The sequence below is a fragment of the Amblyomma maculatum genome, chromosome 1 (assembly GCF_055883805.1).
Source record: "Amblyomma maculatum isolate TAMU_Amacu chromosome 1, ASM5588380v1, whole genome shotgun sequence".
NCBI classification, from domain to species: domain Eukaryota; kingdom Metazoa; phylum Arthropoda; class Arachnida; order Ixodida; family Ixodidae; genus Amblyomma; species Amblyomma maculatum.
The window spans coordinates 405,543,704-405,644,925 of record NC_139344.1 but is presented as its reverse complement, the minus strand read 5'-3'; the positions used below and the strand labels follow the sequence as shown (position 1 = coordinate 405,644,925).

Here is a 101,222-nt window from a genome sequence, read left to right as displayed (position 1 = left end):
CAGGTTTGCAGGACTGCAAGGGATGAAAGTTGGGGGTGCGTTTATTACGAGAGAGAAAAAAGAATGCTAATTCTGATGACTAAAGTTGGGGATGCGTGCACTACGAGTAAATATGGTAAGTATAGTATTTGTATTTACTGTTCACTTGTGTGTATTCCACTCTGTACACTAGCGCCTACATATTAACTAAATGGGTAACCAGCCGATGAGGTGATACAAGGTTTACTCGATTTGGCTGAACTAGCTGCACTAGTTCATTGAGTGCAGCACGTGACCCCTGCACCTTGCTATTTCTTTTGCAAAGGTGCAGGCCTAGTTCAGCGCACGTTCACCAAATCTTTGAACTGGCCAGTTGCCAAGTGCAGCAAGCGTGCAAAGCCAGTGGCACTAGTGTTGCACTGCACCTGAACTAGCGCTGCACGCTTTCGGCACCCTCTTGGACCCTGCCAGAACTGGTGCAGGAAGTGCAGCCATATCGAGTAGACCCACAGTGAATGGCCAACTCCTTAGTAAAGATGAACAGACATTTTGTTTATTTCAGCAGCATCAGAGGTGGCAAGGAATGTAAAACGAAACAAGCCTAAATAAGAACGATTCTAAAATTTAAAAGTGTGCCCTGAAATAAGACCTTGTCAAAACATGTACTGTCATTGTTGTACACGAACCAGTTAGCCAAACAGCAGGCAAGAGAAGCCACAGGCATCGTCATTTTCTGAATATGGTTCAGTAATGCAGGGCAGATTAAATGAAAATGGTGTAACCAGTTTGCATCTGCAACAGTAAAGGATAAAAGCTTAAAATGCTAAAATAAATACATGCACCACAGCTGTTTTGCTTTCAACACGATGGTGCCATCCCATAAAACTCGGCTAGGCTTTCCTCTTGGGATAATACTCCCTCTAAAAAGCAGTCAGAAGGGCCCTCTTCATACTGCTAGAAAGGTACAGAAAGCACACAAAGTCCTGTGCATATATACAACATGTCCAGCTAGCAGTTTGGCTTCACCAAAGAGGCTGGCACTCTCCCCAAGTTGGAAATAAACCACAGCACACCCCACAGTGGCACGCCAGTTCGGCCGAAGAAGTGATGCATCTGGCGGTGATGGTGGGGGAGGCCGGCTCCATCACTCGGGCGCTTGGGACAGGTCAATTGTCAGCACACGACTGATGGTGCACTCCCCGGGCTGTAATGAGGAGGCAAGCAAGCAGGGCTTTCAGAGAGAACCGCGCACAAGATGCTGGCCACGATTAAAAATGCAAATCATGGTGCCGCACTTGCCACGCCCACTCAAGTCGTCCAACTTAAAAGCAAGTCCTTATATTGAGCTATCTGGTTCGCTTACGGATGAGCAACTCTCTTGATCATTAGGCATATGATGAAGTACATTTAATGGGACACGAATGCCGTAAAACACAGCAACTTCCCTTAAACAAACAAGTTTCATTACTATCACTAAAACATTACAAAAAGTGGAGCCAGAAATAATCAGTACATTAAAAACTTCGGTTAAAGCACTCATGGTCAAGAGGGGTGCAAATCCAACCCATTTTCAAGCATATGATGGCTTGTACAAGCAGGTAAGTCTATATGCTTTTTCTCGACAAGGCCACTTCACATTTCTACAAGGCATAAAAAAAACAAAATTGCCATTAAAACAGAGTTTCTTCACTAGACTTCCTTCGACCTTGCTTTTCACAACTTCTTATCCCTTTGCAGCACGGCATCTATGATTGTGCGCATGACTCATCACATCTTTTTTCCTCGAGCACCTAGCACAATTTTTCATCTCATCGATGCTACATTTACAATTTTCATTGATAGAAATGTGGGTAGTACCACACCTTGTTCAGTATATGAATTTTCAGTATAATTCAGTATATGAATGACACATAGTTCGAATTATCTGTAGGAAAACTGATTCGCACCCAAATTAACGGGCTTTTTTTTATACACTTGGAGCTTGGCTGGATCGAGTAGTGTAGTTCGAATTATCCAAAAATTTGAATTATTGAGGTTCGAATTAATGAGCTTTCACTATACCAGCAATCAAAAAAAAAAAATTAAAAAAAAAATAGAAGTGTTGAACTCTGCTAAATCAAATATGGAGCAAAAGCATTAGCTGCGAGCGACCGAGCTTTCTTCTTATTCTGTTAAGCGCAGAGCCGGCTCGGGGACCACGGACATGGACACTGCACACAGCAACGAGTGGTTAGACCTGGCGTAGTATTGCTTTCGCAATAAAACGAATATTCGCGCACTCCAACTAAAAAACATTTTTGACGAGTGTCACACCACTAGGGCCGCTAAATCAGGCTTCACATAAGCAAGGAGGGGAGGGAGGGTAAGGGAGGAGGGGTGAGAGACAAGAAGCCACATGTAGGTTCAATTCACTTTTCTGCCCCATTGCTTTGCGACGACTTTTCGAAGAGGAAGGAGGTTTGGTGCTCTCTCACCCTTTGGGGGTGGTTGGTGTTTTCTGTTACGTCTGCACACACCAACCCAGAAGAGGGGTGGAATTCTGCTAGCAATGGCTAGCCATTACTGGCCATCCACAAACATTAAAACTAACAACTGCACAACCTGGCGTCAAAGACTACTCACATCGGGCACAATGCCCACCAGGGCATCGGCGTGGCTGTAGAACTCCTCTTTGAGGGAGATGACGATGCACTGGAACGAGGTCTCCGTCTGCTTGCGGATGAAGTTGGCCACCTTGCCAATGTTGGTGTTGTCCAGGGCAGCATCAATCTCGTCGAGCACAAAGAAAGGTGCAGGCTGGTAGCTGCGCCCAAAGAACACAGCTGCTTTAGGCAGAGGCTCCGAGCCCACCGCGGTAACGAAGAAAATGCTGCTGACGTGCCACATTAACTAATGCAGGTAGCATTCAGGAACATCAACATAACTTAAGAATCTGAACCGTAGTGCTAAATTCTGAATACGTTCGAACACATGGCGAGTAATGTGGAGTCCAGATTAAATAGGCAAATAATGTTAGCCCAACTACAAGCATGAAGTTTGATCTCAAAAGGGGGGGGGGGGGGGGGGGGGGGTGGCTTTGTGTGATTTCTTTTGAGTTTTTTTTTTCTGCACTGCAGTAGGTGGTAATTTCAGTGTGAAAACTCCAGCTTAGGTTCTTTTTTCTTTTGCAATTACTGTATTAAAATAACTACTTGCTTGCACTTTATTTGTTTTGTCTAGCAAGTTTTGGTTGCATCAAATTTCATGCTACATTTTAAGCACGACTCATTAGGCCTAATTTTGTCCTCTATCATGTCTATAGCTTCACAGTCATCTGCGAAAAGGCTGCTACTAAATAGTAGGTCGACGCAGAAAGATAAATGGTTGCTATAATACAGAACAAAACAGGAGTCTGGATTGCCACGTGGCACTTCTGAGAGGACGTCTCGATGACCTGAAATGCATTCATTCATGGCTCCCAGTTACTGAGGTGTGCCGTATGAAGAAGTCAATAAATTTTGCTTTTGACACCTGCTGCAGACAGTTTACTAATTCCTGATGGGAAATCCTAAAAGAGCTCATCTATTTGGCCTGTACTGTTAAGTGCTCAACTGAAGTCTTGAGTTATTTCTACTGAGTAATTATGGTCAGCCTCAAGCAATATCCATGTCAATTATTGATTTCCAAATTTCTAATGATCCCATTTAAAATAATGTGCTCTAGCATCTCGCAGCATGCACCTGACTGCGACAGAAACCTATAATCACACCTGTAACCTGGACCCAGCTGTAAGAACCTCTGCTCATCTGTCTCTGCTGCTGTCATGCCCATGCCAGAGTAATGCTCCATATCGGAGGCCTTCGAGGTACAAAATGGAGAGTTGAGCTATTTGGTGCATAATAATCGGACTAACAGTGTTGAGACAAGGGACAAAGGAAGAAGACAGGACTGGCACTGGGGGGGTTCCTGTCTTCTTAGTCCTTACTTTGTCCCTTGTTTCAACGCTGTTATTCCCATCAGCCTTTAGACCCGTTCACACTTTCGACTCGCCGAGGTTGCGCGACCGTTTTGGTCGAAAGGCAACTGTTGCAAATGGTCACATTGGTCGAAAACCGACAGTCGCAGGCCGTTCGACCACTGCTCGATTTTCCAGCTTTGTAACTGCTGATCGCAAACCGTTAAACCAATCAGCAACTCAGCTGACATGAACATAAGTTACCCTTACTTGATGTGATGAACAGTCAAGGTAGACAAGATGTGGAAAGCGACCCGTGGGTTGCAAATTCAAGTGATGAACATCGGTCGCGCTGGACGGCTCTCTGGTCGCATGCCCTTCATGACTAGCAAGTGTGAGTAAACGTTTTGAGGTTAAATAAGCAAATACTAGGCACTACAATATAGTGGCATGACACATCATGTAATGTTGATAACAATAGGATATTACTAAGGTAGTTCAACTTTCAAGCCCAATCATGACGTGCCTGCCATTTACAGATGATCTTTTCTCGGAAAAAAAAAAGAACATGTCAGAATTGAGAAAAAATAGCACACAATTCTAGACTACTTCAAACTGTAAGAGCTACCCAGGTAGCACAATCCATTGGGCCAACACAGGGTCAGTGCATTTACAACATAGTACCGATACTGGACCAATAGTGCTGTCTTGGTACAATTGTTATGGCGATGGCATATCTATAGGAGTGCTGCTGCAGTGCACCAAAGAAGCAGCAGCCTGGTCTTTTCACAGTTAACGAGAATATATGCTCAATTCATGAGGTTGAAGAGCTAATTGCATTTGCAATCTCCAAGAATAATTTCGTATCATCACCATTATAGCCCTGTATACATGGACTCCACAGAGTCGGGTCGAGTAAGCCTGTCGAGTAAAAAACCAGTTGTTGGGTTCATGTATACGCAGTTGGGTCGAGTAAAATAGCCGCGGAGCGGGTCGCGTTAACTCGCTTGCAGGGGGTAGATTAACTAGCTTGACCCGCTCGTCTAAAAGTATGTAGACGCTGTCGAGTCAGGAAGTCGAGTTATGCGAACTCTGGGATTAAAAAGCAACTGGAGCGGCGAGGAGCGTCAGCGAAGTTGAATGCTTTTTAGTCCTCATCAACGATAAAAAATAATAATCAAAGCTTTCGATAGTAAAAGGCAACGGAATCAAATATGAGTAAGAAACTTGCACAATAACTTCGTCTCGACGATACGCACCGCTGCGATACTTACTCGCTAGAAAGCGCGTTCATGTAGACACCAATCGGGTCGAGTAATTGTGACCTCGCTTACTCGACGCTTACCCGACCGGGTGTTGTAGAGTCCATGTATACAGGGCTTATGAAGACCTCACCAGCTGCTGCTCCAGTCCCAGTGTGGACTGTGGGTGCACCTCTATTCTCCTCTGTTACCCTGAGGGACAATTCACTGCACAGGGGCTGAATTATGCAATAACAAATCACAGACACATAAAAAACATTGCTAATATGACCCCTGCCATGTCCTTAATGCCCATGTTCCTTTGGTTGCATTTAAAGGATGCAGACAAAGTAGGACGGTCAGTTGTGGAATTTGGTCGTAATTCATACTCTGGGCAGAGAACAGTGCAAAGGGACGAGAACAGAGGAACATGAACACTGACAAGCGCTGCCAGTTTGCACTGTTTTCCACCCAAAATATGGGCGCAGCTTTTGCATTTTTTTCTTTGCTTGAAAGCTGATGCCAGCCAAGAGCTCTCCAACCCATGTTCAATGCATTCATCAAAAAAAAAAAAAAAAAAAAAAAAAACACCAGCATCCATCCATCCACCAGCTTCGAGTGTTTACAACCTCAGTGATGAGCCATCCAATTTCTGATGACCCAAACTTTTCCGCAAAGCCCTCAGCTCAGCCAAAGAACTACATCCCAGCTTATTGCCACTGGAGCAACCACAAATAAAGCCCTTGAAACCTAAGGCAAAAGTCGTAAAACAGGCGCAGACTTGTCAAGCACAATGGTTGCTGCCATACCTGTGCACAGCGAAAAGCAGTGCGAGTGCAGCCACCGTCTTCTCTCCGCCAGACAGGTTGCTCATGGGCTGGAAGCGCTTGCCGGGCGCCACGCAGTTGTAGTTGAGCCCTTCCAGGTAGGGCTCCTCGGGGTTCTCTGGCCCCAGGAATGCCTGGGCACTGGCGTTGTTCGTCAGCGCCTTGTAGATCTCGTCAATGCGGTTGGACACTTGGTCGAAGCAGGCCGTGAACTTGCGATGGCGCTCCCGCTTGACCTTCTCAAACGCCAGCTTGGCCTTCTTGGCACGTTTGCGGGCATTCTCAAACTCTGTGTCCGTCTCCTTCAGCCGTTCCTTCACACCATCCAGCCTGCGGGTGACCAAACACTTAAGCGTTCAGTTCCACCCAGGCAGAACCATAACGGCTAATATGGTGCAACTTGTATTATTTAGTACTGCGTGAGGCACACACCCTGGGGCACTCTTTCTTGTGACTACTGAACGCTTATTGCCAAATTGAACGCACTTGCTACACAAGATCAAGCAAATTAAAATGCAAATTTTCAATGTTGCTTTAGTTTTACAAGCTCTGACAGCTGCCGCAGTGTCTAGGCGAGCAGGCGATGACAACAGTGTGCACGGCATCACTGAGTAGTTGAGAGCACAAAGACTGTTTTTAAAAAAATAACAGTAGCGGTTTTTACCATCACAAATTTGCGATGATAATTTTCAATCCTCTACACCAACAATTTTTACAGCTAGTTCCATGGTAAACCATCATTTGGCCATTGTGCAGCCTGAATGTAGACTTAGTGCTGTCTCATTGGCATTTGTGGTATTACATTTTAGCTTTTACATATTTGGGAAAATGGGTAGGCAATATGCCTGAATGGCACCGAGGAAAAAAGAAAACAAAACAAAAAAGCATGTAGGTGGGCTTGGTAACTTAAATGTTCAGGAAAGACAGAAATATGTCTTGCACTGTGATATGTGTTATGCTGTAAGTGTGTGACAAAATATGAATTCCTTAAATTTGTTGCATAAAAGCGCCATATTAGCTAAAGGTTACAAGGAACCAGGTGAATCCGTGAATTCTTTGTGAAGTGGAGAACACAGTTCTCATGTTGGAGTCTTATTTGTGTTTTAGCTTCTTTCGCTGCCTGCACGGTTGCAGTTTTTTTTTTTCCCCTGTATGATTGCTCCCTTCAATTTTTTTTTCTCTTCCTTTTTCAGTATCTTTTAATTTTTTTTTCTCCTTTTTTCACCTTGCTCATTTCACTTGCTTTTTCCTATTGCAATATTTTTCGATCCTCATTTCTGTTGAACTCTGCTCTTCACCCCTAAATTGTTACCCTCGGCAGTTATGCATAGTTTCGAAACTCGAATGTCGCCCTCTTTCCTTCTTACCTAGCAGCAAGCATTCTTCCCTGTTACCTGCATATCATGGCAACCCGTTTTCACTGCCACCTACGCGGTTGACTTGTTACCATTTTGCGCCTAATAGTAGGTACGCTGCCACCCGCATGTGTCGTGTGTGTTTTTTTAAGTCTTTTAGCGTGCATTGAGTTCCTTCAGGTATACCTCAGGAGCAAACAAAGTGCTGTAGTCAATGCTGTTTGTGCGAGAAAGAGCAAGGTTTCTTTTCGCCTCTGAAGGGAGCTATGAAAGTTTGCTTGATTGACAAGGGCTCCAGTCCCACTTAACGTTAGTTGAAGAAAGCTACGCACAGCAAGCACGGTTTTAAGCGCTTCCATTGAAACAAGCTGAAGAACAGGCACACATGAAACCGACAACCGCTACCATCCACGCAGCATTCCTACATCAGAGCAGTGCAATGGCTATGAGGTAGCTAACAGCGTGCTCCGATAATGCAGCAGCACTCCCGCCTCATTAGAAGTGCAGACACCCCTTGCATATGAAGCAGTACAGAGATGCAGATTAGGAAGCATTTCGGGAAACCACAGCCATCTTGTAATTAGTAGGCTAGCAATGATGGAATGGCCACGTGACAAAATACATTAGTGCCCATGCTTCTATGCAACATACTTTTCCATGGCCCGCATGTTTGGTGCCTGGATGCGCTGCAGGTGGCTCTGCATGTCGGAAATCTCCCGGTTGAGCCGGTTGCCCTCCCGCTTCACCTCCTCTGGTGTGTCCAGCTGCAAGGTAGGAGGAGGAGGCAGTGCTCACCCACTGTCATCATTACGTGAAGTCTCAGTGCTGGCATCTGGAGAGGCTCCCCAATTGGCGCTGCCTCTGAACTGCATATTTTAACTCTTTCGAAACTGAGGGTTCCAAAGACACTTTTAACTAGTGAAATATTCAAACAGCCCTAGCGTAACATATAACAAAATGTATCTATTTAAATCCCCTTTCATACAAACGAATGACATCTCACTTGAGCACGAAAGAAATCTTTCAGTGAAAAGTTCTGGAAAAAAAAAAGTTGAAAAAGGCATCTATGTAAAGATAAGACACCCCAATAAAATTTTCAGAATATACGAAATGTGGCAAAGTGCCTTTTTTCTTACTTCTGAAGTTATAGCTCCTGCATAAATTTTCTTTTTGCCATCAACTCTTTCGAGTCTGAAAAAAAAAAAAAAAAGAAAGTACTTCTAGGGGAATTTGGAAAAAAAAAAAGTTCATTAAATGAAACATTTACACAATACTGCTATAACAAGTCTAATATGCAGTTATTTAGACATTCACCTAAGCACAAAAAAGTTTTTTTAACATACATAGATGAAGAAATAACCTGTGAACTATAGGAAAAGAAAACAGAGTAGAAAGAGGCATGAGTATGAATAAAAACAGCCATAAACAATATTCAGTACATACTGCTGAATTGCCTCTTTTCTAAGGTTTAAAGATTTGGCACGCCTGTCAGTAAGTTTTTTTTTTTTTCTTCCATACTGTATGTACGCGTATAGTGAAAATGAGCTCTTCAAGTACGAGAGAAATAACATGATGTTGTCAAAGGCAGCCATAGACTTCAGAACAAATAGCTGGTTATGCTTGGGACCATGCAAACATCTCAAATTCAGCAGGTTATGAAGCGTACATGTGAGCTTTGAGAAACCTTCAAAACCACATGTGCACTTAGCATTTTTCATTTGTCACTGCACCTGACACATTTCACTCACAGTGCTGCGCTTTCGGACTCTCGTGGTTGTCAACTGCTACGCAGTAAATATGCTCACACAATTGTGACAGACTCAGCTGTTGGCTTTCCATTCTCTACATAAGTGAATTTTTTTCTCCGAGTTTTGAGCGGAATAAGAAATTGCTTTGCCCAACTGTAGTCTGCAGCCCGCCACAATGCATGCATAGCCTCGACAAGCATACATCAGCCGGTTGAATGCTTTTCTCGTGAAAGCACCTGCATTGGTAATATAAATTTAGCAACATACCCTATCTGTATGCTACTACCTTCGGTATGAACAAACGCTCGAATGAAGGGTGCTACAGTACGACCTTGCGTGCCTGCACGATGGTCTACACTGGGAGGTTTTTCTTTATGATGAGTCGGGTGAGAGGTCATAGTGCATGCATGCAACACTTCTCAAATATTTCTGAGCATTACTGAAGGCGTGTCCACCTTTCCACTGGGCAGAAAACATGACGAGACCACATGCTCGCATCGCACTTCACATGATGATGATGTGCATGCATTACTTCACCTGGCTGAGCGCATACTGTGAGCTGGAACCTGCGGCCACGCTTCAGAAAGTCCTCAAACGCCACCATAAAATAAGCCGGGACGAGAGGCTTGGCCGACGAAGATATTTTGTCTTAATCATGAGATACTATCTTGTTCGCAAGAGCCAGCTGTGAATGCGATCAGCCTGTGCCCAAAAGCGAACACAAAAAGACAACAGTGACAACCAAAAAACGAAGGGGGAAATGCCGAAAGTAGGTAAGGAAGTGAGTAGTTAGCAAAAAAGAACTGGCCAATGCGCCTTCAGCCCGCGATTTACACTTTCTAGGGGTAGGCAAAGACTCGGGATACTTCGTGCACAAAGCAGACTTCAGAGCATTTCACTGCTTCAGCAGCCATAAATGTTACATTCAGTAGGCTTGCGCTCCGTTGTGGAGCTATAGAATTCAAAATCTAGGACCGCTGCACATTCTCCAACCGGCGAGTGCCCAAAACAAATTTTACATGTGGCACAGACAGTGGCACAGACAACCAGTGGCACAGACAACAAAAATCCGAACAAAATAGTCTTTGTTGCATTGAGTTTCCACTACAGGATTGGACTGGCTACCGGCAAACCTGCAGGCAGGCAACGCGGCTCTTATTTTTCACCAAATCTAGTGCGACTGCAAACTTTTGTGGCCAGTCAGGGCATTTTGACGCTGTGTGATGCAGCTTTTAACAAATTTCACGCTTTACCTTTAGCAATATGCTTGCTTGCTCACTCACCCACAAGCGAAATCCATGTCCTATAGAGTAATGAGCGAAAACTCCATTGTGTCACGATTTATTTTTGCAATCCTTTTACGGTTGCTGACTTCGCCTGCTAAAAGTGGTCCAGCTTGATCACAGACACTTAGCGGGATGTTGTGTTCAACTAAAAACGCCGTGAAATGGCATTCTGCACGAATCGCACCAAGGTAGTTATCACTGCGTACAAAACTGGTCAGGCTTGGCTGGCTGTCCACGGCTCACACGTAGACTCGGTGCTTTTTCGAAGCGATGTGGAGCTTGATGTCGAATTTGCCACCATGTGAAATGTTCACATTAAAGGCACACGTGGTGCAAAATCCGAACTTCTTTCCTTTCTTAGACGGCACGAAGCATGGAAATTCTAACATGTACGACCTCAAAAATACTTGGAAGCACTGTCGCGGTTTTGAGCCCGCCATTGCACCGTAAAACCGCTACTGCAAAAAACACCAGAGTCGCACTGCGTTGGATGCGGCCGTAGATCAAACAAAAACAGAGGCCAACACCCAAGTCGTCAAAACACGTGAACAAAGGTTTGTGCAGGCCGCATGCAGGCCTGACCAGCCTGACTACAGACACTATAGCCACTAGCCTGGCGGATGCGGTATTGAGTTTTGGATATGGATTCGTGCCCCCTGAGTAGACGACAGAAACCACTACAACGTTTGCAGTTGCTGATGATGATATCACGAATATGTGTTGCCCTCTCGTGGTCGCGAAAGGTATCATAATAGTAGTGTTAATAGATGTCCGCACTTTTTTTTTTTTTTTCAAAAATAAAATATTTTCTGTAAAGTTTCACGCAAGATTCGTAAAATCGTAAGACTGGTCAAACTTCGTATATTTTATGAAAAAATCGGAAGAGTTGGCAGGTATGGGCCATTATCACCTGAGCTCACCTCAGTAAGTTCATCGGGTAGGACGGAGTAGTCCACCTGGATGTTGCCCTCGCGCTCATACACACGGGTGATGCTGCTGGCTTGGGCCGCGGATGCATCATCACCCGACTCGTCTGTTGGAGCAGTGGCATCCAGGTCATCGAGGCTTCCACGCACCAGCCGCAAGGGGATCTGCTCCAGCTTGCAGGTCTGGAAGACACTGTGGCGGTCCTGTCGCCGCTGCTCCTGGCGGGCCTCAAGTGCTGTCAGGGACTTCTGCACTGCTGCAATGTCCTTCTGCACGGCTGTCAACCGCTTGCGGATCTCCCCCATGCTCTCCTCGGTAGCGTCCAACTCCTGCTTCTTGCTGATCTTGTTGCTCTTCAGCTTCTCCAATGCCTGCAGCATTCAACCAACAAACACATTACTCATCTCTGCCGCCACCCTTGACTGCTGTAAATGCATGCCTCCATATCTCACCTGCATCTGCTCATCGATGGAGTGCATCTGGGCCTGCTCGGCCTGTCGCAGGGACTCCAGCTCCTGTTCATCGTCCTCGACAGTCTTCTGCCACTTGCGGACATTCTCGCCCGTGTCCTTGGAGCGCTCGTACTCGAGCCGATTCATGATACGGCTCTTCTGATTCTCAAACTCAAGCTTCTTCTTGTCACGCTCCTGGGTGGCCCGCAGCTCCCGCTCCTCGTATTGCCGGATGTTGTCCACGCCGATGCTGGCACAGAAGTCGGCAAACACCCGGTCCTCGATGCCATTCTGGGCCTCACGCAATTCGTCCACCTGAGCTTCACGGGTACGCATCTCCTCCTCGAGCTTCTTGAGCAGGGGCTCCTGGCGGGCCAGCTCCTGCTCCAGTCGCGCAATCTCCTTCTCCAGGTTGGCCATGCTCTTGTTGCGGATGTTGTCCCGGTCGGTCACCGAGTAGCGTACCCGAGTCTCCAGACCCCGGATCTGCGACTGCAGGGTTGTGAGGTCAGACTCTTTGCGAGTGCGCTTCATCATCTCCTTGAGCTCTTCCGTAAGCTTCTCCTTGCGCGCCTTGAGTGTGTGGAAGGCCTTGTCATCCCAGCGGCGCGCACGCTTGGCCAGATCCGTGCTGCCCCCCGAAATGAAGCCATTCTTCTGGTAGTATGTGCCATCCAGGGCGACCGCATCGTACCTGCTGCCACGATGGGTTTCAGGGAAGCACACAATCCCACACCGTTCCCTTGGTTTCACGCTTTGAACCTCTCATCTCATGCAAACTGTTCACACAGTTCGGTTGATTCTTTAACCACCAAATTCACTCCACAAAAATGTCCCAATATTGGAAAAGTTTTTATGCAGTCACAATTTCTGCCATGTCATTCTGATTCTGAAATTATGGTACTCCATTATTTCTGGTTAGAATTAATACAAAAATTTAGAAAAGAAAAAGCTGCCTTTGAAGGCAGTTTTTCCTCAGTGCATGCCGCTGCTTTTAGCTATTAATGTTTCCTCAATGCATGTATGTCAGAAATGAAGTCTAAGTCATTGTCGGAAACAAATTGTAGATCAGCAACTGCTGTCAGGACAACTTCAAGATGCAGCTTTTCATTGTTGCCACTGGTGTTCTCCATGTTTGACGTCATTATGAAATGACTCTTGCAACACTAAAAACACATGCTAAAGACGCGGAACATGTTCTTTAAAGTCTGCTGCAGTGCCTTTAGCACCATTGAAATAGGCCTTCACAGTGTCCAATATTTTGTCAAAGCTGCCCATTAAGTTCTCCATATATATGCAAGGTACAAAATTTTCCTTGATCAGCACGTTTATTTATTTATTTATTAGCAATACTGTAGAGTCTTTACATGTCTCCAAGCAGGAGTGAGCGCAAAAAAAATATTATACAATAAAACTTACACCACACAATAAGCATCAACTGCATCACATCAGGCCATGAACTGAAGCAAATGAAATGCGAGCAAAGAGAGACTGCTTGCCTTTTGTTGTCCCCCAGGTCGTATGCCACGCGGCTAGCATCGTCGGCAGTCTCACAGACCAGGGCATTGTTGGTGGCATACAGCACAGCTCGCTTGATGGCAGGGGGATCATACTGCAGCACATCATACAGCAGCTTGACATTTTTGGGCTGCGTGATGGACCTGCACAGACAGCGATCTGGTTGGAAAAAAGCAGCGAAGAATGACTCCCACTTAACAACAAAAGAAGGCTAACTGGGACCAGTCGGCATTCCATACTGCATTAGATAGCACTTCGACAAAATGACACCCTCTTCCCACTGCAACCATTCTCATGGCAGCCATCCTCTGATTCTGCATTCTTTCATTCTAGCCACACCCTCCTTCCATGGTAACTGCCAAGCAATAAGCCATTCCTCCACTCCTTTCATAGCGATGGGCTCCTAACAACTGTCACTATAAAATACTGAGACTGAAGTCAGGCCGCGCAATAACGTTTACAGCACAGCCTGTGACCTGTTCATGACAGAATTTCGTCCCATCACACCGTTTTCAGTCTGGCAAAGGTGATATGCGACTGTGAACACTTCTCTTAGGTAGGCATTCCACAATTGACGTCTCAAGGGAGCATGGAAGAGATGGCACTGCCCACGTTGCAGCTCAGGTAACTGCTGTCCTGGACAATTTGCGAGCCACCCTAATGCATGCTGCCAATGGTAAGGTGGTAAGGAAAGGTGGTATCTAGGCATTTAATGCTTCATGATGGCATTCAATAAACTTCTTTATCATATGAGAGAACTTGAACTGTGTAATTAGATTCTTGCAATGTTGTCACGCAATGCAATTATTGCGCGACAGATCGTAAACAAGCATTAGACTACTGAATAATTTCTCTCGCTAATGTCATGACTACTTAATGCCCGGTAGGCCTTACAAGCATTCAAGTGTAGTAAATTATGCTCAGTGACTAACTGATGCAGGAAAAACATGCTCCCAACATCTGTTTTTTTCAGAGCGGTATTTCACAAAAAAAACTTTTGTGCCTACTTCGAATTGCTAGTGCTTCGTTCAAATTATTCAAAAATATTTGAACTGATCAACAACCAACTCTTAAGATTTGTATCGGCTTCACAATCAAAAATTTTACATTGGCACCCTTCTAATTTAGAACTCCCTTGCTGCGAAAATAAATGGCTGCAAAAAAACGCTCCTTGTTTGTCAAAGTTAGTGTTACCTAACACAACCCGAAATTTCCAATCATAGTCAATGGGCGGCACCAAGTGCCTGTCACACACACAAATTGGCTGCTCTATGCAAGCACCGAAGGCCCCAAAGACTGTTTCTCTGCACTGTGTAATGCGGTGATGTAAAGCAAGTAGTGCAATTAGAATACGAAATGCGCACCAGCAGCTGCTAAGGTTACTAACACACACCAGTGAAGGAGTGTGTTGTACCGTCGGGGTGACAGGCCATACAAGAACTGCAGCATGCGCAAACATCTCAACACCAGCGTTTGATACACCGTGTACCAATGCCTACTGAAGTGAGACATTTTGTGAAATATTCCTGCATTTAAAAAGCTCTGTTCAGATGCAAAAATGCTGCAGTCAAGTCCGCTTACACGCTTACATAAAGGAGGCGAAAAAGGCTGAGCTTGCAGAGTTAAAAGCTCATTGAAGAGCAACACACGAATGGTACCGTATGCATGCAATCCACAAGCTTACCTCAGCCGCTCCTTGAGTGGCTTGGCATCGATGTAGTCGAGCGGCAGGAATGTCTCGGCCTCGAGCATCTGTTCCTTGAGGTACTTGATGCAGGCGCGGCCAGTCTTCTCCGAGTCGACTACTATGGCCTCCATGTTCTTGCCCAGCACCTTGGTGATGGCCACGTTGTACTTCTTGTGGATGGGCTGGCACATGTTGACGAGCCGGTCATACACACCCGGGTACAGCTGCTTGAAGTGGTCCACAATCTCGGCTTTCTTGCGGCGCCGAGAGTCCTCGTGTTTGTCCACCTTGGCATCGCCCAGCTCGTTCATCAGGGCCTCCAGTTCCCGGTTGATCTCGGACACCCGCTCCTTGGCTGCGGTCACATCCTGCGACACCTCCTGCTCCTGGCGCCGCAGCTCCTCCAGGCTGGCCTCGCTTGAGCGGATCTGCTCGGCCAGCTTGTCCACCCGACGGAGGTTCTCTTCCAGCTCAGCCTTCTTCTGCTTGAGCTTGGCCTGCGTCTCGTTGCGCTTGCGCACCTCGTTGTCGTGGCGGTCCTGGTCCGACTTGTGCTCGCGCCGCACTGAGTCCAGGTTCTGCAGGTGCAGCGATGCCTGCCGGCCGGCCTCCTCCTTGAGGCGGTGGTACTCGCGCACCTGCGAGTCCTCCAGTGACACGTCCCTGCCCTGGCTCTCCTGGCTCAGCTGCTGCTCAAACTCCTGGGCGCGCTGCACCACCTCCTCGAGCTCCTTCTCCAGCTCGGCAATCTCACCCTGGTGTGTCTCGTCCACCTTCTTGGCCGCCTTAAGTGACTTGCGCGCCGCCTCCAGCTTCTTCTGCATGTGCGCTGTCCGCTCCTTGGCCTTGATGAAGGCTGGCTTCCGCTTGTTCAGCTCCACGTCCTGAAACGTAGGCCTACATAAGCTCCGCTCTGCGTATGCCTTGCACTCACCTCAATGAAGCATCGACCCACAGTAAGCGCTGTTCACCTGTTCGTGAGGAGCATGTAGGGGGAGCTGTATCACAAGAGGACGCCTTCGACGAAAAACTTGGCGATTTCCATTGCAGTAACATTAAGCAGGGCATTTGGTTTGACCTAGCAGGTCAGGTATCCAGTTGCTATTTTAGTATAGGGAACCTGCCCTGCCCAGGAGACGTGGCTAAAATTCGACACATAGTGCTGCCTGGTTTTAAAATGAGCATGCGTATAGTAGGATGCAACAGATGAGTTGGTTGGGCATGACTGTGTCGGTCAGTGGATTCTAAGTTTTCTCTTTCCAGCAGATTGTACGGAGGCAGCTATAGACAGAGACCTTCCCAAGCTCTAATTACATATCAAAGTTTATAAATAAGGACATGATTCCCTTCCGTTGCTTTTGTGGCGAGAAAGACAACTTCGACCATAAACCATGAGTCGTGCAAACTCCATAAGTCTCCCCCAGAGCTCTTGCCTGATCTCTCGAAAGAAGCTTGGGATACGCTAAGGTCCAGCCATGACCCAAACATTCAGTCAAAGGCCATCAAATGGGCTGGTGTCGTCAAGGATCTCCAAGGCCTGCGGCACACTAGATAACTTGCGTCAAACCTGCACCTTTTTCTCAATAAAGTTTTACCAACCTCAGCCTCTTTCGTGCAGTGTTCTTTGCAAGCTTAACGTCTGGCTGCATGTGGTTCACACAACGTACAACCTCTCCTGTTGTGACCGCCTCTCTTTTTATTTTTGTGCAAGTCTTTCTACAGTGAAACAATAGTTGATGTCCAGTGGTTGTCCTGTTTCTCTTCTTTGTCCTTACCTTCTACACTATAACCAAGTTCAAGATCAAATCAGCAACTGGGCCAGCTTTTCTACATTTGGTAATACTTGAAATGAATGCTCCTATCTTTCAAAGTGGCACTGAGCAGTGATGCGGCATTTATGATCCCGAATACACCACACAAAAAATGACAGGGACATCTGGGCGAGGATAAAACTCCGCTGGGGAAGAAGCATGCTATCCTTACCGCCTCTCGGATCTGCTGCTCAATCTTGGCCATGTCACGCTGCAACTTGCTGTGCTCCTTGCGTTTGTCGCGCACCTCCTCCTCAATCTTCTCTTTCTTGCGGACGGCACGCTGCAGCTCGCTGCTCTTGGCGGCCATGTCAGTGGCCAAGGTGTCTAGGTCCCGCTGCAGGTGGAACAGTTGGAAGGCCTGGCTCACCACCTGGCGTTCGGCCAGGCTTTCCTTGAGCCGCTGGTACTTGTCAGCCTCTTCCTTCTCTAGGCGCGCCTCCTTTTTCTCGGCTGCGATGCCCTTCTTTTTCTGGTATGAGAACTGGGTGTCCTCCTCAGCCTTGATCATCTCGCTGCGCAGCTGCTCGTACTCCGCCTTGTGCTCGAGCGAGTGCGAGATCTCCTCAAACAGCACTGTGCGCTCCTTGGGGTTTTTCATGGCGATTGTCTCCACATCGCCCTGGAACACCAGGAAGTTCTTGGCCTTGACGTTGATGCGCAGACCCTCCAAGCGCCCCAGGTAGTCGTCCTGGCTTACCACCTGCAAGAGGGAGCAGGGCTCACAACCAGACCCGACCACAGGTCACCACCCACCTCATTGTCAATGCGGAATTCTGAAGAAGAGTGTGCCACGGATCGTGTGAACTTGGTCTCTGTGCCGTCCTCATGGCAGTAGACTGCTGTCACATGGGCCCTTGAAGACACAGGGGCTCCGATGGGGGCTCCGTGTACTAGGTCCTGAGGCAGTAGTAGCCACAAAGAGCCACTCTTTCATTCAATCATTCATAGGCTGCCCCTTTCAGCCCCCTTCTGTTAACTCTGTGTAAGCTATTTCCATAAAGCTTCCATTATTTCTTTTTCATGAAGTAGGTCAAAAGCCATATAGAGGCATTAGAAAAGGTTATTTACTTATTTCATTTATTTACTTGCACATACTATCTAAGCTGAGCACATCTGCTGATCGAAACATTCCCTGCAAAAACCTGCTACAGCATTAAGATGCTCAGCACTCCGGTGAATTAGAGAAATTTGGACACGTAAAATAAACGTGTCGCACACGTTTAGAGCACTTACACTCAGCTTCTTGACACGGAGGCAGTTCTTCTTCTCTCCCAGCACAAAGCTGATGGCATCCATGAAGTTGGATTTGCCTGCACGTGCGAAAATATATGATGTCAGTGAGCAACCTCCTCCCCTCTTGGAGAGCCACAACAGAAAATGATTAGACTTTGGTGAGAGAACAGACTCTCAGCAGCGCATGCTCAGCCCCGACTCCCTAGAAAATCCCACCACTGTACATCGCCTGCACTTAGTGTATTCCTGCCTTTAACCAGGAAATATCAATAAGAGAGGCAAATATCAATTTCCTAATTTGTCAGCACAAACGTTGCTATCAATACACAGAGCAGTGCATGCTGAGGTGGTCCCAATTAATGTTATAGCACTGCTCCTAATCTACCATTTGCACATTTGTTTTTCTGACCAATGTATTAGTTGTGTTGGGTTTTATGGTGTATAAGCGACTAAGGCTATCATGTACCACATGCAAGGGTACCGATGTATTAGTTTCCACAAGGCCACAGTACATAACAATAAACAGGCTCAACACAAATTCCTTTTTGGTGCCAATTTATGTTTTTGTCTTGGTTTATGCAAGATTGGCCTTCTGCATTCAGTCAAATATTTGAAGGTAACTGGAAACAAAACTTGAAACACCTGCTTGTTTCTCAACATTTTTTTTCTTTTTCAGTTCATGTTTTTCAAATTCATAGGAATGAAATACAACAATGCAACTGTTTACCCTTACATAAATTCTATGCTGGCTAAAGTCTAAATCTTTTTGAATGCGGTCAGCGACATCTAAATGGAAAGTCTCAACAAGCAATACACAGAATTAGATACATGTGGCACATGCTTCAGCACCACATGCAATTTTTTAAACTCTAGAGTCTAGGCATAACACATCACACTACTTGCTAATCAGGACTAAGGAAAAGTGCCTCGAAGAACAGTACGAAAATATGCAGCACTGCATGTGTGAAGTAATGAATCAATTTCGCTACTGATAAAAAAATGGCACTGAACATGTGATGACTGTTGCCTCAAATAATTTTGGATACAATAAAGAAAGATGGGAATAACAAGCCTCTTCTAGCATGCACCAACCATCACAGCTAACATAATACCCTTGCTGCACAACATTTCTTAAATCAATGGAACAACAATGCAACATAATCATAAAAGACCATCAATGAGCTTATAAAATTATTTCACCATGCTTTCTCTATTTTAAACGACTATTGATAGCTTCTGTCATCCCTTGTTTACCAGGGGCCACTCGTTACTGCAACATTTTCTTTTTTTAGCATAAAATTAAGTAACCATTGAACGAGTGAAACCTTATGGTTTTCTTCTACAATGGATGGAACTGTGATCACAGATTCTGCCCCTATGGGCTCCAAGGTGCACATGCGTGCCTTTCAATATGAAGACCTGGATTCTGAAATGCTTTTATGTTGCCTGAGTAGCAAAGGGTGAAAATAAATGGACAAAAATCTTGACTGTCAAAAATTGCAGTTTCTTTTACACGTTGGAGTCATTCATTTCATCCTTTGCAGCTCCCACTTGAAGCTCTTTCCAGACATTGACAAATGCTAGTCAGGAAGGCCGGATTAATGCACTAAGCTAAACCATCATGTCATCCCGTTTGCTCACATCATTCCCAGGGCGGTGCAAAGGTTTCAAGACCGCAGCATCATGGCAAGTATGCCATGATGCTTCACCAGTTCACCAATAAAGTGTCTAGTCCTGCTGTTCCAAGGTCGAAATTGGACGTTGTCGATAAACTGTGCTAGCAAAGCTGTAGTGTAGTCGTGAGGGTCAGAAACGAGACATCAACCTACAATGCACCTACTTTTAGAAGCATTTTCCCAATAGACTTATAAAACTTGGCCGTACCATGAACTCTATCAAAGCTCTGCAAGGTGTTAAAGTGGCCACAGGCTTGTAAAAACACACTAACACCTGTTTCAATAAAAGGCACCTCTGACTGCTTTGGTAAAGTTTACAAAAGCAGATATCATTCTGGAATGTGGGATAATGTCAGCATCAATGTAATGTACCGTTTTCAGCTCGTTGACGAAATATTGCTCACAAAGGTCCGGAAGGGACAGGTACGCAGGGCATGGTATTGTTCGTGACCTTTCTTACATATGCAACGACTGAATGTGTTCACATTCTAGCCCACTTCACAGCACTTGCTGATTACTTTGATCAAACGAAACCATACCAATAGAGGCACGGTGCTGTTGGGAATATTCCTGCCAGCTCAGAATTTCGAGATCCTTTAAATGGTGCACTTCAGTTTATTATATTGCTCGTATGCACACAAGCCCAAGCAGGGTTTTTGGCAAGCGAAACAACCAACAACGCAATCTCACGACGCAGTCGGATAGAATACCGGCGTGAAAGCACTGGCTTGAAACTGAACAAAGAACATCGTGCTAAGCAGAACATTGCGTGAAGCATCTCGTGCGTTGTTACGTGTCACACGCTATCCAAAGTATGCCCTGCATGTCGTGCGGAGCAGTCATAACTCGTACTGAGCGCCAATACGCGCAGAATGCTAGGCCTTGCTCACCAGATCCATTGGGGCCGATGACGGCTGTGAACGGTTTCAGGGGACCGATGAGCTGCCGTCCCCGGTAGGATTTGAAGTTCTCCACTTCGATATATTTGAGGAACCCCATCGCAGCTTGTAGTCGGTTGGCCGTTACAATTTCAATGCAGTGGGTCCCGACCGCGCATCCCAACAAAGCTGCAGCAGCAGCCGCCGATTCCGTTGGCCGAAGCGACCAATCAGTCTCCGCCGCTGCCTGATGGTGTGCCTCGGAGTAGTTACAGTCGCCAGACTTTTTTTGTATATTTTATTAAGCAAACCTTCAAATTGAACTACATTATTTATATGTCAATTACATTTTTAATTACAGACTGTTTTTTTCTGAGCCTTACCATCATCATCATGGAACAGCACGCAGTTGGTTTGCTGGTTGGCACATCGAAAAAGCGCGGGTTCCTATGTCGGCTGCATTACGCTTCTTTCCCGAGTGATGGTTATAAATGAAGTTTAGCGTCTCCTCTGTGTCGTCGTCCGCTGGGAACTTAAGATGGCTGTGCAGCTACGTAGCAAGATATTAAACAGGTTCCAAATAGCAGGATTCACATTGCGCAGGTAGGTATTATCAGTAGCACGAAAAATTAAAGTACATCTGTTCAGATGCCTTTAGTGTACTTGGTGAAATAACAACGCAAAAGAGAGCGCAGTTAAAACCACGCACAGTAATGCTGTTGTGTGTCTCTTTAGTCAACAAGTGCGGTGTTTTGTATCTCTTTCTTGTGTCGTCGGTAGCATTAAGTTGCATATAAGATCAATGTGAATTTTCAAATTGTTAAACATGCTGTGTACCACCTCTTGTAGTTATTTCCACCTATCAACCGTCCTCGCCATGTTATTTCTTGTACTGCCTGTAGGCCAGGGACTTTACGAACACAACAAATCAAGATAGTTTCGTGTTTTTGATGTCTGAAAGACGGTAAGGTTCTTTGGAGTAAATGAAAAAAAAAAAAAAAAAAAAAGACGACGCCCAAATCATGTAACCAAAAACAACCTAGATGGCACTCATCGTAGGCAGGAATTTGCAGAGGACTGGTAAGTAACCTAGGTTGCATAAGGGACATATTAGCTACGCTCTCTCTTGTCACTGTGCTTAGAAGCAACTAACCTAGGTCCACAGCGCAGCAATAAAGTCTTCCACCGCAGCTTAGACCGTAAGGCTTTGAACTATGATAGTTGTATTGAAATGATAGTTCCAGGTGGTATTGCAACTCGTGAACACTAGTTAGAAACCAGCTAGGTTATAAGCTGTAGTCGTCACACACGTAACATTCAAAGGAATTAAAGTATGAAGTGTTTACCTTGAACTACACAAGTAACTCCAAATGTATTACAAGATTGTTTAAAGCAACTGCCAGTGTCATGCTTGGTAGTATAGGTTCTTTTTAAGGAAGGGAGAAAACTGATATTGTTGAACAACAGATTATAGGCAATTTGATTCTATGTGACAGTGTTTACATACTGGTAAGCCTACATGCTCCTCTCCGAGCATGGGGAAAATGAGTTGTGCGTAGATTTATCTTTTACTTCACCATTTGTTTTTAATGGTTTAAAATAAGATTCCTTGGACAACCTTTATGAGAGTGATCATTTACATGTACTGATATGCTTACCATCTGTGCCGTCATTTATTCCAAGCAAACCACACCACTGGAAGTTGACCGGACCGACTGGCCAGTATTTCTAGAAAAGGCTCATTTGAAAAATATTTTTTGGACAGTCTTAGATCGAAGATGCATGAGGCTGGCCATGCTTGTCAAGCTTTGTTAGGTCTTACGAGGTGCCGCTCTGGCTAGCATTTTTAAATTCCTTTCTTTCAAAATTTTCTACTTCTTGAGTGCTGCTCCTTACCTGCACTCTTTATTGGAGGTGCTTGTGGAGTTTGTGCTGTTCCCATGGTCAGAATGCAGGTTTTTTGTCTCATGTCATTCTTGTGGTGGCTACAGTGATGCGAGCAAGTTCTTGCTGGAGTCCCTGTCCCCTCTGGATGACGAGCGCCAGGAGGTGTGGCTTCGCCGAGTGCTGGGCTGGCTGCAGGCACAGCGCCTGGACGGGGGACCCTTCTTGCGGAAGGAGGACCTGCTGAGGTGCATTAGCGACTGCCAGAAAGCCGACGGAGACGGCACTGATGCTCGCCTCCTGGTGGCCGATGCCTTTGCCCTGCAACCGCTCACCTACTGGTGAGCCATTTTCATCAGTCCCACAAAGAAACAGAGTGTGTATTGAGCCATTTCCACTTTTCCCTTCTCCTGACTGTAGTGTAGCCACGCAGGGTAAACCTGGGCTATGGCCGGACACGCATTTTCTACCTACCTTTTTCGCTCCCACAGGAGGCTTGGCTTGGGGAATCAATATGCAAAGGACTGTTTGAATGTAGCCGCCACAGCCAGTACATCTGGTGTTTGAGTCCTTCTTCATCAGTATGCTTATGGCCAAAGAGCACCTTTTACTCTGGCATGTGTGCCCAATGGGGCACTGCATTGTAATCACACGGAGGAGACCGCCCTGAGTGGAGTCAGGAAAGACAAAAGCACAGGTGTTGCCGTCTAATTTTGGTGCGAAAGCACAAACACGGTCCTCAAAGTGGAGCAACTATCTTGTTTGTGCCTGGCTCCTGATTCACAGTCCACACATTCTGATGCAGGTATTCAAATAATGCTTTCACATGGTATTGTCAGTTTGATTAGGTTAAACCCTGGATAATTTTAGTGCTTCGAACTACTTCACATGGTCATACCCAAGCAAGAATGTTGCGGCTTGCATGCGCTGAGCTCGGACAAAAAAACAACAAAAGCTTCGGAGCTGATTCGAACCTAGGGATTCCTCGTGGGAAGCAAATACAGGATGTCATAGCTATCACAAACCGATTATCCTATATGCGAACTGCTTTGCATTGCCAGTCATCGTCTCCATCAACTGTCATCCGTGTTGAAAAGCTTTCGCTCATCATACCCAGTTGAAGTACATTAAAACCCTAGCATTTTTTCGGTGCTGATCTCAGGGACGACACTGTTTGGGAAAGTTATTTAAATCCTGTTTTCTTGCCGTTGTTTACTGCCAATTAGAACAATGCAATCAGATGGAGCAGTTTCCCTTTAAGGTTGTATACTTCATCACATCTGTTCTTGCTCTTCATTGTACCAGGATTAATTCCCTGGTCTTGTAAGTGTTTTTCATTGGAAATATTATTCTTCTCAAGTTTAACACTTCGGGAAAGCTTTTTATACATTTAAGCCAAGATGTAACCAGGTGTGGTGATTTTTACGTTTTTGTGTCCATAGGACACCGTGTACTGCTAGCTTCAGTGCCGCAAAATTATTTTTACTGCACTTTGAACGTAACGAAATTTCTTTTCCAGCTCGAAACAAACCCACAGAAAAATTGCACTGCACTCGCTAATGGTTGAGCGCAGCACAAAATGAAGCTAGGCACGCACCGCGGCCCTTACATTCATAAAAGAGGACGCCACACTGCCGGCACAAGTAGAGTGCATGGAAGATGAGGTGGTTGCGAAACTGCTGCGCCATCTGGACTAGTGTGGCCAAAATTTTAGAATGTGATGCATGTTACACAAATGCACTAGATGGCACAGGCACTTGTGTTACGGAGTCAGTTACAGTCCTCGCACTGTTGCCCAGAATCGCTGCCATATCTGGTGCTGTCTGTGCTGTAAGGGAGTGTGCTGCAGTTTTCATTTTATCTGATGCTGATTAGAAGGACTCCTCTGGCTGCCCTCCATTTCTCTGGCTCCCTCCCAGGCAGTCGCAGTTGCTGATAACGGCATAGGGTTGGGAATTGAATCAGGGTGTTGTTGAAGTGATAGCAGCATAACAATACTGCACAAATGCCTAATCTCATTTTATTTCTTTAAAGTTCCAAAGCAGGGTTTCAAAAATAAGAGAATATAACCACAAAAATGATTATATACATTTCCAATAAACTGTCATGACTGCAGTGTCATATGAGAGACTGTTCCTGTCTGTGGCTATGCGAGGAAAAAAAAAAGGGGGATTTGAAAACATGATAGTGCATGAACATGGCGAGCAACTTGTAGGTAATGGCTGGAGCAGTGTGATATGCATGCAGATGGAAGATTTAAAGGTTAAAGTTTTTGTGAAATGGGGAAAGGCTGGTACAGTGCTATGGTAGAGTGATAAGGATGGTAATCCAGATATTATTTTTAGGGAGGAAATACTTTTGTCGTGAGATATGATGAATGGATGGTGGGAACGAAGCGGTTTTGAACAGATATGAAAGCATTACGGTGCATGTTCTACTTTGACGTGACGAATTATTTGTAGGCTAGTAACTTAACATGCATGGGCCCTCTATGGCCAAAGCTGTTGTGCCATAAAAATACATCATTGTCATAATTTTAGGCCAAAGGCTGTCATAGTTAAGCGCGTCTGAAACAAAGAAGAGATGTGGCAGCAGTAGGGAGGGAATGGCTGAGCTGGTCATACGAGTGGGTGTGGTTCCAGATGCTTATCAGCAAGATTAAATGACATTTACCGGTCATAGAAGACATTCTTGTAAGCCTTCATAACAGCCATTGAATTTGTATGCTTACAGCACTGGCAAGCTGCACTTCTCTGTTCTAATGAGATACAGCGATGACCCTTTGCGAGTGATGCACTAAAATGAAAATATTTGTATAAGCAGGCTGCGTGTCACATCTGTGGTTGATGCAGTCAGGAGCGGCGGAAGTTTGTTCCGCGCCATGCGGCAGGCCATGGCAGAGCTCCGCGGCTGTTTGGGGATGCAGAGGCCAAAGCATTCTTCTTCCGCGAGCGCTACCGGCTGGTTATGGAGAAGACAGCGCGGCACCAGTGCTTCTCATCAAGGCAACCAGGAGGTGGCTTCGATCTGCGACCCATCGAACACCTGCTCGGCACCAGGGGTAGCCGAGTTGTCGTGCTCGGCATGCTGTGCCAGCTTGAGGAGGTAACTTTGACCCTAGTCCTTGATCGCAGCACTGTTTCGGGGAGGGGAAGCAGTATGTAGGAAGGTCATATATGTAAACATGCACGTGACAAGAATAGCCCCTCTCAAACATTGTGGCTGTGACACAGTCTTGTGGTTGTTTGGCAGGGCAAGTATTTCCTCGAAGACATCACTGGCTCCGTACAGCTCAACACCTCCGGCACTGTATCCTTTGGCAGAACTGTGAGCAGCAGCTGGTGTAGTGATGTAGGTTGCTGCAGCTGAGGCAGGCTAACTTAGGTGCAGTTAAGCATCAGAAGCGAAATGTACCTTGACAGAAATGTTGTGCAGAAATTTACGGCTGATCTGTTTGTGGAGAACAGCTTTGTGCTTGCTGAAGGACACTATGGTGAAGAGGTCTTCCACGTCGATGCCATGGGCCTGCCTCCTGTTGAACCAGCCACGGAGTCGCTGTGAGTGCTGTGCCTTTTCTTGTTTGTTGTGGCATTGGGTGGCCCAGTACCTGAGGGGCGAGATGGAGCAGTCAATGTGATGAGGTGTTCAAAAAGAGCAGGGTTTTGCTGCCTCTTGTGGAGAAGCTGTGTCAAATGATAAAGCTTGCTACATTCTGCTGCAAAGTAGACTTTTTGCTCACTTTTGTGCCATACTCGCACCAAAAGCAAGTTGACTGATAAGGCAGGAGTGAAACTAAACACAGCGCTTTTAAATGTTGGCTATGCGCTTCTTTTGTGTCGCAAAAACAGAAGTATGCCAATGTTCTGAATTTTCAGTAGTTTGTGAACAGAATCTGTTGTTCGATTTGATAGGTACTGTCCGTGTCCATTTCAAGTTCCTAACCAAACAAATGTCCGAAATCACGGATTTATTTGCTCTCTGGAGCTTGCTGTCTAAACTTGTATCATTTCTCAGTGGTGCGCACCAGCTTGGCATGCCTGGTTTCTAGCACACGTCAAACGCTTGCAATGCAACAGTGAAGAGTTAGTCGGGCTATTTGGTTTTCCATCTATTTCAGTAGTGCGTAGCCGCATGAGGACAGAGCACGAAGGAACACTCAGGATAAACAAGCACTGAGCTTGTTTCCCCTCTGTGTTCCTTTATGCTTTGTCCTCATCATGCTACACTCTGCAGAAATCGATTGGCGCAACAATGGTAGGCCTTGCACAAAAGAAATTCGTTGACGGCCCTTGCGATCTTGTTCGTGGATCACAAAGCAGAAGTGCAGTACCTCACGGTACGTCATGGCATCGTTGCATTGGCACAGCCGACCGTTGGTCGTGAATGCAGTGAATGTACTAATTAAGTAGGCGAGCAAGCACCATTCCTGCCCTTTTCAGTTCCCATGATTCGCTGCGTATGCAGAGAGTCTGTAGCTGAGTGGGCATCGTTACTGCATCTTAGAGCAGGGATATCGTAGCAACAGCCCTCCACAGTTTTTTCTCTAAAATGGCTTCTGAGATGACCTTTAAAAAGGCTATTCAGCAGACCTCACTCCATACAGCTCAACACATCCGGCACTCTATCCTCTTTTTCCGCTTTTTTGAAGCCATTCCAGATGGAAAAATTAAGTATTATATGTGAAACAAAGGCCTCAGAACCAAGTTCCACAGGTGTAGCCATAGAGCAGAGGTCATGTGAGGTATAGTTTCGTTTTCGCGTGCTTGGTTCTGAGCACTCGTGTCGTTGCATTGATGGGATCGCAAAGGCGCTAGCAGTAAAATTCACGCTACACGTAAGCTTGCAGAGCATCTTTTGGATGTTTCCTGAGGGTTTTTGAACTTTAAAGGGGGTTTATTGAAGGTGAGAAAAGCTTATGATACTGATAAATATTGAGCCTCCCATCATTCTGCTGCAAAAATTTTCAATCTACCACATCTAGCAGCAGGGATAGGGGTTATTGAAAATGTCCTCTAGGTTTTTTCTTTCAACTAATACATTAGCTCGAGCAAAAGAAAAAAAATATGCAGGTTGGTACCGCACTCCGTCAACTCGGCTTGGTCGTTCAATTTTTCTTTTGACATTGCTGCCAATGCTGTTAAACCCTTGCTAGGATGCACAGCAGACTTATGAGTTGTGCGAGTCAGAACCATGAAAAAAAAAAATGAACAAATGAATGCAGTACGCAGGAACTGCACTAAGTTATTGCCTGGCAGACTGAGAACTATGTTGCTGGCTTCTTGGTAAAATGAAGTAAGCAACAAACTGCTTGTTGGATGAATGAAAGTTATTGTCAACGTTGGGAACGTTTTATCAAAGTAATTTTATGTCGTCTACCAATAGGACATGCATGACTTACTTACACACAACTTCTTACTGACAAAACATCTATGTGAAATGCATACAAATGTGCTCAGAATAAACTGCTTATTCATTTCTTGCACGGAAGTCAAAGAACTAAGAAAAACAAAACTTTACAATGCAGGCATCCTATTTCATTCAGTGTTGCTTTTAGGTGAATGAGCACTTGCCGATTTTCAACATCTTATATGCTTCTCAAGACAGCCAGTTTTAAGGTATAAAAATCTTTTGTTAATAGAACTTTTAGCTTTGTGTTTGACACATGATAGCCATTTCTTGTGTGCCATAACACTTCATATAACTAACTATCTTTCTTAATGACTGAGGATGATAACTGAACTTCGATTCTTTATATAGAGCTATAAGTACCTACAGAATCAGATGCACTGGAAGGTTTCACTACGTGTCCATATGAAGATACTGTCACAGGCATGGAAGGCGTAATCTGAGGGGGATGAAATATAATGAGCTTTGTTGTCGTGGACCTGATGTGCTGCCTTCTGTGTTTGAACCAGATTACAGTAGAACCTTGGTGATACGAATCTCACAGGGTTGCGAAAAAATTCGTATCATCCGAACATTCGTATCATCAAAACAAACGAAAATAAGTATGCAGAAGCATAGGGAAGGCAGTTGCGCTTATCTGTTTATGTCCGAAAAGGTTTATTACAGTCCCGCGATCACAGCTCGCCACTCGCGGCTCACAGTGCGAGAGGCAATCGCGACATTGGCGACGCGCAGGCTGCGTACCTACGCGGACTTTTCGCGACGCCTACAGCACGACAGGAGATGGCGACGGGCCAGCCACGCGGAGCCGCAGACTGCTCGCGATGCGTACAGCGCAACTAGTGGTCACGAAGTCTTCGTAGTGTGGCCTGTGCGCACCCGCGGCACGGCCACGCGCCTTTGCGTACTTCTCGCGGCGTGTACAGCATGACTGGTGATGGCGACATGCGGGCCGTGCGGCGCCGCAAACTGCTCGCGATCGCGGAGCCAGCGATGTCCTGTTCGTGCGTGCCCGTCGTGTACGCCGTCGCCAACTATGGCAGTGGCGACGTCTGCGATTTGTAGGCCATGCGCCGCTGAAAGCTTTTCGAGGTGTGGGCCCGACAAAAAATTGAGAAATCGCCGAGGTGCGGACTATGCGTTACCGCAAACTGCACGTGATGCGTATATACAGCGCGGCTGGCGATCGCGGAGTCAAAGATGTGCGGGCAGTGAGTAGTGCTCAAGGTTGAGGTCGCAGTTCGCGCGTTTGCAGCATCCGCATTGGTGCGGGGGACCATCCGAAATTTTGCACATTGTACACAATGCACTCTGGCCAGGGAATTTCGCGAATTTGTATCATCCAGAAATTCTTATCAACCGAATTCGTATCACCGTGATTTTACTGTATAAGGTTATTTAAATATCAGTTAAGATTCTGTAAACATGCATGGAGAGAAGTTGGCACGTATAAATTGTTATGTTGCCCAAAGTACACTAACAAGTGAATTGGGTGAATTATTAACGTATTACAGGAAAAAGCAGAGGGCCCTGGGGAACTTCTATAGTTGCAGGCTTAGCAGATGAACGTTATATTATTGGCGCGAAGTAGGAGATGCTTCAAGATTTGGAATATCAAACATCTGAGTCTAATTGAATGTTGAATGCTCTACTATTTAACCGAATCTGAAATGGTTGAATGTTTGCTCAACTTAGAGACTATGCTTTGCCTTTATGAACACTTTCCTTCATCACCAGGTGGGCAAGAAAGAAGGCTACAGAAATAGAGGCTTCTTTTATATTTTTTGGGCCGGGATCTATTGGAATTTTATCCAAATGAGAGAGGTGTCATAACACGATCTCTTCTATCGGTCCCCGTGCAATAGCTTTGCTGTGAACTGAACAGGCATTTGTGACGGAGGCATGTTGTGAATGCAAATTATTTTGCTCAAAGTTCTCCCTCTATGTGTTACCTTCTACAATCATTATGGTTCTGGCTGTTGTAATGAAGACATTTATCACCTTTTATATGCAATCACCTGCAAATGGGATTAGGAAGGTTAACATGCTTGTGGAGACTGTGGGCGGCTGTAAGCCTGGTGACATTTTGCTCACAGCCAGTGTGTGTTTGCAGGAAGTACATGGGTGGTTCAAGCATCTTTGATCGGTTCCCCGAGAAGGGGAGAACCGAGCTGGAACTGAGCCAGGTGCCGGACAATGCTCTGCTGGTGCTCCTCTCAGATGTCTGGCTAGACCAGCCCAAGGTGGGTGCATTTCTCTGCACAGGCATTTATGGAGCAGATTTAGGCACTGACGTAGTGGAGCTCAGCTTCTGTTTTGCCTCACTAGGTGCAGGGGTGGAAGCACTGCTCCATTTGGCTCCATTCCACTCCAAACTGTTTTCTCTGCTCCATCCTGCTCCAAAATGTAATATTGCTCCAAAAATACTTCAAACCTCAATGTTTTGCCATCAAATTCAGCGGAACCTGGTTTTACCGCTTAGAGGACCTAGGAAACTTTTTGGTCTGCAATGAACTACATGAGTTGTTCTAATGATTCTACTATGAAAACAAGCATATACTTCGCCATCAAGCCTCTTCGTTAATAACGAATGTGTGAAACCTATATGAGGCAAAAGCACACTTGAAGCATCATAGGGCGATACCATGAAGGTGCAAATCACTATAAATTTTCTCAAGAGTGTTGGAAAGTCATACATGGCACATCTTTAACGTGTTGAACTTAAGACAACCTCAGCGTCGCTAAAGCAAACGCATGAGAAGGCACTGACAGAAGCTTACGAAGTAAATAATTTGAAGAGCAGAAAATGCTACCCATGAGTGCTGTTAATCCTCCTTGCAGGCAGCACTGACCAGTGCTAAGGAATTTATCTACACAACACAGAATCAAAAAAGATGTGCACAAAATAGCATAAACATACTGCTCATTGATGTGAATTCCAAACTAGTGGTAATGCTTGAGTGCATCAATGTGCTTTGGTAAACTCCGTGTTTGAATTTATCGAGTGGCGAAAAGCTTTTAATCAGACTTGATTTTCAGGCGTGAAGCGTAGAAAAAAGCATTCCGTTTGCTAGTGTTGTTCCAAATTGTTGCTCAGGTGATCTGTGATATTTTAAGCATGTGTACATGTTTTGGTTGTTTGTCTTGCCTTGTAAGAGATGCATGCACAGTCAAGCTGAGCATTGAACTTTGAAGAAAAAAAAAAGGAATCAGAATCAATTTTTTCATGTCAGGAATAGAAAATTGCAATTATTAAAAGCGTTCTATCCTAATAACATGCTCCAAAACATAATTAGCATGCTCTAAAAGTCTTGTTTTACTGCTCCAAAGCTGCTCCAAAACGGCATTATTACTGCTGCTGAGCCGCTCCAAAATGTTCAAGCCCGCTTCCACCCCTACAGGTGGTGCCACTGGTCATTTGGTGCAGTGTTGCTCAATTATTTACAATATCTTGTTTTTAGCCAAGAAAATTTTGCAGTGCAAGACTAATTTTTATTCAGAGCTTATACCTAGAAAGTGCAATTACTTAGCTTTCTTTTCGTGCACAGTAAAACCTGATTATAACGAAATTGCAAGATGTCTGCGAGTTTTCATTATATCCAGGTTTTCGTTATAAGCAGTTTTCGTGTGAAACTAAAGATGACAATGCAGAATGGAAACCATATTCAGAACGGAATGGAAGGGAAACCATTTTGAAAGTGCCTATATTCGAAGTCAGATGAGGGCATGGTGGGACTTTGGCAGCACTGTGGCTCACACGACATGTCAGTGAAGAAAGTGGGGGGAAGGGGGGAGGGGGGGGGTGCGCAGTCAACGGCGTCACTTGGCGAGAAGGCGCCTTTGTGTTTACATATTTTCCTGCTCACGTGTCTTCGTTGCCCCCCCAAAAAACAGACTCTTTGCCTCGTATCGCTGGCGCTCTCACTATTCCCTCTATTAACGCTCGAGAGGTGTTGGCACCGGAATCTCGTGAGGAGGGCGTCGATGGTTGCACACAGCATTTTTTTTTTGCCTGTTTTATCTTGCTGCTTTTGAGCATGACCTATTCTAGTGCCATGTTCGAAAAATGTTGGAAACTGCTAGGTTGCCACGTAGATGCGCCGTCGGTGCTGAAACACGGCGCGTTGTATTGACTGCAGTCACTCATAGCAATCGTAGACATTCCTCTAACTTCACTTTGGGCTCTGTCATCGTGAAACTTGCAGGGTTCAGAAAATTTTTCAGCACTTCACTGCCAGCCAGAAAATAGCTGGCACCACGAGTTCGTTATATCAAAGTCAACATTGCAACATGCTCATTACATGGAGTTTTCAAATTACACACACTTCAATCAGGGCAGTGTTGGGAAGTTGCAAAACTTTGTAATATTGAAGAATTCACTAAGTGAAGGCTTGTTACATAGTGGTTGTACTGCATTGCATAATATTCTGCATCTACTAGTTCTTGTGGGAAATGTGAAACTACTGAAATCTACAAGAAAACTAATTTTCCTTACAATATGCAAAGAGTTAAGGTAGAATACTACAAATAAAATGCCCGATTGGAATATAGACTTTTTTTTTTAGTTCATTTACTTTTTGTCTTCATTTGTCTTGTAATGAAAAATTGCAGTGAAACTTGAAGTAGAAATTTTTAAATTGTCTTTTTTATTTGTGGTCATCGAAAATTGTGTGTGCATTGTGGATTCCATGGCTTTTTAATGACAGGGCACTGCCGTCATTAAGGTTCATCTTCTCAGCTTTCAGTTTCTATACAGTTGCTATCACCAATCCTTTCACAAGAAATGGCGGTAGAGTGAAGCTTTAACTTGTGAATCAACCCTGAGAAACAGGATTTCTTCTTTGTTATACATGAAATATTTCTTGAAATTTATTCTCATGCAATTTATATGCACAAATTTAACTTTTATTTTCATCAGTACCGGGGGTCTAAAAACAATGCTTTTATTGCACAGGGTCAGGAGTCATGAGAGTGCATGCAATGCCAAGTGGCATATAAATGTCATGTCTTGCCTAGTCATGTCATGCGAGTCATTATAGTTTAGCCATTGGTCATAGTCACTCGTCATGAATCAGCCAGATCAGAGATTCAGTATGCATGACTAAGGAATCCATGACATGTCGTGATGATCACTATTGCCTGCTCATGATTCTCAAAAGTGTTGAGTCATGACACTCAAAAATACTGATGAGGCACCAAAAATGACTAGGAGCTACTAAAGAGAAGCCAACGCACATGCTTTCACATTTCTCCAGTGCAGATCTCTGCATTGTTTTCAAAGCTATTTTTTTTTTTGTGATATAACTACACAAAGCTTTTTGGGCATATTACAATAGAAGTACTGTTGTGACTAATGTGGCAAAATTTTAGTGTGGTGTTTCAAGAACTTTTTTTTTTTTTGTTTCTCTTCTGATTGTTGTGAAAAGCCTGGAAGAGTTTACAAAATGTGACAGAAGGCTGGTTAAACATTCACTGCATTTCAGAAGGTTTGTTACAGTTTAAGACATTCTTAGAGTTTTTTTGTTTTGTTTTTTTTTTCCACTCTACACAGATTTTCAGTTTGAATTTTTGCAATGTACTTCTTAGATTGTCGATATTTTGGAGATAATCTTGTGCTAGGAATTTTAATTCACTGAATTGAAAACAAGATAAGTCAAAACAGATGGAAGAGTTGGGAAGAAATCTGCTCCACAAGTAGAGTAAAATTGGAAAGGAGGAAAAACGCCAATTGTCCGAGCGTTCTTCCAGTATGGGTAGCCAACTACTGTTCTCCGAAACAATTTCTTTCGAGCCCTTTCCCACCCCTTTTTCCTGGAGCATGGATTCTTTTGACCACAGCGCTGCTCCGTCTCCACAGGTGGTGTCTCGGCTACGAGTGCTGTTTGCTGGCTTTGCCCAGGGCCCACCTGCCTGCTTCGTGTTGGCGGGCAACTTCCTGTCGCACTCTACAGGACTGCAGAGAGACCGGCTGCTGCTCCGAGGTCAGTTACAACATGGCTGCAGCCGGCCATTGCACCTGACCACCACAGTGGCTATGACTGGCATTCCCAGGGACGCCCACCTTTCAATAGAGGTTAAGCGTAAGGCACCTGTGCACTACTGTGCTACGTCAGTGAACATAAAGAACCCTAAGTGGTTAAAATTCTCGGAGCCTTCCACTACAGCATCTCATAGTCTGAGTTGCTTTGGAATGTTAAACTCCGTAAATCCAAACCTTCTGGCCATTTCTGCTAGGTGGCATGTCAGTAAGCTATTTGGCTACGATATCTCATGGCCATCTCACCATTAGAGCTCGAGCCAGCTGGTTGTTGGGCTCTGCAGTACGCTGAAAGTGGCCTGAATAATCCACTTGTCAAAAAAATCCACTAACTTCAAAAAGCAAAACAAAAAAGTCTTGTTGCTGCAAAGAACTGCCTTTAAAAGTTATGAGGCTTACAGCCAGTGATATTAGACTCTTTACATGTATCTGAGTCAGGATCGTGCCTTTGTCATGTAAAGGTAGGCAACACGAAGTAGCCCAAGTCTTGGTACTGTGGCAGTACCTTGGCCTTCAGGGTACTGTGGCGGTACTGTGGCCTTTGGTGGTTTACGTTTGTTATTGTTGCTTGATTGCTGCAATCAATTTAATTTAGTTTGCGTGCATTTCCTCAATGTCTCTGCGAGCAAAGAACGTATTTGCTCTCTTTTCATTGACTTTGTTCACACAGATGTTGATTGCTTTTAGGTCTGATTTTTGGTACCCCTTATTATTCCTATGTATGCCTGGTGCACAGGCTCATGAGAGAGAGACCCTTTAATGAAAAACAGGGATTTTTGCTGGCGTTTAAATTTCGCTGACATGCTACTGTGTGTACGAAGGGGAATTCGGGAGGTAAAGATGGAAAAAGGATCGTGAGGATATTAAAAGAAATGAAGGGGGAGATAATATGCAGCCATTATGTGTGTTTTAAGGTGCATTGTGGAGTAATGGTATAAAATGAAATGATGAAATGCATAGTCTGATTAAATGTGCTTATAAAGTTCACAGTATGAAAAATGCCAAATGGTAACATTCAAGATTAACTTAAGTTTGTCTAAAAGTCTAATGCCTTTTAAATACGTAAATAAAAAGTTCATTGCTAGTCTCTGTTACCTAAGCAGGCAATGTCCATGTTCACGAGGATTGCTTAAGTTGTCATTTTCACAAGCAAACTAAAATTCCTTTAATTTTGGTCCTCAGGCACTTTTTCACGGAAATAGTTTGGAAAAGCAAGGAAATATTGGTTCTTAAAAATTCTGCAAAAAGCGTGATGACTCCTTTTTCGCCAAATGTGACTCCTAAAATATTATAAATAAAGAAAATTTCTCGAGTGTAACATATCACTTCTTGCGGCTGTGCAGCTTTTGAAGGCAGCGATTATGTTCAAACTATGAGTGGACGACCCTGTATGTATACATACCTATTAAATTGTCCTAAATTGCCTAACTAGCTAAGAGCTTAGATGAAAATCCACACCCTATTTTGTGTATACTGGTTGTAAAATGAAAATAAATAGTATAGAAGAAAGCCAACAATGGCTCCTTGGGCATGTGTGTTACTCGCCTCCACAGCACCATCGCGAAGAGTGTGTTAAGTGGTGTTTTTTAGTTTCGTTTCATGACCTGGGCTATGACACTGTCAATGGGAAGCAGGGAACAAAACTAAAATCAGTGAAATACCTTATGATTGTTCATTTCGCCCAATGCTTTGTGTCGCTTCTGAAAGTGGCCCTATCGATGCAATACACCATGCCCCAATGGCTGGATATATTACCAGATCTTTCAGCAAACACTTGCAAAGATTCCTAAAATTAAGTTTTAAAAGATGGCAGCACAGAAAAAACAGGGATGAGGACAAGACGACAACGGCAGCGCTGATCTCGTCTCATCTCCAACTCTATCTTTTATTGTGCTACCGTCTTTTCGAACATGTACCAACATGCCCAATTTGTCACATTAGTCACATTAGCCCTAAAAATAAGGAGTTTGAAATAGAAAAAGATATTTGTGGGAACAAGCTCTCAGCCCGGGTGGGGACACAACTTACTTCATCATACAGCTAGTTAATAGAGACTCATTAATTAACTTTCTACTTGACTCATTCCGGTTGTTGGTACTAATGGAGAAGCCGTGGACGTGGCGATGCCATATCAGTTTTTGAAACAACAAAAACTAATTTTGTAAAACCCTGCAGCAGGAGGAATTTCAGCACTTCTTTCTGCACAAAACCGAAGCTGAGTGCATAAGATGTGCAGGAAGCTTGGTGCTGAGGTGACATCCGCTGATGACGCAGTTCTCTGACTGTGCCACGCAATTCGAACTGCAGTTGTTATTATCTCACATGATCATATACAGTATTTTGCTTCACATCTTGCTGGAAGGAAAAGCATAGTCATTGCCAGCTTCAAGGTCTTGTTTTGAGAGAAGGAGAAGGAGGAGAAAAGGAGAGCGGAAGGCAGGGATGTTAACCAGAAAGAATGAATTCCAGTTGGCTACCCTGCACTGGGGAAGGGGAATGGGGGATTAAAATTTTGAGGTTTTGAGATTAAGATTTTGAGAGTGACAGAACAAAATAATTTGTGTGGCATGGCATAGTAGAGCAGCCACCTCAACTCAGGCCATAATCCCTTCAACATATAAGCATCGGACTTTCCATCACCACCGAGCTTCCCATGTGTTCAATACCCGTTTCGGTTTCGTGAACATCGAGGAAGTGCCCGATTTCCTCGCACTGTGGGGGCTTTAGAAAATCAGGTTCTCTCATTTTAAAAACTGATGTGGCATCACCTTGTTCACGGCTTCGAGTTTCCCATTGGTACAAAGTACCTAAATATGCTAACCAAAAGTTTTGTTAATTAGTTGCGTAATCGGAACAGTTTTGCAATAAATTATGTCTGCCGAGACTTATTTCTTCAAAGTATACTCAAGATTTACAGGAAAGCTGAACTTGAGCATAGCCTCCACTAAAAAAGGATAGCTGCATTGCAGCACGCAGTGTGGAAGCAGATGACACCCTCACTCTGTGCGCACCACTGGCCTTCGTCAGTAGGCTGCATGCTGCATCGGGCACCTGAAAGTGAAGCCACCAGAGATAAGCAGCCCTGTTCCAGAAGTCAGCCTTTGACAGTGCACGAAATGGGCCATCAGCGCGCTTTTTCGGTTGCAGTTTCTATTTTCACTATGTAGTTTGAGAAATTGTCCTTGTCGTCTTTTTCCGTGACAATGGCTGCCTACTGCACCATCAGTTGCATGAGAATAGCGGCTAAGTATGCGAGAAAAAGTTTTTGAGGAAAACGGGTCCTATGCAGGAAAATGGCCCTATCCCCCATCCAAATTAATGAATGTCCAACTCCATAGACTTACATGAGCATTGGCTAGGACCTCACTCCTACTTGAAATTATCTGAATTTCGGAATTGGCAAGCGTCTAATTTAAAGGATTTTACTATAGGAGCTGACAACTTATTTTCGTCTAAGGAATTAAACTTTGGAACTCTGCAAACATGGGTGTTCTGTGCACGAGTACAACTTGCGGCTCGCGTTCTGTCCCAGAGGGCTTCAAGGCACTGGGGGACATGCTGGCCGAGTTCCCAATGCTGGTGAAGCACTCACGGTTCATCTTTGTACCGGGACCCAAGGATCCAGGCCTCTCCAATGTGCTGCCCAGGTGAGAACTTTCCCATGCACCAAGCATAATATCTTGCACTTGTCACACAAGCTGACTTGTCGTTCTCTCATGCTGTCTGATAAAAGCCCACAAGCATTCACGTTTTGGATAAAGTCAGTGCGTGGACACCCACTGTGGTATGGCTGCTGGATCAAAAGATGATCTGCGGCACAACACAGTATGTCACTGCATTACGCAACGGTGAATTTGACAGCCTCACACTTCAGATCACTGCAACAGAGAGGCTGTGGCACATTTAAGGGGACAAAAGTGGAGGAAGAGGCTTGCTGCAGTCATTTTGCAGTGATTGCTTAAACTGCTGTCAGTGTTCGCAAGTTAATGTCTGGAAACTGCATTGCCGCTGAGAGGGCATGCTTTCGTTTTCATGCCTGTTGTTTGTGATCGTGTTTGGGTCTACCACGGTCCGGCATACATAAACCATTCGTGACGACTAAGCAGGTTGCTATGAACACTGCTGTGGTGGTAGGAGAGCACCACAGCCAGCATTGCTAGGGACTCTAGTTGCTGCTGTTGTGTTTGTTTTGCGAGCCATCTTGTTGCTTTTCGCCAGCAGTGCCTTGACCCTCTGATAGTCGACTGCCCAGTCATGAGGAGGTGTTTGGGCACCTGAAATCCCTCGTGACAGCTCTTCCGCCATGCATACATTAAGGGGGCTTTAGAATTAGCAGCAGAGGGCAGCAGAAAGTTAGGTGGGTGAAGGAGGTTAAGAAGTTCGCAGGGGTCAAGTGGATGCAGACAGCACAGGACCAGGTTAATTGGAGGCATATGGGAGGGGCTTTTGCCCTGCAGTGGGTATAAGTCAGGCTGATGATGATGATGATGTTGAGAATTTCAAAAAGTAGGCCAAAATATTGATTTCCTTGGCCTCGTTCTTTTTTTTTTCCTATGCTGTTCCAAAATTTCATTGTCGAAATCCATGAAAAGCTACCTTCAAAGAGAATTCAACACCCAGGTTGGCTTTGCGTATCAGAGGAATACTCGAACAGGCACCATTTTTCTCCATTTTATTTTTCCGTTTAGATCAATGGTTTTGCCACAAGGAATCTCAACAGCCATCAATAAGTGCCAAAGAACCACCCCTACACGCCTCATTCACATTCAGTTGTCACAAGCATCACAATCAGGCGATGTTGCTTGTGCATGGACCTTTCCTCTCTTTTTTTTTTTTTTTAGCTTTTCGAGAACTTGTTTTTTGCTTTGAGCACTCAGCGTTTTACTAAATGCCCACCTAGTCACATGACCAACTCTCAATCATGTGCTTGACCGACACCATCAAGACTAGTCTTGGCTCCCTTACTGGCATAGAATCATGTGATGGCTTGCCCGGTTTCATTCCCAGTTTGCCACTCCCTGCTCCGACAGCAGTGTGGCATAGGCGTATTTTTCTAATTCGGCAGATGCAGTTAAACCTCTATGTAACAAACCTCCATGTCGCGAATACATCAATATTGCCAAGTTTTTCAATTTGCCAACGTTGCCCTTAATGAAATGCGAGTATTTGAAAACTCCATGCAACGAACATATCATGGCGGTTGACCGTGATTTAACGAATTACTAGAAATTTGGCAGAAGCCTGCAAATTTCAGGATGACACGAACTGATGTGAGAGAAACGTCTACGATTGCACTGAGTGACCGCAGTTGATACGTGCCATGCTTCAGCGTCGACGACACGTCTATGTGGCAAACGCAGCAGTCTCCGCTGCTTTCGCTTTTGGAACTTGGCACTACAATAATTTATTCTTAAAAGCAGCGAAAACTAGTGGAACAAAGAAAAAAAGACACGGTGCGAGCAGTATGCGTTCATTACTGCCACGCAGTTGCTCATGGGCTCCCACGCGTCGGTAGCAGGAACAGCAGAGCACGCTGGTGACATGAGGCACGGTCGGTTTTATGGTGTAATGGTGGCGGGTGAGCGTGAAGATGCAGGCGCCTCCTCGTTCAGCGGCGGCGCGAACACATGTGCTCTCCCCCAGACTGCTTCCTCCTCCACCCCCACTTTTGCCCGCTCCCTCGTAAACACATCGTGCGAGCCACGGTGGAGTTGCAGGTTGCTGTCACAGTTGCGCTACACCCTCAGCGCATTAATGAAGTGCTTCACTGCTTCTATAGCTTCGAATAATTCTGATTTGCTGTACACACTTTCAAGGCGGTTTCCCTTGCAATCAATTCTTAATCCGGTTCTCATTCTGCTTTGCCCTTTTGAGTCTTCATGGAAAATTTGCACATAACAAAAACTGGATCTAATGAAAAGTTGCAGGCATTTTACAATTTCGTTATAACTAGGTTTAACTGTTTTCGTTTTTTGATGCAAATGGACTCACTGGTGGCAAAACTTCACGCCGACACTGCCTATACCGTCAAAACATCTGGAAAAATGCCCAGAGAGATGTGTTTTGGTTTTATTCAGCTAAGTTGGCAGTGCAGCAAAGGTCTTTAGTTGCCACGTGCGCAAGTGCCCCTAACACAACATGTGTCGCCATGTGTGCTCTGCCCCCTTTACACCTTTTCGCTGCTGGCTTTGTAGGTTTAACATAAAATAAGGGAGCAACTTGCCATGTTGACAAGTTTGCCGGGTGGGCCGGTGCTCTAAGTCTTCGATGGTCTATGGACTCCACGGTGTCTATGAGCACACTTCACAGGTCGTCCATCCTTTCTCATAGCAGGACGACACGACTACATTCACGTCCGTGTGGGCGTTCTTATTCAAGGCACCCTTAACTGTCGTCTGTACCGTATACAAAGCCCAAACAGAGCAGACATAAAAAATGTGCTCAGAAGAAATAAGAACTGAGTGCAATGTGACATTCAGTCCCAAGTACTCATTTTCCTTTCCCTAGCTTCCTCGGTGGGGGACCCCTCATCGTTGCTGTTGTGAATGCAGGCCGGGTCTCCCACGGCAGATAATAGAGCCACTACTTGGTGGGGGGTCATCACCTCTGTCTGACCGGTGCCACTGGGCGAGCAACCCGTGCCGGCTGCTCTACTGCGGCCGTCAGATGGTGCTGTGGCGTCAGGATGGGTTGGCTAAGGCCTGCCGCCACACGGTCCACCGGCCATGGGACAAGGCGGGCGCTGAACTGGCTCAAATGGTCAGTGGTATTAACCGTGCCTCACGGGCTGATGGGCTGCATGGCAACGAAAGAAGGGACCCGCTCAAAGAAAGTTTAGTTTAGAGAGATTTTTGCAAAATTGATGCCTTATTTCAGTTACGTCGGCGTTTTGTGAGCGCCCGTGTTCAGCACGCTCCAGGCTATGTAGATACAGTCAGGAAGAAATGATGTCATGGCCCCTGCCTACTGCAACAGTGTTGCAGACTAACTTACTAGCAATGCACACTTGACTATTTCTTCGTCTTGTGCCATGCTTTCGAGCATTACCATTCCACCTCTGCCACTCAGGCACATTGTATTTTTCTATATATTTGTGCGGCCTGTTACTGAAAAAACACTAGTTTCCAAGCATTCCTACCTCACTCCTAAAGTGGATTGAAGCACTTCCTATAAGGAGAAGGAAGAGCTTGGTTCATAAAGTATGTATGCGTTCTCAGGTGTTTCATAGGAATCGGTTTTAGACCCTCCTTTTTTTCTTAGGGCTCATAAACGCTATTGCTAGTAATATCTTGGGTATTATCAGAGTTTACAGCAATAACTGCTGCATTTCACCATTTCCTTGGGGCCAGATTCATTTCAGTGTAACAAGCTTCAAGCTTCAAGATTAAGAACTATGAAATTCACGAGACCCGTGAAAAATTTTATTGAAGTGAGACTTTGTTTCTGGCGAAATAGGACCAAAGCATTGCCAGATTGGACTGGATAGTTCATGAACAATGTTTATTTCCAAAAATATATCAGTCGTTTCGGAATCTCACCGTGATGCCATTTCAGACTGTTTCGGCGATTTTGGACAGTGCACAATCGCATAGTAAACACAACTGCTAGCTGGCTAATAAAACACAGTTTATTAGTAGAAACACATTCAGACTACTGACGTGTAGGAATGTGAAGACATTACTTTTTGCAAGCGCAGCTGTCGCGGTATGATGAGCTTTATTGTCCTTTTTGTGTGTGTGTACTTTGCCTTCCATCTGCTTTGGTCATGTCCCTCACCGTGGCCTCTCTCGGTGCTGTGCACTTGGCCTTGAAGGGACCAGTCATGATGCCATTTGATCCTCCTGTAGTGCTCTTAGCCTTGACATAGTGTTTATGCCTCCGTCGGCTGCATGCCTCATGTTACTTGGCTACACTGCTGCTGTGTATGCTGTGCCCAGCAATGGCATGATGTGTTGTCTTTTTGAGATTATCTCGGCCTCATGCGGGATCAAATCCCGGCCGCGGTGGCTGCTTCTCGGTGGAAGCAAAAAGCAAGGCGCCCATGTGCTATGCGATATCAGTGCACATTGAAGAACCCCAGATGATCGAAATTTCCGGAATCCTCTACTACAGTATCTCTCATAGCCTTGAGTCGCTTTGAGACATTAAACCTCTTCAACTGATTTCGTTGCGAAATGGTTGAGCTTTATCAACGATCTCAAAGTTTGCAGCTTGGACACAATGTATTTTAATTACCGCAGGCACTACCATTATCCATAAACACCCAAATTTTGATCAACTTGGACCACCGGTTTTTGATACATTGGCCCTATGGGAAATTTTTTAACTCTAATAATAAAGGGCTCTACTCGAGCTTGCACTACCTTGACGAGGCGCATGCACTCGAGTCACCGTAGATTAAATAAAGGCAACATACACATTGTAATTGAAGATTTGGATGACGGGCCAGATATGCCGGCTGCCTCGATTCTTTGAAGATGTTTTGTGATGTGTGATGCACAGTATGAACACACCAGCAATTTTTCATTCTGCTGCAGCTGTGCCAAGATCCGCAGTCACTATAGTGGTACAGGCACCACTATGCCCGCACAACCGTAGTGCCGCCGTAGAAAGGAAAAAAAAAATTGGCACAATGCTCAGCTGCAGTGCAAAAGTGAAACTAGAGTGCGCTGACGGTGATAGAGTGTGACAGTGATGGTGACAGTGACAGCCTGCAACGACCTGCCACTCGCTAGTGCACCGGTTGACTGAAAAATGCTACTAGGACTAGCATGCACCACCTGCATTGAAACGAATTGAAAGCGCTTCACAATTGTCCACCGCTTATCACGAAACGTGTGACTTGTCAGTATAACTTCACATAAATGATTTATTTTGTGTTTTTGTCAGCGACGCAATTCAAAAAGCTGCAGACAGCCGTGCATCACAAGTGTAGAGTTCAAGCCCCAGGCTGGCGACAAAACCATTGCAAGCAGTTGTATGTCGGATCGCGTTTTTGTGCGCCCGTGCCTTTCTCATGAAATCTGAATCTGCGAGGCACGTCACCAGTGCTATTGAAACTTGCAAACTGACTTTGCCATTATTTTTTGGGGAAACCGTCCGAGATATTGACGTATTTTGTTGTACAAATAAAAACATTCCGAGAGCACTGTAGAATCTACACTGCAGAAATGCGAAAGCCGGAGTGTTGCTGCTGCACACGGTGCATCATGTTTGCTCTCATTATCATTATCATTGCCAATGCGATCATTATCATTATCACTAATTGTCATCATTGTCATCGCTACTATCATCGTCACAGTAGATAAGAAGAATTATGATATGCGTTTTACGATCCCGGGCATGGTGCAATTGGTTAAAGTGCTCAGCTGAAGAGGCTCAATTCCCGGTGGAGACAGGATTTTTACTATTCTCATGATGTTATCAGGACGATTGACAAGTGACACATCAGTGCAAAGATCCCATGCACAGATCCGACACACTGATCTGATGCACAGATTCCACACATCTCGCGCATGGGATTTCTAGAAAGGCTTTCGCTTTAAAAATAGTCAGCTGTTTCTGCGCAGAAATTTTCTTGAACCCTCATTGTGAAAATTGCTGTTTGTAGGGAAAATAATGCTTTGCTTTGTATGGGTTGCTCACAGGACATTGAAAAGACAGTTAAGCCTGGATACACTGAACCTCTATGTGACAGATTCCTTGATATTACGAAATTTCTCTATTTCCCAGCATCGCTCCCATTGCAAATTAAGTATTTGACAGCATCACCTAACGAAAGTGTTGCGGCGGTTGATGTTAGTATCAAAACACGATACACCAAGTTAGCACACTCACCTACTAGGTAGGCCTTGTGTAGCTTCTTACGACATTCCTCACCACGAAGAACTGAGGTTAACCCTTCTTAATCCTTAATCATGAAAGGCGCCTCAGCTTTAAGCATTTGAAGGTTATTCTCATAACATATGGTGACAAGAAACTTGAGACAATTTCGTTTTGACAATTTCTTCGAATTGCTTCATGGGCAAAGAAATTCCAGTGGCCATTGTTGTTTTGCAGTACACCCGCAGTCTGGCCGCCAATGCACACCTGAGCCCCCTATCGCCTGCGGTCACGCCGGTCTTCTGGGAGTGGGACTTTGCCCTGTGGCTCCACCCACTACCAGATGCAGTAGTTTGCCTTGACTCTTGCGACGCCTTCACTGTCGAGCACGCTGGATGTGTCTTCTTCAATCCTGTGAGTGGGCAATAACTTTGTGGGTGAATCAGCTGCATCCCGGAGGATAGGCTAGTCGGTTGACAGTGATGATGGTGAAACGCCATTTTTTATTTGTGCTTTTCAGACTGGCTTGTTGCTGGACAGGAACATTAATAGCTTCTGCTTGCTTGGTGCTACACTTCTTTTTTTTTTGTCACACACTCCCCATAAGGCATAATCGGTTCGGAAAGCTTTAGTCATTTCTCTGTTTGGAGTCTTACCAAAGTTGGATATGATAGTGGTTTCTTGGATCTGTCCTAGCCGCACCACGAGCAGTTGGTTGCAAGGTGCCAACTGTGCCACCCATGCCTGAAGGGGGGGGGGGGGGCATTTGTAAACCACCCCTTCTTCCCTCCTCCTTCAGCTTGTACTATAACATCCGGGCTGGCGGCGCAGCTACCTACATTTGCGCAGCTTCCAGCCTCACCATTCAATTGGCTTGTTCATAATTTGCAGTGGGCATTGCGAGCTATGCCTTTCATAAAGATGGCCGTGTAATCATGCGATCGTTTCTAAGCAGAGATTAATTGTCATAAGATATGAGCACTATACTCGGAGCAGTTTTTCTTTTCAGTGTTGGGAACGCCACTAAAGGAGTGGAGGGTGGGCAGCTGGCTTGCCTATTCTGTCGCTGGGCAACTGGATGGAGATTTAATTGGGCATCCATCCAGAAATGGCACTCGTAAAACAAGAAAACACAGAGAGAACAGGACGGACAAGGGCACTCTTGTCCAACCTGTTTTCTCCGTGTTGTCGCGTTCTATGTGCGCCGTTTCTAGATGAATCGTTACCAACTAGTCCAACCTTCTACTTTACTGAAGTAATTGGACATGTCAAGCAAATTCATTTGAGCCAGAAAGCAGTTTTTCCTTGAGTTTCGACTTTGACAGATAAATAAGCCGTAAATAACGAATATTAATGATATGCCATTCCTTAAGAGTAATCTAGTAACTTCAATAAGGGCTCTGTTGCAGTTACTAGAAGAAAGAGGATATGTTTTAGCTCTGCGTCATCTGTACCGTTGGCAGAAAAAGTTGTCCTGGGGCACACACATTCTTCACATTCAACACACATAATCCTTTTGTGTTGAAAATGCCACTTTCGTCACTACAGCATGTACCAACATTCAAATTCGAAAAAAAAAAAAAAAAAAAAACTTGACATAGTGAAAGTGGGATAATCAACAAATTTTAGTTGATTAGCGAACCTCTTGTTGCTCAAGAAAAGTGGGGACAGGGACACTAGTGTAGAGCTGGGATATTGGAAAACACAAACAACAGGACAGAGATCTTTTTCCACTGTTTCCAATTTGCATATAACAATTCCACATACTATGCTGAGGACGCTGGAGAATGTGGAGGGGTGTGAAACATGACACGCAGTAGGTGCATCACATGTTGAAAGGGCAGATGAAGTGATAGTGGATGCCGTGAGGAAGGGCCCGCGAAGAGGTGCGGAGTGCTATGCTGCTAAGGTAGTCATGCAAAGGAGTCCAGCTGTGAAATAAATCTTCTTGCGACGCTTTTTATGTGTGTGCTTGGAAATGCCATGTCTTTATTGGGTGACGATTTCAGTTGTAACACAGAAAGTGGGGTGAGTTGGTGATTGATCCCTTTAAACTTGGCAACAGCATAGCAGACAAGGGCACAGGACATAAACTAGTAGTTTTTTTTAACCGAAGTTCATTGTATTAGTTCTTTACTGTGGTGGACTCTTGTGCCCTTCAGTTTACTCGGCCACCTTTTGTATAAATGTGTCTTCCTGCACCAAAGAAATAGTAGTTGATGTCCAGCTGTTTCATGGTGTGCCTCTTCTTTATGGTGTGCTTCTTTTATGTCCTCATCTTTTATGCGGGTGCCAAGTTTAACACAATTTCAATGTGTTTCCTACCACAGTGTTCACATTGTCTTCCCCACCTGTGACAGGGTTCCTTCCCAAAGACTGACTATGGCTTCCGAGTGTACTACCCGGCCTCCAAGAAGGTGGAGGACAGCCAGATTGGGAGTGATACAATCGAGTGACTTCTGCAAGCTTCGGGGAATGAGATCTAGACTCATCAGTCCATCTGTTCTTCCTGCCTGGACACAGCCACGAAAACTGAAGTGCTTACATTCCCTCGCTGCGATCTGGGGCTACAAGGAAAAGAAGAATGTAACAAAAAAAAAACAGCTGTCTTATTTTTTGCGTGGCCTAAGCAGCAGGCTGACACCTTGCTTACTGAGGTTGAGCTAGTGCCCACCAGGTGGAAGGTTGTCGAAGTGTTTTTCGAAATTTCGAATAGTATTTGCTATTGTACTCAAACGACGCTTTCACTGAATTTGCAAACAGTGAAAGTGTGGTTCGTGATTAAACCTCCTGACGCTCGGAGATTACGAATTCCAGATGATCTAAACTGTCTGCTCAAACAAAGAGTAGTTAAGTCTAAACCATTTCATTCAGGTGGAAGTTAAGCCACCTAGCCATGAACTGTAATATTGTACTTACTCATGCCTTGATTTTAGCCATCACTCAGGTAACCTCTGTTTGGATTCTAGCTGTTCATGGTCTATTTTTTCTCCACTGTTCTAATGCTTTGGCCACATCAGCCCCATTGCCTTCAATTGTAAGGCAAAGCCCTTTACAGAAAATTATCAAGTGTTCAGTCAATTTTCTCCTTTCCACACACACAGCATAACATGTTTTATCTCTTAGTACTTGACTTCGTATATTTTAGTTCTCAGTACTCCTGCCCTAGTGTTAAACAATGAGCTACATCTAAAATTATCTTTGCTTAAATTCTCTGCACGTTTCCAGAGCTCATTTGGTCTGCATCTCTACTTTTCACAGACCCCTCTTTGTTTCCTTAACCTTTTTTTAACCAATAATTCCTGGCTGATCCATTTACTACTGTTCAAATACTTGCGACCAGTTTTCTCGTTCGCTTTCTCCATTTTGTGTCAACATTCCTCATGTACAGTTAACTGAAAACAGCCCTAGCCCACCACTTTTCCCGCATTTTTCTCAATTGCAGTTCAGCTTCTATCTTGCTGCTAGCTCTCGCATATTGATATACCCCATGTCTGAATTTACTTGGCTCTGGCATTTGTCTGTTGCTTTACACATGGCTCATGCGTCTCTCTGATCTTGGCGCTTCACTGTGGTCGTCTTTGTCTACACTGCTCGTCCTCAGGGCTCTAGGCTCCCTTGAAAAAGCTGTTGCCTTGTAGCCTACCAGACCTTCCTGCCAGTGGCACCTTTGCAGTGAATGCCGCCTTGTACAAAAGGGTGGATGCTTGGTCTCGTACGCATCCCAATTAAGTTCTATTATGACTCAAGTTGCCGGTTCCTTAATGAAATTTTTGCCTCCGCCACCCTCCTTTTGTCCTGCTGGACTGTCCCTTACATGCGCCTTCCCAGAGGCCTAAGTTTACGCAATCCCACCTCTTAAATGTCTCTTGATTCAGGTTCTTCCCGTTCAGCATATAGCTGAGACAGCGTGGATTATGACCAGGTTTCCATGAATTCTCCATGCTGTCTCCTACCACTGCCTGGGCTTTGGCCAATACTTCTGCCATGCCTCTTCCCGACTAGGCCTTCACCCACCTGTCTGCCTTCACTCTCAACAACACCCTGTTCTCAACCCTCGCTATGCTCGAGCCACCTACCATCGGAACACTTCTGCACTCAAAGGATCCCAGCCTGTGGCTGCAATTTTCTGGATCATGCCAGCTGGTCCTTTTGCTGTCGCAGTGCTGCCCCTTTCAAAGTCAGTTACGCTTCATCATTCAAGTGCTGTGCAGCTGCCTCTGCCCAGGACTCCATGCCATCATCTTCTACCTGATGCAGCTCTGGCCCGAAGCCGCAGGCACTCATCGCACTGCATCTGCTCCTACACATACACAGTACTTGCCACATTTAACTTAGTTGAGGCATATTTGGACTATGTGGGACGTGTCTAATACCCCCATCACACGGCACTTCTCCAAGGTCTTTACTGTAAAGGAGGTTTATTGCTCTAAAGGGGCAAAGCCAAAAAAGAGCAGCGGCACAGCCACACAGTGACGATGACAATCGACGTAACCCCCAATTAGCGCCATCTGTCGACCGGCAAAATCACTCTAAATATATAAAACAGTTGAACTAAAGCGTGGCAATATGAAATAGACAGTACATTAACAAGCAAATAGTGCCCAACGAAAAATGAGCGCATGGCAAAAAGGGCAATGAAGTAAAAACACTGCATAAGGAGGAAAGCAAGGCATATGTATGTCGATGCGGCTGCTGAAAACAATCGAGGTGGTATCAACGGTCCAGATTTTTAAAGGCCCTTAAGGAATTAGGCTTAAATATAATATTCAAAATTATATTTGCGTCAACATTTTTGTCTTTTCAGTTCACTCGCTGGCGCTCATGTTTGAGCTACTCCTTTGCGCAGCTTAAAGGCCGCTGACAACAGCCCCGCCACAGGCCTTTTTCGCAAGGGTCTCGAGACTTTGCCGTGTGGCTGCACGCCAATTAGATTCTTTGGAGCAAAGAATCTAATTCCAAAGGCCTTACAAGTGATTATGTGATGGGGCTATAAAACAAACAATTATTAATGCAAAAGCATTAGTAGGCTACGTTAGTGTGCAAAAATATGTGTACAATTTTCTATACATATTCATACGCCACAATTACCAGTGGCTTGGTAGCTGCATGCCTCCCAGTGGCTTATGAGCAGTTTCACTAGGGTCTATGGCAGTTGAGGCCTGCACAAGAACCCCAGTCCACTGCAGCAAATGCTGGCTGAAAATTAGAGTATTTGCACATTGGAAGCTGACTGGCTCGTATGCACACTGTTCATAGCCTTGGTGCGAGATTAAAGGCTAGAAAGAAGCCCACACAAGAAAGTAGGCATGCACAGTTTTCACTGGGAACAAAATGTCCGATACAGTGTAACTGCCAGATATAATACCGAAGAAAAGGTGCCTGTCCATATCCTGTCCTGGTTGTCTGTCACTTACTGATGTTTCCCTTAGGATGAAAGCAGCAGCATTGTTACCTCTAATGTGTTAAAAAATGTGTGCAGCATGTGGCTGCACAGCTAGAATGTTTGGTCGAGGTCACAGCGGCTGCAGTTCTCAAGAGGTGAAATGCATTGACCAAGATTCCGAACCATTTCATTTATTATTCCTTTAAAGGGCTAAGCCAACTCATGATTTGCTGCCAGCAAGGATGCATCAACAAATGATTGGATGATGATAATAACAAACAAGAAAAAGGCTGTTTATATATAATATATACAATCTGAAGAATGTTACACGCACACACACTGCAGTGCTTGTAGACAGCTTCATAAAAATGCAGACTCATATGCTTTTTTTCTTGCAATTGGCACGTGGTAATATACCATACCAATGGGTCCAGTGCAAGACACTGTTTTTGGAAGAAACGGGTGTGTGTGTATATATTACCCATTTGAATATGAACATGCGTTTCTAGTAGTGTTTCTGCATAGATGAATTCTACAACAAAGTGTCAGGATTCGGCTGCAGACTCCTTGGGTGGGCGGAGCAAGTTGAAGCTGCCGTGACGACCGATGCCAGACAGGAACCGCTTGGCACCTGCACCAAGGCAATAATGAGTGGAAAAGTTAAGGGAGCCAGCATTTTTTACCAAGAACACTTATCTACACACTCCTGCAGTCATGTGCACACCGTCAACAAAAGTTAGGCAAATAGCAGAGTTCAGTGTTGGCTACTGCCACCATTAAAAAAAAATGTCTTCAGGGCCAATTTTTTCATGTGTAATGGGCTTCTAATAACTGCGGAGTGCTTAAAGATCATCAGTGCAGTTCTAAGTGAACATGTTTGCATTCTCTGTGCAGATCTTCTTTCATGGTCTCATATACGGTCATATATATGTGTACAAGGTTAAGGGTATGTGGTGCTATTTTACACAGCATTCTTTTTACCCTTTGCAGTCAAAAGGCCATAAAATCCATTCACGGTGCACTCAATGTGAAATAAACAAGGACATGGCCACCCCTTCAGGTCCCTGTTTATTCTGCGATGTAATGACCACATACCATGAAGCTGTCAATTTTCCATCACCTCAGAGTGTATGCAGCAGAATCCTGTTATGCTAAAACCCCAGTTATCGGTGGGGCGGAAAGCGACTGGCATGGTATTCCCATTCACTTGTCGTGAATCATTTTTTTTCCACAGCATTTACATTGTGATACAAGCAGCATTCTTTTACCAAAACTCTGCGAAACAAACTTTGGGCCTCTACACTCAAGCAACGTGCTGCACACCAGACAGATACCCTACTGAGCAGGCAACAAGGCTGAATTCAGAACTGTTTGATCATATTTCGTGTTAATAAGTCACTTTATTCCTAGCTTATAATTTTATACCGAAAAGTATTTGAAGTAATCATTGCACTGCAATGAACTGTCACATGTTTGCTACCATTCGTGTTTAGGCACATGTAACAAAATACAGTAGAACCTTATCGATGTGTTCCCAGTTTATAGGATTTTCCGTTTCATATGCTCAAAATTGTGGGCAGTAAAAAAATATTCCACAGAGTTACACTGTTTTTCTTCCGGTTAGTATGTTCCCAGATAACATGATTTTCTAGTTACTCCATTCAGAACTTCGACAAAATGCGGCCACATAATATTTCTGATTATCAATAGGACATGTGCTAACATATGAGAAAGCCAAACATAGGAGTGCGCAACATGAAGAGTGAACACAGGTGGGCTCACCCAATGAAGTTGCTTTCCTGATGTGCCTAGGTGCAATGGGATGAAGCATCAAAGAAAGACAGTGAGTCTACATATGAGGTGCCCGTTACCTTGAAAACATGACTTCATGAGGGGGAATCCAGTAGCGTCTTTGGTCCCTCTAATTTCCTTTTTATTTTTTCAGTTATAAACAAGTAAAATAGTTACGGCAAACATCATTTGGATATTTTGACACATTCCCGTGGAGTGATGACAATGTGTTAAGTGCAGCCTAGGACCTCCCAGAAGTACAATACGCATGTAGCAACGTTAACTGCAAGCCCGACAGTCTGAGGATATCAAAGAGCATAAAGCATAGCTTTTTGAGATGATTTAACCATCATTCTCTTGAGCTGTGAGGTGACAAAACCTACTACTCTGAGCCTTGGGACCGTTGTGGCAAAGCATGCAAAGAAGGCTGTTGGGAAAGCATACAGGAGTAAAATAGGGCAAAAAAGTACTGTGGAGCAGGTTCCTTTGCATTCAAATCCATCACACATGTAACTGCAAAAAAGTGCTGTGCAGCAGGTTTCTCTGTTCAAATGCATCACACTTCTAACTGTTGACTCTGAAATGATGCCAAAATTAGGAAAATGCGGAAAACCCAGCCTCCACATTGTATTAATACAAATATAGTACTTTACAAGAAGTGATGACATAAAATGTGAGAAATGAAAATAAATTGTCTGTACATAGTGCAATGATTAAAGTGGAAAGGAAGGTTATTTTGTGTATTTCTCCGATCAACCAGCATTATTAGCTCCAACGTTACCAGAGAACCATGCCATCATTAACATCCAATAGTGGTAAAGATTTTTGCCGCAGCCATAGTTTGCTCAACTTGCCAGGTGGCAAAGGAACCAACTTTACACAATGTAATTTACAATCCATGTGACATTCATGACGTACTGCAGGCCTCTCACTGTTGTCATGATATAGTGAATGCGCTGCTTGGCTGCCAACTGCATGCCGATGAGGTGGCTGGAGGAGATGTGAAGCTGAACATCAGAGCCGTATATCCGCTTCGGGAGAGTTTAGTGGAGGGGCGGGGCCAACAACCACCCAAATTTAGCGGCGGTGCTGTCCGCCATTTTGTGCCGAGTTACCCGAAGCTTGCCTTGGCGACCAAGCTAGCGCTAGGTCTCTGGCTAGCTTTTATCGAACAAAAATATGCAAATAACGTGCATATTTTAACGTGTCCACAGAAAGGCACGTTTAAAGAAACAGAATCTTACATGCGTCAAAGGCAGGCCTGCATTTGCGAGTGGAAATGCACTGTACACGGCGGTTCGCAATATAACTGCCGCTGTGCGCTGCACCTTGCTGTGTACCACATTTGCACACTGCCAGTTTACATTAGTCACATAAACCAAATAAAATTGCTTTTCAGACGCTGAGATACGTACCTTCAGCGTTTTGTTATGTTGGACATTTATATAACTGTTGGCTTAAAATGTTTTGACGCAACATTTTATTCGCTCACTTAACTGTGTGTTCCATTTGACAATGCCGCTAAATATGACATCATATATTTTTAGGCCTTTTTTAACGCTTTCACGGCTGGCCAGTGAGAAGGTGAAGTAACTTTGCGCACTGACCAAAATATAACGAGTTGTACTTCAGCGCATGCCAGCACCTGAGATTTTACAGGTGTGCAGTGATAGAACATTTATCACTCGATTTTCCTTTGTAAATAAACCTGATGAGTATGCATTTGAATGCGTTATTTGAACTTGCCGCAGGCTTAGTAAGGGCCTTAGCAAATGGGGTCAAAATGAAAAAAAAAAAAAAAAAGCAAAGCATAGCATGTACAGAAAACACAATTCAGTGAAACTGCTTTATCTATAATTTCAGTGCTGGTTAAGAATGATAATTGTGGCTTGTCTCAGAGAGAGCTGCATAATTCAATCATCTATGGTCTGAATAAACAATACATAATTAGCAGTTTGTAACAGGTATCTCGAGGTCTATCACCTGTCTATTTTTGTTGCATTCATGGCTTATGCGTAAACGAGATTGACATGTTTATTTGCTTATTCATTTATGTAGTAAACCTAAAGGGACCTGCTCTAGATGGCCAAATGCAGTGGGCTAATTGCAAGATATAAAAAGGGGGCTGTTTGATGGCTGCCACCAAAAGAATTGAACAAAAAGGCACATACAATTTTGAGTTAAACACTGTACATTTACAATAATTAAAAAGCTTATATGTCTGTCCCCTTTAATATGAACACTGCAGGCAATACTGCCTTCAGTTAGCAGTGTTGGTTGTCATTTGTATCCATGAAATTTTTCTCCGCTCTTGCAATAAAAGCCTTAACAATATTATCCAGCTTAGGTTTAACGCTGGATAACAATATTATCCAATGTGCTCAAATAGCAGCAAAGCTGCAAAAGGTCAGTCACAAGAATAGCACAACTGCCGACTGCAACTCTACACGCACAGCACTGCGAGGAGCTAGCCGCCATAGAGGAGTCTCGGCACAAAATGGCGTCGGCGCAGTGAAAGTGCTATTTTGCCAGACGCCACTGCAGTGGTATCCAGTGGCGAGATCAAGGAACTGCCGAACTCTCCCAAAGGAGATATACAGCTCTGCTGAACATGGGGGACATATCTCTCATTTTGTGCCTGCACTGAATTTAGCTGACAAACAGGCCCACTTGAAAAGCAAGGAAGTTCCCTCTTCCCCTCCTCTCCTATTTATGAAGGTGCCAGCAATATACATGGGGGCTCTTGCCTTGGATGGCCTCTGCCTGCACCAGCTGCATGGTCTCCTCTTCCTCTGGACCACCCCTGAAGTAGCAAGCCTGGCGAGTGGCCAGTCGGTCAGCTTGCACGCACCGCTGAGGGAACTTAACGATGCTGCCTGCCAGGCTGACGGCTTGACCTAGGGCTGAGGGAACAAGCATCATGGGATATGATTAGGATAGCTGGTGATCATGCCCATCATCATGCCAATAGCAACAGCTTCTATGGGACAATGAAGCTTAGATCAAATCACCCACGCGAAATCTGCTTGGATGACAGAACACCTGCCTGTCTGTCAGTACAGACAAACCATCTGCACAGCTGTGCCCTCCTAAAATGTTCGGCTGCTGCTTCCCATTCTCTCAACAGTACAGCCTCGTAGATACGTTTCCAGTTCACAAAATTTCCTGGTTTGTATGCTCAAAATTGCGGGCAGTAAAACATCTCCCATAGGGTTACACTATTTTTCTCCTGGTTAATATGTTCCCGGATAACACGATTTCCCAGTCAATACTTTCAAAATTTCGACAATCTGTGGTCATATAACATGTTTTGCGATCAACGGGACTTGTGCTACAGCGCTCGCGACACGAAAAATTGATCAGCGGTGCTCATCCGCCACAATTGCTTTTCTGAAGTGCCTAGGTGCAAAGGGCTGAAGCATCAAAGAAAGCCAACGAGCCAACATACCTGGCGCCCATTCTTGCAGAAACATGACTTCATGGGGAGAAACATGGTGGCCTCTTAGCGGTGCCTTGAGGGCAAGGGGGTGAACCATTTGAGAACTACAACTATTCGCTCACTTACAAGCGGGCCGGGTCTGCAGGACGCAGCATGAGCAAAAAATACACCGACTGTAAGGCATCGCGATGGCTCCACCATGTCACTGGTGTAAGGAGGCGAGGCACCCGGAAACAACCGAGGACGTGATCCAAGCTCGTCACTGCCTTCTACTAACCGGATTTGACTAAATTTCTTCCGCAGTTAGGACAATGCAAATATGGACTGAATTCTGTGAAAGCACACAAAAAGGTGATGTGCATACTTGATTTCTATAAATGCTAACCTACACTTTTATGCAATCTAAATGCCACTGTAGCTCATTCAGCAACTAAAATTCTTAAAAATAAGGCAGTTCGGATCATATGTTTTCCTGGATAATACTTTTTTTTTACCACATTTTTTAAGACAACGTATCAACAAGGTTTCACTGTATCATACCAGCCAAAGTTCAATGCTGCTGAACTGAATCGGAAGCAAAAGATTTGGCTGTGGGTGACTGAGCATTGCATCGAACACAACCAGCATTCTACAGAAAGCATAAAAGTTCACTGACGTTCTCCGCAGAATCCACTTCCATGCCCTGCACATGTGATGACGACACACTTTCCTGCTCCACTCGGTCAGCTCTCCAAGGCAACACACGCATGCACGGTGCTAAAACTACCCTTCTCATCCTCCTCTATGGTGAACACCACGTACCTGATGATTCACTCGGTGACCCACGAATAATTTGCGCATGTGCAGTGAGGCTGCGTAACGAGGCACGTGATGTCATAAGTCGGCGCAGCGGTGGAGGCCGGTGTGGCATAGCTGGTTGTCATGTTGTCATGGTTACGACGCATGCGCTGTTGTGGCCTATGACAGCACATGAAACTCGTTTCTACCAGCCTAGTCTAGCTTTCGCTACAGAAGTCTTACTGTCCATCAGTCACTGCACGTTGGAACAAGCCAGCCAGGTTACAGCATTTCAGATTTTTATGCAAGCACTGAGCCTGCTAAGTTTCCATGTGCAAATCAAATTAGTTGCCTGCTAGATGCGATGACATTGATAACCACCTTTGTTGTCCAAACCTCATTTTTACTTGTGTCCAGATGATGCAAGTGGTGGAACAGGGGCCTCAAGTGGAAAATTGCATTGTATTTGACCTCCATCAGCAGCTCAACTTCAATGTGGCATCCCTCCCTCTCCCCTTGACAAGTAAACATGGTCTTAAGTACTGCTGTTCTAGGCTCACCTTCAAATTCCACCAATTGCTTGAATGCAGTGAACACCTATTGTAATTAATGGTGAATTTTATGGCGCAATCATCTTGAAAAACAGCGTGAAAATGGGACAAGAAAGACAGACAACATGAACACTACTATCAAATGGCAATTTTACTTCGGAATGCAGGCTATGAACAGCCTGACAACAAGGCACAACTTAGCATACTATGGGGAAAAGGAAGGAAGGTGCCCAGCTCAGTTGCTGACAAATGTGAGTAAAAAAAAAAAAAAAAAAACACAAAGAAAAATAATGGTGCATAAACAATGGCAACAAAATTTGTGGCTTAGCACGTGTCAAAGAACTAGTTGTCAAGAAAGGAGATTTCTTTGGGGATAAGGTGAAAAATGGTGTCCCTTGCTGACACAGGCCTGACTTTTCTGCTGATGATGAAGGCTTCCCAAACTTTTTTTTAAGATGCATGTCTGGTTAATCTAGAAAATTGGTGAGCTTTCGCAAGCTGTCACTGACGCAATTTCCGGTAAATCTGACATATGACTTACAACATGACAGTGGTATTTCGTAAACAACGTTCTTCTGCATTGTGTAGACCTTCGCTTGTGGTCCGTGTCACACACTATAGTTTGAGTTTCACCAGAGTTACCTTGTTTACAAAGGGTCGCAGGCTTGTTAGGTGTTGAGAATGCTAGACACACACTTACCCATACTGCATTTTCCATACGCGATGCAAATCAGCTAAAATACCTGGAACCGAAGCTGGTTCTCCATACAAAGCTTCTTGGTCAGAGTGAGGCTCTCAAGGCAGGAAAAAGAAAGTGCAGTTATGTCTTTCGAGGAGTTGCCTCATGTGATCTTGTAAATACCTGAAGATTTAGCTGTAATCTGTATGCCAGCCCATTCCTGCAGTAGCCAGCTAAGTCCAGGTCGCTCAGTACAAGTTCGAGGCAAGGCTCAACACCGTACACTGAAGTAAGCTCGAAAACTTTAAAAGGACAGCGGCTCTCTACTGGCATTCTGGACGCTGTTGGAACGGTCTACACCTTGCAGTATGAAGGCAGTTTAGGGCCAAGGAAAAACAACTTGCTCCGACGGGCCTCACTACTGACTTTTTTGCGTCTTCTATCTGCAGCACAGTGAGTACTTCTCTAGGACAGGCTTGGGCAACATGTTCCAAAGTCAGCTAAGCTTCGCCTTCTTTATCCCTATTGTATGCCGAGTTGTGCCTTTTTCATTTTCGGGTCAGTCGAGGCCTATATCTTCGCGCATTCTGAAATAAAATCACCAACTGACAGTAGCATTCGTGCTGTCTGTCTTGTCTCATTTTATCGCTTCATTTTTCAAGATCAACTCACACCGACTAGCCCAACTGTCTATGCTTGTGCATTATGGTGCAATTTTCTGTTCACAGTCTGCACATGCCTATGGCAACTACACAATGAAAACGATTACTCAAGATCTGTGTTGGAGGGGAAAAAAAATAAGATGGTTATAATCCATAGCATGAAATTCCAGTGACTTTTGAACCATATGACTATCACAAAAAAAAAAAAGGAAGAAATAATGTACGAAACATAAAAAGGTTCATGAGATACAATGATAGATTATGTTTGGTTTGGTTTAGTTTATGGTGTTTAATGTTCCCAAACGATTCAGGATATAATAGACAGCGTAATGGACGGGCTACGGAAATTTCGACCACCTGGGGTTTGTGCACTGACACTGTACAGCGCACAAGCGCCTTTGACCCCACATCCTTGGGCAAAGCACCCGAGCGCCCTAACCAGTGCACCAACACAACAAGGTGCTAGATTGTGTGTTCAAGAAGCATGGCTAAGAGGCAAACTGAGAACAGGGCTGCTGCAGGACTGGCCATCACCAGGCGTTTCTACAGGCTACCCTTGCAGCATTAATTTTCACATGGCAATCAACTGAATTGCGGGAAAATTTTAAAATCCCGTCAACAGCAAGTGCTGGACACAAGCAGAATTGATTTTTATCAAGAACGAGCATCAGTGGTGTGAGGCCTCATTCTCACAGCCGGTTTTTCTCTCCTCCGTCGCCTCCGTCGCACTGGCGCTCGCCCGAGAAGGGGAGTTAATGGTGCCAGTACTCCCCGAAATCGGGTGGCCGGCGCCGTGGGGTTTTGCTCCAAGGCGCCGCCGGTCCGGCGAGCGGCGGACTCCGCCCCACGAAAGACGGACCAGTGAGCGCGCTCGCTTTTCTCACGTGACTCAACGTCATGGCTTGTGTGTCGCGACCGAGCGAGCGCTGGCGGAGCGGCCGCGCGGCCATCGCGAGCTCGCATGCAGACCAGACGGCGGTGCGCGAGCACAGAGAAAAAAAAAGCGGGGGTTGCCCTCCTGTTTGGCGCCCCGCGAAGCGCGCGCTGACAAGAAGACAACAGCTGCCGTTTCTTTTTTCTTTTTTTTAATGCACCGGGTGTCGCAGCTAAACATGACCTCCTGCAAAACTTAACGATATATCAGTTGTATGTTTGAATGGGTGTATCAAACGAAATTTTGCAAGTTCTGGCGACTCATTCCTTTATTGATGACAGAGTTATTATAATGTTCCTATAGATTTCTTCGATTTCGCTGACTGCCATGAATAATAATATAGATGTGCGCATTTATGCTGAGCTTGGATACTGGCTTGATATATATCGGTACCTATTTGTTGTTCCGTAGTACGTGCGGTGTTTGTACTGAGGCTGACATAAGAAGGCGTTCCAACTCTGAACTGCTGCGAGAAGTCGCGACACTAAAAGCGGAATATAAGAGACGGGTAATTTTTTTTTATCTCAGATGCTGAGATAACACTATTTTCAAGTAGCATAATTGGAATTTCACTCACTTTCATTTTGGAGCTACGCAAACGGTACCTCGTTGCAAATAGTTAATCTGGTAGTTTTTCTCACCAACCTAAGTCAATCCAAACGCAGAACAGGTTCTTGACAAATTGAAATCATGTAAAGCATGCGGCTCACAAGTTAAGCTAAGAGCCATTATATAGACACAGCCCGAACCAAAAACAAGTACGGAGTGGCAAACAAGGTTCGAGGCAGTAATGAAGAAGTCAAAACGACTGCCACACAGGTGAAGAAGGGAAAGGAAGAGGTAATTGGCGAGGTGAGGAAAGGACCAGAGGACAAAACTGAACAAAGAAAAGAGAGAGAGAAAAAAAATGCAAACAGCGAGTAAATGGCACGGCAAGAAAACTTCGTCAAGGGGAGGAGGTCTAAGAAAGCAAGTAAAGAAAAAGCATATCAATGGGGAAAAGAAATGCAAGAAAAGGTCGCAACCTCCCCGCAAGACAGAGAACCCTTAAAAAAAAAGAAAAAAAAAGAAAAAAAAGCTGTGACGAAACTGCGTTTCAAGAGGAAGCCACCGCTTTTGAAGCCGCGCATTGCTTGCACTTGCAGGTGATAGCGAAATATTAAGCGCTACCTTAATATCACGAATGGTGGTATCGACAGGAACGTTTCATTGCTGGTGAACAATGCATATATTGATAGCATTCTTGAGTTGCGTGGAGTTTCGTACAGCTACTGAAGCACCAAAGCACGAGAGGCTAACAAAAAATGCCGATTTTATTTAATTTTGCAATATGCAGGACGGCACAGCTAACCTCGACTTCCGATAGATTTGCGTGAAATATATTTCAGTCGGCGCCATTCTAACTTGATTTTTTAATACTTGTATCAAAACCATCTTGCCATGTTGTCGCGAACAATTCTTTTATTGATAGAATAGTTCATTACGTTTTCTGTGATTGTGCTGATTGCGAAGAATAATTTTATTGGAGTGAGCATAACTTTCTGCGGTTTAATACATCCTTGCTATAATTATACTCATTTGTTTTGGCGCAGTACGCGTGGTGTTTGTACCGTTACCAAAGCTGAGATGAAAACGCTTTCTAGCTCCAAACTGCTGCTAGAGCACGTGAGACAGCACGCTTCCTTTTTTTTTTTTTGCCCCGTACAGACGCGGAGTACACGACTTCCACCGCTGCAGGGAGGGCAGCCGCCCTTCGTATTTTTTTTTTTCTTGCAGGAGAAAAAAAAAAGCGCTCTGACGTAGAGTCACGTGGGAGCGGCGAAGCCCCGCCCGAACAGGTTTGACGGTGCCCAGCGGCCCTTTCTGTTTGAACATCGCGCCGCTCCATCCGTCGTGCGGTGTCCCCCGCCGGTGCCGCCGCGACGGAGAGAAGCACCGGCTGTGAGAATGAGGCCTGATTCGGATGCAACCCAAAGATGGGACGACCAGGATGCTTACCCGTGCCACAAGAGACAAGGCGGTTGGCAAGACCGATCTCGTGGGCTTCCTTTGCAGAGATTGGCCGACCAGTCAGGATGAGGTCCAATGCCCGCGACAGGCCAATCAAGGCGGGAAGACGGGTTGAACCTTCAGCCATAAGTGGCACCCCTGTTGGACGGAATGTAAATCCAATTTCAGTGGACCTTTTTAGGTACAGCAAGCCAATATTGCCAAAGGGATCATCATCATGTAGCCGTTACCTGCTAATATGCCTTTTGAAATGTGCAATGACCCAAATTCATGCTGATGCCTTTTCATGGGCCCCCTTGACTTTCCTCCTCACAAGAGTGTTTAAACTCCATTATTATTCTTCCAGTAAATGCATCGACTTCAGTTTCACCCAGGATGCCTGCTGAAGTGAACCTTTCACCAATTCTACTTCTCCATTCGCCCCGCAAGGCTTACTTCAACCTTTCCTTAGAATTAAAGCCTCCAGCTCAATTGCCGTCCCATAGTTTTCAGAGCTTCCACTCAGCCATTTAGCTGCTGAGCAATGCCCGAAGCCTCCAGGCTTCCCCAGCTGCGGCACGCTCGTTTCTGTATGAGTGTAACGTCACGAGACCGCCTGTATAGCATGGAGTTTAGCATTGTTAAACATCTGTAGTTGGTTTCACTTTTAGGAGGGAAGGAAATATGCAGTACCTGTCTCACTTCTCGGTGGACGCCTGCACTGACAAATAAGAGCATACAATTGGAGGTACACATGTTGCTGGTTCTTATCCCTATCGCAAACTAGCCTCCAACTGGACTAGCAGATGAACGCTTTATGGGGAGCAAAATACTAGTACGACCCCACCCTGAACATCATGCAAAGAATGATTGCATCAAATTTTGATACCAAAACATGTGCATATTTTTTCCGGCAAATTTCTGACACCTTCCTCTCAAACCTAGGGTACTGCAAAGCCCTTCTACTTTTAATCATCGAACAAGGTGTATACACTACCTGTATACACTATCTGTATACACCATCCTTATATACTATCACATAAAGCTGATGTCCAAAAAGAGGAATAAGAATAGGGTAAAGGTAAAGTACATTTGGTGGACGCTCGCGGATCATGAGCTGCAGCTTACCAGTATCATCCAATAGGTATTAAATAACAGTTTCTCCTTACACTGGCTTGTAGCTTTTCATACTTTTCTATTACAAAGGAAATCCGGTATGCAAGTGATCGTAGTAGGTATCCCCTGTGCCGACCCAGTATGAACCACTGGGCTCAGGCACAGGTTTAAGTATTTACTTAACAAAAAGGCTGAAGACTTTAGAAAGGGAAATGATAGGTGTGATGTTGAAAGCAACCAGCAGAGTGAGCCAAGAAACAAACACAACTCCTAGTCGAAACGTGAGGGATTCCTTAGGGTAACAAAGTGGATTATTCCAAGAGAAAGCAAGCACTGGAGAGGGTTAACAGTTGATAACCGAACACTATGTGAGAACAATCTAAGGAGTTACTACAGCACTCGGGTGGATGCCCACCAGTGCAGCATTACCAAAGCGACGACCGAAGAATCCCATGACAGCCGTCTCATCAACCACTCGCAGGTCACACCACAGAGCCAGCTCCATGCCTGCGCCCACTGCATAGCCAGTCACGGCAGCCACTGTGGGTTTCCTTGTCTCTGGAAATATGCACTGCAACATGAGGGCAATTTATCATACAGTGTTCTGCAACTTTATCGAAACTGCCCTGAAAAATTCTCCCACCTCGTCCGGAGGCTAGTTTGCGGCAATAATGCACACGAAGCTAATGCTTCATTGGCTCGTTTGTTGTGTTGTAAGTTTTGTAATTGTGCTTACCTGGTTTGGCCTCACATGGTGAGAAATCGGAATCATCTACGATGAGACTGAGGGAGCAAAAGACTCAAACGCTGAGTTTCTGGCAAAAGGCAGCTGTGGCGCCATATAGTGTTGCTGAAGGAAAGTGCTGCGACTGTAAAGCACTAAGGCAAGAATGGGACCTTTTCGTAATGATGCTAGATGGTTGGTTGGTTTGTAGGGTTTAACGTCTCAAAGCGACTCAGGCTATGAGAGTTGCGATGCTAGATGGCGTCACCACTGCACTTCGCCGGAAAATCGGCATTGGCAACATTTGCTCTCTCAATCTTGTCGCAGACAATTCTGGTATCCCATCACACATGGTCAAACCAGGTACGATCATTGTCAAACTTACTACACAACAAAGTACCACAACAAAGTACCAACAACACACAGCGCGGTATCACCGAAAATAAGCCTCCAGTTGACATGGGAGAGTTTTCAAAACGGTTCAGGTAAAGTTGCAGAACACTGTACAACATATAGAAAATTAAAGCGACGTTCAGCACTTTACGATACCACATGGCATCATTACCAAGACGCTGAGAAGGCAAGTTGATCTGGGCTAAGCAATAATCACAGGTCCCAGCGTCTTGACTTAGAGGTGCACTAACAAAATACTAAAAAGCGATAGCACGGGGCACAAGTATGTATTTTGCTAGTGCACCTCTAGGACAAAGTGAATGGACACCAACCAACCGAGTGTAAATTCAGGCATGGTGCTAGCGCACAAGGAGGACACCCACAAGGAGGACACACACGGCAGGTAGTGTCCTCCTTGTGCGCTAGCACCATGCTTGAATTCGTTCACCAACTAGCCCAGTTAAGAGCACTGACGAGTGTAAATGTTTGCTGATGTCCTAACGAGACAAAGATAAGAAGAGGTGAAGAGTAACCCTGTCATAAAAAAACACTGAGTACAAACTTGAGGTTCCAAATGAACAAACAACTGGATATAGCAATCCAAGTGATTGGTCAAAATAAACTATCCAGCTGCTCTCGCAGATTTCAGTTCCCATAATTTCAATTGGTGTTATGTTTCCCATTTGGATAATCCCATGTACAGAGAGATGACACCATACAAAATTTTGGAGATCAGTTGCAATTCGCAATAAAACTAACTCCTAAGCAAGTTGGTTCGTTCTGATAAAAGGAAAAGTTCACGTCACAAGGAAGCACATAGACAGACAATGTTCAGAATGGGCGCTGCACTCCAACTTGTTTATTTCTGCGAAGCAAACAACAAAGACAACTTTGTGAGCATGCACCAAACACCTTTTACATTGCTCACAAGTACCTGATCTTTGCTTCAGAACCAGCCACTATCTGCTGGGCATGCCCCTCCGAAATGCCGCTGGTACGAACAAGGATAATTTTATGGTCCTGTTGGAGTTGTATCTGCATGCTGCTTTAATTGCTCTTAACAATCAGTTAAGCAAATGCATAGGGTTAGATGTTGCCCAAATTTTACATAGTATTTTTGTTCTGTCTATTGAACAATCTTTATTCAAGTTTTTTGATATGGTAGGGAAGATTCAACTTTCACCTCTGAACTCTCAAACAATGAGCGTTTTGAGACCTAAATTCCAAGATGCAGGTGCCTGCTCCTGGTGCTATCAGTGCAGAGTTTATAAGGAGTGTAGCTGCTTTATGGTTGGGCACATTCTAAGATAACTAACCGTAAGCGTTAGAGTGTGCCCCGCACATCTTAAACAATCCGAATCTAAATCTGCCTTCTGCCAATCCTATGATTTCAAACCAATTCGTGATCCACAGCTCACACAACTAAAAATTCTAAGCACACAGTCATGTATCACTGGACTGGCGACATCTTCTCAGTGGCAAAGTATGATAGGATAGGGGTTGGCTTTGAAGCAGGTGCCAGCCAGCAGTGTAAAATGTGTCTGAAGAGTCTTGCATCACTCAATTTCTGGCTAATGTGCAGAAAGCTGTCTTTGATAGAAATATAGCCAGTACAGCACCTGTCTTGTCTGTATGCTTCTCGGTACTCTGAACTTTTCCTCCAAAAGACTAGGAGTATAAGTCCAGCAGGCTCTCAACATTCCAAATGGTATTCAAGCAAAGAAAAAAAGCTGAATCAATTAGACTTTTCTATTTAAAAATTCAAAGCTGTGTATTTGCAAGCAATATGCAAATTTAATGTATTGTATTGGGTTTTTTGGCACATAAGCAACCCAGGCTATCATGTGCCAGGAACAAATAGAATGCCTTGAGCATTACAAGTACATGAGCCAAATGGAGGATCCAAAGAAATGTCTCCACAGGTTTCAAACATGAAACTGGAAATTTTCCAATTAAAAAGTCCAATCTAAAGCCAATGTTTTCCTTGACTGAAATCTGCATCTCCACAGCTCCCTATGAAAATAATACCGCTAACCATGTGCTTGCAAACTGTTGCCATCATTTCCATTATCAGGGTGGGCATGAATAAATGAAATAAATCAACTTAACTGCCACGTGTCACTGACTACCATAAGATGGTCCAATGTCTGGAGAACCTTAGTGGTTGCTTATGTTAATTCCTGTCATTTGTTAGGCCTCAGATCCCTCAAGAAAACATGCAATCTCGTACTTCAAATTGCAAGCAAAATGTTGGCACAGGACCTTCCCATTGGTCCTGGGAGAAAGCCCAACTGAAAACAAATGCACATAAAACCAGTCAAACCCTATCAGTTTTAAACTAACCGGTTCCAATGTCCTCCAAGTTTGCCTCAACTGTTATGGTGGCCTGGTGGCTAGATTTAGTCGTATATGCTGGTGGCTCTGGGCAGAGGTGCAGTTTTATGCGTGGGCACGCGATGGTGCTGTAACTATTAATAATGGCATCATAACGGAGGGTGGAGGCTATCTGCTGGTTTGTAGGAGCAGCAAACATGTAACAGAACTCCAAGAGAAGGATTAGTGAACTGGCTGGCAACAAGGCAAGTAGAGGGAGTATTCAAGCCAGTTTCACTACAAGTATTTTTATATCAGATAAAAAGGGACATCTGTTCAGTCTCAAGAAATGACGTGAGAGTATTTGTATTTTGTTTATCCATCAGGAAGCTTCAGAACTTTTTTTGTAGCCAGAACACTCAAAAAATAAAATAAATAAAGCTATGCTGACAGTATTCATCACTTGCCTTCATGGATAAGAATAGATCTTACCACAGGCCACTCATTCGCTTGGTCCTCTGCGAGCTCCACCAGGTCGTGGCCAGCACAGAAACTGCCCCCTGTAACAGACCATGAACTGCTGTTCGCTTCAATAATGAAAGTGGCAGTACTGCAGACCAATCGCATACTCTGCTGGTACGCAAGAACAAAGTAAAGAAAGCTTCGGAAGAAATATGAAGGGGGAAAGCTGTTGGGAAGGATCAGATCACAGCAGATCTGCTGGACAGTGGGGAAATGGTGCTAGAAAAACTAGCCACCCTGAACGAATCCTGTCTTCATGTCCAATACCTCCTTTAATTGCGATTTTATTACATTTTTTATTGACCTCGAGCTTACCAGAATCTTTGAAGAATGCTAACAATACCTATCTTAAACCATAAGAAAGGGGAGGTCAAGTACTAGAGAAATTATAGAGCTAACTATCCAATACCTTCAAGTTATTTACTAAGGTAACAGCTAATAAAATAGGGATAACTTTTGACTTCAATCAACTAAAGGACCAGGCCAGTTTCTATAAAGGCTTCTCAACAATAGACCACATTATTGGCCAGGTGATGGATAAATCGCAGAACAGAACAACCCCCTGTGTAACATCAACCCTTCATAGATTGCAAAAAAGCATTTAACTCAGGCAGATCCTCAGTAGTGATTTGTGAAAGTACTGTGATTACACAGCAACCATAGTCCTCCCAAGGGGAGTGAGAAATTCCCATAAGGAAAGGTACAATCTCTCCTGCGCCATTGAAGACATCATCTCTCCAGTGCTGCTCCCTGCTTGCATACAGGAAGCACTCAAAGACCTTGTACAGGAGCAGTTAGATATAAGAGTTGACAGAGAATGCCCGAGTAATTTGCCATTTGCAGGTGACATTGCCTTGCTCAAGAAAAAAAAACTGCAAAGAATGGATAGCGACCTGGATAAGCAAAGCAAACATAATGTAAGATGGAGTCCAAAGACAGACTCCTCCCGCACCACTAATGTATTGCGGGTAAGCAAAGCAAACAGTGAGTCTGAAAAGTAATACACAGAAAACTAAAGCAATGGCGTTGGAAGTGGTAAGAGAATATGTCTAATTAGGGCAGGTAGTAGCCAAAGAACCAAAACATGAAAAGGAGATTATAGAATAATCAAACTGAGATGCAGCACATTTGGCGCTCTCAGATCATGAATAACAGTTTATGAGTGTTCCTCAAGAAGAAAGTATATAATAGCTGTATCTTACCAGTGCTCACCTATGGGGTAGAAACGCTGAGGCTAATGGAAAGGGTTCAACTTGAATTGAGGACAATGTAGAGAGCTATGGAACAAAAAACGATTTGCGTAACGTCGACAGACAGGAAGCAAGTAGAGTGGCTCGAGAAACGAACATGGCGTTGTAGACAGAATCAAGACGAAATGGCCTTGATCATGTCATTTGGTCCCTAAGGGTGATAGAGCAGATTCCAAGGGAAGGCAAGAGGGGGCAGCAGAAAGGTAGATGGGCAGATGAGATTAGGAAGTTTTCGGGGCTCAAATGGATGCAGCTGGCACAGGACCGGGTTAATCAGAGAGATATGAGAGAGGCCTCTACATTGCAGTTGGTGTAGTCAGGCTGATGATGATGATAATGTTTTGATGTCCCAAAGTTACATTGGCCATGAGGGATGCTACAGTGGGTACTCTGGACATTTTGGCTACTTCTTTACGTGCACTGACATTGCACACTATATGGACACCTTACCTCCATCGAAATGTGGTCACTGTGGTAGGGGTTGAACCCACGTCCAATGGGATCACCATTCAAGCCCCCTAAGCCATCGTGGCAGGACAGTCCCATGAAAAGAGGAATCTCCCAAGTCAAAGTAAATTTGCAATAAAGAAGCACTTATGCATTAGCATCCACAAATTTGCAATAAGGAAGCACTTGTGCATTAGCATCCACAAAGTGCAGTTGTACGACTGCAAAGGAAAGCTATACAACTTGCACAGAAACTTGGAACTTAAAGAATATTAATTTGTCCCCGCCTGGGGCGACGAACTAATTTTTTTAACTAGCTAGTTTCTTTAGAAGCTGTTTTAGTTGCACTTTGGTGAATGCTAATAGGTAAAACAGGTAATACGACAAGCCCTGCAGTTTATTTGAAAGCTAATCATCGTCGCCTTTTGACATAATGAGTCGACCTGCAATGCACCCATTTTGTGGTCATGAAAGCGAGGCACGTGCCTCACTAGACTTGCAGCCAGAGTGTATCTTGGAGGGACACTGTGTGATGCCATTGCACCACTACGGTATCTCATATATGCCATGCGTGCCCACGTTTGTTCTTTCAGCATCACAGCTGATTGAAAGAGCACATTTCGAGGCACAGAAGAAAGTGACAATAAAGCAGCAAAGCCTTTTCAAGCACAACAAAAATGAGCATAAGCTTCTCCTAACCGCAGCAAAACATTTTCCCTAGCATGGCAAGCATGTAGCTGCTGTCGCACTTCGCCTTCCAATTCCGCCATGGTGGTGCAGTGGTTAAGGTGCTCGAATGCTGTGCCCAAGGGTGCCGGATCGAATCGCGGCCACGGCAGCTGCTTTTTAATGGAGACTAAAAGCAAGGTGCCCCTGTGCTGTGCGATGTCAGTGCACGCTAAAGAACACCAGGTGGTCGCAACTTCCGGAGCCCTCCACTATGGCATCTTTCACAGCCTGAGTCACTTTGGGACATTACAATCAACAAGCCAAACCAAACTTCCCTTTCCAGGTATTGGTAGGTTGACAACTGGAAATGCCTACTGCTCCAAAATTCCTTTTTCTTTCTTTTCTCACAACCATTTGTTTCCTTTGCCACATATTAAGTATATTTCGCATAGATTTTCCACCTTTGCAGCAGAAAGCCACAGAAAATGCAGAGTTACCAAATGCGCAGCTGGACCGTCACTAGCTATAATGAAAATTTTCTGACAAAGATAAAAAAAAAAGATGACTTTAGAGGTACGATAGTTGGCAGCTAAAAGCTTTGCCATGAATCAATTGTCCTTCATATATAGGTGCCATCACCCATTCATCAGTCTCATACTAGTCTTCAGCAATCTTATAAGAATAATTACAAATGTTGAATGCATGACTAAGGTACCAGACAGCGTTACACTTTTCATCTGGACACTAAAGAATTGTAAAAACGCAATCGTAATGTTTTGTATTTGTTTCAGTCTATTATTCAGTCTATTAAATGAATGTCCCCAGTGTATTTCAAATAGAAGCGTACAGTTACAAGTCAACAGGCTAATAAAAGTGACAGGGTTTCTAGAAAACTACTATGGTTGGCTAGGGTGGGGCTGCTAACCCAAATTTGTGTCTGTAAAACTACCATGGGAGGTTATAGGGTGGGGCTGTTAACCCAAATTAGGGTTAGAAAAAAAAGATAGGAGATAGTGGCTGTAATTCCATCAGGATAGTGCACAATTTGATAAATGGGGCGGGACATTTTTGAGGTTTCCTCCACACCACACAAGCAGGCTTTGGTGCCTAAAAGGGTAAAATTAGCCAATTTAAGCAACAAGAGGTAGAAATTTGTATGAGGAATGCCACAGTGAACTGATTTTTGGTCGCCTAGGGCTCCGGTATGCGACAGTACATGGGCGTTTTCGCATTTCACCTCTGCCGAAATGGAGCCTCAAGAAAAAGGTTCACTGCATGTATCTCTTTACAAAGGAACATGAAATGAACAAATTTTCATAAACATGGCACCTAGTTATGAAAAGATGGGCTGATTGCAACCCTCCACAGCTCAATCTCACAAGCTCACGAGACTTTAGTAAGTCACCTTCATGTCCAACAATGGTCAAAAAGAAAGAGTAGTAGGTGAGGAACACCTTGTGGAGACGAGCAGCAGTGGGGCCTATAGCTTCAGTCGTGGCATGTATCTATTTCAACATTGTTGCAAGGTGACACTATCAGGTATTGTCATGCTAATGACAGTCTATCAAAATGCTCTTGTATCCAATGCTATCCAAATTAAACAAGGAACTATCTTCAAACCATACGCCTAGAACGTCACTCTGCCTAGTGGCAACGGCTGCGTCAGCAAAGCCTTCTTCTGCCCTAGATGCCACTTTTAAACAGCAACAGTGTCAACTGGTGAACTTGCAGAAACAGATGCAAGAAACGAGAAGCACGGTGGCTTATGAAACAATAAGCAGAACCCAGGGGCATCATTTATGCCGGTGTCAGCTATTTGTGTGGCATTCTCTCGTACTACTAGTTTCGGCTTGTTCTAGCATGTCACTTTGAATAAAATGCGCTGTGAATAAAATGGCATCATGCACAAAAGATCATGCACAGACAAGCCCTGTCTCACAAGTGATTTTTGAAAGATAACTTGATGCAAAGGAGTCGTGACCTTTCAGTGCCTATAATGCACAGGGCTTCTTGGGCAATTCTGCCAGCCATCAAGTACACCCCCCCCCCCCCCCCCCTTTATTTTTTTCAAGAACAACCACAACCAGCAGTAATGGCTGCTGGCTGACACATTGTGGTGATATATTCAGAGGGAAAAGAAAATGTGCGTGCGACAACTAGGCCGGCTTTGTTTTTTTTTTTCTTCCAGTCTTCTTTCAAGCGGGTATATCCAATTCAAAAAGTGATTTCAGGTGCTCACGCAGATGTAACGACAACTTTGTACCATGTATAAGACATCACAGGTATTTTGTTTAATCCTGCATATCAACTGACCTTTGCCATGGAGCACGGCCACGTCAACACTGTCGTCACGATCAAACTTTTTCATAGCCTCCAGCAGGTGGTGCATGGTTACCGTATTGAGGCAGTTGCGCTTCTCAGGCCGGTTCAGCCCCACCAGGAGGATGCGCCCCTCTTTGGCGCACACCACTGGAGCACCTGTGGGGGAGATTCCCAAGTTAGAGCCATGTAGCAAACAATAGCCCAAGTTGCTGCCAATAGCCACTACATGCTCACGTGCAGCAGCAACACAGTCCGCACGAAATCCCAGCTGCCGTGTTGACAAGTATTCCAACATAATGCCCATGCAAACAAACAGGAGTGCTCAAAGAAAGGGGCTAAAGCCAAAGAGGCTCATTATCAGTGTTTGTTTAGTTTAGTTTATGGGGTTTAACATCCCAAAGCAACTCAGGCTATGAGAGACACTATAGTGAAGGGCTCCGAAAATTTTGACCACCTGGGGTTCCTTAACGTGCACTGACATTGCACAGCACATGTACACCTTGCTTTTCGCCTCCATCGAAAAGCGGATGCCCCGGCCGGGATTCGATTCCATATCCTTAAGCACAGTAGCCAAGCGCCTTAACCACTGCACCACCGCGACAGATATCAGCGTTGGTGTTCAATGTGTTGGGTTGCTTATGCACCATAAAACTCAGCATTTGTGTTTATTGTGCTGGGTTTTATGATCATAAGAAACTGAAGCTGTCATCGTGCCAAACACAAGGTTAAAGGTATGTCCATTGTATATACAGACTTCATATATTCCAATTCATACTTTGTTAGGACATTTCCTTCTTTAAAAGGTACAAGAATACAGGAAAATTCAATAGGGGCCTTTTCACTTAAAAGCGATGCTATTAGAATGTGTTCATTGTAAAACAGGGCAAAAAGTTTTCTTCTCTTTGTTTTTAAACTTGATGGCACAAAAGTGAAATGTGGCTTACTGTTAGCTGATCTCTACACACCATCACATTGCGCCTTATCTTGTTTTCTTAATGTGAAGTTACATGAAAGGTGTGTATGCCCTATGTGGAGGTGGCTTAATTAGACTCACTTCCTTGAAATGTTCTTGGTATGTACGTGACTTCCATTCTTCTATCATGAGCTTTACAGCTTGTAGCGTACTATACACTTTTCAGTAATACGGAAAATTGAGCTAGTTGGTACATGATTGCAAATTACGAGCGCTGCGACGGAGAACAACGAGAGAGTAAAGAGAGCGCCTGTCCTTGTCATTACTCTCTCGTTGTTGTCCTCCGTCGCAGCGCTCGTAATTTGCAACTATACACTTTGTTTTTTCAAGCTAAATGGGCATTTTTCTTTTTTTTTTTTTTTCAATTTACAATCGAATAGCTTCCATCATGCAACCATGAATCATGTCTAGTTTCTTCAATTGCTTGAATAGTGCACATACGTGCTCTCCTATTGCCTGTGATTCTATATGACTTGGGATATAGCAGAATTTTATGTTTGTACCTTGAGCTGTGATCTATGCTCAGTTGTGTATGACGTTCCAAAGTAGTATTTTGGCTTCATTTTTAGGATACTGTTATTTTTTCTACACCAACATAGCTGATAAAACATTCTGCAGTGATGACGGATGTGAACTATAGAAGTCTTATTATTTCCTTCCATTTTCCTCATACTACTGTGCTTCCAACGTAAACAGCCAATTTGGAGCCATCGGCATAGAAGTCCGCAAACATTACGGTATTTTTCATTGAGTTCATAAAATTCTCGAATGATATGTTTTGCGGCAGTTTCTGTTTTCCCCAACTGCGTGAGAGTGAGGTCATAGGTTTTAAGAAAATTGTACAATGGAGGTAGTGGGTTAGGTCTTTGGGCAATGCCAGGTAAAGCATCCAGTATGCTATCTTGACACGTTAGCAGGAGCAGTGGCCTGGCTGCTTGAGGTTGGTTGGTGAATACTATTCTAGAAGGACACTCTATTACAATATAGGTACATGTATGAGCATTACTTTTACATACAAGAGAGGGTTCATTTGTTTCAACGAGCAGGCTAGTTATAGTACATGTTCCGTGCATTTGATATGAAAAGTGCAGTCCTGAGTTATGTACCGGGCTGTTTCTTTAGGTACAGTAGTTTACCTGAACCATACACTGTACACCCATATTCCAAGCAGGAGCATAAAACAGAGAGATAAATTTGTAGAAGACATGTCCTATCAGAGCCCGTGTTTGAGTGGAAGGACAATTAGTATGTTCAGAGGTTGGGAACATTTCTTTGCTAGCATGTTCATGCGAGGCGGGAAAGTAAGTTTTTTCCCAAAGTTATGCCTAGAGCTTCATTCTCCATTTCGTTCAAGTATAGGACAGGGTCTCTCTGTAAGCCTCTTTGGGCAAGAAAAGAATGGCCACTGTTTTCTGTGGTGAAAACCACAAACCACTTCTGTTGGCCTATGCTGCCAGTTTGTCAACAATACCTGCTTTTCGCATGCTGATATGTGGAATGACGTGCAAGCTATCTGAAGATTGTCAACATACATTGAATACATAGTGAACTGTGGGTAATTTTGCTCGAATACCATATTTACCCAATTCCAATGTGCACCTTTCTTGGGTGAAAAATAGGTGTCACAATTGCATGAGCGACAGATCCAAGTACAAAGTGAAACTGGCCTATAGACCATTTTATCATGGGCGCTGCTAATTTTTGTAGATGGCGCCATCTAGTGGTTAAGTGGAGAACAAGCACCATATTGGTATGTGCAGTCGTATCCATGGAACAAGAGACAAGCAGCAGACAAGTAGTGCGCATTGGAATTTCGGATCTTTCGCATTCAAACTTTTGCGTTTTGAAAGTACCTGACTGAACAAAAAAAAAAAGCTTTTCAGCTGCAGTCAACTTACTCGGTCAGAGATGACCGGAATTTATGCGCTTGGTCGGATCGGCCAATGACTTTTACGTGGCACAGAGAGGCGGTGGCGCACCACTGGCGACGGCGATGAAGCAAGAAATGCAGGGCAGCTTTCAACCTACTTTTTATCTATGAATAGTTTCTAGAGACAGGCTATTGTAACAGTTTCAGCATTGAAAGCAAGCGAAAGCAGCCGTTTAATGGAATTTTTATGAGCGATGCTAATGATGCTACATTTGTTGGTCCAAACGATCATGCATATACATACTCTGTTTACTGCTTGAGCAGCTACTGCATGGAGTTCTCACACCTCCACTGGGGTTCTATTCATAAGGATTCTATCCCTCTCGAATCCGTTTAATCTATCTTAGGTCATTCCTGTTGGGTAACAAAGTCGTGGCGTTCAAGCTTCCGTAGCATATTGGCTATTTGGTGATCGGACATCAGCATTGGCTGCATGACTCAGCCACCGGTTTGCCGGTGCGTGTGGTGACTGGTTGTCATCGACAGCAGGACCTGCTATCCTGGGATTTCTGTGACTGGCTGCTAGTTGCGTTCGTCTGATGCTGCCGTCATGCTGACATCCGGTCAGATGGAACAAAAAATAGATCATTGATCTTTATGAAATAGTGACCTTATGAAATAATGTCTCATAATGACCTCAGCAAAAGTTGCTTTGATGAACAATTATTGAATAACACATTTGTTGTCGCAAAATTTGCTTATTTTAAGGAATGGCTGTTGTTCCCATGAACACATTCATATTTATTATGAGCAGCAAAAGTCTGGGAGATGCGTATCTTCAGAAAAATTTGTAGTGCCTTTTGACTGAATAATAACTTGTAAACCCATCTATAGGCATCACTGTCTTCAAGCGGGACATGAATGTTCTTTCATACTTTCATAAATCGCAGACAGCATCTGGTAAAGTTTTGCCCCAAAGAGTATCATCCAGTTGTTACCCAACAGCTGCTGGTTGCACAAGTATCCCGATTTGCCTTCACTACAAACACGTTTGGAACTCGCACGAAAGGCTGCCAAGGCAAAACACTTTTGGTTGGTGCTTGAAATTCAGACCACTTCGTCTTCGCCTGATCGGAAAAGTTGCAACTGGAACAGCGTACAGCGACACGCGCGCATACCACCACTATTAACCTTTGTGTCTTCTGATCTATTCTTGGTTTTTGTTCTCTTTTTAATTCGACCAACAAAGTAAAGAAAAATTTTTTGAGATCACTGCGGCACCCACATTGGGGGAATGCGTAAGCATCTTTGTGGAAGAAAGAAGAAACACGGACGAAAACTAGGCTTCCAGTTTGTGACATCACACTACGATGTAACACCCCATGGAAGTTGGGTACCACGTGACTCCCCTTGGACGTCGACATTACCCCCTTGGATATTTGGACATCTGATTGACTTAAATGGCTGTAATTATTTAACCCTACCAAGATTTTTTTATTCTATCTAGTGCAACCATTCGTTTTCCTATAACTTGTTTCGCTCGAACGTAACTTTGGCGAAAATCTTCTGGTGACACGACCTTGAAAGTATACCCAACATCTGACTGACTTAATTGGTTCTAATTCATTAAATAATTATTCTGCATGCACCAAATTTTTTCCCAGCGAGATGTTTTCATCCTCTATCTGGTACAGTCATTCACTTTCTTATCACTTTTTTTGTTTGAACGTAATCCTGCCAACAAACTTGCTGTGACCCAACGTACCTAGGCTCTAATTAACTAATTACTCTGCATGCACCAAATGTTTCCCCCAGCAAGATTTTTCATCCTCTATCTAGTGCAACCACTTGTTTTCATATATCACTTGTTTTCATATATCACTCGTTCTGTTCGAAAGTAATCCTGCCGACAAACTTTTGGTGACACAACATTGAAATCATGCCCACTTAATGCTTACGCATTAAGAATTTTGCTAGCCGCGACATATGTCAGCAGCTAAGCTGCGGCCAGCCATTATCAAACAAACAGGGAAGGAAAGCAAAGAAAGGGGCAGAAAGGAGAAAGGACAGTGAAAGAGCACGTAAACAAACATACAAAATATAAAAGACTGTAACGATAACACACCTTATATCAGCTAAGCAGCTCAGATGCTTTTAAGCTATTCAAGACGCTTTGTGTGCAAAAGACTGCATAGCGCATGCACTTTCTCCATAGTATGCACTGGCACCCCCACTGCTATCACTGTGCCCTCAAATACCAGAGAGGAGGAGTGACTGCGCGCTCTGGTTCGAGGCTATTTTCCTCCTTGCCACGAAAACAGTCTACACCTGCCCACTGCCATCCCCACAATGCGGGTGTGGCAGCTCACATGCGGGTGGCAATCATTTACTCGTCGTTTTTGGCATCACAGGAACCATTTCCAATCGTTGCTGTGTTGTTGTCTGATAGTAGACTCTTTTGTCCGAGAATCAACGCCGCAGCAGCGACAAAGATACATCGTGTCCACCATGAGAAGTTTAAGCGTTAAGTTATTCTACGTGCTGAAGAGCGTGGCAAAGGGAAACAGCCCACCATTTTGGCATGCCTCAGGCTTGTGTCCGTAACTGGCTAAGACTGAAAAAGGAAGAGCAAAACATCAAGCAAAAGCCGCAACGGTTCGCAAGCGGGGAGGTTTACAGAACTTGAACATGAGCGGGCTGATTTGACGAGGCAGCTGCGGGTGGATTACATGTCCTTGACTACCTAGGTGCTGAAGGTGAAGGCCATTCAGCTAAGGTAGTAAGAACTTGAGTGATTAAGTTTGCGTGAATAAACAGCCTGTTTCTACTTGAAAATCGGAAAACGTTTACGTGCTTTATTTCATTCGCGGAATTCATATGGCCGTTAGAATAAGAGGTTGTAGTTATTTTTTTCTTGCTCACAGCAATTGGCGACATGCACGTTAGAATCAGGGCTTCCAGTTCTTTTTATTCTTAGGTCATGCAAATTGGGTGCGCATTAGACTTGGGTAAATACAGTATTCATTTTTACGAGTGTTGTACTTAAAATGCACATTTGGTGTACTTCATTTTCCTCAATAAAATTCCTTGAAAGTTGAGTCTATAGATATACAAGAAAAGAACATTGCAACAATGAGTGTTGTACTTAAAATACACATTTGGTATACTTCATTTTCCTCAATAAAATTCCTTGAAAGTTGAGGCTATAGATATACAAGGAAATAACATTAGAGAGGAGGGGGACATGGGGGGACGGTGGCTGATCCTGGCCCTGATGGGGCTGGGACAGGTAGGTCACCGCCGCTTGCGGCAGGGGCTAGCCTGCCACCGAATTTTCATGTGTTGTAGGCCATCATTGCACCCGCCACCGCTTCGGTGGTGGACGACGGCTGTTGTGGCACTGCGTTTTCTCTCTGTTCTTTTTCTTTCTTCTCTACTTGCTCTCTTCTGTCCACACGAGGCAGCGGAGGTGGCTCAGCTACAGAGCCAGTAGCAGGCCCGTGCATTTTATTTTCTTTTTTCCTAAAGCAACAACAACAACAACAACAACAACAACATTAGAAAAGTCTTGTAGGAAGTTCGACACTGTCATGGATGCCAAGATCGGCCAGTTACTAAAGGATCCCGAACCTCTAGGTTGTTTGTCATGTGCCTTCTCTAAATAGAAAAATACAGCAGGATGGTGTTGTTCGTGTATAAAAGCTTCTTTGACCGTATTTTCAAGACCGACTATATGATGAGCTGAGGAGCAAGCATTTTTGATTGATGGACATCAAGAATCCCAAGGGGTTCTAGCATGTCGGCTATTGTAGTATTCAGGACACTTTCAAAGGACTTTACAAGAGAGCTGGTGAGAGCTATAGGCCTAGAACTACTAGGAGAAACTGGTGATTTTCTATGTTCTAAAAATGAAATGAATGGCTTTGTCAGGTTTCAGGCATTCTGCTTTCATCCCTGGCACCCAAACTCTTTGTTAAAGAAACTTTAAAAGCTCCTCTACGGCAGGTCCAGAGTGGTGGGCAAACATTTTATGATAAATTTCATCCCGGCTGGGTGCCATCTGCTTGCCAGCTGACAGTACTGTAAGGAGTTCATTAAGAGAAATTAGTTTGTTGAAATCGTAATTTGTTCTGCCACTTGTCAGCAGTCTGTTTCTCAGCTGCCTTTTTGTATTTAGAAAGATTCTGCGTAGTGTGATAAAATAGAAGCTGGAGCTTTCGAACCATTTCCTGCATTTTTTTTGGTGGGGTCGAGCTGCTTATGAATGACACATAGTTTTGCCACACAGTTATCTCAGCCCTACTGCAGATATATCAGGCTTTCACTCCTGCCTTTTTAAAATTGACAAAATTCTTGTGCACTGGATATAAATGAAAAACTCCTCAGGCTCTGTTTTTGTTTCTTTTTTGCTTCCGTACATTCTCTTGTATAGTAAGCTTCACTACTATTTTGTTTCGCTATTCAAGCGGATGGAGGAACAGCTAGGTGTGTCGCAGTAAAAATAAAGTTAGCGAACACTTCATTAAGTTTGGCTACACCGAGACTATCTGAGAATACTTTATCTAGATAGGCCTTTTCTCAGAACAGTGCCCATTCGACTATATGCAACTTCCAATGTCACGGTATTGTTGAGATTATTAGTAATGATGTTAGGCTGATTGGTACAGATGAATAATTTCCATACAAGTTGTCTAAGACCCCATCTCACTAAAAATCTATAAAAACAAAAGGTGAGCTAGGAGATAAATATATACAGGTAATTTTTCCTGACCCTGAAAAACAATAGGTTGGTTTTATAATGTATGACTTTGGAAAGTGCCAAAGCAAGCTGTGGTGCTGTGCCTTTACATCGCAGCAGAGCAGCTTGGCTTCTGCACTTTCCCAAAAGGTTGCTTTCTTTTATTTTGATTGAGACAATTGCTTTCCTCTGTTTCCGTACTGAGCTTACATAGAAATATACAGGATGGCTGCCCTCATAATTTACACACATGTAGTTGAACTCCATATTTCTCCATCATGTCAGGAAGTGCATTTGGCATATGTCAGTTTGGCGGACGGAGCACGAAACCATTTAGGAGGTGAAACTCCCATCAGCGCAAGGGAGCGCGGGCGACAGTATAAGGTCACAATTGTAGCGCCGACAGCACAGAGCATGACGCGTCCGTATGCAGTGGCGGCGGCATGCAGCGCGTCGTAGAAGCCACAGCGACAAGAAAAGAAACCTGGACTGGTTGCTTTGGCAACCAAAACGGCAGTAATTTCTTTCCACACTGACAGGCGCCGCCAGCATGATAGTGGCGAAGCGGGCTTGTGACCTTTTCCAGTCGCTGCAAACAGCGTAGTTTCCACTCCTAAAGGTTTCTTGCTCCGTGGTTTGGCGCAGCAGCTCTGAGATGTGGCAGTATCATTGGCGCTTAAAGCACCTTCATGGAGTTTGTATGCATTGCCGGACTTACAGACTCTGGGAATGCCTGATGTGAACATAAGGACAATGTGTTTTGTAGGAATTTTCCTGTAGCCACCCCTCATTTTTAATCTACATATCGGTCATCTTTTGGTTCTTTAGGACTTCTAGAAGCTACTCTCTAGTTACATAAGTGAGATAATCATCCAACACAACTCTGAAGACAGTGTTCGAGGAGCTGTGTGGGCCGATAGTTACTGGGATTTCTCAGAAGACTTCACTTCGAATAGTTTTACTTGCCGATGGCTGTAAAGTACTTCTAAAGGAAAGTCATCATTTGCCGACATTTATATTTTTTGTCCTTCTCCTATGGCATATGTTAAGGCCCTGGGAACAAGAAATGGTGAGATGAGTCGAGCAGACTTTCCATGTGTTTGCTGTAAATAAAATCAAATCAAGGGAAACTGGCTGAATTCTTATTGAAGAATTTACACGTGGTCTTGATGCACACTCTTTTCTGAGGAAGGTCAGAATAAAAAAAAGAAAACAGGAAACCATGAAAATGTGTTGTCTTAGGGTTCGTGTTGGGAGAATCGAAGCATTCTGCATCTTCGATAGGCCACTGGCATCTGCCACCAATAAAATGTGAGCTATTCATGTATTTCTGACCAGTTTCCAGAGCATATTTATGCATGTGTACTCTTTGTGCACTAGTATATGCTTAATTTCAAATTGTGGAAAAAGAGCGATGCAGTTCTGTTCTCACATTTTTCGTGGCCTTCGATGAACTGCAGTTCACTGTTCTGCCCAAAATGCGAAGAGCATGCCGTAGCAGAATGCGTTCAGTTTGTTTCTGCATAGCTGCCATGCAGCTTCATCGAACCTTATCTTTTCAATGATAATGAAATATGGTGAACAGGTCATGATGTGATGTCTGCCCAGATGAGGCCAGTTATTAGCGCCATTTGGCCAACAATTTGATAATAATAAGCGAAAGCAAGCATGTTTCCGCGTGGTATGCCTGAAACTATTGATTTCCAATTTGGTAGAAGGTGACTTACTTGAACTATTTTCTCCGGGAGAGAGGTACCTCAAGGAAAACTAACGATTTAATCTAACCTAAGCCACAGTGCCTAATCAAATGGGAGGGGGACTTCGCAGTCGCTTTGTCTCAGAGCATAAATAGATCTCTGCAACCCATCATCATCCAGTAATGCCAAAAGGTTTGGGGGCTCCAGCGCCATCGCAGAGGAGTGGATAGGGTTCGAGCATGACAACCATTCATGGCGCTTCGACAGCGCCGATATTCAAAGAGCGCGCGCTGCCGCCCTCAAAGGCGCGTGCGGCGCGTACCGCTTCTGCTGATTGGATGCTGCGAAATCACGAGACGTAAAATCCGGAAGAATGTACTATACTCTTTCAGGCTGCTCGGATCAAATTGATGTGAATGTTGCGTTCCGTTGAAAGCATCAGATAATTTATCGCGCAGGGTACACACTTTGCACGCCGATCACAACCCAAATAAAATACACAGGCAAACATTGACGATAACGTGCGTGCAGTACTTGCGTCACTTGATGCCCGAACTTGGGCCCGTAGTGATCGCAAAGTCCGTTTCATTGCAAATAGGGGAAAACGAATCGCTTGCATGCTGAGGGCCATGCCGAGGAGCACAAAATGCAAACAGAACTCCTGTTGGATTTGGCTTTGGGCTTTGTTGGCTTTGTGACCTTGCAACTCTTTTATTGGGGTTTTAAACGCAGCGCTCTCTTGTGACGCGCTCAGCCTTCACAGCTGCAACGACCCGCTCCCGCCTTGTGGGCTTGTGGGTACGGCCAGGCCAGTACATAGTACGGCTACGGGCCAACGTTACGTACGGTGCCGTGTATCGCGCAGTGTGTTTACGGCTGCTTGGGTCGGCGCTGTGCGGCGACAGCGAGCGTTGCTGCCCTGTCGTGCCTTGGCGCCTGCTGACGACGGTTCAATGGAGTCAAAATGGTCGAACCTATATTCGACTACCAGTTCCGGCTGATCCTAATTGGCGACAGTACCGTCGGCAAGAGCACGCTGCTCAAGGCGTTCACGGACGGCAAGTTTCACGACATCTGCGACCCAACTGTCGGCGTCGATTTCTTTGCCCGGCTCATCGAGGTTAAAAAGGATGTCAGAGTCAAGCTCCAGCTCTGGGACACGGCCGGACAGGAGCGATTCCGGTAATAACGAAACGTAGCGAATGAACCTCGCATTCATTTCCCTTATCGATTGGACAGGCTTGTGAGGAGTGGTCGTCTCTTGTGTTTCAGTTCCATCACGCGGTCCTATTACCGGAACTCTGTGGGCGCCCTCCTCCTCTACGACATCACCAAGAGGGCCAGTTTCGAGCATTTGGTCGACTGGCTTTTCGAAGTCAAGCGTCACATTGAGCCTCAGAAAGTCATCTACCAGGTGGGCAGGGAATGCAAACGTAGCGTGTAGTTATTTCGGAGTGACTTTCGTGACAGCATGCATTGGGGCGAATGAAATAATGCGATCAATCGATTTCCTTCATTCTTCCGACTATAACAAATGGACCTGACAGCAGACCGCAAAATTATGGTGGAGTGGTTTCGTTTGTTTCGTCTGATTTGCATTTGGATGAAAGTAATGCAATGTGCTGCAAGTGATGAAACTTGAGGGCAGTGCCCCCACTCTCCCTGATGCATTTGCTCTGTGTTTACTAGTTCTATCGAAAAAAAATAAGCAACAAAATGCACTTGTATCTGGTGTTTCTCTTCTGCAGAAATATGCAGGGTGTGTATTTTGCGCGCGGAACTGTGATGTCATTCTTTAGCTTTTTAACAATGTTCTCCTCCATACTTTCACAGGGATGACTGTTTGCTGTAGACCTTTGGTGTGTTACGACATGTTGAATTAAATTATATATTTTCTGCTATTTGTGACCTTTGTTTGTTCCAGAAGATAGAGTAATTCTTCACATTCATTGTTCTCACCTAAAATCAGGAGACATAGCCTGGGGCTTTTTTCTAGAAAAGTAGAATGTTGACTGCATTGTGACTGTTTGATGGAAAGTGGTGCAGGCACATTTAACCTTGGCTGAAGGAAGCCTACTCTATTAGCGAGCAGCGCGAACAATGTGGACATAGTGCATGTAGGCACAAATAAAGAATGGCTGGTCACAGCTTCCCAGTTCCTTGATGTGCTGATAGTTCAGTGTGGCAATGGTAGTGTTTTTTCAAGATACCCTAGAAAGGAAAAATGCTAGCAACGCAGTGTTTTGCAGGTGGTGGCATGCAAGGCAGACATGGAGGTGTCACGGGAAGTGAGCACTGAGGAAGGCCAGGCGTTTGCTGAATTCTATGGGGTTAAGTTTGTGGAGACATCGGCCAAGACAGGCCTGAACGTGGAGCGTGCCTTTGAGACGATCGCCCGAGACATCTACGCCAAAGTTGAGTCGGGTGAGTTCCAGCTGGAAGATGGCTGGGATGGAGTCAAGACGGGCTTTTTGCGTCCTGGCCTGCCCGGCTGCTATGTGGATCTGCTCGAAGCCAAACCCGAGTCGCCCAGCTGCTGCTAGGTGCGGATAGTGTGCTTCATCAAAAGATGACATTTGCTTGAGCTGGCTTGGGCAGTGGCACCACTTTCAAAGGTGATGCGATGAGATGAGTGGCCCGTAGATGTACCGGCTGAAAGGACGCGTGGCCACCTTGGGCAGTGGCAACCTGCGCCAGGCTGTCATGCTGCCCGAGGGGGAGGACCTCAACGAGTGGATAGCCGTCCACACGGTGGACTTGTTCCACCAAGTCTGCATGGTCTACGGCACCATCGCCCACTTCTGCACTGAGAGCAGCTGTGCCGTTATGACAGCTGGCCCCAAGTATGAGTACCACTGGGCCGACGGCCAGTCATTCCGGGAGCCTATCCGATGTTCAGCGCCCGCCTACATCAACCACCTGGTGAGCTGGGTGCAGGGCCAGTTGGATGATGAGACTCTGTTCCCCTCCCAAGTGGGGCTCCCGTTCCCTGAGAACTTCATCCAGGTGGCCCGGAGGATCCTGAGGCGGTTGTTCCGCGTGTATGCACACATTTACTACCAGCACTTTCCCCAGGTACTGGCACTGGGTGAGGAGGCACATCTCAACACTAGCTTCAAACACTTTGCCTTCTTTGTGCGAGAGTTCAGTCTGGTGGACCAGCGAAACTTAGTGCCCCTCCAGGAGCTCATTGAGAAGCTGACCACAGGCATGGAGGATCAGTAAGAGATATTTTGCCTAGTTGGCCCGTTGGCCCCATACTCTCTGGCTTTGATACCTAGGGGCATTATGGCTGTTCCTGCGCCATATGACCAGCCAGCCATTGCTGTGTTTCTGGTGTTTTGGCACTGTGGGTGAGATAAAAGGAACTTTCCAGTCTTGAAAGTGTACCATTCCTGGAACATTGTTCTTATTTTTCAAATGCATCAAAGCAGTGCAGTGAAGCTTAGCTACAATTGCATCACTGAAGAAAAAAGAGAAGGGAGCAGTCAAGGGAGTGAAGTGGTGGTTTGAAGAAAGTGGGACACGAGGGCAAGCTTTGCGGAAAGTTGGGTGAGTATATGCCACATCTAGTGCACGACGGGGATTAAATGAAGAGGTATATCGGAGGGAGTCCTTTCTGAAGACGATGACATCAACTTTAAGCTTTATTCTTGAAAACAGTGCCAGAGGGGCACTGCTTGTTCAAGACTGCACTGTTTGCTGGAGTTGACCAGTGAGTATTTTTAAGGTCGTCGGCCTCCTTTTATGAGGATTCAGGTTCGATTAGGGGCCCATGTACGACTGATTCATGCTTGCTTCGGCCTGTGGCACGCTCAGCTTACAGTGACCAAAGTCATACTTATAGAATGGTGCCTCTCAATATCTCCATGGTTTTAGCCACTACATACAAGGCAGAAATATGGGAGCATATTTTTATGAATACCTGGACGTCGCTTGTGCATTGTTGCTTCGGTCCACATGATCATGTGAGCTCTGCAATCTCAAAAAGCATTTGTAGGACTGAGCTACACTGTTTGCTGACATCTCAGGAATTCTGAAACTTTTATGTGCAACCTTGTGTTGCAGGGCATGGCAGCAGTTCAGGTGTTTGAAACCTGCACACACCTTTCTGCACTTGCTTCTGTGTGCAGGGAGTCTGTGCATTCAAAGGGTAGAGGCACCAAACTTTGTTTGAAATGATGTGCAGCCCCATTAGAGAGCATGCACAGCATTAAAACGTGATTGAATTTTTTCCGACATGCTGTCTCAATTGCAACAGCTGGACGAATGTACCATTGATTGCAGATGGCTACATGAAATTACAAAGACTTAAGTATGGTCCCTCTTCTTTTATTTATATGAACTGTTACGCAAGTCCGCTTTTAAGAGTTGGATGGAAAAAAAAAACAGGCAGTAATTATATCGCAGTTTTCTTTTTATTCTCTAAATCGTCTGTTATGGCACACCTGTAATGGGGCTTTTTGAGCGGCATGAGAGAAAATTTCAATTACAAATTATTCATCTCTGCATTAGTGAATTTGGCATTGTTGCTCATGTATAGAACTGTCTTGCTTCGTTGTATTGTACTGTTCTAAAGAAAAAGCTTTTGTGCAAAAATTTGTTGTCTCTGCTCCTTTAAGAGGTACTGAGCTTTCTTGACTGTTTATATAGCTTAGCCTTGCAAGGTGTGCCTGCCTTTCCTCCTTGGCATAATTGCTAGGCTCGTCAGAAGCAGCATAGAATTTGGTGCTACTAGAAGTTTATAGGTCCGTCCGACAGTGCTTGCAGGAGCAATGAAAGTTCTTTAATGACTGCACTGGACTCCTCTTTATTTTCGTTAGCATCATATTTGTACCATGTGCTTCGCAGGATGCGACACCCCCAGGGCTACATATTTGACCATGCTTTTAGAAACCTTCTGCGTTTATTGCCGGAGCGCTAAGGTGGCAGTGTTGCCTGTGTAAGAATGTTACACCTTCGACTGTGCTTTGTGTGTGCATAATGGAATTCAGTCCTGTGGCGCTGTTGAAAAACTTTTGTTATTCCTGACTTACATCCCATGATGCACATTCTCACAGAGATTATTTCTTACGTCATTAGCGAGCGTGTTTTTTATTCACTTCAGGCCAATGTTTTTCAGGTAGCTTGTGAACTCTCGATTCTAAATACTAGCTGTGAGTTTCTCAAGCAGCCCAGAAGCTTTGTAAGGATGCATTTTATTAACAGTTCCTTTTTAAAACATTGTAGTGCCAACACAGACAACCACTAGAAACGAAGCATGCATGCTTGTGCCCGCTCGCGCGTACAACACTCACACTTGAAAAGCTCCGAAGGAATATACTGTCTGCCAAAACAAACAGAATTGTGCTTGTGTGTGTGTCATTTCTGCTGTTTGTCTGCATTTGCAGTCAACTTTTAACAAATTCATTGTGTTACAGTGCATCGGTTACTTGGAGTTTAGTGTAGTTACCTGAAGTGACACTGCAGTGTCCTCCTTTGTAATGCCACAAAGAGTGACTTTGTTGCCCTCTGTCCAACGATGCATACTATTCAGCTGCAGAAGCGAAAGATTGAATATGTTCAAAATTACCATCTTCCTATGAGAGCACATCAGGTTTTGAAATAAGCAAGAACTTGATGGCCCCATCTTCTAGAGAACGGGCCCGTGAGCCGTGGCCACGCCCGACTACTGACAACTGCAGCTGTCTGAAAAACACCAGTTTATTCCGGATAAAAAAAAAGCACTTTTAAAATGCACATCGACTGCTGCTGTGCAGGAAAGCATATGGTCGACACTCTCGACACAATACCAAGATTAAAACAGAATGGGGGGTCAGGGCCTTAGCGAAACAAGGTAAAACACACTGCAGCGTGAATAGCATGATTCGATGCAGCCAAAGAGTTCTGAGTGCTACAAGGAACATTCCCTCTCACGTGGCAGCAACTCCCGAAAAAACACCTAATCCATTTCCAGAGGCATGGCTTCAGTGTTCGTCCGGGCAATGCTCCGTTCCACCATCAGTGTACATCAGGCTAGCTCGTGGCACTCACCAGCCATGCCACAGCCCCTCGCTGGGCTCACACCGGGGAAAAGCCTCGAGCCTCGGTTCCGACGTCCTTATCTACCCTTGTTAACGCACTGATAGCATGCCGCCCCCACGATTGGCAGCTCGCTCATGCGCACTCACGCTGCCTGGGTGCGCACCAATACAAATAGGAAAAAGCACGCGCGGTTTGAAACACTGAAAGGGGTCATGGGGCCCCACACTCCCCACCTCTTAAGCTGGACACCTCCCAAGGCATCAAACGAAATAAAGGAGGTGAGGGCAGGAGTACAAAAACTATCTTGCTTCTGCTGACTAGCTGCCTGCTTGAAGGCATCTGCTGGGATGCGAAATTCCACTCGGACAATGGTCAAGGTGGCTCAAATTTGGTTGACTGAATGCTTCTACATGCTTTCTGCCGGCTTGTAGTACTTGCCGAGGTCAGCGACATTGACTGGTCCAGTATCTCTACCACCCTGCACATGGCTAATTATGTTGGTGAGCTGTGATAGCACTTTATTACCACGAAAGGGCCAGTCGACTGTGGAGCGAGAGAGGCAGTAAACCTTTTTGCTGCATCACTTGGTGTGGGCGTGCGGTGGAGTATTATGTCCCCAGCCTCCAACTGCAGGGGACACCTGCCCTTGTTGTACTGGCTGCTGTGCTGCTGGCAGTTGAGGTCCAAATTCTCTCTAACCTCCTTTAGGGTTTTAGCAAGACGACTGGAAAGATCTTGGGTGAACCAGGAATAACTGGGAGCCTGTAATTCAGAGCCATGTGCAGAGGCATGCTCAGTAGGGGACCAGAGCTCAACACCAAGGAGAACAGCTGCCGGCGTAAATGCAGTTGACCGGTTTACTATAGTCCTTGTGGCAAAGGCCATCTCTTGCACAGCATACTGTGAGGGGCCACGGGGCCCCACAAACTAATTGTACAACATGCCTCTTGTACAGCATGTCTACATTGTTGCTTGCCATAATTTTTTTGTATTATGCCTCTTATGCACATCGCACTTACCTGACCATGAAATTGCTGATTACCGAAGGTATTGCAAGTGGTGACGATAACAACGAACTGAAAGCAAAGAGCAAGTTATCAACAGCACGGAGGTCACCGATATGGCCAGGAAATTGAGGGGCTACCTAGAGCAGGTACCTGTGGCCTGACATCAGAGGAAGAGCTGCATTTTGTAGATTTCTCTAAGAGTTTTCCCTCTCAAATACTGTTGAGTCCCGGCAAGCAAAGACTGCACAGATTATTAAAAATAAATCTATATTTGCATGGCCTGACAGCATCCTTATTTCTGTGTTCAATTTTGCTCTCTATTATGAAATGAAAAGCAACATTTCACATGTTTATACCATATTATGAATTCAAAAATTCTCAATTTTTGGACTTTGCATTGCACATGATTAGCAGACTTGTTTGTAGGAATTGCAGTGCATGCATTTAAGATGAATATCGGATATAAAAAATTTACTCAAAATCCAAGAAATATGGATAAAGTACACCTCGTGTGTATCTCAATGCAAGTTAAAGAAACATAAGAGAATAAAGCTCTTCTCAGTTTACAGTCATTAACATACGAAAAAGTGCACCGTGAAAACAAGCGTAAAGAAGCACATACTTATGGCGAGGAAAAAAAAAAAGGGCAGCTTAAACCAGTCGGGAACAAAAGCTTTAAATTGTTGTTCAAAAGTCGGGCAGTCTATTTGCTAATATATGTTCACTATAGGAAGTTTTAAAAGTTTTCTACACTCCACTGCTGAATATTTCTTGACTGTACAATGCCTGTCGTTTTCCTAGCTCAGCTAATTTTGAAAGGAAAGATGTGTTGTTTAAGACATCGTTCATATGCTCTTGCTTAAGTGGTAGTCATAAAACTTAGTAATTTAAAGTATTCTTACTTTAAGAACAGAGGTGTCGTGTGGTAAGTTGGCGCAAGATTTTCAGATTCTTTAGAATGTTTTCTGTAAAATATGTAACTTTTGAGGGTTTTCTGCTGTTGGTGTACCCCGTGTTAAGGGGTAATAGTTGAGACCAGAATGGAAAAATGATTTGCACATCATAAGCATTACATTTCGTGGTAGTGCCTCACGGTTTCTACACAGGGAACCGATAATATGTGAGCATTTATACGCAAGGAAGCTAAAATGGTCATCCCATGACATTATGTCATCATATATTACGCCTACAATGAAGCTACAATTCCTAAGGGTACAGACTGTAGGAGTATTTTCTTGGTAATAAAAGCTGGCTTGTTGTTTACTCTGAAAACAACCTTTTTTTTTTTTGTTGCGTTAATCCGTAACGAATTTTTGTTACACCAGTGTTCTATTTGCTTAGGCGTATTGTGTGCTCTGCCGATCAGTTAGGATATGTTATCTCCGGCTAGAATAATACTGGCATTGTCAGCACAGATAATAAATTTGACGAATGGAGCTGTGTGCACGATATCATTGATATAAAGATTAAAAGGAAAGGGACCTAAAATACTTCCCTGTTGAAAGCCACAGCCTACAGATTGCATATCTGATAGGAAGCCATTTATTGTTACTGCCTGTTTACGATGCAACGAGATAGGACTGCACAAGCGATAGTGCATGTCCGCGGAAACCATACCGCTTAAGCTTACAAATAAGTATTTCATGGTTTAGTAGGTCGAACGCCTTCGAGAAGTCAAGAAACATACCAACGACTATCATATTCTGTTTAACATGATCCACTACATATATTCCTTTTGGTCTAATAATGCAAGATCTGTAGATCGGTGCTTACGGAAGCCACACTGAACCGCTGTTGTGATGTGTTGCTGTTCTTCATTGCGTAAAAAGTCTGAGTGTTACTTTTTCAAGTAGTTTAGAAAATACGGGTAAGATAGATATTGGCCTATAAATTTTAGTTGACTTTTGTCACCTTCATTAGAGATAACAGTCACACGCGCGATTTGCATTTCCTTGAAATTCCTCCGTAACCCTCCACTACGGCTCCTCTTTCTCTCAGTCCACTGCCACTTACACTTTCCTACCCCGCCGGGGTGGTACAAGAAGTACAGCAGTAATGACAAAAACGTTTAGGAAGTGCGTAAGGTATGATAAAATAAGTTTAAAAATATACCTCATAGTCTTTTTCTGGAAGCAGTTAAGATCAGTTGAAGTGCTATTTTTTATCTCCTGGAAAGCTGCTGTTACGTCAGTTTTGTTAAACGGTTTGAGATAAATGCAGTGTCTGTCAATAATTAGTGTATTTAAATCCCCAAATTCACTATTTCGCCTCAATACAGCATTTAGTCTCTTCCACGTAATGCCGACACGATCTCGAGTTTTCAGTGATAGCTGTTTCTAGCTTTTTAACGCGAAAGCGTACGTTACTTGGCTATGTTCACAGATTTCTGTCTGCAGACCGTGTCCGCGCAGACCGCTTCCGCAAAATCGTGTCCGCAGCAGTCGCGAGTAATTGAGAAGTCATAGAGGTTAATGAGGAGTGGTGTCAATCGATAGAGGCTGACGTAATGTGTCCGAAATAATAATTAGGCCAATAAGTTAATTAGGTAACTAGATACAAAAATTAAACAGTAAATGCGAAAATGGTCTCATTAATGAATGGCTTGGCGCCACATTTGAATGTATCAAATACTAAAATAGTTAATTACATTACTCAATTAAGGTGATTGGTTGGTTGCATAACTTTTATTTCCATCGGAAATGGGCGTCCTCTTCCCCGCCCCTGGCAAACTGGCCTTATAAATTGTCTTCAGGGTGTTTAAGAGCCTCCACTTTGCCCGACATTCATTCTGATCAATGTTGGGATATTTCCTTTGAACTCTCCGCAGGCATCTGCACGTGCGTCACAAAACCCACTGTCAACGCTTCGATTCGGAGACGCTGATCCGCATCGGCTCCTTGCTCGCGGACTTCACCCAGCGAGATCATTCCGTTCGCCATTACCTCGTAGACCTCATTCAGCAGACGCCTCACGCTCTCGACCGCTATAATCGTGTATCGCCACTTCTTGATTCACCACACGGATAGCACCGTATCGTCTTCAAGGTATAGTACGCTTGGCGACTCTACGACGCCAACAGGTACTTCTCACGCCAACGTCTTTCTGCGTAATGCGCTTCCTGGAGGCTTCGGCAGCGTCACCAGCCGTCCTCTCACTGGGTTTGTCATGGGGTGCCACACCTTCCTGCTGCAGCTTATGTGTGCAGACCACATCCACATCCATCGCGCTTGGCGATAGGCTTTGTCCTGCGTCCAGCAATTCTTGAAATGTCCTGCGCAGTTCATCTCTGCCCACCTAGCTCGACCACCAATTAATAGCCAAAGCCGTCCACCTGAGCTTCGCCTTTTAGACGCCGGCTGCTTACGGCTCTTTTCTTTTTTTTTTTTTTTTTTTTTACATATTGGGCTCGGCTCTGTATGGACATCTTATTTCATGGCATGAGGCACGTAGGAGAGAGAGAGGACAGAAATGTTGCATCGGAAACACACTGGGCGCCAGGACGGCGTTTATACTAATGCGGCGGAGTACACCGGAAAAACAGAAAAGTTGCGGCGGTCGCAAAGGAAGGTGCCCGGCTAGTAAGTAGCTGCACACTCAGAAAAGCTACAGTCCCAGTGGTGGGGCGGAAGCCATCACACTCGCGGTTACACAAAACAGACATAAAGGTGATCATTAGAGACTCTAAGGAACCGATACGCAATTTTGATTTAGGCAGAGTATCAGCAGCTGCCACGCATCCTGTCGAACGGTAAAATTTAGAATCCAATCCTCTTGCTTTATCCATTGCATATGCACCCTCTCCACCCGCTGCAGGAGATAAGTTCAAAAATAAAGGCAAGAGCAGAGCTTCCTGATGAGTGCCCTTACCCCTCATTAAAGCCACTCACCCCCATGAGATAAAGTCTGTACTCCAGATCATCGATCTGGCGCAGGGCCTGGCGTTCGGAGAGAAAGTCCGGCATGTAGCTAAGCACCTTAGCATGGCAGGTGGTACGGCTAGGATTGGACATTATGCTGCCGCGTTCGACGTTATCGAAAGCGTAAAGCGCCGACTCCAAGTAGTCACGCGTCAACGCTGAAAGGCGGTCTGTGCATGCGTGCTATCTTCAGTCCATCTAAATTAGCACACATGTAACCAGCACAATACAATAAAAATTGTAAACACTGCAGCGAAATATCCGGGTACGATCATATATTATGGAGCAGCAAAAAAGCGCCGCCACCGGCGGTTCACTTGACGCAAGTTCGGGCTACTGAGTGGGCTCATAAGGTCGCCGAGAGCAACGGACTTGAGGCCATCTAAGTGTAGTGCCCACAAATCGCTCATTGCTGACAATAAATGTTTTCCAATCCAATCTCTTCTTGAAGACTACTTAGCACTCCTGTCCTATTTGTTTAGAGATTGGATGCTTTTATATCTCTTCCCTGCTCTTTTCTTTACAGCTAGTAATTTCCTCAGTCAGTTCGAGATAGCGTGCGAGCCAGCACGAGGGTCAATGAGATTTATTCCCCTTTTTCGACGCCTGCCATGACGCGGACGCTAACGTCGTGGTGGGTAGAAAGTGCTTTGGAGGCTTCAGATCTAGTGCGAGAACAGAGCCGTATCTGCGACTATACATCAATCGTATAGCACTGTAACTTGTGTATATTGCCACGTGCCTAGCGCCGCGCGACAGCCGTGTTTGGTGCCGACGACGACGAAGCGGTGGTTGGCACGAGCGGCGCGCTGGTGCTGGACTCTGTGGCTCTGTGTTCGGAATACAAGCCGACCTTATTCTCGGGTCCTCGGCTACGTGTACTTTCACGGCTCCCTCTGACTTCAGTCGACACTTGTGGAGGTGCCATCGATGATCCCTTCTCCTGCGGCCGACCCTACGCGGCCGCCTCTCGTAACCACTCCTGTTCATCGTACCAGCCGACGGCTACGACTCTTGTCCCCCGAGGCCTTCCCTCTTGACGAAGAGACTCTGGCTGTGGCAACGACACCGCCCGCCCGTACCATGACTGTCCCTTCCACCCCTTCGTCCTGTCTCATCCTTCAGACGCCGTACCCCTAAACCATTTCACGGTGAGCAGTTTGAAGACGCCGAGGACTGGCTAGCTCACTATGAAAGGGTCGCGACGTTTAACGGCTGGAACGACGCTGCGAAAATGCGGAACGTCTACTTCACCCTTGAAGACGCTGCTCGGACATGGTTCGAGAACCGCGAGGCCACATTCTCTACGTGGCCGGCCTTCCGAAGTCAGCTCCTCGGTACGTACGCTAACAGTGACCGCCGAGAGAATGCCGAGCGTGCCCTGACCTCTCGAGTTCAGCGTCAGAACGAGGGGGTCGCAATGTACGTTGAAGACGTCATGCGCCTTTGCCATCGTGCCGACCCGTCTATGAGTGAGGAGAAGAAGGTTCGGCACCTGATGCACGGCGTCAAAGAACAGCTTTTTTCCGGCCTCGTGCGGAACCCGCCCACCACCGTCACGGCGTTTCTGGCTGAAGCTGTGACCATGGAGAAACTGCTACAGCAGCTATGCAGCCAGTACGGTCGGCCGCTGAATTCCATCTCCACACTACCGCCGTCTGACCGAACCGACTACAATCCCGGGGCAGATATGAGCTCCCTTCGCGACCTCATTCGCACCGTGGTTCGCGAGGAGCTCCAGAAAGTTCATGGATCATTTACTCCTGGCGCAGCTTCCCTGGCCAGCATCATCCGTGAGGAGGTCCAGACCGCACTCACGCCACCAACAAGTACAGTCGTTCCACCACCACCCCCGGGCCCCACCGAGCGGATGACTTATGCTGATGTCACACGCCGCCCAGCCCTGCTACCTACCCCTTCGCCTTACACGCAACCTCAGGTCGCTGTGCAGATCGGCGCCAGGCGCCCCGGAAAACTGATCTCTGGCGCGCTCCAGATAACCGCCCTCTCTGCTACCACTGTGGCGAGGCAGGTCACCTGCACCGGCAGTGCCCTTATCGTCAGATGGGCCTTAGGGGATTTTCCCCCGACAGCCCTCGTCCACGGCCTGGTCAGCGGCCTCAGGACATCGCCGAGTACGTCACCCGCCAGTCTGCCACATTCTCCTCGTCGCGAGTCGCGCTCGCCTTCGCCTCGCTGCTCTTCACCCTCTGGGTCACGGTATACCGCTGGACGCCATGGTTCCTCGAGCCCTCATCGGGAAAACTAGCTCCGGCGACCTTTGGGGGCGAGGCCGCCGCACACCGATTCGCTGTAAAGCTGCCACCGCCGCACCGCTCGATTCGCCCCGACGTCGAACGCCGAATTCCTGTCCAGTTTTTGCCGCACAGACCAGATCGCCCCGACGTCGTCCGCATCGCCGACCAGTTATCACCGCCGTGTCGCTTAAATCGCCCCGACGCAGACCACACAACTGCCGCCCAGCTTCCGTCGCCGCACCGCTTGCTTCACTCCGACCTGCCGTCGACATTGAATTGTCCTGACGCCGACCACCCAACCGCCGACCAGCTTCCGCCACCACACCGCTCACTTCACTCCGAACCGACGTCGACAGGCCCTGGTCTTGGCCGGGTCTCCCTGGACATCCCTATTATCGTCGACACGAAGGAGGTCAGCGCTTTAGTTGATACGGGAGCCGATTATTCTGTCCTTAGCGGGCGGCTTACAAGGACACTGAAAAAGGTGATGACGCCATGGAACAGACCAGACATACGTACGGCAGGCGGACATGTGGTTGCACCACTGGGTATGTGTACAGCCCTGGTTATGGTGCGAGGCTGCACATTTGTTGCGACTTTTCTCGTTCTACGCGAATGCTCTCGTGATGTTATTCTTGGCATCGACTTCCTTCGTGAGCACGGTGCCACTTTAGATCTACCGAACCGCTTGGTGACGTTTTCCGCCAAACTGGCCACTGAAAAGCATGAGTACCGCGGGTCCCACTCCACGCTGCGAGTCGCCGATGATAGCCTCACAGTGCCACCACGCGCCAGCATCCTCGCCAGAGTTACTTGTGACGAGCCACATCACGGCCTCCGGGTTGTTGAGCCTAATGTCTCCCTCTCACTCGCCTTGGGAGTTTCTGTGGCAAGAGGTCTTTGTTTCCTTCGTGGAAGAGAGACGGAGGTACTTGTCACCAATTTTTCCAATGAACATCGACATCTGTTCCGTGGCACTGTCATTGCTTACGTCGACCATCTGCACGAAGTCGCCGAATGTTTTGCTTCAGAGGAAGCTACGCCTAGCACTGAACTGGATGATGCCGTACACGCTGTCGACATCAATTCTAGCCTTTCCTCTGTTGAAAAGAGGCAACTCAAAGATCTATTGCTGGAGTTTCGTGTGTGCTTCACGTCTTCATCTAAAGTGCAGCAAACGTCGGTCATTAAACACCGGATTATACGCATGAAGGCACTCGACCCATCCATCAGCAGCCCTATCGTGTGTCTCCTCGGGAGAGAGACGCTATCCAACAGCAAGTCAAGGAGATGCTCGCCGATGGCGTCATTCAACCTTCAAGCAGCCCATGGTCCTCGCCTGTAGTCCTCGTTAAAAAGAAAGACGGAACACTTCGTTTCTGCGTTGACTATCGGAAACTTAACAGTATGACAAAGAAGGACGTCTATCCGCTGCCACGGATTGATGACTCTCTCGACCGACTTCGCCGAGCCAAGTACTTCTCCTCCATTGACCTCAGGAGTGGTTATTGGCAAATTGAAGTTGATGAGAGGGACCGTGAAAAAAACTGCCTTCGTAACACCAGACGGGCTCTTTGAATTCCGCGTCCTCCCATTCGGGCTCTGCTGTGCTCCTGCCACCTTCCAGCGGATGATGGACACTGTGCTCACTGGTCTTAAGTGGCAGACATGCCTTGTTTATCTCGACGACGTAATAATTTTTTCACCGACGTTCACGGAACACCTGCGCCGCCTGAGAACTGTTCTCGAAGCTGTCCGGTCTGCCAACCTTTCTCTCAAGCCTCAAAAGTGCCACTTCGGGTTCACCGAATTGAAGTTTCTTGGGCACATCGTGAGTGCTGATGGCATCCGAGCTGACCCTGAGAAACTTGCTGCCGTTGCTGCCTTTCCCGTCCCCGCCCACAAAAAAGCAGTCCGACGGTTTTTGGGGCTGTTCTCCTATTATCGTCGCTTTATCAAAAACTTTGCACAGATGGCCAGCCCTCTGACTCTCCTGACTCGAGATGACGCATCATTTTCCTGGGGCGCCGAGCAGCAGATGGCTTTCGACGAGTTACGACGCCGCCTCCAGTCACCCCCGATCCTGGCACATTTCGACGATGATGCCGACACAGAATTACACACGGATGCGAGCAACGTCGGCCTTGGTGCCGTTCTAGTTCAGCACCAAGACGGGGTCGAGAAAGTAATTGCCTACGCCAGCCGTGCACTTTCCAGTGCTGAGTATAACTATTCCACCACCGAAAAAGAATGTTTGGCGGTAGTATGGGCCGCTGCCAAGTTCCGCCCGTACCTTTATGGCCGACCGTTTCGCGTCATCACTGACCATCACTCGTTGTGTTGGCTGAAAAACTTAAAGGATCCTTGTGGCCGCTTAGCACGTTGGGCATTGCGCCTACAGGAGTTCGATTTCGATGTTAAAGTCTGGCCGGAAGCACACCGATGCTGATAGCCTGTCCCGCGCGCCCGTCGGCCCTCCTTCGTCAGATGCCACCGACGACGATAGCTTCCTCGGAGCAGTCACTACGTCCGATCTCGCCTCCAAACAGCGTGCCGACGGCGAGCTGCGACTGATTATTGACCATCTTGAAAGTGGGCATCCTACAATACCCCGATACCTTGCTCGGGGGTTGTCGTCGTATTGCCTCCGCAATGGGGTGCTTTATAAGAAGAATTCTACGTCGAGTGCGAAAACATACCTGCTAGTCATACCAGCTGATCTAAGGTACGAAATCCTCCTTGCCTGCCACGACGAATCAACTTCAGGGCATCTTGGCTTTATACGCACCCTAAACCGAGTCCGGCAGAACTACTACTGGCCACATCTTTCTCCGAGCGTTAGACGTTACGTACAGACTTGTCGACAATGCCAGCGGCGAAAAAAACCCACGCTCAAGCCATCCGGTATGTTACAATCTATTGAACCACCCCTCACACCCTTCGAGCAAGTGGGCATGGACCTTTTAGGCCCATTTCCTCTATCCCCGAACGGACACAAGTGGATCGTAGTCGCCACAGACTACTTAACACGCTACGCTGAAGCGAAGGCCCTTGCCCGAGGTACTGCCGGCGAAGTACTCGATTCTTTATGAACGACATTGTGCTCAGACACGGTGCACCGTCGACCATCATTACTGACCGAGGAAAGGCGTCTACAGCTCGGCTACTGCGGGACACCTTAACTCTCAGCCATACCGAGCATCGCACAACAACAGCGTATCACCCTCAGACAAATGGATTAACGGAACGACTAAACAAAACTTTGGCGGACATGATCTCAATGTACATCGACGTTGAGCATAAAATGTGGGACGAGATCCTGCCGTATGTCACCTTCGCCTACAATACGGCGCCGCAGGAAACCACGAAGTTTACGCCGTTCCGTCTCGTATATGGCAGAGAGGCCTGCACGATGTTGGACGCGATGCTCCCGTGCGGGGAAGAAGCGGTCGAACCCGACGCCGCCCATTTCGCAGAACAGGCTGAGCAAGCCCGTCAGCTGGCCCGCTTGCACATCAAGGAGCAGCATGCCACCGACGCTCGACACTATAACCTTCGGCACAGGGAGGCCCATTACGAACCAGGGGACCAAGTGTGGGTGTGGACCCCCGTGCGTCACAAAGGCTTGAGCGAGAAACTACTCTACCGCTATTTCGGACCCTATAAAGTCCTGCGCCGCTTAAACAACGTTAATTACGAAGTCATTCCAGATGGAACTGTGACCGTCAGTGTTCGACGCCAGCGGCCTGAAATTGTGCATGTGGTGCGCTTAAAGCCGTATTTTTGGCGTGACTGAGCGTTCCCTGCAAGTGAAACCTTGCGTTATTGTACAGTTCACCTCACGCCTAATTTTTTTTTCTCTTCTCACCTTGTCATCGGGACGATGTTTTCTTTCACGGGGGGGGGGGGGGGGGGGGGATAATGACACGTGTCTAGCGCCGCGCGACAGCCGTGTTTGGTGCCGACGACGACGAAGCGGTGGTTGGTACGAGCGGCGCGCTGGTGCTGGACTCTGTGACTCTGTGTTCGGAACTACAAGCCGGCCTTATTCTCGGGTCCTCGGCTACGTGTACTTTCACGGCTCCCTCTGATTTCAGTCGTGACAATATGATGTAAAAGTGCTGAGTGAATGCGATCATGACATGAGCGATAGGCAGAATGTCGAGGACTGTGCTCTAAGGAGGAATAGTGTATCGACCGTCCGCTCCGATATTGCCCTTTGGTGACAGAGTATGCGTTAGCAGTGGATATGGGAGAAAGGACAGCGTGATGCAGGTCTCGCGCGAATTAAAACTTCCGAAAATGATCACGTTAGACGTGACGTCACGCGTGTAATGAAAGTAGTTAAAACGTGACCGGTGATGAGAAAAAAACGTCTTCACATGTCTCAGAAGATTTGTTTTGTAAAAATTGATATGAAACGAAAAATGTTGAGAGTTTTTAGCAGTATCGAAACTCCCGCTTCTTGCGTTTTAACGAAGCTGCACAAGGCATGCGCTTGTACGAGTTCGGAAAAAGCGCGGGTTTGTATGTATGTCACGCGGTCTTTCATGTAAAGGGGTATATTAGGACTGTAGGCTAATTAGCATAAATATTACCGCTATCGCGTAAGGGCTTAAGGCATGAGCTCGAATCTCCGTTAATGTTTTGGCGTCAGAAGCAGCAGCGCCGCTTACTATTGGCTTGGGAAAGGAGTACGGCATACTTTGAGAATCCCTTCATCTAAGTTTTCTGCATCCCATTGTGGAGGTTAGAGTCGATAATCGTCACAACGTTAAGGGAAGACAGAAGACGATAATGGCAACGCTTTCTATATTCAACACCGCTCATCTACGTTTCATTACCTCAGTACCTTAGCTCTCTCGCAATGAAAACTTGTGTGCGCGCTGTTTCAGCCTTTTTGCCAATTTCCCAGTATTAAGTAGCAGAAACTATTTATTAGACACTATAATCCACATTCCTGGGCAGTTTCCTTGATATATATATATATATATATATATATATATATATATTGCAATATTAATCAAGTTTTAAAAACAACAAAATTTAGGTTCTAAAAACGTCTTGAAGATTAATGCGAACTCATTTTTCGGCATTTTAATATTACTGACAAAATTTGTGGAGCTGAACAAAACTCCGACTAAGCGCAAATGAAGTGCATCGGTTTATTTAACTGCACGAGGGAGCATGCCGATACTGAGTATTTCGTGGCTTCAATAGATATGATGACTAGGATAATTGGAGCTACTCCAGTGGCGGCAGAGAGCTTGAACAACACTTTTTAGCAGACGCCGTAGTCTTGAATACCACTTATGAGGCCCTATACATTGCGAATTCATTGGACTCGTAGGGAATCGCAGCTGGCTGCAAACTCGCGCGTGTTATGCAACTCAAAAAAGCGTTCGAGTTGCTTTCATAAAGTCTTCATTTGATCGTCTATATACATTGGAAATAACGTTTTCAAGGTCTTGCTTACCGCGCGTCTTTTTCACCAACCGTGCTGACTGCATCGCCATCAGCCTGGCTGCTGCGGTGGCCCGATGACGTCGATCTTCAGTGCCAGGGGTTTCGTGTTCGTGTTGTACATTTCGTGGCCGCTGCTGACGCGTAAGTAGGAGTTCAAAAAGGATGGAGCCGTGGGTCATGGGTGATGCATTCAGGGCGTTCAAGTAGCTATGATTTGGATATAGAGTTCACTACAGAAGCGCAGCATGAATAGTATTTGTGGCTTTTTTGACTGCGTGTTGAGATAACGGCATAGCAATTTGCTGGGCATACCAAGGGTCAGAACAACCCGCCCTAAACTTGTCGACGTTCTCAAAGTTGGGGAAGAAGGGATTTTTCGTGTTTGAAGATAGCCTTAACTATCCAGTGTGAATAGAGATCAGCAGCCGCCTATTCAGAAAGGCTCGTTGCTTCTGTATATATGCGAAATTTTCCTGAAAAGCTTCATGAGCGGCGTGAAGGCACTGTGGGAGAGAATATCCCTAGTGAAAAAATCCTATGAGTCACAATAACCGCTACAAATTCTCATACTAAACTCATACTAAACTCATTCATCATGTGAGAGATATATGAGAATTATGAGATTTGTATGAGTTTAGTATGAGAAATCTGTAGGAGGTTATTGTGACTCATACGGTTTTTTTCACTAGGGATAAGTAGGAAAACCAAAAGTCCGCTGTCATTCCGTACCTACATAAGCTATTTCATGGTCGGAAGAATCTGAGCGTGGGGTACGTAGTATGTGTAGTTTTCTCGGTGCCAAAAATGTTGGTAAGGATTTGCCCCATCCAGGAGCGGCAGTTGGAAACGTACAACGAAGTATACGACACTTCGTGTCCGGTTTTAGGCACAGGACAGGATGGGTGCCTTGTAAGACCTATGTTGTTTACCAAGTGACTTTGTGATGTGGTCGCTATTGTGTCAGTCAGATGGGCAGTTGCACTAATATTGGAGGAAGCGAAAGTCACCCAAACATAAAAATTTTAAGGTGGCCCGGCTGTAACACATCTGTCAGCACACTGCGTCACGTATGGACAGAGAGAAGATAACAGTAACAAGAATAGAGCCATTGTGTAATACGCTCTTCAATCAAGCTCGGATCCTGTTATCAGTTTATCCAGGAATTGTATGAAGCTCTTCAAATCTAGATGGGCGGGGTGGATTGCACAGCTGTTCCTCACCCCTGTCTGGTAAGAGTGTGCTTTTTTTGGCTCGTCATGATCTGCGATAATGCATTTCTTTGTGATTTATTTTTGCTTATGGATTCTTTCCCGCATGCGTATATCTCGAGAGCATAAATCTGCTACTTTAGTGTATTAGCTACTTTCTTGTATTAAACATCAAAGTTGCGAGACAGAACCTTGTTTGCCAATTTGTCTGTTGTCCATGTTTTTCGCGCTGGTTATTCTAAATATCAGCCCATTCAAACTATCCCAGTTCTCCGTCCTAACTGCTTTTTATTTTTCGTTAGAGAAATGTCTAGATGTGCCTTCGCCGAGTTTTAATTGCGCGTTGCCCATTGCAGCAGACATATCGTAATTCGACGACCGCCGAGTGCTGTTACTGATCGCGGCTGCCGAATTCTCAGTTCTTTTGCCTTTGCAAGTCATCCCAGTAGAGTCTATTTAGGCGCAACAAAAAATATCTGCGATCGTTGCCTCCGGCATTGTTACATATCTCGTGGAGGAGCTGCCCTTGTTTTGGACTCGTTCTAGAAGCCGAGACAACAGCCTATCGCCCCAGGGGACCTACCTGCAGGCTGCCAAGACAGCCGAGACTTCAGGGGCTCCACCCTCAGCATCATTTATTACCGAGCTCCATTCGGCTCCGGAAGGAGGCCCAACATTAACGATGACCCAGTTAACAATACGGGTTCCAGCCGTCATCGAGCAGCGCCGACAGACCCGCATTTTCAATGGCACCTCTGGGCCCGCATTTGTTTTTGTCTTTTTCAGAAGTGTTATCTCTCTCACCTCCAGTCATCTGACTGGTGGAACACCAAAACAGGATGTCAATTTAACTTTCGATTCCGGTGTTCCTTCCAATCAGATGACGCGAGGTCAGGGAGATAACGACAACTCTGAAAATGACACAATGCTCTGACCCCAGACCCTGGACCAGTACGGATGAGTCGGAACCATACTTTGAAGTTCAAGAACGTTTTCTTTACACTTGATGGGCCTGCCCGTGCTTGGTACGAATTTTACATCACGATATAAAATGAATTCAAGGAGCTCTTGGCCGTGTTCTCGAGCATTGTGAGGAAGGAGAGAGCTCATATGCCCATCCAAGCCACGACCCAGCGCCCAATTGAGTCCGTCCTCAATGAGGTTGAATGAAAAATTGAAGGACCTATTTTTGCCGAGCTGACCCAGACATGACAAATTTTTGCTGGCCTCTATAGAAACACGCCCAAAACCATGGTCGAACGCAAAAGAGGAGCATCTTCCATTGAGTGGATCCGGCCGGACTTTCAGACTTGGAAATATAACCTAGACTCGGAAGTGTAAAGAGTCAGTACGATTTCCGCTGGCACGGCGATCCCCACCTATGACTTGCGGGAACTTATATGGGAAGTAGTCCTGGAGGAATCATGTGGGCTGCTGTCAACTCATCGATACTGTGCAAGAAGGGGAGCTGGCACTTGGCGCTCCGACGATTACGGCACTCCAGAAGAACTCGACCCTGGTCAACGCAGCCGTGTTCGGTAGCTGCGTTCCTAGACGAGAAATACCAAGCCTTCGTCGCTTCCAATCCTCAGCTCGTGTACGCGGTTTTCTCGCCCCCGCGTCCACACAGCTTTCGAGCAACCCGCAACTCTTAGGAAACTGATTGCCTGGAGGTCTTCGAACAACCACCTGTTGTGCTTCCACAGCAATCAGAGCGGCCACATTCTTCGCCACTGGCCATGCAGACGAATTTGCTCGCGGGATTTCGCCATCGAAGCCCTATGGCCACTCTGGAAAGCGACGTGAATAATTCGACGACTACTGCGCAGGGGGGAGTAGCGTCGTCAAGCTGTATTCCCGCTCTCCACTGCCGGTTAGTGCACACTTTGCGTCGCCGTGTCACAACCATGCTGCAGCTGTACGAGGGAGGTCACATCTAGCCCCGTAGGGGAAACTGAAGAGGTAGCTTCGCAGCGATATAACGAAGATCCTACGTGTCGAAGACGAATGACGAAACGGCAGCCATTACAACGATGCTTTGTTTGTTGTCACCCTTGAAGATGACACGAAATGATTTCAAACTCACCCCAGCCCAGTCCCAGGTCCCAGTCGCGACCTCAGCACACGAGGAAGCTGAGATCGGACACCGAGGCCATCATGCAATGTGAGTACAAGAAATGACCTTGCAACTGCTGCCGACGGCTGTACAGTGACTACTCTGTCATAAGGGAAACTTTCGCTACTCAGCTCAAGAATGTAAGTACAACCTGGGATTGTCCATTTATTCGCACCGCCCGTGGTAACCTCATTATACCGTCGGATCGATGAACCGCAAGAGTTAGACTAAATGGACGTATTTATTCTATTAGTTTAGGATATTAATGTTCTCTAGCGAC

General features: G+C 45.3%; 4 protein-coding genes and 1 pseudogene across 5 annotated transcripts; 3 read left to right on the top strand and 2 right to left on the bottom strand.

Annotated features, from left to right (window-relative positions):
* Positions 1–510: 510 nt before the first annotated feature.
* Positions 511–20,787, bottom strand: SMC1 (structural maintenance of chromosomes 1). Of its 2 annotated transcripts, none has more exons than XM_084596008.1 (12): positions 20,568–20,787; positions 18,002–18,078; positions 17,522–17,665; positions 16,938–17,468; positions 14,952–15,838; positions 13,249–13,410; positions 11,750–12,446; positions 11,291–11,668; positions 7,988–8,100; positions 5,964–6,311; positions 2,602–2,782; positions 511–1,183 (listed from the first exon to the last, which is right to left on the bottom strand). In XM_084596008.1, the coding sequence occupies exons 1-12, from the start codon at positions 20,674–20,676 to the stop codon at positions 1,124–1,126; spliced, it is 3,687 nt and encodes a 1,228-aa protein (XP_084452134.1). In that variant the 5' UTR covers positions 20,677–20,787; the 3' UTR covers positions 511–1,123. The 2 variants fall into 2 exon arrangements, with proteins under 2 accessions (XP_084452134.1, XP_084452140.1); XM_084596014.1 differs by having other exon boundaries at positions 11,750–12,443.
* A 157-nt stretch (positions 20,788–20,944) lies between these two features.
* Positions 20,945–48,135, top strand: PolE2 (DNA polymerase epsilon subunit 2). The gene is made up of 11 exons (XM_084596020.1): positions 20,945–21,158; positions 22,547–22,780; positions 25,292–25,544; positions 25,692–25,748; positions 25,875–25,996; positions 29,959–30,088; positions 33,703–33,826; positions 37,415–37,529; positions 40,434–40,641; positions 43,942–44,118; positions 46,065–48,135. The coding sequence occupies exons 1-11, from the start codon at positions 21,094–21,096 to the stop codon at positions 46,158–46,160; spliced, it is 1,581 nt and encodes a 526-aa protein (XP_084452146.1). The 5' UTR covers positions 20,945–21,093; the 3' UTR covers positions 46,161–48,135.
* Positions 48,136–49,260: 1,125 nt separating this feature from the next.
* Positions 49,261–79,636, bottom strand: LOC146208749 (uncharacterized). Its single transcript, XM_084596027.1, has 7 exons — positions 79,481–79,636; positions 69,660–69,824; positions 64,951–65,018; positions 61,458–61,599; positions 59,922–60,071; positions 53,629–53,784; positions 49,261–49,721 (listed from the first exon to the last, which is right to left on the bottom strand). The coding sequence occupies exons 1-7, from the start codon at positions 79,575–79,577 to the stop codon at positions 49,636–49,638; spliced, it is 864 nt and encodes a 287-aa protein (XP_084452153.1). The 5' UTR covers positions 79,578–79,636; the 3' UTR covers positions 49,261–49,635.
* A 99-nt stretch (positions 79,637–79,735) lies between these two features.
* Rab39 (RAS oncogene family member Rab39) lies at positions 79,736–81,489 on the top strand. The gene is made up of 3 exons (XM_084596030.1): positions 79,736–80,128; positions 80,219–80,360; positions 81,196–81,489. Exons 1-3 carry the CDS (start codon positions 79,911–79,913, stop codon positions 81,487–81,489), a joined length of 654 nt encoding a protein of 217 aa, XP_084452156.1. The 5' UTR covers positions 79,736–79,910.
* Positions 81,490–81,589: 100 nt separating this feature from the next.
* Positions 81,590–83,545, top strand: LOC146208747 (MOB kinase activator 1A pseudogene; annotated as a pseudogene).
* Positions 83,546–101,222: the final 17,677 nt, after the last annotated feature.

What these genes read in the sequence shown, in the direction of transcription:
- SMC1 (XM_084596008.1), bottom strand. Translation starts at nt 20,676, where the DNA reads ATGGGGTTCCTCAAATATATCGAAGTGGAGAACTTCAAATCCTACCGG. An exon ending in AGCAGCAGATCCGAGAGGCG is followed by an intron (nt 15,839 to 16,937) that starts GTAAGGATAGCA and finishes CCTACGTTTCAG; the next exon opens with GACGTGGAGCTGAACAAGCG. An exon ending in CCATCGATGAGCAGATGCAG is followed by an intron (nt 11,669 to 11,749) that starts GTGAGATATGGA and finishes TGAATGCTGCAG; the next exon opens with GCATTGGAGAAGCTGAAGAG.
- PolE2 (XM_084596020.1), top strand. Translation starts at nt 21,094, where the DNA reads ATGGCTGTGCAGCTACGTAGCAAGATATTAAACAGGTTCCAAATAGCA. An exon ending in TCTGGCTAGACCAGCCCAAG is followed by an intron (nt 30,089 to 33,702) that starts GTGGGTGCATTT and finishes CCGTCTCCACAG; the next exon opens with GTGGTGTCTCGGCTACGAGT. An exon ending in CTCTCCAATGTGCTGCCCAG is followed by an intron (nt 37,530 to 40,433) that starts GTGAGAACTTTC and finishes TTGTGAATGCAG; the next exon opens with GCCGGGTCTCCCACGGCAGA.
- LOC146208749 (XM_084596027.1), bottom strand. Translation starts at nt 79,577, where the DNA reads ATGGCCCTCAGCATGCAAGCGATTCGTTTTCCCCTATTTGCAATGAAA. An exon ending in ATTCTTCGGTCGTCGCTTTG is followed by an intron (nt 60,072 to 61,457) that starts GTAATGCTGCAC and finishes TCCGTCCAACAG; the next exon opens with GGGTGCCACTTATGGCTGAA. An exon ending in CCTTGTCTCTTGTGGCACGG is followed by an intron (nt 53,785 to 59,921) that starts GTAAGCATCCTG and finishes TTGTTCCCTCAG; the next exon opens with CCCTAGGTCAAGCCGTCAGC.
- Rab39 (XM_084596030.1), top strand. Translation starts at nt 79,911, where the DNA reads ATGGTCGAACCTATATTCGACTACCAGTTCCGGCTGATCCTAATTGGC. An exon ending in GCCGGACAGGAGCGATTCCG is followed by an intron (nt 80,129 to 80,218) that starts GTAATAACGAAA and finishes CTTGTGTTTCAG; the next exon opens with TTCCATCACGCGGTCCTATT. An exon ending in CTCAGAAAGTCATCTACCAG is followed by an intron (nt 80,361 to 81,195) that starts GTGGGCAGGGAA and finishes AGTGTTTTGCAG; the next exon opens with GTGGTGGCATGCAAGGCAGA.